Raw genomic sequence first — 140,884 nt, forward strand, 5'->3', positions numbered from 1 at the left:
CTACCCACCCCTATCACTCGTTATGCGATTTTGAGAAATCAATTTAAAAATTTGTTAAAAATGAAAACAATAAAATTACGAGCCCTACCAGATATGAAATTTCACATTTGAACCATTATTGGTCAAATTTTATTTATTTTGCCCGAAAAATAGAGTACATATTTCATTATGTATGCCTGATCGGGATGTGGACATGCGTTGTTAGATGGATGCTTTTATAGAAAACGTATTGAAACGTTTATCGAAAAAAAAGAAGATTGCTTAATATTGAAATGATTTAATAGAATCCAGTAAGGAACATTTTATATACGAGAAGAATATTTAGTACATTTTGAAAAGGAATGGAAGTAGTCCGACTTTCGAGCGCAGTCGATCAAGATGACTCCAATGCATTTCTTATGGTCTGAGCTATACCTATACATGGGATAAGCTGTAGTGCACGGCATAAGATAACCTGTAAATATGAATTATGAAATTAAATTTAAAATATTTATTTAGATTGAAGCGTTTCTCTACACAATTAGACCTTTAACAATACTTACTCTTATAGTCCGCTAATGAAGCTCCCGCCAGGAAACAGAAAACATATAAAAATAAGTATAACATCTTCATTTTAAATATTCTTTCGTAATTGAGTTAGAAACTTCCACTAAAGTGATCGGACTAAACGTCTTCTTTTTATAGAACTCGTCAAGTCGATTCCTTATAAAAAAGTTTATCATGATCTAGTCAAACGGTTCTGGGTTATACCCAATGTAATGCATAATGTGTACATTAAAACTTTTTTCAGGAAATAAATAAGGAATAAACTGGTAAGAATGGATTATACACGACTGTATTATTCGTGTCGAGGACATGCGTTGTTAGATTAATGCTTTTATAGAAAACTTTTTATAGACAAAAACAGGATCGCCTCATATTGCAATTATTTAATAGAAACCAAACCAGAAAACATTTTATTTAACAATATTTAGTACATATGAAAAGAAAATATAGAATTATGTATCGAATTGTGACTTCTTTGACAGTCCTCAAGAGTATCGAAGAAGTCCGACTTTCGACTGCAGTCGATCCAGGCGACTCCAATGCAATTCTTATGCTCTGAGCTATACATATACTTGGTACGAAATGAAGAGCACGGCTTAAGATAATCTGTAAAAATGAATTATACAAATAAATTAAAGTTTTCTTTGTAGATTTAAAACTTGAAGCCTATCAAAACACCAACTATTTGTTAAAACATGGCGTAGATTATTAGACCTTTTACAATTACTCACTCTTAAAGTCCGCTAATGCAGCTCCCAACAGAAAGCAGAGAACTGCAAAAAAATATAAAAATTTCATTTTAGTTATTCTTTGCTAAGTGAGTTAGAAGCTTCGACTGAAGTGATCGGAAAAAACTGTGTGCTTTTATAGAAACAAGCAGGATCGCTTATCAACTCGATTGCTAATAATAAATTTTCTTATAATCTAATCAAACGATTCTGGGTTAAACCCAATGTTATTCATATGCATATTTTAAGACGATTTTCTGAAATATAATGCAATTTTCCTGATAATTTTATAATAATAATAAAGAGCGTGGTGATAATGATGATTCTATGAAAAAGAAAAAAACAAGATATTAATAAGGAATTCTTATAAACTGGTAACAATGGATTATCTTAATAAACATATTCCAAAGTACATACATATGTATGTTTATGTGTTTAATTAAAATGTATATGTCTATGCCCTTTTTAGCTCTAAGTTTTTACTAATTGTAAGCCTAAGATAAATAAATAATTAAATAAATAAATATTGCATTTCATTAACTTATCGATAAGGAGAGTAGATTTGACAACTAGACTTTCAAAAGGTAGATTAAGCCAATTTAAAGACCAATGTTATCCCCTTCCACAAAAAACAAACTAAAATCATTTATTTTATAATACCTCTTGTCATTTATTTCTTCTTTCTTGTTTTCTTATGCATTCTTTTGTGTTCCTTCGTCCATATTATGTATTTATAATATTTTTAGTTGTTCATCTTCCTGTTTAATGTTGAATCTTAACTTGGTTTTAATTATATTATTTATGTATACCATTTACTTATAATTTCCAGTTTGTAATTAGAATAATGAGCAAGTTTATATTAATTTATAATTAATTTATGTAAGTATGCCGTTTACTTTCCTCGTTTTTCCCTTAACAGTTAGGCTTTTCGCAAATGTGTTCTTTTTCTTTTACTTTGACTAATGTTTAATAGTTTTTATTTCTTTTAAACTAATATGCGAAATTCTTTGTAGACTTTCCATACAAAATAACATAAGTTTTGTCTATAGGTGTGTGTCGTTGGTGAGCGTGTTTTTAGTGTGTGTTTGTTATGTTTTTTGTTTCATAAAACTAAATACATTTTTTCCTTTATCCAAATTTTGAAGCATTTTTGAACAATTTCAATATTTATTTTAAGCCGTTTCGCGGGTCTGTGGAATATACAGAATGTATATGACTTACATGAGTGTACGTATTTATATGTATTCCATACTGTTTTGGTTTTGCATTAAACATTTATATTTTCAAATCTCATAATGACAAATTTAATGAAACAACAATTTCTCTCACAATTTAAAAGTTCCTTTTTCTTGATTTTAGTATTATTATTTAAATGTGTTTGACAGCAATAACAGAATTTATTTAAGTTGATTATTTCTTGATAGAGTGACATCAGTCCAAAAAAACGTTTTAGTCAGTAACTATGTTTTTTTTTCATTAATTTTACTTTTCAGTTGTCTTCTGTTTTGTTTATTCGGTCTCAATAAAAATACTGAATGTGGCAATTAAAAAATAAGAAAACTAATCAAAACAAAGAGCTGCAAATCATAAAATATTCATTTTAGGGACTTCTTCAATTCTCTGTATAAATATGAAAAGTTTTTCAAGGGATCGTTTTGTTATATGTTTTATATACGTTTTTTTTTTTGTTTTTGGTTTCGGATGGCTTTATATAAATGTTCCATATAGAAAGATGCTTGTATATAGGGTTTATAGAGAGCAAAAGTGTGTTCGTATGTTAATTATAGTTCATTTTGTTTTCATTTTTTGTTTTTGTGGTTTTGTTTTAGCAAAAAGCACGATTTCCAAAAAGCAAAAATCGCATTGTCAAAAATTTGATTTAATTCGTAAGTTAATAATGGTAGATTTAATTGTTTTCCATTTTGTTTTTCATTCCATTAAGACCAATAAACATTACATTCGTTTTTATGTTTTTCTTTTCAATATATTCATATGCCTTTAGAAAATTATGGACTACACATACAAACATTCGATTTCATTATAAAAATAAACAAACATAGAAAATCTTGCAGAACAATTTTATATATTATTACATACCTCAGTAAAGTTTTATTTTCGTTTTGTTTTTCTTGTTTTTTTTTTTTTTTTTTTTTTTGTATTTTGATATGGAATTGTTTGTTTGTCAAAAAGTTGAATACATAAATATGTTTATTATTTTCGAGTTGAAGTATAGTGAATGCGAAGGAATTGAATGCCATTTTACAGTGGATTTGTGGTGAACAGGAGTGTGAGTGAGAATGTAGCCGAAGATGTCGGCAGACTGAGGGATATAGAACGGGGGAAATGTTGGATAGCGATCTTAACTGTACGGTGTGTATATTGTGTTCTGCCTTTCGGTGGCCTACCAGGTATATCCATTGTCGTTACTTACACGCACACATTCCCTCCACCCACGCCGCTTAAAGTCAGTCAAGGTCTCTAGCCATGCACACACACAGTCAAACACCCAATCAGACATGCACATACTCCAGATCAGATAACGCATACGCACTGGTGTCCAGACCAACATCCATCGACATTGTCATGGTTTAACAAACAGCTCTTATGACATACGACTTACAATTGATTACTCGTTTTCGGTTTAAGTTGTGTGTTGAATTAGGTTTATTACATATTTACTATATATATTAAATATTCTGCTAATATTTCATCTAATGCTTGTATGATCCTCCCTTGCATGCTCTTTAACCTTCCGGTGCTGCCCATAGCCCAGCCCTAACTAACTACATTATCTAACCTTCTAATGGGTGTAAGAATGTGTTGTTTTATAATATTATTTTTTTTTTTTTTTTTTTTTTTTTTTGGTTTCCCCTCTCTACTGCCAACTTAGAGCTGAACAGGCGAGGCAGAGTGAAACTTTTGAAATTGTGTATGCTTGAGATTAATGAGTTTTCGAGTTAAATGTTTTAATATATATTTATATATATATTTATATATATACTTATATAATCGTATTCTTTAGTTTAAGTTAGTTAGTAGGTATTGATTTATAAATTGTTTTACTTTGTTTGGATTTCATTTTTCGTTAAGTATTTTTAATGGAAGACATTTTTTATACAAGTTTAAGACACAGAAAATATTCTTTTTTTATATTTTGTATATGTGTGTAAGTGTTTTCTTGTGTTCAGAGTGAGTGAGATTGAGTGTCGGTTTCAATATGTAAGTGTTCCGAGTAATTTGTTTTTAAAATAGTTTCGTTTATTAGTTTAGAAAAGAAATACTTGTTATTTCAGAACTCCAATAGATATGTAAATTTCTATGTAGGCCTAAGAAATTAAAGAAACCCAAACCAGATGCGATATAGTCTAAAAATTAATGAAACGATTACACTAGTTGATCGATTTGGTTTTCACCTTCCGCTTCTTGTTATATGAATGAGGTTTGTATAAAATGTATATAAAATAAATTATTACTTTTTTCCACATTTTCCCTTTATCATTATTTATTTTCTGCAAAACTAATCAAATATTTATTTAATAATTAACTTGTTTTTCCTTTGATTCGTTTCGCTTGCTTCTGTTGAAAATTGGATATCAGCCATATACATATCAGATATGAATTGCCTATATATCTGCCTATTTTCTGTTTTTGCTCATGGTTTTGGTGTGCTTTTGTTGTTTTTACATTGCTGTCGGGTGTTTCAAGTCTTCCATTTGTTCAGTGAATTCGATATTTTTTGGTTGTAAAATATATATATAATACTTGATATTTGTGCGTACGCAGTTGAGTGCAAAAGTAACTCCATTTATTTTTTGTAGTATTTAAGTTGTACGATAGAAAACAGGAAAAAAAACGAATTATTTATCGGTAGGAATTTTGCTCATTTTGAATATTTTCTGATACTATTTACATTATCCGACTGATAACTGTTTTTCTTTTCCATTATTATTACATTTTTGCACTGGTTCTTATATTTGCGTCTATTATTTTTTGTTTTAAGAAGGAAATCAATGAATAAATGGTAAACAAAGCTCGTTCTAGAAAGTATTTATATTCGACTAAACAATTTAATTTCAAACGTTATTCGTATGGCACACATACATTCAGAATTTATGTTTAGCTATTCTTTTTGCCTAATTGTCAATGAAAATTATTTTCTGCAAATTATTGTCTACAAACATAATGATATAAACTCGTTAGTATTATCTGTGTAACGTTGCTCATTCTGCGAATCTTCTAATAATAAATATTTTATTTTTTCCCCTTTACCTCATTTTGTGATAAGAGGCTTACTAACAGTTTCCACTTCGATCTCCAAACCTTAAATCAACAAACTCAAGCTGCCTATTTCTTTCGATTAAAAGAAACTTTAGGGCTCTTCAGGAACCCCATTCGCTTATTGTTTTCAACACAAAAATAGTGCAAACCTAATTTTCAAAACTCATTTAGTGCTCATATCACGCATTGGCCAGCACAAAGGTCACGGTCACCATCAGGAGATGGGCCACAATTACGGATCCAGACATGTGCTGCAGGGTGCTGCCACGTCCACACTGCTGTATCTCGATCTCCTCGGGATGATAGTTGATGCACTTTTTGGGTCTTCGCCGCGACTCCTGCTCCTGCCCTTGGCGTCTTGTACTGCAGGCTCCTGGGAATTCAAAAATTCGATAAAGTTAAGTAAGTTTTCTCTAAGCATATCCGATATACTCACCGATTACGCCTGTCTCCTCCAAGGGTTCGATGTCCAGCTGCTTGGAGCCACACGGACACAGAGTGTCCACAACCAATAAAATCAAATTGCTGTGCGGGATTTTCTGGACGCTGAAAGGACGCTCGCATCCAGATACATGACAGTTTGTTAGTTTACCCTACAAAGGGGAGATAATTTGGGCTTAACTATGACCTGAGTTTCAGTATAAAATGGAGCTAACCTTGAGTGGATTGTTCTGTCCACCCTGATTGAGACGCTCTGGCTGGAGCATGTATAGATCGGTGCGCAAGTCACACCGTCTGGCATTGTGCGGATCCGGTGAAAACCTCGGCCCCACATGGGGCTTATGCTGTCTAGGCGGTGGCGTGGTGTACTCCTTTAGAATATTTTTCTTTAGTTTTCCTTTTATTACATATTTATTTTATTATTATCATCACACTTACCACATCAGCTGTTGTGAAGAACTCATCCATTTCCTGGTCCACTGGCATGTTGTAATCATTTTCGCTTCCAAACTCATATTCATCAGAGTAGTTATTGTCCACAAATACAACATCCTCATTGTCATAGGTATACTCTTCCTGGGGCCACGCCCGCAGCGAAGCAGGCATAAAAGACAACCAAGTGGCACTCAAGGCCAGAAGATGATTAAAGAACCAGGAGCCCAGGCGATTCGGTCTTAAGATGCCACCTGCTGCCGTATAGGGATTATCCGCATCTGAGCAGACACCCTGGTAATCGTTTACCGTTACTCTTTTGTAGATCCTGTCCTGAACCAAGGAGTCCATAATGGTGCCATCGATCTGACCAAAGAACTTTCCTGTGTGCTCCATTTCTTCGGATATGATCACAAATCCGCTGTTGTCCAAAACATAACAGTCCAGATTGTCCGAAGCACAGGTTCTCTTGCATCCAGTCATTCCGGTGCACTGAAAAGATAATACGATTTTTTAATATATTTAAAATAAATGTCTATCAAGGATTTTTGGCATAGTGGAGTAAAAACTTGACAACATTACTGATAGAAGAAAATATAATTATTAAAAGTTTTTAAAAATGAAAGACACTCACTGCTGAGGTGATGTTTATGAAATGTTTTGCCAAGGAATCGTGTTGGAACTGAAGACCCACAACTCCAGCGGGAGCTTTGTGGCCCCGATGCTCTACAAATATGGCATGTGATGCGGTCACCAAAGTGGCATTCGACTTGATGGCATAGCCCGAACCAAAGGGTACACTGTACACAAAACTGTCCGGTTCCACTGAATGCTGATCTATGGCTCGCTTGTACCACGATGTGTCCATGGCTCTGACATTATCCTCGCTGAAGTGCCTATTCCATAAAATTAAAGAAAAAAGTTGAGAATTTCTGGCAAGTCATTAAGTTATTTTCTTACGGTTCTGGGGTATCCTCGGGACGCTTGACATGATCAATCCACCGCAGAAGACCCGATCTTGTAGCCACAAAAGAAGTAGCAACCACAAACTTCTGATAGCCTTGCCTAAGAATAAAATATAAAAGTTTTTTTAAAATTCTGGTATTTGAAAGTTTTTAGTCATTTGGGGCCAGCGTTAGATATTTCTAAGGGATATTCGTTCAAGCCTTTTCCATGTGGCTGGTCCTCTAAAGCGATTGCAATGTTCAATTCTACTCCAACATCAATCAAAATACTCTTCGATTTACCTCTTAAGGATTGCCATCAATGTGGCGATTGGACTATAGAAATTATTCATATAAAATTGGTGCATATCAGTTTAAAATTGCATTTGTTAAAACAAATATTTTTTGAATTATTTGCATAGGGAAAGAATATTTTTGCATTATGGTTATTCAGGTGTAAAAGTGCAGAGTTATAGGCAAAAAGAAAAAAATGTGTTTGCCATCAAAGAAATAGAGTGAGGAAAATATATGCGGAGAGAAAATGGTTTTTGTGCTTTAGTAAAAGTCTTAAATTAAAAAGATCACAACAAGTTCATAATAATTCAAATAAAATATAACTAAAATAAAGTATTTAAAATGAAATACGCCAATTATAATAGATGATAAGGTTTTTTGTATATAGACTATATTATAAAAACTTAAATAAATTGTAAGTATTAAGACTCTATTAATTCTATACAAACTGAAAGCCATAAGAAATAAAAAGTTGTGATATCCAACATTTAATAGTGAATACTTACTGCTTATCCTCCTTGCCGCTGGAAGATCCCGTCGTGTTTCTATCAAGTCCCTCGGTTACCATGGCATCGCGCACCAAGCTCTGGATGAGGGTTCGATCGCAGAAGTAGGGCTCAGCCTTGCGAGATCCCTGAGAGTTTTGATGCTGCGACCCAAAGTGGCTCGATCCGGGCGCATTGCCATTGGAGCCACTGTGCATGTTGTGATGTGGCTGCGGCGACTTGGGTCGAACCTGATTTAATGATAGATTTTGGGTATTATTAGAGTGTCCTGATGAAATACGCCACGGGTGTTGTTAACCCGTTGCCCAAGTCAGATTGCTTACCGACATCCACTTCCAACCGGGGCGCCCAGCGCGAGACAGAAAGTGCAATACCTGCTCCTCTGGCGATCCGAAACTTGGCTCCTGATCGCGCGAGGAGTACTCGCCGGAGCTCTCCCTTTCCTTTTCCAGATCACTGACGCTATTGTACTCGCAGTACACCCAATCGGGATGTACGCGCCAGTTGTCTCCCTTAAAGTATTCGGTAACTGGAAAAATAAAAATGTATTAGATGGAATGAAAAGGTAAAACTCTGAAAATCTCACCATTGTTACGCGAATGACGGATCTCCTGCTGGGAGACAAACTCATGGCTACCGTATTTCTCCGGGAGCACAATAGCCAGCGTGAAAGGTGTATCCTCGATGGGGCCATAGAAATAGCGATGAGTTCTAGTCGAAACCCGCTTTGAGTCATCGTAGTGGTTCATCACGGTGAATTCCGTCTCTCCCTCCTTTGGTTTTATCATATCACCGCGCATCTAATAGAAAGTTACGATAAACATCAGAAACCATTTCAAAAGCTTTTCATAAGACAAACTTAAACTAAACTTCAGACTAACGCTAATATGAAATCTTGAATATAATATAAGTTAATAAAATGAAGGCGGCTTACCTCGTTTAGAAGGTTTTTGTTTATTTCTACAGGTTCGTTATTGTTGCCGAACTCTGTTTCCGGCAGTTCCAACTCCGTGATGTCTACTGAGGCGTATTTGGGCTTCAGCTGGTCGATGTACTGGCTCGCATCACCCAGGGGCCGAAGGTCGGGGTGGTAGAGAACCCGCCCGTTGTTATCCACGATAAACGAATACCCATTCGGTCCTAACTTGTGTTGTGGGATCACCTTGCGGATCTCCTCAATAGGCACATCGGTACCCACTACGCCCAGCAGATTGGCAACGCGCACCGAATGGTTTCGTCTATCGAAGACCGGAGTTGAAACTGTCGTCACCAGGCGTCTCTGATATTCTGAATCGCGTCCAAGTCCTCCAGATTTTCCAGCCACAAACACTGGGCTCCAGTGTACCGGATGGTCCGCCTGGTACATAATCATCGGACGGGCCATTACCAGGGCATAGTCAATCACCTTGCGGCGTGCCTCATCGTAGTCGTTGATCTGGACGAAAAATCCCTTGTTGGAGCAGGCCATGTCATGTAGATTACTTCTGCTGCCAGAATCGCTGCCAATCAGGTAAGTGAAGATCCGAACGGGCATGTGTGGCCAATTGTACTGTTTGATTACATCCTTGTGCGACTCCGAGGTGCTTTCCGTGATTAACATTATGGCCTGGTTGCACTGGCTTCCAGCCCCCGATTGATTATACTAAAATTGGAAAAGGTGATGTATCAACTATCTTGTTACTGTACGGATTTCTTACCTTGTGCAGCAAACTAAAGGCGTACTCCAGGCCAGCCGTAAAGTTAGCCGTATCCTGCAGTTTAATAGCCTTGACCGCAGACTTGATTTCCTGAATGTTGTCGGGAGTGGCTCGAACCATGCGGTCCTTGAAGCACGGCACAGGTGTTTTCACTACCTCCGAAAAGGTTATGAGGTTAACGAAGTCATCTTCACCCAGAGTGTCCAGTATGTTGAAAGCAGTGGCCATGCCCAGGTCGAAGGACTTCTCCGTCATGCTCGATGAGGCATCCAAGAGAATCATCTAATTTAGATAGAGTAAAATCAGTTAATATCACTATACAAATTAAAATAACATATACTTACAATATCCTTGGGCGACGAGGCGGCCTGGACGAACCAATTGTGCGTGCGGAAGTCATGGATAAGTTTGCTGCCCTTGGAGCCCTCTGGGGGCCAGGCAGTGCCTGGGAAGCGACGCAGGAAACCTGTCGAGGAGCCAAAGTATTGCCATGACAATGCCGGATCTTGCTCTAAGTTGTTCTGGAACAACGGATCCAAGTGGCCGCTCCACTGCAGCGCCGACTTCACGTCCGCCTCATCCAAGTCGACGCCGTGCGGCACCAGAATCGAGCTTAGACTGAGATTAACCGGCAGGCGCTCGAAGCGCCGCATGAACCGTATGTCCATGTGGCGGGCTCCGTCCGCTAGCTTGCCATCGGCATTATATTCGTTGATCCGCCGGGCATCGTAGTGCTGTTGTCCTCCCATCGGCGACTCCGCCTGTCCTTGGCCCTCTAGCTCCGACAGGGCTGCTTGCTCAGCGGAGTCCATCAGGCGCTGAAAGAGTTGTTGGTTTCAGTCACTGCCATCAATCTGCTTAAATATTTCTCTAGGGTATGCGGGGTGGCAATGGTTCGAGGAAAAGTTGCGAAAGTTTCAGCGCTTTATGCAATTTATTCTCTTCGCTGCGACTTAAATTGCACAAAGCACTAGAGTTTGCTTTGCTTTTCATTTTTATTTTCTTTTTTGCCTTCTCTTTAGCAAACTTTTAGTTCGACTTGGGTGTATGTATATGGAGTATAATTCAAAGCCCTGAGTTATCGGAGAATATCGCCAGTGCACTGTGCGCAACAAACCGCTTAAAAGTATGCAACCGTTTAAGACAATCTAATCAAATATCGGATTATCTATAATCAAATTATAAAAACACATATAAGCCAATAAACTAAAAAAGTAATTTAAATGATTTTCATCTGTAGATTAAATAAATTTGATTTGATATGTTTTACACCCTTCTAGCTTTCAAATTAGTCTTAATTTTCAACCTATCTGAAATTAAGGCCAAGAGTATGGCCGGTTTTAACAGCTTGCATATTCAATAGCATTCCAGTTTACGACCCAGAGGGAATTCAACAAATCACTGAGTTGCTGCGAAGGATTTCACAAAGTTGGAACACAAATTATCTTCACAAATTTAGCTCGGTGCCCACAGTATGCATTTTCATAAGACGCAAACAAGAACTTTAGCTGCAGCGAAATTAGACCCAGAGGGGGCAGATTCAAGCACCGAAGGAGGACAAACACCTGCAGTTATAGACACTGGGGATGGGCCAAAACCACGCCCACACTCACTAGGGAGAACATAGGATGGAGTTGTATGAAAAGTTGGGGGTTGGGGATGGTGCACCTGAAGATGCTGCAGTGGCTGCCGAGCTAAGCTGCATGTGGGTGCATTGAAATAGTTCAACTACTTTTGTACAATGGGGATGCAGAGCAGGAAAATAGAATAAAAATGCTTAAGCTCGGCGTACTCTGGGGGCATAGAGAACCAGTCCGAGTCTGAAGAAGATTTCAATGTAAATTGGCTGCCTTTGGGCAAACGCTGGTGCCACGGGAATGTGTCAGCGGCTTAGACAAATGGCAGGGGGAGTTTTGGGCAAAGAATGCCAGTTAGAAAGGGTGGGTAAGAAAGTTGTTGCACTGAAAACTTCTTTCCAGGTGAACCTCCTTCACCACCTTCATCCCCCCTTTATCAGACAACTCTCAAAGTTATTTGCACATTTTCCAAGAGCTCGAATTAGTTAAGGAGTCTTAAAGTTTGCCCAAAAAAGGTGTTGAGTAGGAAGCTAGTTAAGGCATTAAATAATAAACACTGCCGAAAGTGAGTCAATAGAATGGAGCACACTGGGGGTAAGTGAGCGTCTGGTAACTACCAAGAAGCGGCAACGAAGTTTCTATCGGATTTCGAGTCTTCAGCTGGCATCAACCGAAACTTGCTTGCCATAGCCTAAGGGCAAGTAAAAGTAGCTGTAGTTGCTCCCAAGGAGTTATTAAATTTGGCCACCTCTGTTAGAGCCTGAAACTGCAGGTACCATTGCGTTTTCTCTGACTATTTAATTGCTTTTTACATTTAATAGGATTATATTTAGTACTTAGATGAACTTAAAGATTAAACCTGCAGTGCATTTACAGATATTGAACTAAACTTTTAGTATTTAACTGCTGCTTAAAATGTTTGTCTTCAAAACGGTTTGAAACGAAATTGTTGCATCACGGATAACAGCCTCGAAGATGTTATCCATCTGAACCCCTAGTTATTTGCAGGGACCAACAATGTCATACCCATGTAAATAATTGCCAACATGCGTAGTCGCTTTGTCTAACACAACTTGGGATGGAACATGGATGGGAAGAGCGACAGACAAAAACATGGCCGTGTATTATGATATATTTGTTGTACATTTTTCCAACAATATTATGCACTTATGGAAAGGTCGTGGCAGCGCGACAGAAAAGAAATGCACATCAAGGGGGCACGAGAAAAAAAGGGAAAATAAGGTGTCTGCAAGGCGAAGAAAAGGGTTGCAAAGATGGATGGATGGGTGTTGGGCGGGTTTTTGGATTGGAGACCCGACCCTGAGCAATGCCCTCTCGTACACAATTCTCAGTTGACACCAGCTGCTGGCTTCCCTGTCGCTCGTCTGTGCAGCTGTCGACATCTTAACATTCAAAAGCCAACAATGACAACGCCAACGATGGCTGGCAATAGGAATGGGAATAGGTATGAGAGTGGGAATCGGTCTGGAACCGGGTCTAGAAGACCGAGACTGAGACTGAGGCAGAGGAGACCTACTGAAATGTCAGTGGTGCAATGTCTGGGCTCTGGCGGAATTAGCAAAATGCAGCTACTTGCACGCAATTTGCTCGAAAGAAGGATAAGAACTCTGGGCGTTGGCTGGAGCAACAGCCTGAAAGTGTGCTGAGCGAAGACGAAAAAAACGAATACGCGTTGACCATTTGCCAAGTGAAAAGCCAGATCCAGCCGAGTGATTTTCCCTGCCCCTCGATTTTCTCTTCTTTTACTGGATAATGCAAGATGTGTGTTTAAGCCACGATTTCTGTACGCCCTCAGACTTTTCTTTTTTCTTCCCCAGCCAACATTCTTTTTCAGCGATTTTTTAAGTCGCTCCAATATATTTGCCATTTGAATGGACGTTGCCAAATGTTGGAGCAATAAGTTCTGCAGCCGAAAAGGAAATTTATATTACGTTTTAATATGAGTTCAGCTAAATATTTGACGAGGTTGGGGGGACGAGTCCTCTTGTATGTAAAGCTCTGATTAGTATGAGTAGCACAGTGGAAAAAATTTTGGACTGACATCAAGTGGCTGTGGCACACCTGTTCAGGTGCCTGTCCTCCTCGAGTCGACTGGGCTCTGCTTTAATCTGTCTGTCCTGGCCAAAACTGTTCGGTATTTTTAGCCACAAAAGTGACGGGCTGACTGAGCTCCGACGACACATTCACACCAACATTTAATGCGGTTTATTTTGGGGATTATAAACGCCTTTTTCCCGTACAAAGTGCAACTCAGCATTGTGGTTTGTTCTTTTCTTGTCGACTGGAACCCATAAGATTTTTGGTAAGATCAAACTGTAAAGCTTTTACTATTTTAGAAAATAAGCAAGCGGTTAGTCATTGCCTTATTTTTCGAGATAAACTGTTAATTTTAAGTGAATTATTATTTAATTCACTGTACTATAATAGTTTATTTCGAGATTAACTCTTTATAAAAGCAAAAGATTTTAGTTCCCCTAATTTCAATGACCTTAAATCTTTAGCAAAAGCAATTATAACAAAGAGTTAAGTGTCAACAAAATTTTTGTCATGGCAGTCTGAAGCTTCCTTTCTCCCTCGTATTTCTTAGTGGAAGGCAAATGCTTTTAGTGTGAAAACATTTTCTGCCGCGTTGCTGCATGTTTCTATTTAAAACACTCGAACAGCTTTCCAATGTACTCAATACCCACACACACACACTTGCCTTCCATCAAGCCATCGATCTCTCTCGCTCTGGCAGCGACTGCCCTCTCGTTCGCACAATGTCAACGTCAAAGTGCAAGTGGCATTATGGCAAAGAAGTCAACAGTGCACAGGATATGGGAGTGGGTGGTGTGGCCAAAAGCAAAACGAGTCAAGCAGAGACACTATACCAAGCAGTGATGCCAACTATTATTTAAAAAGAAATAGAAAGATTTTGTAAAAAAAATTTAGCTTTTTCTCGATTAACTTTTTAGTTTAACAATATATAATTACTTATTACCTTTTATAATCATATTTATAATATTTATTTACCTAAATTATATAAATCATCACTCTGGAAAAAAGAATAAGCTGCCATCTCTAGTTGGAAATGAATAGCGGCGAGTGCAGAGGGTGTGGCACTGCCTTTTCCCGCCATTAAATGCAATTTTAAAGTCAATTTCAGCTTGCAAAACGAATGCAAATAAATGCTGTCAGTAACAGGACACGATTAGTGCAAGAGCCCAGGGCGGTCCTTAAAGGTTTCAGTTGGCAGTGGTAGTGGCAGTGGCAACAGCTCAGTTAAAACGGCATTGACAGGCGTTGATAGAAATCGAATTAGCAACGGCTATTGCCACACGTTGTTACGCTTTCACCGCTGGGACTGTTTGCAAATTATTACGCATACGCCTCCGAACAAACTGGAAAATGAGATGCGTGCACGCATGTGTGCGTACGAGTATTTGCGGCATCTGCAGTTGCCTTTATGTTTACAGGCAATTAGCATTTTAATGCCGCACCAAACAAAGGCCAACTGCAGGTGCCCAACCGAGTGATGCGATGCGATGCGATGCAATGCGATGGTAGGCCAATGGAGGCAGAGAGGGAAAGAAAGAGAGTGCACATATAGGGTTGGGGATGATGTCGATGGCGCTTGATGTTGAGGTGAAAGGACTGGGCCAGCAGGTGCTCGTCTGGTCGCGCTCGAGTTGCTTTTCATTATTTTTCATGTTCGACATGAACACAAATTGTCGACGACAGACTAAGGGGCCAGCGGGAAACCAAATATTTAAGCGGCCAGTTTGCATTCTCCGACCACATTTAGCTATATAGATTCCAAATTCTAGGATTATACTTCAGTAAAATATGCCTGATAGGTCATTAAGAAATTATAATAAATAAAATATAATATTAATATTAATAAGTTTTAATAATTACTTTGGTCCCAAGCAAGATTTCTTCATAACTTTTACTTAAGTATATAATAAGAATTCTCGTAGATTAAAATACCAAACGCAATCATCGTACGATAATCAGTAAATACGTTCTAAACTGTCAATCTGAATTTTTTTCTATTCCAACATGTGCGGGTTATTAAAATCACGTATACGCAATATTGTTTATAAAATGCCCGAGTGCGTTGACCACTCCACCAGCACTATTAGTTGTTTATCAACAAATATATACACAAATTAAAATTAATATCGCGCTGTCCCTCTTTAAGTGAATTTTATTCAGCAGTCTTCGGTATATTTTGCATTTCCTTTAAAAAGTATATTAATGACTGAAACTATCTTCATGTCCATGTTCTAGATAAACTTAATGTTAATCACGGCCATTGTCTGGTTGCTATTGCCGGCGGACAACTGAGGTTCCATCCCTGAGGTTCCATCTTACGACAACAGTCAGGCAGATAATTAGCACCACTAAGAAGAAAGTCGGCGATTTTATTTTCTATTTTGAATTTCTCTTTAAAAGCAGCACTTAAACAATTTTTACTTAGCTCATCTATCTTTCTCTTTCATTAAAAATGAACAAAATTGTTGCAGAGCTGAATCAAATATACTCTTCCAGGTCGTTTACATATTAAATTTTTACAGTCAATTAAAAGACTTAATAATTATTTATTTGAAATCCCTATGCCGGTGGATAGCTCCTAGATAGACTTTTTTAAAACACAAACCAAATTCCGGGAAATTTGTATAATATTATATGTTTGTCATCTACATCGCATGTTTCCGTCCGTAAGAAATAATTTCCAAGAAATAATAAAAAAAGATGTATGAGTAAACATAAATAAAGCATTCACTCGGCAAGAGTGCCGGGGCGAGAGTATGATGTATCAAACCGATTAGAGGATTCAGAGAGAGCGGGGAATATTCGTCCGAAATTGTATGTATATTTTATAATCTAATAAATGTGAGAGCAAAGAATTCAATACCCAGCTCGTTGGGGCTGTATACGATGGATCTTTCAGTTACTTCCGTGACGCCGATCAGAATGGTTCATCTGCGCGGAAAACTTTTAATCTTGTGTCTCATCCTGGCCACTTGCCTTTCGCAAGGCCAGGCACACTATTGGTTTCAGAACCAGCCTCAGGTTCAGCAGCAGGCTCAAAATCAAAACTTAAAATACAGTATATACCAGTACGACAATGGCCTACAGTCTTGCGGAGGATTGAAAGATTATGTGTGCGTTCCAAAACGTCAGTGCCGTACTCAAATGACTTTTCGAGATATGATAGGAGGCAACATGGGGTGTTATACCACGTCGACTTGCTGCCATAAAAGCAAAATTGTAAGTTTTAATTGGCAAAGGGGTTAACATGAGATCGGGATGGTAACTAACCCTTCTCCCTTTCAAATTTATTACCATTCATTAGACTTCAGTATTATTAACGCGACTCTATTTATTAATACTTAAAAATTTTTTTATTTTCTATTTCAGTTGACCGACACAATCGATGTCATTCCACTGAGGGCCAACAACGATTGCGGAGTTGTGAATTTTGGATCAGGCAGGGGAGGAATCAGCAACCTAGAAGATATGGCCCAGGAGTCTGAAATTACATGGATGGTGGCCTTATTAAAAGCCTCATCCAGTGAATACGTGGCAGGTGGCTCCCTGATCTCTTCCCATATCGTTATCACATCACAAAAAAACATAGAAAGCATGATGGCCTCCGACATTGTTGTTAGGGCTGGCGAGTGGGACTTCAAAACCACGACTGAGCAGTTCCCTCACGTAGACATTAATGTCTTGGAGATCAAGCGTCATCCTGGCTTTAATTATCAGACCAAGGGCAACAATGTGGCCCTTCTTTTCCTCGAAAAATCGTTTAAGAAAGCCCCTCACATCAATCCCATTTGCCTGCCAAGGGCTCCTAAAACATTTGATCTTAACAAGTGCATCTTCACTGGATGGGGTAAAAAATCCTTTGAAGATACAACCTACATGAACGTTATGAAGAAGATCTCTATGCCGGTAGTCAAGAGGGGTACATGCCAACAAATACTTCGCCAATTTGAGCCCGATTTTGTCCTCGACAATAGCTTGATGTGCGCAGGCGGAGAATCGGAAAAGGACTCCTGCACTGGCGACGGTGGCTCTCCACTGGCCTGTCCATTGAAAGAAAATCCCCAGCGGTATGAACTGGCGGGTATTGTCAACTTCGGGGCAGATTGCGGAATGGAAGGCATCCCAGGCGTATACACAAATGTGGCCAACATTATCGACTGGATTCGTCAGGAAACGGATAATGTTCCAGAGCCTCCTGAAGAAATCTATGCACCAACCTTTTCACCTATCCAGTTCATCATCCCGGACGCCGATAAAAACTCTCGATCAGAAATACCCAATAGCAACGAAAATATTGGAACTCTGTATGGTCGAGCTGAAAATAACTGGAACGGTGTGGAAAAACCCAAAACAGCTGATGACAACACCTATGATATGACCCGCTTTTTTAGTTCTACAATGGATTACAAATTCGTTTAAGGAAACTATATAATAAACGGATAGCCGACTTTTAACGCAAAATGTTATCCTTTTCATTGTTAAGTAAAAACAAATAAAAAACAGAAAGAATTCAAAAGATATATACATGGAAAGTTGTCATTATGTGTCAATGCTTATAAGACAAAATGTTTTAAATGAGAACATTTTTTAAGAAGCTACCAAGAGATTACTGCGTCTCAGGTATCTGCCAGTCTGACAATTCTTGAAATCTCGTATACGCAATATTGTTCATACAATGTCCGAGTTTGGTGACAACACCACCAGCATTAGCAGCATTGAAATTAGAATGAGCTCTGGTTATTTTAGAAGATTTTATTTACAATTTTTTGAAGTTTTTTTTTTGTATTGCACTTAATTTATACATTCTATGTAAGTTGGCATTTAATGATTTTATCCATGTTGTTGATGTTGCCTATTGACACAGTTAAGATGGTTCTGAATGTTATTTATGTCGATCACCAGGTTGCCATTGCTAGAGTAAAAGCCGCCACTGCAACCCTGAGGTGCCGCAATGCAACAACCGACGATAAGGCAACTAATAAGCAGCAGTACGACAAAAGTCTGTGATTCCATTTTTAAATGAACTGTTCGTTGCAATCAGCGGAGAGATACTGCCGGACCAGGTCACCTGTGTAACCGTATTATATGGGAGAATAATCTAAATGGGAGATTCCCAGATTCAAATGCAATCAGTTACCAATTATCGCAGTGCTCTTTAAGCTCAAAACTCGTTGCTTACTCGAGGAATTTCCAATAAAAATTGTTTATCTCATAACTTTCATTCATTTAAGCTACAGGCATTGATAATATGCCAAAGTAAAGTTCCCTCCCAGTAACGCCTCTGGTTAACTGAGCTTGTCAGTTAGCTTTTAGCCGAGTGCGCCAATAAACCGGTATCAATAATCTGGCGCATTTACTCTGGGTATTGCCCTTGTGCTGTTAATTGAGATTATATTTTCACATCTCTTCTGAAGCATAGCTACATACTTAGAAAACGGCATTGGACTGCACCTTAGGGAAAATGTTGATTATATAGGTGAAAATTATAAGATACCGAGAATTTTTTTTACAAAATTTAACTATTTTCTTAGTTGGTGTTTAATAATTTGTTCCCTCAACAGTTTATGATCAGTTGTTTTCAATTATCGAAATCCACTTAGCATCATTAACCCATTGTGACCCGTGGAAAATGACCTGTACAGTGGGAGGACTTCATTGATACGCAGTACACAGTGGAGAGCTACAAAAGGAGACAGACCGCACGGACGGAAGAAAGGGAGTTTTCTCGACGGAGGGGGGCTTGGCTAGCAGTTCTTCCATTTCCAAAGAGCAAAGCTTCGGTCCCGTGACATCGCACTGGGCACGCACACGCAGCAGCTGCGGGCGCCATCAAAAACTTGTGCTTGTGGCGGGACGCACTTTAATTTCAATTTGGCGCCAGTCTCCTCACCACCGAAGCCCCTTCAGATCCAACAGCAGCACCACCGCAATCAGACAGGCCCCACGGCAATTTATTGTTTTCCACTTTACGCCAGTAAACCTCCCAACCTCACCCCTGGAGACGGTTCTCGTGTCCGCGTATTATTGTTTTGTTGTGTTTTTTAGTGCCGTCCTCAAATTTGAGAGTTCGCCCGCCTTTTCCGCTTCTCCCTTGAGCTTTGAGAGATTGAGCCACTTGTCAATTGTAGGCATATCCGAAGAAAAGAGAGTTTGGGTATAGTACAGTTGGAAAAAGAAAGTGCGAAACGAGATTTAGCACTGACAACATGGCGTATGATTTCTTTATATACGAACTAAGTTTAATTTTTAAGGAACAGCAAGGTACCCAAAAATCTGTTTGTTTTTGTATATTTCCAATTAAGAAACTTTCAGTATTTATAAATACCCATTGCATTTGGGTAAGTGTAAAAACGGCCAGAGTGGATTGAGGTTCATAAGAGATATTCACTTACCATGACAGCATTCCGCTTGAAATCCATGAAGTTCTTCACCTCGGCGGCCAATTCACGCAGCAGGATAATGCCATCCTTGCGCTTCACTTCGATGTCGTTGTCCTTGAAGCGCTGGAAATGGAAAACCAAAATCATAAGATACACATTTCTCAGTACATTCCACTGTCATAAACTATAAAAGTGATGGGCAAAGCGGTTCGCGAATACAAAAAAGGGTTAAAGGGCTATAAAACTTTTGCGCTTTCTTATTGTCCAACATAAAACGGTGATGTACTTCTGAAATGGCTGTCGTCCTGGAATTGCCCAAGTGGGAGGAGTTTCTATGGCTTCAGGCAACTCTTAAATTGATTTTAATGTATCTTATTAATTAAATTGGATTTTCATTGGCTAAACGAGAGGTTTCCATGCCATTTTCTTGAAAACTTTTAACCAATGTTAATGCCTCTGGCCAAGAAATTAAATAAAATAAGCCCTTTCATGCTTACCACAGACATTTAATCCGTTTTAATCAACAATAAAAATGTAATATTAAATACAATCACCAGATCCGTTAGGTTTTATGTTATTTATTATTCGGATAGAAATTAGTTTTAAGATGACGTTAGATGTAAAAAGCTAGGCTTTAAGAATGCCTTCTCCTTAGCGATAAACAAGACTAATTAAATTTCACATTCCATTGCACTTATCCCCAGAGGAAGACAAACTCACACACCCTTTGAAATGAAACTTCCGCTAACTGTAGTGAGGCACGCACACATTCTAGTTTCAGATTTAAGCAGAAATACGCATTTAGTGGACAAGTTAATGGCCCCAGCGTTTTGCCCTGATTTTCACCATCAACACACACGCACACAAAGATGACCTTTGCCATCATAATGATTTTTCTATTGAACGTGTTGTCATCTGTTTTAATGGAAAATTCTGATGAGTTTTCTTCTCTGAGTCTGTTTTTTTTACCCTGATGAATTCCCATAATAATAATCGAAAGAGTAGCAGGCGGACGGAAAAGAAATGGGTTCCGCAGCCAAATGCATTTTATGACTTTTTCATGCATTTAAGTGGCACAAATTAGCAATTTAGAAATGGAGTTATATGGACGGGGCGTGGCTCACGCCCATTTCAAATTGTCACTTTTCAAACAAACTGTCAGTTAAATTATATTTTCGCTGCAACGTAGGGAGAACGAGAAAGAGAAGGTCTTGTGTGCGTGTGTGTGTGTGTGTCTCTGTACATGTCTCAAGCGAATTAATTAGAAAAGTTTTCTTAACTGATTCAGTGCCAGCAGCAGCAGTCGAGAAACTGCTTGGGCGTAGAATAATATGCTTAGCGGTGAATACATTTACTAGGACCCAAATGGTACTCTTTATATATAAACCATAAAAACAATGATAAAATAATAAATATAAAAATGAAAAAGTGAAATCGTAATAAACAAGAAATTTAAACCACCAATAGAAATATAAATTAAAATAATTTATGAATGTAAAACTAAATAACTTAAGGTACAACTCTAAATTTTAATAACAATATTTCGAATAGTCAAAGTATAATAATTATCATTTTTAATATTTGTTTTCTGTGTGTATTTGTGAACGAAAAGACATACCCACACACTCACGAACTGCAAATATTTGTAGCCTTAGCCAAAATCCAACCATGTCCTGTTTGTGAGCTTGTGTGTGACCACAGAACTAAAACTGCAGAGGGAAGGCTCTTTGAGGCATTCATTAGTTGGCTAAAGAAAATGTCACCCACACAAGTTGGCGAAAAAAGAAAGTATCACTAGAACATGGAGAATTTCCCCGCTCTTTGTTTTACTTTCAATGCCACTGAGCATTATAAATACTATAAGAAGATTGTCTACAAAATATCTCCTGCTCTTGACTCCCTTGCCACTAGAAGGTTTATGTATTTATGGTTTATAATGTATCACTAGCAAATAAAAAAAAAATTACATATTCTTTTAGTTTTTAGTAGTATTTAATTTGAATTTAATGATTTTAAAATTTGTCTTTAAAGAAATTCAAGGCATTAAGTTTACATCGCTCTCTCAGATTTCTAAATTTAGCCAATTTCGACCACTTTCTTGCCAAACAAGTAATCGGCCCTTCAAAGTTTTCCCCCTAAAAATGATTTATAGCAGTTGGAAAACCATTAGCAAACTATTGCCAAATCAAAAGCAATGGTTAAAAAAGGAGTAGACCAAAGGAATTGGGTGGGGTATAGGAAATGCATTGGAAATTAAAAGAATGTCAAGCAAGAAGCCGCAGCTTAACAAAAAGAATCAATGAAGGAAAAAAATTCTATTTTCTATATGTACTTATATCTGCGGGGGCTGGTGCAAGATATTAGCCAGGGCTGCAGGGGCCACGCCCACAAAAACCTCACCCAACTTTCATGCGATGGCAACATTTTATAAAGCAATTTCCACGCGAACAACATCGAAATGCAATGCACGCCTGAAGGACGCACGCGTGTATGTAAAAGTGTGTGTGTGTGTGTGTGAGTGTCCTGCCGCGGTGAGTAGGAGTTTAAAGGGGGGTAGTAGTGCAAAAAACTATATACAATATGTATACAATATGGGTAGCACTCGAAGAGCGAGTACAGCAGCAACAGCAGCCATAGAAACTTTTTCATTTTGCGGTTGACTCCGGCATTTGAAAATGTTGCGCAAGGAGGAGCCCTCCGGCGGACCTCTACCGCCTGCACCACCAACCCGTCCCCATCAACCATTTCACCATTCCACCACTCAACCACTCCACCGCCCACCTACCAACGGACGGGTGCGTATGCAGCTGGTGCAGAACTTTAACTAGAGCAAGGACATCCAAAGGGGGGGAGCTGCGAATAAGAAGCATTCCTGAGCTTTGGCTTCTGCTCCTGTTGAATTCCAGCTCAAGTTAAGCAGCTTACGCATGCAGCAGCAGATGCAGCAGAAACGGCTACCTGAACCTACACTCTAACAGAATACAAATGCAAATTTACAAATTCTCGATGCACTGTAAACTAACATAATGATTTCGTATGTTTTTTCTTTTTTTTCGCCATTTATATTGTTGAAAAGTGTGTGGTTTCTTACTGGCAAGAAGTCATCCAAAAATGATAATGTCGTGGAATGTGATTAAAATGCTATTAAAATGCTATCACATTCCATCTAAAAACAATTTTTAGACTTTTAAACTTCCTGCCAGTTTGGGTTTTTTCCCAAGATTATTTTTTAATTATAACAATTAAATGTGTTGTTCTATACATTTTTATATTGATGCTAATATGTATAAGATGATTCAGAGTATTGAATACATTTCTGTTTTTTATGACGACTTCCTATCTACAATATATTTAGGCCAAGGTCTTAAGTTCAAATAAGTTGATAAGCTGATTGGGATATTTCCACTTGTCAGCTCATACAATATTTTAAGTTAACTTTTCTTGCAGTGCACTTGTAGTGCTGGGCATATTGACTTTCTTCCTGCCTTCCTCCTGTCTAAGTTATAGTTCGCTCAAGTACCACGGCGGGCTCCGAAACCGGAGTAACTCTTTGGCATTTTGTGGCTAGGTCTGGAAATGTGCTAATTAGATTTTAATGAAGATGTCGCTGTCACCCTTCTACTCCACTAACCTCAGACCCTCAATCCACCAGCGAGTCTTGGGCCCCATTCCTTCGGAAAAGCGAGCAACAATGTCTCGCATCAACGCGCATGTTTCCTTGTTCACTGAAGCAGAGATTTTCTTGCTAATTTCTTAGCACAGAATTTTTTATTTTCCCCACAGGTTTTTTGTAATATTAAATCTTGTAGTTTCTGCTTTCTCTGATAGTTTGTTGATCTTCTTTCTCTTTATGGATAATCTCAATTATTATTTTCACAAAAGCTGCATTTAATTAGCATGCTTTTCTTGTTTTTAATGGCTACGTAAAAGTTCGTCCGTTATAATTGCTATATGAAAAGCTTTTCCCGACGAGTGAAAAAATTGCTAAAATGTGGCAAAACTTTGAATTTCAAATTTTTTAAAAATTAACACATTTACAGAAAAAACTTAGAAAAAAAATAAAACAACATATATATGAAACGAGGAAGGGTACTTGCCTACCACCATTTAATTATTCTGTACTTAATTAAGGAAATAATCTTCTGGGAGCTGAGTCATCCTACCTGGCATTTGCTGCATCCATTTAATGGACATACCCCCCGAGGATTTGATGAAATTAAATATTTAATTTGCTTTATACTTTCATTAAGGACCAGTTTCTGAGAAGTCTACGCCCCACTTAACATTTGTTTGCCGGCAGCTGTATGTCATGCTCGCATTTTCGCCACCAAACGACAACGACAGACTTAAATATTTGCATAGACAAGTCCTAGCTATACACCTACATATATACGTATAAATACTATATAGTACATATATATATTATATGCCTGGAGAGGATCAAGGACTGTGTGGGTCTGTGGCCCGAATGCATTTTGGACCGCACAAAAGCCAGTGGAAAGTAGCCCCATGAAGGAGTAGAGCTGCCCCCCATGCCATTTCAGCCAATCCCCGCCCCCTCAAGTGCGTCGCCGAGTCGTCGCCTTGATTTACGATTAGTCTCTTTGCAGTCCGCAACACTGTTCGCCACACACTTAGTTAGCCAAACACACAAAACCAACTCGATCCCTCTAGCCCACTCCCTCGTACTTTAGCCACAAGGCCCTTAACAAGGCCTTTGTATTTGTCACTAAAACCCGGCAAATGGAGCACAATCGGCGCGTGGGAGTTGCACGATGATGTGTAGCTGGTAACGGCGTACTGGGCAACCACTTTCCCAAACAAATGACCAGCAATCTGCATTTTGTGGAGGCAGCTCCTGCATATCCAAAATTATAATTGCTTAGACAGTGAAGACAATGCAGTTGAAATCATTACAAAATTATGAAAATTTTGGTTTCTTTTTCTTTGTTTTTCTTAAAAATATTAAAAGAAATATATGAAGACATTTTAATATAATATTATTTTAATATTTATGATGGAACAAACTGATCACTTTAAATTAAATTTCCTTTTAAAACGTAAGAAACTTTAAATATTAAGTACTTTTCCTATGAACATGAACTCCACTTGCAGATGGTTTACTTTTACCTTCAATAAGCAAAGAAAAGAATGCCAAGTAGAACTGCAGAATAAGCTGGCAACGGCAGAAAACAACAATAATTTGCATGCCACTTAGAGTGGGAGGAAGTCGACTAGAAAAATAAAATAGAGGCGGAGAAAATGGAAAAATTGTGAGGGAAAGCGAATGCTGGACGCTAAAGAAAAACGACAGCACGCGCCAGTTTTGTTTTCATATATATTTTTTTGCTGTTAAAAAGTTTGTATTACGTGCAAAATGAGAGCACGGTTAAATTTATTTGCCTGCAAAGCGAGAAGAGAGCCAGAAGGCAATTTTCACTTGAGTTTGACCCATATTTCACTGCAAGTTAGAGCCCAGATGTTAGACAATGATCAGCAGCACCACCGTTAGCTGCACATCATCATTTAAAATAATGGCAGCACATACGCCCTAGCTCAAGAACTCTAGTCATTTTGTCCCTTGGTATTGCCATCTTGTCGATAAAGCCCTTTCTTCACTGTCACGTCGCATAGAGTGTTGACACCATTTGACTGTATTTAAAGTACATAATGCTATTGTCAAATATATTTGTCTTTTCGGTTGAGATTGGATTGGGTCGCGTAAAATAATATTTAGACAAATGCAACTAGTTTGTATTTTCTTCTAGGTTCATATTTACAAAAGAAGTGATAAGGAATTTAATCAGAAGCCCAAGCGACAGCATCTGAATTTAAGTACATATATATAAATATAGCATGGGGAAAGAGATAAGGCTGACTCTGAGTTCATTCCATGAGTCACCGATCTTGAGGCGCCTGGTAATCAAAAAATCTTTTTGAACTTTCACCATTTTATTATTCAACAAGATGACAAAGACTGTACTAAAAGTGTATTGCATTAATTTTATATTTTAAAAGAGGGTATTTAATCTTCGATTTATCTGTATCTGTATGCTAAACATATTTCATGGCTTAGGTAGATACTTTTTTAGCTAGTCAGCGCTAAACGCTTTCCAGCCAGAAGCGTATGGAAAATAAAATAAATGAATATGCGCCACGCACAGGCATTCCGCATACACACAGACACTCGCACCCGAGTCCTTTTTCTTCCCTCCCTCTCTCTATCTCTCTCTACTTGCTTTCTCTGTTCTTCATTCGTGGCAGCCATTTTGTCTTCGGGCTGTTGTTGTCCTTGGTGTTCCTGTTGTCCTGCGACGCCTTTGGCATAACTGAACGTGTGCGCTGCATTTGTTTTACTTTTTATTATCCTTATTTAAAATACCAAATGGAAAAAACATCTACCCAAAATAGCAAAACAAAACAAGAAACAGCAGCAACGGCAAAACAAGGGGACAAGAAATGTGAGGGAGAAGAAGATGGGGGCTGGCCACACCCACCACATTGTCCGCTTTACTTTTTAATTTTCGTTTTTACCCCTTTTATTACATTTTAAAACTTTTTTTAAGGACAACGGGAGCAACAAAAATATGTGTCAGCAATATTACAAGAAAATGATGATGAAAGCAGTTTGTACTTAACTTTAAAAAGTATTTACTATCAGAATATGTTGTTATTTTTTAAGATTAGCTTTCAAGAAAAATTACAACAGTTTCCCTTTTCGTTGAAAATATTTCCAAGGCTTCAACTGCTATAAAGTGACTGTAAATGCTTACGCACGTATAAAATATATATATATATTTATATATTATGTGTTTATATATATATATAAACACATATATATATATTCTTATGTATTCCCAAACACCTTATCTCAATACAATGCGTATTAAGTATTATGTGTTTATATAAATTCCTTATCAGTAACCACCGCTTTCTTTCATTCTAAGCTCAGTTGTAACTTGTCGTTAATACAAGTCGTTAAAAGTCGGGCTGTTCGAGTACATTTCTCTGTTTTTAATTTATATATTCTATATATTATTTATTTACAAGCTAATTAATAGTTAGCTTACATTTTGAATTTGTGAAGAAAATCTTTTACATTTAATACTCGGATACGAAAAATGTTTCACACTTGGATTCTATTACTGGTGACTATTATATATGTCGTCGCTGAAAATGTTCAAAACATTCCCGATAGTGAAGATGTAAGTAAATGAATCTTTTACAAAATAAAGAATATGTTTTTTTACTACATTTAAATTTAATTTTAAATGACTGCAAAATCACAAGCATATCAGTAAAATGATTAAAATTCATCTTTTTTTCCTCTGCAATCTACATCTGTTATACATAGGAACTGGATGCTCTAGATGAACAGCCGAAATGCGGTCAGGGTAGTCCAATACCTCTGAAATTAGACTTGAATATTACTGCTGATCAAGCTAGACCTGCCGAATATCCCTGGACCATAGCCATTATCCATAATGATAGCTTTATTGGTGGTGGCTCTCTAATTGCTCCAGATGTGGTTCTCACATCAGCCCATCGGATATATGATAAGAATCCAGAAGATATTATTGTCAGCGCCGGCGAGTGGCAATATGGAAAGGCCTTAGACAAATATCCATTCGAGGAGGCATCCGTATCGAAAATGGTGGTTCATGAGTCATTTAACTATAAGAATGGAACCAACAACTTGGCGCTCCTCTTCCTAGATAGTCAATATCAACTAACATACCGGATTAATACCATCTGCTTGCCCATCAAGAAAAGATCCCTCAACAACACTCGGTGTATAGTTGCTGGCTGGGGTAAAAATAGATTCAGAGATAAACATTTCGTAAATGTTTTAAAGAAAATAGAACTTCCGATTGTACCGAGGGATACGTGCCAGGATCAGCTGAGAGAAACCAAGTTCGGCAAAAACTATACACTGCCTGCTGGCCTAATCTGTGCCGGTGGCGAGGAAGGCATTGATGCCTGCACTGGCGATGGCGGGGGAGCACTCTTTTGCCCAATGACCGAGGATCCCAAACAATTCGAACAAATTGGCATTGTCAACTGGGGCTTGGGTTGTAAGAAAAAAAACATTCCCGGCACATATACAGATGTTTTTGAGTTTAAGCCATGGATCGACAAGCAGATTGGAAGTAATTTCTTTTTACCACAAAAATCTTAATAAAACATCTCCACAGTTTTTCTTGTTTTAAATTGTTTATTGATAATAATATTTGTTTGGACTTGTTATCAGCATAAACCGAAAATTTTTTAGAACTTTTCAGCTATCTCACTTAATAAATGCCACTGCAAGCTCTCTTTTCTGTGGCTTGTCTATAATTTTAAAATACACACACAATTTATTGGTCAAGACATTTAAGTTTGATATCGAAGCGATAGGCGTTAAAAAGGGCGGCACTCACATAACCACTAACAACACACAAACAAAAAACAAGCCAATGTAGGGACAGATCAACTTTCACACGCACAAAATGGTATGCTATAATGTTTATAAGGCACATACATGGACACATATACACACCCAGCGACAAGGCACAGGCCATTTCCGCCAAACACACAACGCGGTGAATACTTGATATTTAATTCAATCTGGGCGTAGGTTTTCATTTTTTGCCTTTGTAAGCGACGTGCGCTTTAAATTAACACAAACAAACGTTGTCAGCGACAGGACCATATACCCACACTCACGCACCCACGAACAGGACAACAACAATGACACCCACACACGCACACACATTCATACTAGTATATACAGCAAAGCAACAGCAACAAGGCACTTGACAATTACAGACTCAATGACAGTCACAGCCAGCAAATTTATTTGCATTTTAGCTGCCTTTCTGGCTCCGAATCCTGTCGCTTCCTCCACAGCTCTCTTTTCTCGCATGTTCCCCCTGCCACACCAGGATCCTTGTCCTTCGCTCTCTCCTCTTCCCCCTCCCAGTTTCTCTGTATAATATGCCTGATATTTATACCCTTATTTAAGGTTGTCGTGCTTTCAACAGGATCATTCCATTCTTTTTGAAAACTATAAATATAAATACTTTCCACTGAATAAAGCCAATAGAACTGTTGATGTTTGTTTTAATAATAAATTATTTGTTTAATCATTTTAATAACTGTTCGAGTAATATTACAAATTTTTTATATTTTCAATCATTGATCATAATACAAATTGTAATTTAATAAATAAATCTTTATTTTTCATTTGAAATGTAGCCATTTCAAGGTGCAGTGCATTTAAAGAACCTCTCTTTTCTGCTTGTAATTCCGCATAATCGTAATTCCCTCGCACATAATCACGACGTAAACAGTCGGCCAATAAAAGCAACCCACTAACTCATGCACGTCTGATTAAACGCGAAAATACGCGACTGACTGAAGGGCCAAAAGCTGGCGAAAACCTACTCGTGGCCGCCTTAGAAGCCACCATCTTTCACCGCAGGCCACGCAGTCAACCAAATCCAAACACAGTCATGCTTATTAACATAGATAGCAGCCAGGCACATACTTATATCAGCCCGCTTAACCCACGGTTTCACCCCCCCAATTAGCCTTATTTGTGTTTAAATTGCATTAGGGCCAACAACAAATAAACAACAAGACAATGGAGGAACCAAATAAGTACGTCGAAGAAAAACACGAAAAATTGACGCATTTGCTAGTTAAGCTTCCACTAAGCCGAGCCATTCAAAGCTTTTATCGATATATACTTTCTTATCGATAAGTTCAACTAAGTGGCCAAAGAGCTTAAGTGTATTTGTTTCGACTAAAACCCAGCCAGACCAGACAATCGTTGCCATTAACCATTGCGATTGGCGGTACCCACATGTCAGGCTTATCAGATACATATGTCTATATTATCACATCCAGCGAATAGCGTATTTATTGTTAGTCTAGCCATATTGCCTACGTAATTACTTACACTTTTGATCTCGTTCATTTTGGTGAATTGACGTCCAAATTCCCACAAGTCAACGCCGAACTTCAAGGCCCAATTGCGAACCCTGAAATAAGTAGAAAAATAATATGGGTCATTTTTCGTAGGATATATAAAAAGTGTACACACACTTTTAATTTTCAATTCTTATTTATGTGGAATTAAACTTCCATATTTAAACTACCAATTTGATTTTTAAGCTTAGTACTTTAAGCTTAAAGTAAGGTCTTTATTTCTTTGCGCCTTCAATATTTATAATTATTGCTTGCTCTTAAGTCATTAAATATTTTTTAAGCCATTAGCCAGACACTTCTGCTACTCAGCGACACGTGGCTGATTAAAAATCAATTAAAATCGATTTAAAATTGCTCATAAATTATTTCCATCTCATTACGTACATATATGCATACAAATCTCTCATTAAGCAATAAATTGCTGAGTGGCAAAAACAAATAACCAATATTCTCATTAAAGAAAATGTTCTTTGTACAAATATTTCTGCAATATTTGCTAATACGTTTTCAATGAAACCAAAAAGAAAAAGGTAAATCAACTATTTTGCAGAGCCCGGCAAAAGTCCAACTCACTTGAGAAACACCCAAGACAGCGGCAAAACTCATTACAGAAGACCAACGGAAAGGAAGTGGAGAAGTCTCAAGGGTCGAGGGATAACAACAGGACCAACAGCCAACTATTGTGAAAACATTTGCCAAACATTTATAATCTAAACGCGAAAGTCAAAAGCAAAACAAAAGCAGTCCAACGAGTGCTCATAAAACAAGTCCCAGGGAAGGGGCAATGTGACTGGAGCAACAGCAAATTGAAAATAAAACAGGAGGACCAAAAGTCTGAGCGTTGATACAAGAAGAAAGAAGAACGAGTAGAAACAAAATGAAATATTAAAAAAAGTACGACCAAAAAAAAAAACACAAAGTCAAGTTGAGCCAGAGTAAAGACCTTGCAGAATAATGCCCCCAAAAATATTTGCACAATTTTATGGCATTATCTGCAATATCAATATACGGTGGCAAAAGGGAGGTAAAGCCAAGGAAACTCGAACGGCAGCAACGTTGCGTTTACGCAATGTTGATTATGTTGAGCCGGCGGCGAGCCACCATAACGGGCCAAAAGAGGACGAGTACGTAGCTCTCTTTCTCTCCACCATCTAGATACAAAATAAGCGCATGTTTATATGCTATATGGCCAACAAGGATGGTGGAAAGTTTTGGGCGGTGGGAAAAGGACAACAGATTGCGATGGGAAGGAAGTGCAACTGCAGTCAAGCGGCTACAGACAAAGTTTTATGGCTCGAGCGATGCCAAAAAATGAATTTAAATTATATGAAAATTGTATTATAAACGGAAACTCCCGAGGAGGCAGAAACCAGCAGCACTTCCCGCATCTTCGTGGCCCGCAGCAATGAAAGCGTAAACAATGAAGCAGAAATAAAGTGGCCAACAAAGTGATTGAAATTGGATAATGCTGATGATGGCTGGCAGGAACAAAGGGCTGGCGAAATGTGGACGATGGTGGGTCAAGTGATGATAATTAAACGGGCAGCACGTATTATAAGGGTGTTATTTGTTTTTTTTGTGGCATTGGGTTAACTGATACGTTAAGCTTAATCCAATCAAAATCATCGATTTGATCATCAATAAATATTATTGAAGATAATGTTGAGAAATACATTTTTCTTACTACAAAATAATATATAACCAGGACTTGAAACATATCCACCTACTTTCATAACTTTTACTAAACTTTAGTATGCCACATACCAAGTTCTTTATTCTTGAAATGCGTTTCAGGACATTCTCTATGAAATTTATCATCAGGTATGTGCAACGAAATTTCGGTTTAAAACATAGAAGCCCAGTACAACATTCTCTTTCAGTTTTGGTGCTATTAAAAACTATGTTGGAAATGCCACTCAGTTCGGGTGCAAAATGCATACACATATTATAGAGAGCAGAGGAACAATGCATTTACACACACACACATCCAAGGAAACAAGAACAACATTGAAAATCGGGACCAAAGCAGCCAACAGCAATGAAAGGCCATCAACGTCATCTTCTTGGCCCGAAGTAGAAGAGATTTTTTCACCGATTCGTTGGACTCTTCCTGCTGCCTGTGGTGGCCAGTAAAATAAAAAGTCACATTTTGTTTTACACAGAGAATCTTTGTTCTATTTTGTTGTCATTTTTTTCGTTTTTGCTACTTTGCCAGAAACTTGACAATGGCTAAAACTTTGTATGTCCCTGTAGTCAGGTGTATTCGTAGTGACTTTCTATTCTGTCTCAGCTTTTTGAGCACGAACCAACCACGTAAGTCATGCTCAAGTACCACATATGTACACCTAAAGCCATCGAACCAGTTTCGTTCCATTGCATTTTTACACTGTTTACCTCCTCGGTCGTATCACGTTTGTCTTTGCAGTTTTTCACTTTTCTCGGGCGGCAGGTTTATGTCGAGGCAGGTGGAAATAGGCTGTTGGTCATGGCAGTAGTACTAGTACTTCCATAGAGTAGGTCAATGGGTTTTTGCCATTTTGCATCATTGAAATTGAAATGAGTCCTCTTCTGGCGCTGCCAACAGACTTGAATGCGCAATCACAAGAGCGCACTTCAATGCGCACTCGACGTGTGCAGGGCTATTAAGATTTTCGAGCAAATACCAATACCAGTGAAATTATATTTCAATCTTGTAATACTATCTATCTTTAAAATGAAAGTTCAAGAACAGGTGGATGTGGAGATAGGCAAAGACAAAAAATTATTTGAATTTTTAAAACCAATATAAAATCGAAAAACCGGAAATCAATTGTGGATCTTAATCTCAGCTTATAACATGTCTCTCAATCCAACTTTAGCTAATTAATTTGTTCTGTTCCACGCTAGTTCAAAATCCACTTAGATAAAATAAAAGAATTACGCCTGGCGGTAGGTGGAAAATAAAAACCAAAATAATGCGCCAGACGTGGCACTGATGTCGCTTCTGTTTGTGTCTCTTCAACTTCTGCTTAATGCACTTTCACTGTCATTTGTCATAAGTAGTTAGAGCTCTGCCTTGCTCCGCTGTTGTTGATTTTGCTTTATTTATTCACTTAAGCTGCCCCGACGGTAATTAGATCTGCCACACCCGAGCGAAAAACAGCACATTGTTTCGAATGCAAAATTGTTTTAAGCAGCAAATGTGCCAGTTGCAGATTTCACAAAAAAGAACACAAAATAAAAAGAGGGAGGAAGCTAGCAGTTAATACCCCAGAATAAAAAAAACTACTAGCGGAAAATATAAAAAAGATTCATTCATGATTAGAGTTAAAATATCCCTTTAAACTTAAAAGTCTTAAACTAACCAAGTTTTAAATTGTCAAAAACTTGAGTAAAAATTACTGAAATTAAAAATAGAAACTTGCACAAGGACTTTCTTTTCCTTAGTTCGATTAATTTCCAGGCGAGTTGGTGAGACCCAGAATCGATCGCTCATCGGCAGGCCGTGCCAGAAAAGGAATCATGTAACAATCCTGTTGACACAGCCTGTCCCCTTTTCCTCCATTTAAAGTTTCTGGCCAAGGCACGTGACCCATAAGACGCTGTCAATGCAACTGCCTTTGAACGAAGGGAGGATGGAAGATGAGAATGCTTAAGCAAACGAGGCATGCATTAAAATGGCTATGGCGATGGCGATGGCGATGGCTACAACTGCAACTGAAAATGAGGCAAATGAATGGGTGGCACAAGAGGCAATGGAAGAGCGGACGGCCTAAGGAAAAACCCGTTGAATCCTTGAAGGCCAGGCCAAAGGAAAAGCGGTCTAGGCAAGGGGAAAACAACGCTTTCGACTTCGCCCACAATGTAGTAAGGGATTTGGGTCAAAGCAAAAGCAATGGGTCCGACTCTTTAGTATCGCACGGGACCATTGCCACCAACAGGGCCAGAATCCAGAAACAGGACCAACTTCATCATCGTCATCATCGTGAGGCCATGCCAAAACATAATCGTCAAAGCTGGACCCTCAAGGCAGCAACTCGCCCAGTCTGCTTGTTTTTGCTGCCTGCCAGCAAAAGTTGAAATAAATTTAATTGAATTTCTGCAGTGACATAAAGCAAATGGCAACATGGACACTAGAGAAGCGAAGAGCCGAGGCGACTCAAGTCGAGCTGAGTTGAGTCGAAAGAAATCCGGCCAACAGCGAAAGCAAAAGTTTGTTTTTCAAATTAATGAAATTTATTTTACGCATGTGCCACAACATGTCAGCAGTCGAAGAAGGACAAGAAAAGACGAGAAGCCAGCGAGTTGGGTTATGAGAATGGGATAATTCATGGCAAATGACCTTTATAATAGAGTTTAGAATAAATTTTAGAAAATAGTCTGCTATTAAATCCATTTAAAGTAAATCTAGACACATATTAAGTGTCTGTGTCCAGAATAAAACAAAAAGGATACGTTTATTAGAAGTGTCTCCCGTTAGATGACCTTTAAGGACAAAACTTGTATTTCAATACTAAGCTCAGCATGGACATACAAACAGAAAGGAAGAAACGCTTCAACAAATAACTAATTGAATTTCAACATAAAAACCACATGCCAAAACTAATTTCAATAAATAAAAGTGACATTAGATACAAAAACAGGACCCACAAAAAAAATCACTTAGTGTGTCTGTTCCGGTTTCTGGTCTTTCCCAACCCACTGAAATTCCCATCAGCCGCCAGTTGTCCTTGCCTGCAAATGGCAGTTGGTTTTTGGGTTAATTAGCCAAGTGAACGTTGCGGTTACGTGTGTTGCCTTTCTCTGCACCACCGAACCAGCCAACCACCCACCCACCATTCACCGTGTGAAGCTAATTGCAAAATCCTATTATATATCCATTAGATACGCACACACCGTACCGTCAGGCACAAAAGTATCGCGTCACCACATCTGAAAGTCAGACCCTCCTAACTAATAGAATTCGAATTCCCACATCTAAGCATACATATATAAAATTCATAAACATCTTGGCTTATACTTAATGGGAAAGGACTTCTTTCGTTGATGGCATTTTGTCACTCATTATTTTTCATTTATGAACATTTTTAATGAAACTGCCTATGAAACTAGCCCTTCAATATGGTATTGTGTACGAAAACGATAACTATAACTATAAAAATCAAGCAAGAGGGAGTGAGCTGATTTTATTCCAATCCTGTGTGTGGTAAACAAAGTAATAATCATAAATAAATCGGTCTATAAAGGCATACGAATGGCAAAAGTTTCACACAAGAGATTTTGGTATACATAAAATCCTGATGATGCATGAACACATTTGTATATCAAATAATTACAAAACTAAAACTTTATGGGACATTTGGCAAGGATACTTTAAACATAAACATAATGTATTTATATAAGTTATTAAACAAATACTTTTAAAATATTTATTTTTGTAAATTTATTGACTTGTTTAAACTCAGACTAATATTTATAATCATCTCGCTTTTCAAGTCAACACCCTTTTCATCTTAATTATTTAGCGGAAAACTAAACACCAACGAATTTCGGCCAGCTAAAAGTAAAAACAAATTAAATTTGCATATATGTTTTAGCAGTTTGTTTGTTAAATTGTTGACGAGAAATCGTGGTAAATTATATATATGTATATATGTTGATAAAACAATGAGCAGAGGATAACGCTGTTGAAACGCTTCGGGCAGAATAAACAAATTTACAATTAATTTCCTGTCCGAGGAAATTGGCAAAATATTTGGCAAATGCATAATTGAAACTGTTGGTTTTGTTGGCAGTCGGATGTCATCCAACAGCAGGATGATGATGAATAAAACTTACTCGTTGTGCGGTATATCCTCGTCCTGATCGGCGAATGCAACAAATATGTGCATTTTGAATATTAGCACGCCCAGCACAATGGCCACAAAGCAGCTCCAATGTTTGCTCTCCATTTTTGCTTGTTTTGCTGTCCGTGTGCGTATTTATGTGGATCAATTTGTTTTTGGATAGTTCACGATTAAATCCCTTGTTTGCGGCTTGCCCCACCAGTATCGATTGCTTTTCAATTTTCGAAATGTGTAATTTTTTTTATTGTTCCTGTGCTCGGATAAACACCACAGAACAGTTCACAAATTAAATAGAATTTCTATTTTAATTGATCTATTTTTCACCTTTTACACTTTACGAATAATGTTCTTTGCAGCATCAGAAGCGTTTTTTTATTTATGTTTTTATTTTAAATATTATTGCATTACTAAAGATTGCAATGCACTTTTTTATCAACTTTAACTTCCGAATTTGTTCGTTTTCATATACTTGATATGAAAGCCTCGAAGCCGGACACTTTTTGTTGCCAAAAGTCTTTATTGCTTTTACTGTTTATGTTCAACATTGTTGCAAAGCTATTTGGCCGGTTTTTATTTTTTGGTAACCAATTTTAATTGAGCTTGTAGTTTGATATGTGGCTTGGTCAAATGTGCCTTAAAACTGAAATGAAAATAAGAATTTATATTGAAATATTAATAGGTTTAATAATAAATTCTTGCTTAGTTAACTTTAACTTTATTTCGTTTCAAAATATTTTTATATAGTAAATCCTGAACAATAAATAGACCAAAAAGGGATCCTTACCAGGAGAATCGAAATTGTTTCGAATTTATGTTGCTTTTGACCATGATTATGTATTTAAATATTTTTTTACGAAAACTTATTTAAAGTATGCCAAAATTTGGTCTGCGGCCCTGCAATATTTATTTTCGTATATCAGGCAAAGAGAATTGGTTTACGAATAGTTTTCTTTTGGTTCACAAACAGACCAGAAATATTTCTGCAATATATGTTTTTACGATTTTGATTGTGGATTGGTGGGGAAGGGAGGGCTAACGGGCTGGGGCTGATTCCCTGGCTTCATTTGGATTTGACCTAGAAATGCGTTACCACCCACCGCCCAACACGCATACTGATGCAGAAGCATAACTCACTCACTCACACATACAGACAGGAGCAACTTCGGGATGTTTTCGAGCTCGAACTCGAACTCGAATCTGGCGTACATGCGCAGTGTGGGAAGGCGGCTTCACTTATTCACCCGTACTTGGGTATTCGCCAGAGAATCGTCCCTTTTTGTATGGGCATGCCACCCCCCAAAAGAAGGCGCACATTGCCATACATCCTGCTGAGCGAATGCTTGTGTGCGTCCCCAAGGATATCGCGTAATAATTTTCATTAAACACGCTGCAAGCCTTTGCCTGGTCTTCTGGCCAACAACATACAACCATACATCCGTAAGAAGAAAAGAAAGACAATTTATTGCGGCCAATACGCACTTACATATATGTTTGTCCATATATACATAGGCCCCACCTCCTCCGCACATCTAAATATATGTGTGTATATAACCGGATTTCGCACGCTTTTCTGATTCCCTCCCCCGTTTCCTCATCTGCCACAACATCAAAAAGTTTGACAGAAGTGGAGCGCCATCCACGCTGGGGATGCGACTTCGAACCGGTACCACATGTAGAACCAGCAAAAAGTCAACGACTCTGCTGCAAGCCCTGAAAAGCGGGCAACTTTAACCATAAACTAGCCAATGCCTCATATGCCACATAACTATTTTTATCTATACTGTAAAGAATAAGAATTTTTGTATTTTTGATATTATATAAGGATAATTATTATATAAAATATACTATTATAATATTTTGGATTTTGTACTTCAATTGATGTAGAATTATTATGGTTATTCTGATTTCAGCTAACTATATTTCTAGATAGTTAAGATTTCCATGTTTCTTTTAAGTACTAGCTACTCCTAACTAAGTTCAATTCAAGAACCGATTTACTAAAATCAAAAATACTATTATATACCCTGCATCCAAACTGAAAGTCTCGTTTACGATTACGCCATGAAAATAGCCTTTTCCAAAAGAGGTCGAGGGTGGGGCAAAAAAAAATGAAACAAAGTAATAGTGATAATAAAAATAAAATCATGTGCAACATGGCGTATACGCAACGTTAGCTGGCATCAGGCAACGTCAAGCGGACGAACCCATTGTTGGAAAGTGAAAGTTTATAGTTGGCGCACGTTCATAAAGTTTTGCGTGTTATACAAAAGATTTATTATATCGCATATATCGCTAGCTCCTGCCATTCTTTTTTCCATTTCCCCATCCTGGCCATTCGTCCTTTCCATCCCGATTTCAACCAACACACCAACACCCCTCCATTTTGCCTTTCTGTTTTGTTTGCCTTTGCCGTTTTTATGTTTGGCCTGACTTTTTGGTTTTGTTTGGCCCACAGCAGCGGCAGCTTAAAAGCAATATGGCCTTGGGAGTTTTCGTAATGGAATTAATGTGCCTGTGAAAATTTCAATAGGCGACGTACAAAACTTTTTTACAACCAAAGTCGGATATGTCTCTGCGTCTGGCAATAGAAAATGTTGATAAGTTATAAATCTGTTAGCTCTTAAGCAGCCCACATGACATATTTATTGTTATATGTTGAAAGACCCTTCTGGATTTTAGTTGTTCATGAGTTTTGATTATAATGTGATCATTAATGTGAGCTTTTGCCAACTCATAATAAATTTGTCTGAAGAAATTTGACATCATTTATACGTAAAGTTTGTTAATAGACCGATGGAAAATTTTAAGAAATATCTATAAGGCTATGTATTCATTGGAAGTTGGCCATGAAAGTTAAGAACTAATAACTAAACCTTTGATTTCTTAATATTTAATACTAAAATACTGCATCTGAACCTTAATCTTATGGAACTACCAGAAGTCTGGCTTTTACACTCAGATAACTTAAGTTAATGTTATTTACTTGACGCAAAACATTTCTTTTACCAATCCAACCCTCTGTAATATAAGCATTCAAAGTTATGAATCATAATGGAAATTTTATCCTATCGATTTTCTTTGATAGAATGGGATGTTACGTTCAAATTAAATACCAAGTTTTTTTATCAGACTCCGAACAAACAAAAACCGAATAATATCCTATATATAGCCCATCACAAACGCACCCGGACATCGATTTATGTACAGTCTATATATTTATGTGGGTAAACAGCTTACAAAGCTGCAGCGGCAGGACTCTTGGGAGGATTTGGGGGGCCTGGGATTTGGGAGTTTGGAAGGCCAGCCAGAGGTTACGGGGTATTGGTCAAGCCTTGAGATTTTACGCAGCTGCGTAAGCTGCGTGGCTATAGTACACGATAAGCCGTTATTATGTGCCATTTGGCCATGCAAGTGTGAGTGTTGGTGTCGGTGTGTTTTTGGGGGAGCGTGCGTAGTAGTAAATAGTAAAACAGCGTAGCATACTTCTTTGGGCGCGCAAAACGCAAGGACCTAACAAACACGCACACGTACACACACACAGAATGCAACACACCTATATGCATACAGACACGTTTATGTTCGATTTTTGATTTATGCTCTTATCAATTGAAACTTTTACCAATTTGTGGGAATTTTGGTTATTTTCGACCACGCTTTCGATAGATATTTAGCTTTTTGTTTTGCCCATTTTATTGTGCAATCAAGGGGGAGACTCTCGACAAGGATTCCTGCTCTCTCTCTCTCTCCCCTCTCTTTCTCTTTCTCACATTCTTTTTCGTCCTTTCTCTCACTTACTTGATGCTCCGGTGCGCGCCAAATTCGCAATTTCGAATTTCGAAGTCGAGAATGCGAAAGACTTGACCAAAAACAAAGTGGCCAAGTGGCTGAGTGGTTCAGTGGTTAAGTGAGTGGGTGGTGCAGCGAGGCGGAGATATGCCGACACTTTTTACTACGCGACTTTCGAACTGGAGAAAGCAAAGGAAAGCGACGGTACGCGAAAACGAGAAGCGCCAAAGGAGAGACGAGAGATTTATTTGGCTGCGCGGCTTCGTCTCTTCGGCTTTTTGGCGCTCACAATTATTGCACCACCACCACTACTACTACAGGCACACGCACACGTACCGACATTATACATATACACAGATATCTGTATTGGATTTTTTTCCAAAGTTTGGATTTTGAAGATATCCTGCGGGGTATACAAAGATTTTCGAACTATAGCACTCAACTTCTTTGACAGCCAAAAACACTTTAAGCTTTTTCGTGTAACAATTAATATTGCACTTCAAGTTGATATTTATTTTTTTTTTTTTTGTCGGTGTTGCGAATTGCATTGGGCAGAAATGAATTTTTGTTTGGACGCGGTTTCTTTTCGGAACGCATCCACACTCGCCAGATTCTCGCCACTAACTGAGCGTGCTCTTTGGGGCATGTAAGCTAGCTCTTGGGGCACGATTCCTCGCCATTCAATTCGAAAAAGTCTCCTCTCAACAGCAATTTTGGACAAGACCGTTGGGGTTGCTTTATTCTGGAGCTGCCAGATGACCCGATGGCCACTGTAAACCTCTCCCTCTATGCTAGCATTACAGAATGTTAACAGTTTACAGAGCTATCGATAAGGGTTAAAGAGCAACCAGTTATTTTTGGGCGGCATAATTTGAAATGTATCTAAAATTCGTTATATTTTTGTCATATTTCCTCTTTTTGATTTTACTTTTTCTCAGCTATAATAAAGATTAGTTTTATATAGATATTTAGAAGATAATATTTTCTCCTTTTATAACTGCCATATTTATAACTTTCGTAAAGTCAACCAAGAAATATCCATGCGCCCATAAGAAATACCACATTTGAATTTCAGTTTTATTTACAAAAAATATATTTATTTACTCATTCAATTCAACTTGATTTGTATAGTTTATGATTTTGCGTTTGTTTATTTATTAACATCAAATCATGAACATAAGCGTAGTAGTGAAATTATTTAAAATCAAATTCATATTTTTAAAATGATTATTGCTTTTAAAAACTACAAATAAAACATAAATAGATAAGATTTTTTTGTGTGCTTTTCCTTTAGTTGTTGTTTTTTGTTTGTTTTTCTGTTTTCATTCCAGCCTTAATCGTATGAACACTTACATGTTATTTATGCCTAAACTAACGATTAATAATATTTTTCTAATTTGCGTTCGTGCCTTTTGAATGTACATCAAATTGTTGTAAGCCATATATAGAATTGTACACTTATATAATAATATATTATATGCGTTTCAGTTATGGTTAATTCTTGTTTTTGTGCGTTTTGTTTTTTTTTTGTGTGTGTGTGTTTTGCTCTATGTACAGGATTTATTTGCTTAGCAAATTATGGCAAATTAGTCTAAATTAAAAAAAATTGTACAATGACGTAAATATTCATAAATGTTAATCTGTTCTGAGCGTTCAATTCATGTTTATATAACTCTTATATTCTTCAATTGCCATTTTCTTTGTCACTCCATGTCAGCTTATGGACTTGTCTTGTGTTTGTTGATTAATTTGTTAGTAGGATTAATTGTCGTATGAAATGCAGCGTTTAGCATTAGTAGGTTTAGTTTAGATTCCCTCGACTTATAGGCTAATTTTAGTTGATTAGTCAAGTACTCTGCTCTGGGCTGCTGCTGAGCCCTCTCCTTTATCGTCAATTTTAGTTTGTTAGTGATTGCTCTCGGTGATTGATATTAAATGACTGACTGACGACAACTGACTGGTTGACAGCTGGACACATTGTTTGATTGCGAACACAGTTTTTAGTTTTTTCATTTTTGAGACGTGCTGTAAAGTTTGTGCCCGTAGCAAAGCACTTTAAGTTCGATTTTTGTTATGCTCCTTTTCAGCAGGTATTGGTCTAATGGTTAATGGTTAATTCAGTTTCAGTTTTGCCTTGTCTGCTATACTCTAGTTGTGTGTGTATATATAATAGGTTTGTGTGCTTTATAGATAGTGTACATTTAAAATTATATTTCTGATTTTCTATAAATACACAAAATTAAACATTAAACTGAGCGAGGAAAATGAATATATAAGTCGCGTGTTGAGAAACAAAAGCGCGTGGAAACTTTCAAATTAAATTATGTTTTTAGCATAGGAATTAGGCATCTAATAACTTTTCACTTAACAAAAATAATTTAAATATTAGAAACACTTAAACGTAGAGACTGTTTGGGCGGGTATGGTGATTGTGAGAGAATGATGACCAAGAGCAGGGAGGACAATTTCTCAGCGATTGTTCCTGCTGCTACAGCTGGTCGCAGGATTGCTGCTACTGATGCTGTTGTTGCTAGTAGTGGTGCAACAGTTGGATGTGGAGGAGATGCCACTTCTGACCGTCGTCTCATCGCCCTCATCGCCCAGATACTCGTCCGGCTTGTGACTAGAGGCAGGAGGCGTCAGCAGACTTTCGGGAGCGCGCAGCGCGGTGGCCGGAGATGCCTGAATTCTAGCTCGCATCGCATGCGCCGCATCCTGAGCCATCAGAACTTCGTCCTGAAAGAATACAAGTTTCAATTAGTAACCGACTTCTTACGATCTCCATCGAATATCATTATCCACTTTTAACTGCAGTTATATAAGTTTATATATAACTTTCAAGATACTTACATACATATCCATGGTGGTAGTGTGCGTTTGGATGATGTGTGAGTCGTCGGTGACAATATTGGGACAGATGTGGCCCAGGCCGAATTTGTTGCTGACCTGCTCGTTCTGCTCGTTCAGCTGCAGGTAGGCTGCCTTCTGGGAGATCACCCGGAAGAAGGGCTCCATCCAGCGGGCACAGGGCTGAATGACCTGCCAATCCAGACCAGAGCAACGCAAAGCCGCCTCACTAATTAAGGAAAATATTCACAGTTATATAAAAATTTCATATAGAATGAATCTTTAAACTAACTCACCGAGTATAGGTATGACTGATGGCGGCCGCTGCCAGTACCGAATAGGAGTAGTTGGCCATGCCCACATCCAAGGTGCATAGATCTAGCAGCTGAGATGTCTGGACAAACTCGAAGCCAGAGAACTGCGGGTAGATGAAGGCATCGTCCGCCTCCATCGACTTTTGCTTGCCAATCTGAGAGAATGAAGCCGGAGTACGATTATTCACATTCAGCTGCATATAGACGCCCAGCCAGCCGGTAATAGTAATTGGACTGATGTCCCAGTCAAGCGCCTGCAGCAGAATCTTCTCGTGGTTGAGGATGTCCCGCTCTGTGCAGGCACCATCCGTCACATAGGCGAACTCCCCGATCTTTGGCGGATAGATCTCCTCCACCTTGGCGGCCACAAACAAACAGGTGATGCCGATCAGCTGCAAATGGGTCTTTTGGACCTTGTGCGCCACATGTAAATAACGATCCAAATAGTCGACAGCCAAGTAAAAGGTCTCCCGATGCAGTTTGTACACCTCGCAGACTTCGATCAACCAGTCCAAGAGGATGGCGCGCATGCGTGGCTGCAAACCGGGATGTTGCTCCAGCATAGAGATGCTTCGCAGGCGCGAGTCCTGCTCATCCCGATGGCACATCAGGCGCCAAACATCTCCGGCATTGGCCCAGGCCAGAGCAGGAAGTGGACACTGGCGTAGGCCGTTCTCCACAGCCGGAGACATGCAGCTAAAGGCTGCCACATCATCCAGGATCTTGGTTGGTGCAGGCATATGGATCATCAAGTCACTGACCGGAGGCTGATTCTGCTTCTGGTGCTGTTGTAGACCGGGGGTACGCTCTCCATTCTCTGCCTGCTGCTGGCTGCAGCCCGAGGAGGCTGGCGAAATGGTGGACGAGTAGATCTCCTCATCATCTTCCTCCTCATCGATATCATCCTCCTCATCTTCGTCATACGAGTAATCCTCGCAGCTGTCATCCAAAAGATCACCATCCTCCGCCTTTTGCGTAACCACTGTAGGGTTCACCTCCTCCTGCACTCCGTAGCGCACCACCACAGGCGCCTGTTTGGCTCCGCGATCCGGACTCGGCGGACTGTCCGGGCTGTCCGGCAGCGGACTGTGTGGCGCCTCCGGCAGCTCCTCGGCTGGTGAGCTGCGTATGCTAAGTAGCTCCTGTGTGCTCTGTCCATCGGCCGAGACAACGGGCGAGGTGTACACCGAGGATGCCACCGACGATATGTTGCTCTGATCGCTGCCATACAAAGCGGGCAGTCGCTGCTGGCGCTTGGCGGATGGGAGCTCAAAACCGAGTTCGGGGTCCTAAAATAGAAACAAAACATTAATAATTGTATCAAAACAAATCAAGAAGAAAATATACAAAAGTAAAGCAATTAAAATGTAAATAATTCTCATATTTTTAAGATATTTCTTATAATTAAATATGAAAAGAGCAAAATATAACCAAACAATCGTTACCATTTCAATAAATTTGCGCTTCTGTTCCAACTTCATAATAACATGAACAGAATGGAAAGGATACTCAAGTGAATGACTGGATCACACGGGTGGCGGTGTTAGAAACGTGCTCCGAATATAATTAGCCAAAAAGGATCAGAAAAATTTATGTGGGCACGCCTGTCAAAATTCGTAATCCTTGATAGATAGACCGTTGCTGGACCGAATGCACCCGCACAAAATGAGAGCCAGGAGATCAGACAAAAGATCAAGGACTTGGTGTTCGCATGAAGATAATACAATAGCACTTTAGTTCGGTATTCTCGTGGGAACTGGTTTCGTTTTACTTTTTATCTTTCTTCGATTTTTTGGTTTTTGGTATTTGATCAATATAACAAAATTGTTATTGCACTTTTTTCTTTGATGTTGTTTCAAATTTTAGTAGCAGTCTCTTTGGATATAATTTGTTTCTTTGGTATGATTAAATAATTGTGCAAACAGAGATTTTTGGTTATAACATTTAAAACATTTTTGGCTTCGCTTTTTTTGGTATATTGTAGTTGTTGGTGGGTGATCTTGGCAAATCCGGTTCTTAAATTAGTTCTTTGCACTCGTAGTCTGTCGATTATAAATATTTTGTTCAGTCTTAAAACTTTGCTACTTGGCAACGAAAAATGTAGATTTCAGTTTGGGTTTCAATGTCTTTCAGCTGTATAGGTATTTAATTTTATATTTTGTTTTTGGTTTGTTCACTCCGCTCTTGGCTTAATTGAGTACCAATCGCGTTGACGTGCGCTGTGCAACTGAGCTCAACGTTCTTCGTTCCAGATCGCCGATCCCCGAACCCCGAGATCCCCGATCGTCGTCCTTATCCTGCTCAACGAATGCAACGGTCTCAAAAATAGGGGTTGCTTTACTACTTCTACTACTACGATTGCAGCGACAGCGGTAAAAACAGGATCGCTAACCCATTTGCCATCTCTTTCTCTCGGGGGTAGTTCCCGAAGATATCCGTATTCCTTGAGAAGGAGACCCCGACGACGTTGTTGTTTTTGCAATGCATTTTTCGCCTCTGGGTGTTTATCAGCCCAACAACAAATCCCCCTGATCCTTTTTACAATTATTTTTGTCAACATTTCTGTGCGTCCCCAGGTAGACAGACGCAAGACGTTTTCGGAAAATCACTACCTACACATAACTCACAGTACATAATAATAGTACATAGGAGAGTATATAAATTACTTTTTGCTAGAGTATTATAGCTTTTGGCTCGAGCTGCATGCAGACTGCATTAAAAAATCTCCTGCATCTTGGAAGCAACTCTAATAAATTATCTTTTGGCATGGATCAGAGGACTGGGAAGGGGGGCGGTGCTGCAGCCAAATGTAGAGCGAGCCTAATGGAAACCTCAGACCAGAGAACGACTCATAAGATTACAGCACGAAAATGACAAAAAAAAATAAAATGTGGAATGGAAACGAAAATCGAAAACAATTGAGATGCTTGACCATTGTTCTCGCAGACAGATGATGGAAAACAGAAGCCAAGATCAGAAAGTCCATAAAGTAAAAAATTGTGCACAATATGGAACACAGATGTCACGCTTGGATTGTTAAAGTACAGGGAAAGATTAAGATTTAGAAAGCATTTCTTTCAAATAACCATTGGATAAGCTTTAACAATCCGTTTAAGATAAAAAAAACTTTCTTATAGGAAAGCCAAGGGATTTAATAGAATTGTTTTAAAATTGTTTCTTAAATAAATAAAGAAAATAATAAAGAAAGTAGTTTACAATATTTATGGGTTGATTTTTAAAATAGAGATTCCTTAAAAATCCACCCGGAAAATATTAAATCTAATCATTTTTCCCGTACACAAACTTTGGGGTCAAATAATCTGATCCACCATTAAATGAATATAAGATTTCAAATTAAGATATATTCTTACATAAAGAATAAAAATCGAAACAATTTCGCGAAATGTTTTAATGATTATCTTATTTTTACTATTGCAATTGATATTTTTATTGATCAATAAAAACTGCAGACCATTTAAAATTGTGATATTCATCAAATATCGGATGTATTTCGTCAACTTTCTTAACAGTCAATCTCACAAATCGTAAAAGCTTAACGATATCAACCAACCCCCTCTGCTCATTAAAGATTTTCACATAATTTCTTGCGTAAAAATGAGGGAAAAAACGTTGCAATATTTATGTGACATTTTTAATTGTCTGAGTAGGTTTGCCTTTCCGACAAACATACAGATAATAAGAACTCCCCTCCTGGGGTCGGGGGTAAATTTAAGACAGGAAGGTCCAAGACGCATGACAAATTTAATTTCTTATTCTTCTGGCCAACAGAACTGCAACAACCCTCCGGTTGAAGATGTGATGTAGGTAACCGGCAATGGCAATCGTCGAATGAAAATGGACATGGATATGGACACATGTCAAGGCATCCAGATGCAATGTAATTAAAATCAAAGCGTGCAATGGCCTAAGAAGCCAGGTCCACGCACACAATGGGCATTCCTCTAGCCTTATTACTTCACTTTTCTTTTTGGTGCGTGGACATTGCATCTGCCGTTTTGGACTTGGTCAAGCGTTAAGGAATCACAAAGATTATGCACAAAATTTTCCCAGTTTACTTTATGACATGATGGATTCCTCCTTCCAAAATGAAAGATCGGCCTAGTGAGTGTGAGAAATTAGTGAACTGTAAAGTGGGCTGAAATCTGGACCAAATAAACGTATGAAGAACGAGAGGGTTGCATCCTAAGTTTAACAAGGGTTAAACTGGGTTGTTGCCCTTAAGCCGCCGCCTCAAGGATTTAGTCTTAAGTCCAAGGAGGCAGCTGCTGCTGCATCTCGAAAATCTTGACGATCTGCTCCTTCAAAAGCAGCCCACGAGGCACCCAAAACATCTCTTGAAATCTCACTGGGAGGGAGACCATGGGTCGCCGCCAGGGACAGATGATGCAATTCCTCATCAAGTTATGGGTACATACAAAGCAGTCAAGAAGCGTTTCGATTGTTATGCGACAACCTCTGCTGCGTCGTCAACCTCAATGTATATCCTGGTGCCCCATTGTGTCTGCCTCTCACTCTCTCTCCTTGGCTACTCTTGGCCTACCCTACAAAGTCCTGCGCTTATGTGTCGTAATCTTTCGACGGCCGTCTGGTGAAAACCGAAACACCTTTAGTTTTCAGACCTTGGCGTGGGTCCAGGTGTAACTTTTTCACCGCTGTTCCCGTGTAATACGCTGCATTGTTGTTTCATTTTATTTTTCTTTTCTTTCATTTTTTTTTTCATTTCATTTCTCCCCCAAGTCTTTGGATAACATTTAATTTTTTTTCTTATGGCCCGAAGTAATTGTTAAAATTTTTTCAAGCAATTTTGATTATGGTTTCCTAGAAGTTTAAAATCTAACGGGGAATACTTTTATAAGGAACAAATGAAGTACAGAAAAAGCTGACAAATTACAATTTGCCTAATAATCGTTCAAAATTAAGTCAAGTCCTATCCACTTTTGGGACATCAGGACTGCTCTTCTTTTAATAAATGACATGCAAACAACATGCCAGAGGACAAATCCCAGAAGGACCTTAACAAACACTCATATTTCCAAGCAACTTAGCTGACCCCTGGTCAGCCGAGAGAAGGGTTAATCCAGCACAACACTTTCGCGGTGACTTGGCGGGATTTATCATCAGGGAAATATACATTTTGGATTGGCCAAGAAGAGGGTCAGGGTATGTAATTAATCATGCAATTGGTTAGATCCATGACAAAATGAATTAAAGCATAACCCATTGGTGAAACGGGAGGAGGGTAAGTGGACAAAGGACAAACCGCGAATGAATTTTGAATGCTAAAAACTAAATGATAGATGATAGAGGGGAAGATCGCTTTTCTTCGAGATATGTCGACTTCTTCTTGATAGATGGAGTTCTTGAAATTAGTTTTAAGAGCCAGCTTTTTAAATAACTAATTATTTATTAGTATCCTTAATTATCTACTATTTAAAACTCTAAACTCTAGAAAAATTGTATTTTTCTATTATTTTTCGGGGTTATTATATAATAATGCATTAAAATGTTTAACTACTGAAGAACGTGTTCCTTATCAGATGCATTTTAAGTGTCATTAATCTATAAACAGATCACAGCCCAAGCTTCCCTAACAATCGAGCCTTCATCCGCATCTGTTTACCTCCAGCTAAATAAAATCCTCTTTAAAATTAAGAAACTTTGAATTACAAAGCAGGCTATCCAGCATGCTGATCCCAGAACGGGATGCATTCTGGGAAACTGAAACTTGAATTCAGTTTCCCACAATGTCCCGAATCTGACTTGACAGAAATCAAGACCCGCACTTGATTGCAACGAAAAAAGAAACCCGGGCGAAAGCAAACCCAACTCCCCTTTCCGGACAAAAGAAAACAAAGAAGTTTCCCAAAAAAAAACAAGGAACTTTCAGTGATTTCATGCCTGCCATGTAAAAAATAAGAAAAAAGGGTTTACATTACACTGACAAATTGGTAAAATAATACCATAATTTTGATCCTTGTGCCAGCAGCAAAACAAATATTGTATAATATTTCAAGACCGCATTCCGGAGCAAGAGCGCGTTGTGCGTGTCCTGAAAACAGATGACACACAAGCGCTGCAAGGAGCTGAATGATTTGCATAAAAGTTTAACGGAAATCTAATGAGCAGACGTTGCAGGATCGAGGAACGCATTTGCATAAGGATAACATGTCTCGAAACGGGGTAGCAAAATGCAACCCAGTTGGAAAGAATTTTTTTGTTTAATAGTTTTTAGGATCTTCAACAGAAGCAAATGTCCTCTCGATGAATATTTAATTAGGGAAGTAAAGAAAAAGGAAAAACTCGGCCCAGTGATCCTTGAAAAGGATAAGGCGTTGTCGCTCAACCCCTCCGTGTTCGTTTCTTATGTGTTTGCGGTTTTAGCTCTGTCCCATTCCGGTAGTCGCTTCGATCCCTTACCCATCCCGATCGCAATCCAAAAGATACCGTCTTGATCTAGTTCCTGCCTCAAGCTAACCTATAACTATCGCAATTTCAAATTCTTCCAACGGCCTTAACGGACATTTGCCGCCTTGACTTTGGAAAACCCACCCCTGGCGAGAAGTCCAAACTTGGGCTAAAGGTGTGCGCGCATGCGCAACGACGCCTTCTGTCCTTGGTCTCCGACTCCTTTGTCCTGCCGTGCATATGCTCAAACTTCTGCCAAGACCCCTTCGGAATTCCCTTACCCAACAACGTTCGCCTGAAGAGGGGGCCAGACATTACTTTGCCAACCATTTTTTTCGTACGAGAATGACATTTGTTTGTCAGGGAAGTAAAAGCAGAAACGTTGCAAAAAATAAAAAACAACACACCAAGGCCCCTGGAACATTTTTGGAGGTAGACATTTTAGATACCCTTGGAGAAATATACATAGAAATGATTTTTTTTTCTTTAATTTAATTGAACTAACTTAATTCATTTGAAGAGGATAAGTATGGGGTTTCCTATATTCTTTAAATAATTTCGATATCCTTACGATATTTCCAATGGATCTTAAACTAAGATACCATATCATAGGGTACCAAACTAACAAACAAGAAAACAATTTCTGCAAGTTCATTGCACGTATAGGAGAATATTCTCTCCCCTCAATATTTTCATATATCACTGGAAAAAAATCCTTTGCACCAACACAGCTGCCCTTCGCCAAGACCCGCCAGAAGTAGAAGAAGCCATTGTTCTTCGCTTTGATTGCAGCTACTTGAGAGAAGATCTGACTTCAAGGCTTCTAAGGATCCTGCTAAACGAGCCCTTTCAGTAAGTAGCGTTTATTTTTGGGCTCATCTTTGCATTGTGCCAGAGCAGAAGTGCCAAGTAGCTGTCTACGTGCCCAACGGCTTATTTGGCTAGAGCTCAACCAGCAAAAGATCAAATGAAGATCGGCAACCAAGCGACTGGAAGCCACGAAAGGGCTGCCCATTCAAATGAAAGTACAAACAAAAGATCGTTTGCCAAACATACGAAAAAGAGATGTTTGAAGATCAGTGATCAATGAAAACATTTCAGTGATCTTTTGTAAAATATGTGGATATAAAAATACTTTTATTAACAAATTGATCGACAATCAAGAAACAGCTGCCCAAAGATCAGTATTATTCATAGTTAATCATGCTGGAATAAATCAGTTAAAATATAATTAATAATTTCTAAGAATTCAAAAACTCTCTAAGTAATAGTAGTAGTTGATAATATTTAGCTAAATATGTGAGCTTTTATAAAAAAAAAAAACTATCATGGAATTTTAATCGATTCCAATTTGAGAAAATTTTGATTATAAAAATTCCTAAGCATTTATATTTCAATCAAGAAAATAGAGGACAGAAAACAGCCAGAGATTATAAGAGGTCAGAATATATGAACATTAAATCAATTTTAAATTCCAAATTAGAATGCATAAGCAAAAAAAAAAAAAAAAGCTTGATCATCGTTTTCCAAGATCGTTTGGGTCATCGGAACGCTCTTCCTCGCTATCGCTCTTGACGTTTCCTTGATAAGATTGCAAAAATCAACGAGGTCATTTGGCCCGATAATGCAACTTCATTCATAAAACTTATTTACCATGTCTGGCCTTATGTTTAAAGTACGATTTGCATTGGATTACTCACCTTAGAATCATCGTTTGAATCGCTACTTAAACGCCGTTTACGTTTATTGCCATTTGAAGTTGTGGCTGGTGCTGTGGATGTTGCAAGGTTCTGGTTATCACAAGAGCACATTTCTGATATTTTGGAGGCTGCTGAGGTTCCCGGTAGATCGTCTTTGCTTTGAGTCGCTGAGGCAGATGACGATGATGGGATTGGGTTTGGGCTAATGCTGCTGCTTCTATTACTTCTGCTGCTGACGACGACGACAATGCTGCTGCTGGTGCTGGCTTCTCCGTTGCCGGGGGCGGTTGTGACTATGCTGCCATTTGGCTCAGTGCTGCTGGTAGAACAAACACTGCAAAAGAAAGTGTATGAAGTTAGCAGTGGTACAAACATGATTCATAAATAATATAATTTTAACATTATAAAAAATGGAAAATATTTTTGACAACCTATCAAAATATAATATATAAAATTAGGCAATGGAACGTTTCGAAGAACAAATTTTAAACAGAAAACCACTCATTTATTTTTACGAACTCAAACCACTGTGAGATCAGTTATTCCGAATTTCTCCTTTTTTGCGAAATAGAGAAATTCAATATGCCACGGAGGCAAGCAGCAAATCACATAGGGGCGTTCTAAAATAGATACAAACGAAACGAACATAAATTCATTGAATTTTGACACGGCATTCGAATCGCGATACAAGACCGGAGATTAAGGCGCCCAACGGATACATTAATATTTAACATCCGGGAAATTGAAATCGAGATGACTGATCGAGGGAAATGGAAATGGGATCGGTTGTGAGGGCTCGGGAAAAGCCTTTCCTCCTTGAGATTGAGCAATTTTGGCAAATTTGCATGGACATTAGCATAATGCAAGAGGCTGGCGCAAACGTTAAGAATGGAATTTCCCCTTCTTGAGAGGACGGGCAGATGTTATATCCCTTTGCCACAAATCTCAAGTGTTGCAAGGCAAACGCAACTGCACTTTAAGCAATTCGATGCGCGAATTTTTGCAATTTGAGCAAGGAGCAAAAGGATAAAAAACAAGACGAAATCTAACCCTTGGGACCGAAAACCTTTCTTGAGGATATTGTGAATAGGGTTAAAAAAAAAGGGCTGCTGCACATAAATTCAAATGCTTTAGCCATTTCTTTCTCTTGGTCAGAGGTCCGGGGATTGCAGCCTCCTGTTTTGATCCTAGCCCTGCACTATCGATCGGGTTTAATGGTTTAATGAACAAGAAAAAGTAATCACGTAGTAAATTACGAGGAAATGAAATCGCTTAAAAATGAGTTATGGCGAGAAAGGGCTAATGGAGCGTACGTGCATGCGGCCTTCAAGTTTTTCCCGCTTTCTTTCTTTCTTTTCTTTGTGTTCAGGGTTCCGGGGTCAGGGGTTACCGCTCATCTCCGCGGCTTAAGGTTCAAACTGAAATTTGTCATTTCGAGGTGAAAGTTTCCTTTCCTTTTGCGGCAAGAAGCCAGATACCTTGTTTCGGTTTAGTTTTTCCCCCTTCTGCCTGTAGGTAGCAAATGGATTGGGTGACTATCTTGTAGATGATATAAAGAAATTCAACGAAGCAATTCCTGGAATCTGGTCCAGTGCATAATAAGGGGACTATCGAAGGATCGATCTTTCTCACATGATAAATTATAAGAAACAGAGAGGCTGGGATTAGGAATATGTTATTTATTGCTTTACTTTGTATCTTAAGGAACAGTTATGTTTGGGAATTCATGTAACTTTACTGGTAATCTATTGGTAAATCATGCTCTTAACTCTAAAGGATAACCTTTAAATGTAGGATTATAGAAAAAGAATACTTAAAAGCGTTTTACTTTCATATTTGATAATTGAAAAGAAGGTTCAAAAGTCATTAGATGATTTTTAAATCTTCCTCGTATTTACAATGCATGCCCTCAAAAGTATGCAATACTCCTTGTTTAATCTTAAATTAAACTTCCGTCACATTTTTGACAAATTCCGTTATAGATGGCAGCAAAATAGTTTCGCAACACATACCAATAATTATGTCGCACACATGCTGACCACGAAATATGTCCATAAAATGGACTATCACTTAAGTGATCGCTGTGATCAGTGGGTCGAAAGAGGAGGGAGTGGGCGATGATGATGTTGAATGCCAAAAGGGGACGCAACTGACAAAACCAAATGACTAGGCAATTATGCAATTATGGTCATGCGCAGGGGCACCCACAAGCAAAAATATATAGTGCAGGGTGAAAGAACATATTAAACTCAATTAATTTTTAGCCAGGACATGACTGAAGGACATGTGTTTGTGATGTGACAGCATTATCAACACAGCCGAACAAACCCCCTATGGTCAACCCTCTGACATAACCAAACTGACCTGAACTGTCCCACAACTAAACACTTTTCTAATGACATTTTCGCGCGCAATTATATACTAATCACACGCAGGACCTAGACAGAGAGTCCTGTAAAGGTATGTAAAGAGTGTTGAGGAATGCGGCACTTGGTTATCAACGCAGTTTGGACTTTAACACCTACAAGCCATCTGTTTTTTTGGAAATCGACAGTGAAAATGCATTTTAGATTATCGCACTTGAGTCAAAATGTTGAAACGGCTGCAGAAGGAACAGTAGGATCCGATCACGAGTGGTTATAGCTCCTGCGGGTCTTACTTTCCCGGGGAGTATTCGGGCATAACCAGTTGGGCTCTGTCACTTTATAATTACGAAATAGCTATTAGATAAACATCACTTTTGGTTAAAAGAATTAAAGGGAGACGCGCTACCAGGATAGTTAGTGGTAAAAAGGAAGTCGATCGAATGTCGCCACAGGAAGTCCCCGAACGTTAGAAACAAATGGTATTATATGCAGTTGGGGAGTCGCCTTTTGGCTTTCATGTGGGGTGCTAATTAGTTTGGTCAGGGCTGCAGAGGAAATGGAAGTCACGAAAAGTGTTTGATGGGAATAGGAAATGTCTAAGATCATAAATGAAGCCAAGGAAAACATGCAGGCTATGATAGAGACTTCAAGAACTTATATTTTAACCAAGAAATAAAATCCTAAACCATTTCAAGTTATTTTTAGTCATATAAGAAAAACTTTATTTATTCAAATAGTTTTACAAGATATTTTAAAATAGTATTTTAAAGAAGTAATAGGTAATTAGAAAGAAGAAAGTAATAGTAATAGTAATAGTAATATAAATATACGAATATAAAAAACTTACCTCTTGGCATTTAAACCCATAATTGTACGGCCTTGAGAAGCCGTTGAGGTTCTGTAATCCTGAATCTTGTACAACGTCTGCTCTTCAAAAGCAGGAATTGTTTGAATAATTTAAATAATTTAAAAGGAACTGTAAGTAAAATAAACAAAATATAAAATAAGTTTAAAAAACCATAAATGCATTTATATTAACAATTAAATAAGAAACGAATTCCAACATTCAAAGACTAAGAGTCCATGTGTTTTTAAGTTTTTACGACTTGACGAAACCTATCAACGCCATTATCTGTAGATCCTTGTGGAACAAAAAACAACATATGATCCTTGAGCAGAACTCAAACACAGCATGTGGTCGTGGAGTTTCCTCGTTTGAAAAACCCCAAACAAATTTGTTTACGTGAGTTTTTCTCGAAAAACAATATTAAATACACCAACTTTTTGCTTTTAGCAAAACGACTGTAAACATATTTCTTTGGGTGCAAAGTGTGTCTAAGATATTCAAATTACAGAAAGATGGGTAGGAGTTTTCCATTTTGGGTCAGTTGGGTCATCCTAACAGGTAGTCACGAGATGGTCAGTTTTTTATCATAATAGAATTTCCACGAGTCTCGATTGATGCCTTCTGCAAGAGGTTCAGCTTCAGCTGCTTCCCCTTGAATTTCCTGTACACTTAAAAATTTCTTTGTTTTTTAATAGTTTAAAATTTCATTTAAATATGGATGGTAATCCAGTGATGTTTTCTTGTCACACCAATAAAATATATATTTAATTTTCAAAGAAATCAATGAACATATTTATGCAACCCATTTTTATTATGATTGTTAAATGAAATATTTCGAGTGTATCGAAGTCAGGTGCGTCGCACTCGGCGCATGCGCAACATTCACATTTTCTAGTGGTTTACAACGCTTAATTATATCGAGAAGTCGAGTCCTTGTCTCCCCGATGCACCTGTTGTGGCTAGGAGTTGATCGCTGCTGGCCTTCTGTTAGAATTGTAGGATGATTTTGATGCAGGACAGGTGAGTAGAGTGGAGAAGGGGAGCGGCAGCTGTTGAAGGTCCTACCCCAACCAAAAGGATTCTGGCAATGTCTCTGCTGCTGTTGCTGCTGCTTTTGTAACTTCAATTGACTTCCCCCTCGCTAATTGTATCCTGTCGCGTTTCCTTATTCCATTTCCCTTCTTCCTTTTCTCCTCCCTTCCTTTAATTTTTCCTTTATCCGTGTGACATATGGGCCTGGCGTTATATTTGCCACGATTTATGGACCTCCCTTAGCCTGCCATTCAGTTCGACACCTTTTTCCTACCCCATATGCGAATGCTTTTTAGTCAACGACTTTCTTTCATTCTTTCCCTTACTTTCTTATTCTTATGCAACGGATTGTCTATTTTCCTCACTTTTTTGCCTCTCTTTTCGTTTGCGTTTTCCGGCCTTTTCTCATGCACAATATTTTGCTTTTTCAACCATCATTTTCAAACTAATTGCGGATATGCCTTCTAATTAATTGGGGTTCTTCTTCACTTTTTCTCCGAAGTCTTTTTAAAACATTCTTGCTTTCTGAGATCGGGTTTCAACCCTCTGAGTATTCTATTTCCAACAGAGAAGTTTGGCTACAAAAAAAATTCACATAACTATGTATCTCTAAGTAAAATATGTATCTTTAGTATACTTGTATAATTACAATACCTAAAAGATAAAGTCTAAAAACTAATATCGTAGTTACATTTCTGACAGAACAAAAAATATCTTCTTCATGAGATTAAAGATCGATTTCTAATCTCAAGGATCTGTCTTGTTTTTTTAATGGTCGGACTAAAGTAATCTTTTTTAGACCGATAATTAAAACAAATATCCTAAAATTAATATTCCTAGATGGGATTACATGTGTATTTATAAAACCCCAAACTGATGACAGGGGATTCTAGCAAACAAATGACTGTATTATCGCTAACCAGATTTCCCTTGTCCAAATACTAGAGACTACCATTGATAGATGCATAACTAATGGCAAGGACTGCCCACATGCAGGATGCATTTCCTCTAATGAAGATTAAGCGAAGAAGGCTGCGAGTTCGGGAGAAATCCGCGGCGACAGGTATACAAATATGAATAATGCCGCGGATCGGAGCGGATAAACACAGGGGTTTCCTTGTCTTTCTAGAGCCTAATTAAAGCCGATGCCTGAGTGAATCTGTTTACCTGGACGGGGTCCTCCAAGGTCATTTAACTGGAAAAAATAGAGTCGACCGTATTTTCGGCAAATCTTAAGGGGCTCCTCATCTCGAAATATTTGCTTTGTGCTGAAGATTTCCCACAAGGAAATGGAACCAAGTCTCTAGATATAATATGTAATGCAACTTGCGGCAATGCAAAGAAGAATGCGCAAAATGCGCAAAGGAGAGCGAAAAAATAAACATATACATAAATATGTATGTATATCACTGAGAGTATAACATATAGAGTAGAGGGAAAACAGGTCTCGAGTTATCCGGGGGCCTCTGGAGAGACGGCGTCTTCAACTGTCTGGGCCTGCAATTTTTGTGCGTCCTTTTTCGGGCTGCATTTTGGGCTCTGCACATGCGACGAGATACATTCCAAAGATACTCGAGATAAATGCACATGCATCTGGGTATCTTTTGGGTTGTCAATGCCAATGCCGGTCTCCTTCTTTTCTCTTTGTTGTTGTTATGGTTTGGCCACAACTCTTGCAATTAGTTGGAACTCTGAAGGGACCAAAGATTGCAAGGGTTGGGCAAAAACTACAGATATCGTTTTTCGACTATACCAAAAATGGAAAGACTACATTTCTACTCGAGTTAATTATAGTTAAAGTTATATGCTTTATATACAAATTTTAAGCTATTAAGGCAAATTAAATCAACGATATATAAATTTAGGAAAACTATTTTTTTTACCTGATCAATGTTAAGTAAGAAAAAGCTGTAAACAAAATACCTAAACCAAATGTATTTATTTAAAAAGAAACATTGCTGAATCTTGGAAATTCTGATCTTAACTAACGCAAGAAAGGCCCTACCGGATATACCCAATACCACATAAGTACAGGGTACTAAAACGAAAACAGGAAAGCCGATCCTCAACGAGGTCTCCTCTCCTGCGTGCATCAGTGTCCGTGTGTCCGTATGTGAGTATCTGTGTTTTTCTTCTTTTTTTTTTTTGTATCTGAAGAGCGCCGCCTGGGCAAAACGGCGTGTGAAAGTAAAGCCAGGCAAGCCGAGCCGAAGGAGAACAAATCAAAGTTCTTGAATGGAGCGACGGCGGCGATGGCGGCAGCGTTCCAGTTCCAGGAATCGACGGCCTTGAAGTAGCCGTTAGGACAACGAGATGCGCTCAATTGACTATTTAGTTTATATTTAGCAGCGTCTGAAAGGATGCTGGCCACAGCCAGTTCAAGTGGCCTACGTCCTGTCCTGCCGCCTTTCCCCCAACTCTCCTGCTGGACTATCCTTTGTTTGTCTGGGAATAACTGGAAACTGTTTATCATTGTTGTTTCTGCCCTTCATATGGCTTCTCCTCCTTACCCCTTACCCCATTATACCTTATTCCTCAGTCCGATTCCAAATCGAATTCCTCTGCTGAAGCGACAAAAATGTATAGACAATAAAAGAGAATCCCGCACATTTATTTAAGCAGTTTGTATTCACAACTCATCTTTGGATAGCTCGTAATATTTGTAAAACATTCCGCACTTGTAATTGAGAAATATTATTTGTATTTTACCAGGAATTCGGGTTAATATCGGCAGGTGATATGTGTGATTCTTATATATGATGAGAAAATATTACAAATGGGTTTAGGGCTCTCTCATCTTTGATCCTTTGATGACCTGCCGCGAATGTGGGAAAACCACTTGGTCGGAACAAGAATAAAAAGGTGATGACTGGGATTTGAATAAATGATTTAAGGAGTATTTAGGTGAGTCAAACAAAAAACATTGACCTTGTCCTAATAGAATAAAATTAATAAAAAAAAAAATGATACTCTATGCTCATTATCCTAAAATCTAAAAAACTCACTAAAAGAACCACAATTAAGAATGTTATTTCGGATCGATCATGACATAATCCAAAAATTTCAGTATACAAAAAGCCACCCCATCAACAATCCACAAACCAGCCCCCGCGCACGCCCCGCCACGCCCACTCAACAAGTTTAACGGCGCGAAAAGCAAAGAGGCAAAACAGCTCGCAAAAAAGAATGCAAAAAATAAAGAAGAAAGTCAAAATTGCGAAAAGACACAACAACAATAACAACCAAATAAATTGTAGCAGGTAAATGGAAACAAAAGACAAGATCAACTAAGAGAAGAGAACGAAGATGAGGTGGAAGGTGACGAGGGAGGAGAAGCAATAGCAAAGCACAGAGAAATATCAATGAACTCCATTCTCCGGTACGCGTAGATCGACTTAAGAGGCTATCTCGCTCCCTCGTCGATTAATGCTACGTACATAGAGTTCCTACACCGGAAAAAAGACAAGGTCTAAACTAGTTTCGAAATTTCAATGCGCAAAAGACATGTTCAATAAATGAAGATATAAGTGAACTCATCACCTAGTTTAACATTAGTTACATAAGTATATGTAAAACTGATAAGAATGAATTACATTTCTTGCTGTGTAACCAACCCATTTGAAACTTAAATCTACATCATTTTTTTCTGTGTACCAAGATTTTTGCGCCACTTTTGACATAATTCATTATTTTTTCTACTCTTTTTCCCCATTTTGCTTTGCCTGCTGCTTCGTGTTCGTCAAGTTTTCAAAAGGTTCGAAGTTTTGCGTTGAACTTTTCCCGCCGTCGCTGCCTCTGCCTCGGCCACAGTCGGCGCCACTGTCGACGTCGGCAGAGCAGTACTAAAAGTTTTTGTTTGCTGTTGCTGTAGAACAGGGGAAAAATAACTTGACTCGTTGTTCTGATTGGAATAAAACGGAAGAGAGAGAGAAAGAGAGCTCCCCATCTCTCTTAGGGAGCGCATTTCTTCACCATATGTGTGTCTGTGAATTTGTGAGTGTGTGTGTCATTGGAGGAAGCGTATAAAAATGAAATGAGCATGGGGAAAAGAATGGAGAAACACAAAGTGGCGCGAATTAGGCGTTTGGGCTGGCGCAGTTTTGTTTTACCGCCCAAAATCTATGCGAATGGCGGGAAAAGTGCAATTCGAGCGGGAGAAAGATTAGAAAGTTGGCCCAAACAGCTCGGCCATAGAATAAGCTGCACTTCAAAGCTTCCCAATCAGAAAAAACCTTGACAGTTCACTGGACTGCTTCGACCATATAAGAAACTATGTGCATTCTTATAGGACATGTCAAGCTTCTACTTGCTAGGAATTTATCTTGGGATACTTAAGGTATTCTCGTAGGATATTTTTCCCTTTTGGATATTAAGATATTTGTATGGAATATTTTTTTACACTTTCGAGATTCTTACTGGGACCTATTGGTACTTGATAAGCAGTACCCCGCCCCATTTGCCAATCAGAAACCAACGGTTAAATCCTACAGCGTGTCAATTTTCTTATAAGAGGACGTTGTATTTGTAGCAAAAAATGCAAAGACACGACGGCAAACGCTGCGTTCTCTCCCACTCTCTCCTTCGCTATCCCACACACACTTGTCACACCACACACGCGTCATATTTTTTCACTTGTATTTTTTCCCGTTTATCCAATCGAACCATTGTGCAATTGGTTTTACCTTCTAATAAGTAGGAAAATGCCTGTTTTTCCCGAATATTTTCACTTGTTTTTCGAAGGAATTTAACAACGATACTTTCGAGAGTTTTTCGTCGTCGTCGTCATCGTCACACGCCGGCCACGAAAAAACTTCACGAGCAGCGGAGCGGCGGCAGCAGAGTGATCGCTTTGGAACCGAAAAAAAATTGGTGGAACTGGGCACCGAAAGCAGCGACGTTGACAGCGACGTCGACTGCGACGAGTGTGCAAGAGGAACGCGCCAAAACAAGCTGATCCGAAGCGCCAAAAAATGCAACAAACACAAGGGGCAACTTTGTTGTATCTAAAATGTGAAACAGAGACGGGGACAGCGTCTCCCGCGCAAAGAATAGGGCATGTTGGAGCGAGACAGGGCGATGAAGCCGCTGGTGGCAGGCTTCGCATTTTATTGAATGGAGTCTGCAATTGGAGTCCCGACAGGCTAGTCAGACTCCAATTGGGATTCAACGGTCAGACAGCTGGGTGGTCGAATAACAGCTGATAAGGATGCCAGAAGGGCGGATATAGTATATTATATCTGGTGTTTTGAAACCAATTTTATCTTAAATTATAAAGTTAAAATTTGTTTTTAAGACCTTAAAAGATATTAATTAAAAGTTGGAAGAAAAATAAAATTTTATAAATATTTTAAACTCCATTTAAGCACACCATAGAACCAATATAAAAGTACAAGAAATTTTTGCCATTAACCAATATTATTTTACTTCTCAAAAACACTATTTAAGTTCCCGAAATTTTTAAAATTTAAGACGTTTTAACAGATTTTAATAAATTGCAAGACAAAACATCTCACAGCAGTTCCTGGCCGCAAGCAGGTGGCAACGCTGCCCTGGAACCAAACAAACCGCTGCTACTTTGTTGTTGTCATCGATTACCATTTGAGCATTTTTGGCCCCAAGTTCAACAGCCTATATAACGAGTAACCTAAAAGAAAGCCCCTTCATATTTATAACCAACGGAAAGCCTAAAACCCAAGGAATCTGATTTTGCAATAAAACTGAAAATTGCGATTGATTTGGTGAAAATATAATCGATTGAAGTTGGCAATTTCCCGCGCGCGGGAACCCGACGTCGCCGCGCGCTGCTGACAGCGATGACAGCTGCGCGCGAAAAGAGAGGGTAAAGAAAGAGAGAGAAGGTGCAAAGAAGAGAGCTAAAAACGTCGACGTCGCTGCTCACGTTTTTTTTTTCAATAGTAGAATGTGGAAATAAGGTCTTAGCGAGATCGTTTGAAACGATGGGTTCACGAACTTTTGGGCCATGCACCTGCTTCAAAGTTAGTTGGCCAAATAGCCAAGATCACTCACCTGCTGCTGGGCAGGATTTAGCTGAATTCTCGCGGGGATTGGACACCGAAAAACACACGAGGACTGGAATTATGATGAAAAAATTGCACACACCGCCGCACAGTCACACACACTCTCAAGCGCACACCAGCCAGCAAGACAGTTTCACCTTCCCGTTTCTTATTCCTTATTTTGTACAATTTTAGTCACCTTTTCACGTTTTTTTCTTTGGGAATTTTCACGGCCAGCTTAACCCCAAGTCAAGGCCAAGTCAAAACGATTTCAAGTTAGGAGCAAGCACACTTTTTTGGCCTTTTCAACGACTCGAAAATAACACAATTATCGGTTCGGCACGACACTGCGTCGAGATCGAAATCGAGAGAGCAGAAAGATCGGCGTCGAAGGCAAGAGCGAACAGCCACAACACTAATACAATAATCATCTGGCCACACGGCGCAAAGAGAGTATCTATTCGGTTGGTGGCGTTGCCACAGCGACTGATCTCGGGATTTTTTGTTGTGCGGTCAATTTGAATCTGATGTTATGCATCGCGGCGGACGAATAAGTTTTAAACTGATTATGTTTTTAAAATTTTTCTGCTCCAACTTTTTTGTGTTTCACATCATAAAATTTTACAAAGAATATGACTTTTAAAGTATTCACATCTGAAAAACCTACTTTCTCACCAACATTAATCGAAATCTCTTACATCGCGCTCTAGTTTTGAATTAAATTTGAATTTTTGTTTTATTTTAAAAGGTTTTTGCAATTCTTGGCTTGCAAAATATACCACTATTGAGTGTTACTTAAAACTTATAGATGAATTCCCTTTATAATCATTAAATTTGAATCTTTAAATTTTTTAGGCGCGCACTTTAAACTAAAAATATATTATGCCAATTGTTAAAAGTGTTTATAATCATTAAATTTATTTATCCTTTGCACTAATTAATTTAAGCATTTGCGATGCGATTTAAAAAAAAAATGAATTCCAAATAAAGAAAACGTGTTAATGAGGCATCGGATATTTTAATATATCGATTTCGCGCTCTTTTTTGAATATTGTAATTTTTTAAAAGTGGTTAAGCTAAAATTGTTTTAAAACTATGGCTACAAATATAGCGTAATAATAAAAGGATCACTAATAAGTTTTATAAAATCAATTTAAAAAAATTTAATAAACATATTCGATTAGGACTTTCATCTGCACATATTTGCACTTTAATTTTACAAATTTTGGGCGCGCACTTTGAATGATCGATTTTTAGTTAATATTTTATTAGACATCGAATTTTCTACCTCTTACACTTTTTTTTCACAAGATAGCTTCTGATAATTTGAGTTAAAATTATAAATTTAATAGTTCACGCATGTGATTAAATTTAAAGGTATTAGCTTTAAGGCTTTGCTTTTTACCTGTTTTGTCGGATATTTACTTAGATTTTTGACTTATTTTTAACGAGCTTATAATTGTTATAATTTTTCACTTCTACATAAATATCAATTAGATTAGATTTTTAACACACTTATCATTATGAAATTTTTCTTTATATTTTTATATTAAATTATTTCATCAAATTTATTATTTAAAATCAATTTAATTTTTCACAAAATAAATATGTTGTTTTAAAAACCTTTTTTTAAACCACTTTTTAACTTTTTTTTAAAATCCTTAAATTTATATATCTGTCCATTTCTTTAAATGCCAATTGCCACACCTTGTTAGAAAATCTCATTTTCTTGGAGGTTCAGGCGCAACCTGGTTTCTCCGCCAAGTCGAAAATGCAAATAAAAGAAAGTGGCCGATAATGAACAATTTCAGCTAATTGAGAGCAATGACAAACTGCTTAAGCAGCTTTTTGGCCAAGTTAAAGCCAACAAAAAAAGAATATCCGCCAAGCACAGCAGAAAAACGTCTTCTTCAGCAGTGAAGCAATGGCAAAACCACAATCCACTCTCAATCTCGATCTCTGTGTTTTCGTTTCCATATTTATTGCGATTTTTGTTTTGATAATATTAATTTACGTTTCAAACTTAAGAAAAATCACTAAGCGAGCTCGAAGATGATCATCAGCTTATAAAGGCGACTCCTTGAATCCGCGGGCAGCGTAATCGGATGGCGCAGAGCGATCTGAGACCTTGGGATAGCCCTCGTCTCCGGGTACGCAAGCCTTGCGGGAGTGGATGACACGCCAGCCACCTTTTCGGGTCCAGTCCTTGAATGAAAAAAAGGGTTATTTAATAGTTAAAAGAGTTTGGCTTAAATTTATATTATGGATGATAGAAGAATATCATATCAAAACCAAAACTGTCAATAGGTACTATAAGTAGTAATTGTAATGAGATGTCTGAGGAATGAGCTGAAATAACTGCGACCTAATTTTAATTTTTTATAATTAATTAAAGTTTAAGTAAGAAAAATGATTGTTCTTTAGTTTTAAAGATTTGCTAAACTTTATATATCAATTATCAGCATTTTAACTAACACACAAACCACATAATAATCTTTGTTATTGTCTTAACCACTGAGTAGAATTAATTTCAGGGTAAATGGTGAATCAAATAATCTTTTAATAACATTAACCAGTTTGTTTGATTCAGTACTTACATTCTGGTTGTACTTGAAGTAGTAGGCGCCGGCGTAGATTCCGGTAAGGGCGAGGAGTGCCTTACCGGTCCAGTAGCGCACGGTGAATGCCCGCTGGAAGCCCTAAAAGCCAAGAAGATGTTATTTCCTCTGGTCAAAAAGTGCCCAAAGATATGATTACATAATCCATGTTTTTAACTCACCAGGACGGGTTCCAAGACGTTGCAGACCTTGTCTAGTGGGGCGCGATAGAACCGCTTGATGGGATTGTTGAGTTCGAGTTCCAGAGCCGGCACCTTTCGGGGTCCATGGTGCAGCTCCTGGTCCTTCAACCATTGTTTGCGCCAGGCGCGCTCATCGGGCGACATGCCGATCAAGCGTTCCCGCTCCCGCACCATGCGACCCGCAATGGTCATCGGCTTTACGCCGCCCGTATCTGAGGCACCACCAGCAACCATTTTTCACCGATCTTTCCTGCAACTCGCGATATAGGCGTCGAAAAACGCCAACAATTGTATAATTTAATGGAAATGGAGGCACTAAAACAGCTGTGCGCGCCAGTGTGACCCTACTGTAAAATATACTAGATTCTGGATAGCTTTTGAACCGGAACCAAGAAAACATTTTTGGTATTTTCTAGCTTAAAAGCTAAAATATCTTAAACAATAAAATTCTAACCTATTTTTTTTTATTTATATTTATAAATATTTCATATATATAGCTTAGTTTATAAATATTGTTATCAGTTTATAAGAATTTCTTATCAAAATCTCAGTCTTCAATTTTCTTAGATATGTCATTAAGATCATCGGATTTCCATGTTATTTTTAAAAATTATCAGGGTAATTTTATTATATTCCTGAAAATCAGTTTTAAAATATATTAATATATTATGTATTTTATCGTTTGACTAGATTATGAGATATTATTTGGAATCGAGTTGATAAGCGATCACGTTTGATTCTATAAAAAGCTATCATCTTCTTCGATCACTTCAGTTGAAGTTTCTAACTCAATTACCTAAAGAATAATTAAAATGAAATTTTTATATTTGTTCACAGTTTTCTGCTTCCTGTTGGGACCTGCCTTAGCGAACCATGAGGGTAAGTATTGTTAAATCTCTAATATTCTACGCAATGTTTTAAAAATGTTGAAATAGCTTCGTGTTTTACAGCGAAATACAAATTTTAAATTTGTTTGTATAATTAATTTTTACAGATTATCTTAGACCGTGCACTGCACATTTTCCCAGGTATAGGTATAGCCCAGAGCATAAGCGATGTATTGCAATCTCCTTGATTGACTGCGCTCGAAAGTCGGACTTCTTCAATTCACGGGAGGACTGTGAAAGTAGTCACTCTCCACTAAATAATTCTTAGTTTTCTTTCAATATGAACAAATTTTTTAGTAAAATGTTCGTTACTGGTTTCTATTAAATCATTTCAATATTAAGCGATCTTTTATTATTCTATGAAAAGTTGTCATCTTTCATTTAACAACGCATATGTCCACGACACAAATAATAAACATTTTTGTATATTCGGTCTTGCTCTGCTTCCTGCTAGAAGCTATTTTATTCAAATGAATTTTCTTTTAATAAAATATTTTTTTAAATTTTTTAATTGGATTTTAACGGGTTCAAACTGAGATTTTTTAAATTTTAGCTTTAATACTATACTTTTAAATAGCTAGATATTGCACAAAAATAGATAAATTGTCTGCACTGAAAAAATTCACATGTTTTGCGGCGTGTGTTGCGTTGAAATATTTAAAGAGGAAAATAGGCAATAAACGCGAATTCAGGCATGGATATTGACGAATTGTTTGACTGCTTCGATGAAGTGCCGGCACAGGTGCCTCCGCCGGCGATTAACCAGGAGGAGAAACCGTCAGGAAGCGGCAACGCTAAGAAGGGAAGCAAACGGAATGCTCAAGACAAAAATTCAACGAAATCCTCGAAAGAAGGTTTGAACGAAGAAGATAATCTAGAGGAGCCTACCAAACGTCTGAAGCAAGAGGAGACAGAGTCTTTGGCTGATGAGGATGATGCTGATGAGGAACAAACACGTACTCTAGATTTGGATGATTCCGCTGCCTTGGAGGCTCTGCGCACGAGGATTGTGACCCATCTATTGGAAGCGCCCAAATCGTGCACTCACGAGGTGGCCGCTCATCCCGACCAGGAATATATACCCCTCAAACCGTTTAGCGGGGTACCGGCTAAAGAATATCCTTTTGTGCTCGATCCCTTCCAGCGACAAGCGATCTTGTGTATCGACAACAGCCAGAGCGTCCTGGTCTCGGCCCACACATCAGCTGGAAAGACTGTGGTTGCGGAGTACGCCATCGCCAAGTCGTTAGCCGCCAAACAGCGGGTCATATACACTACACCAATCAAGGCGCTCTCCAACCAGAAGTTCCGCGAGTTTACCGACGAGTTCCATGACGTGGGTCTGGTCACTGGAGACGTGACCATTAACCCCTCTGCCTCCTGTTTGATTATGACAACCGAAATTCTGCGGAACATGCTGTATCGCGGTAGCGAAATAATGCGCGAGGTGGGCTGGGTGGTCTTCGACGAGATTCACTATATGCGCGACAAGGAGCGCGGCGTCGTCTGGGAGGAGACGCTCATCCTGCTTCCGGACAACGTACGCTATGTGTTTCTATCGGCCACTATTCCCAATGCGCGACAGTTCGCCGAGTGGGTCTGCCACCTTCACAAACAGCCGTGTCACGTGGTATACACCGACTATCGTCCCACTCCCCTGCAGCACTACATCTTCCCGGCTGGAGGCGATGGAATCCATCTCATTGTAGACGAGAAGGGGCAGTTCAAGGAGGAGAACTTCACTACAGCAATGGCAGTGCTGGCTAATGCGGGTAAGTCAAGAAAAATCAATTAAATCTCATCCTTGTCCTAATATCCATGTTTTTAAGGTGAGGCTGGCAAAGGAGATCAGAAAGGACGCAATGGTGGCATTAAGGGCACCAATGCCGGACAAACGAATATCTTTAAAATCGTAAAGATGATCATGGAGCGCAACTTTGCACCAGTCATTATATTCTCGTTCAGCAAAAAAGACTGCGAAGTCTACGCCATGCAGATGGCCAAGTTGGACTTTAATACTCCAGATGAGAAGAAGCTGGTGGACGAGGTTTTCAACAATGCCATGGAAGTGCTTTCGGAGGAGGATCGTCGCCTTCCCCAGGTTGAGAACGTATTGCCGTTGTTACGCCGCGGCATTGGCATCCATCACGGTGGTCTGCTGCCCATCCTCAAGGAGACCATAGAAATCCTGTTTGGCGAGGGTCTAATCAAGGCCTTGTTTGCCACAGAAACTTTTGCCATGGGCCTCAACATGCCGGCCAGGACGGTATTGTTTACAGCTCCACGAAAGTTCGACGGCAAGGACTTCCGCTGGATTAGCTCCGGCGAGTACATCCAGATGGCGGGTCGTGCCGGTCGTCGAGGATTGGATGACAAGGGTATTGTGATCCTGATGATCGACGAAAAAGTTTCGCCGGCCGTAGGTCGAGACATTGTGCAGGGCAAGGCGGATCCCATCAATTCAGCATTCCATCTTACATACAACATGGTGCTGAATCTGCTGCGCGTGGAGGAGATCAATCCGGAGTACATGCTAGAGCGCAGTTTCTATCAGTTCCAAAACCAAGCAGCCCTTCCAGGCCTACATGACCAAGTGGAACAGAAGACCTTAGAGCTCAACAAGCTTAGCATTAAGGACGAGCACAATATAGCATCCTATCACCACATCCGGTCTCAGTTGGATAATCATGGCAAGCAGTTCCGCCAGTGGATAACAAAGCCGCAATATCTTTTGCCGTTCCTGCAGCCTGGCAGATTGGTCAAGGTTTCCGCGGGCACACAGGAGTACGACTGGGGAATTGTCCTGAACTTTAAGAAGCAGGACCAAAGCCGCAAGAATCCATTGAAGACTGAGCCCAGCGTTACCATTGATGTGCTGCTGCACGTTAGCGAAGCGGCTGCCAAGTCTGGAGACACAGAGCCATGCCAGCCAAATGAGCGCGGATGCATGGAGGTGGTTCCGGTTGCGCATACGCTCATTACCCAGATCAGCTCAATTCGGGTTTACTTCCCCAGCGATTTACGCAGTGCGGACAATCGGCGGGCCGTGCTGAAGACCATTCAGGAGGCCAAGAAACGATTCCCTCTGGGGCCACCGGTCCTCAATCCCATTGATGATATGAACATAAAGGAGCGAGAATTCCGCGACATTGTCGATACGATAGCGCAATTTGAGACGCGGCTGGAGGAACATCCTCTGCACAAGTCCCCGGAGCTGGAGCGCATTCACCGGCGCTATCAGGACAAAGTCAAGTTGCAGACGGAACTCCAAGAACTAAAGGCGGAGCTCAAGGCCGCCCGGAGTCTTCTACAAATGGACGAGTTGAAGCATCGCAAGCGTGTACTTCGTCGGATGGGTTATTGCAAGCCGGGCGACGTTATTGAGTTTAAGGGTCGCGTGGCTTGTGAACTGAGCTCAGCGGATGAACTTTTGATGACCGAGATGATCTTCAATGGAGTGTTCAATGAGCTTACCGCGCCGCAAGCTGTGTCTTTGCTGTCCTGCTTTGTGTGCGACGAGAAGTCTAGCGAGTCACCAAAAAGTGCCTCGGAGCTATCGGGACCTTTGCGATCCATGCAAGATCTTGCGCGGCGCATCGCTAAGGTGTCGACAGAATGTAAACTAGATTTAGACGCAGATACGTATGTTGATAAATTTAAGCCCTTTCTCATGGACGTGGTGCTGGCCTGGTGTAAGGGTTCTAGTTTCCTCTCCGTTTGCAAGATGACCGACATTTTCGAGGGCTCCATTATTCGGTGCATGCGCCGCCTTGAGGAGCTGCTCCGTCAAATGTGCCAGGCCTCGAAAACCATTGGCAACACGGATCTGGAAAACAAGTTCTCCGAAGGCATTAGACTGCTCAAGCGCGACATTGTCTTTGCTGCCTCGCTGTATCTGTAAGATTTTAGGAAACCTATTCTAAGCTCCTTTAAAATTCTTTTTCCTTTTATTATTTTAGAAGTAATATTGAATTCCATAATGAAATGGATGAAATTTCTTAATCATTTGAAACTGAGAACTAATCTTAAATTAAGACAATGCAAGTTTCTTTTGTAGATTTTTTATGTTTATACAATAAATGAGACCTTGGGTAACCAACACTTCCTTTACATTTACATTTACTTATTATGAAGATTTGTTTTCTTTAACTTTCTATTAAAAATCAAAAAGCACAAAACATTGATTACATTAATAACTTTTTATTTGGGGACAAATACATTAAGATTAAACATTTAAACATTAAATATAAAAGTGTTAATACATTATGTTTTCAAAAGCATGTAACAAATGAAGATATATACAAGAAATAAATGTACACGATACTGATGAAAACATAAAATTATTGGACGGTTCACACTGATTTTTTATGGTCATTTTTTGCTTATATGCGACACATAAAACATATAAAAATACATAACTAGAAGTACATCTATTCATATGAAAGGCACACTTAGTTGGTACATGGATAAGGCACCGTTCGTTAAGAACTAGTAATGGATCCATCAAAGACAATTACAATAAATGAAGGCACTGCAGGTATTGCTCTTGATGATGTATGGGAGTGGGTAAAACTAATGGTCTTATGATTAAGGACGTGACAGTTAGTTATTAATTCAATATTTCGAATTATTTAGTTTTTTACTTTGATTTATTAAAATTAAATCTGTATATAGATTTACCATTTGTTTTTTGTTCTAACTTGATATTTAAACATTCAAAAACTAAATACAAGGGATACAATACAAGCTTATTTGAACATCTCTTGTCCATTTGCATATATACTATTATGTAATTTCTATCTATCTAATCTCTTTAAAGTGACAAATTTAAATATATTTTAAATATTTCTACTTCATTATATTTTTATATGTACACTTAGAGGCCGGTTATAAGGCTGGAATGTGATTGATATGGATTTGTATTCGTTGGGTTATCAAACTTACGAACAAATATTCTTAAAATAACATTAAGAATATAGGTTTGTATAGACTACAACTCAAAACTGAGATCTCAAAGATCTGTTCAAGAACGTATTATAAATACAAGAACTAAAATTACATTATTTTACGAAAATAACTAGCTTAAAGTAATTGAAATCCCAGGTAAACCTGTAAGATAATTGAAAAGGTTAACTTAATTATAAAAATAAAAACCAACACCTACCTGTTCCTTTCCTTCTGGGATCTTTAACGGGCTCTGTAATTGGACGATTCGGCTGACTCCCTAAGCGCATCCCGCGCTTAGAGAGCGGTTACTTAGACGGATGTTTGTGGCACTCCCTCTACCAGTTGGGTTCGTCTGGGCTGAGCTGCTGGCTGAGAACTTAATGTGGCCGTTGTCGTGTGGGTGGTACTGCGGGCGGTGGGCACCGGAGTGGTGCTCCGACTGCTGCCCGAGACACTGGCTGCAGCGGTTGGAACTCTTTTAGCCGGCTCTGCCTGTAACTGTGTCACCGGCGTGCTGGACAATGGCTGCAGAAGACGCTTCTCCTCGACGGGAGCCGCCACCTTTGCCGTTGATCCATTCGTTTGGGAACGTGGTGTGACTGCCCGCTCATTAGGCTTTACCAAATGACCATTGGTCTCCTTCAGAGAGATCCCAGATTTCAGGGAAGCCTGGCTACTGGATTTCTGGGTCATGGCCAGTGAACTTGGTGAACGCAAGGAAGTTGTGTCCGTGTGCGCTTTGCTAGCCAGCGTTTTAGAGGAGGGCGAGTCTCGGTATTCATAGATGTTATCCCTGGATCGAAGCGCATGGTGGTTTGTCACCATATGGGCATTGTCCACTCCCCGAGTATCTGGTTCAGGTTCCAAACCCTCACCATTGATAAAGACATCTTCGTCATAGAAGCGATCCGATTGTCTTTGGATTTAGGAAAAGGTTAGATAGATTATAGATCAATACTAAAGCCATTCCAGTCTCACCGCTTGGCATTGCGCCACATGATGCAACAAATGACCACCAAAACTATGAGGAAGAAACAGGTAACCGACATGCTCCAGAAGGCGATCTGAAGTGGTTCCTTGGGCTCCCACCAGTACTCTGTGGTTGGTGGATATGTCGGCACCAGTACACCTATCACAGTGGGCAGGTACTGTGTCCAGAAGGCACACTCAGTCTGCCGATAGTTAAGCAGGATGGAGGAGTTGTACGTGGTGTTGATGTTCAGGTAACGGATCTCCCCCTGATAAGCCCGTTGGAAGTGCATGCCCAGCACCTGTTGGGGCGTCGGATTGCTGGAATATAAATATACATAAGAGATCTAGTTTTATGGTAATAATGATTATAGTAGTGACTCACCCATATCTGGCAAAGTTCGTGTAGGTCTGCATGAAGAAGTGGCTCATGTTGCGATCGTTGTCCGTCCACATGTTACGCTGCAAGTGGTCCTTCTTGGGGAAGAACTCTGTGTCGAGGAAGGGAGCTCCTGTGAGGAAGTATCTTTCGGTGTCGTGTGGATACTTTCGCCACTGAGGCAGATTAAGTGCCTCCACGGTTGTGTTCAGGACATACATGTAAACTGGAACCTTCTGCTCGAGCATCAGCTTGACCATCTGGTCTACCGGTGCCCGGTAATACAAATCACTTAGCATATTGATGTACTGATCCCGGATTATCGTATTGTTGTTGGGATCCGGCCAGAATGTGTACATGTACTTGATGGCTTCATAAACTCCGTTAGGATTCAGGGTGTAATTATACCGGAAGACGTGCTCACGTATCTTCTGGTCAAAGAAGCGTCCATCCAGCTCATAATAAGGACTTAGGGATTCGTTTTGGGCCACGATGAAAGCAGCTTCCTGTGTCGTTACTCCAGTCATATACTGGATATTTCGATTGAACTTTCCGGCGCGAATCAGGGTCTCCGGCGTTTGGGTGAGGAAGCGCCAATCTTTTTCCCGCCATCCTTCGTACCAATCATCGCCGGGCAGCGTGAAATTGTGGTCCAGAACCGGACCCCAGGGGAAGCTGCCAACCTGGGGGGCGAATTCAGCGTTTCCCAGCTCATAGAAACTACGTCCAGTCCTCAAGCAATTGACCAGTTTCCACGAGGACTCTAGAGAGCAGCCCAAAAGCTGTCCCAGAACACGACTGGTGTTTTGCGCCCTGTATTTGTCCTGGATCAAAGCCCAATCTGCTAGAGCTGATCCCGACTGGGCGATCACCCTTCTCACAATGTTCCTTGTCTGTGGTGCCACCATCAGGAGACCGGCTGAGGCCCCACCTGCTCCAGGACCAAAGAGAGTTATGGAGTCTCGATCTCCATTGAAGAATTCGATGTTGTCATGTACCCAACGCAAAGCCATAGCCTGATCCAAAATGCCGTAGTTTCCGGGTGAGTTCTCATCACCCGTGGAAAGGAATCCCAGGGCACCCAGGCGATAATTCAGAGTCACCACCACCACATCGTAAAATGAGGCCATAACATGGCCCTGGAACAAGTTGGAGGCTCCCCGGATGAACTCTCCCCCATGGATGTACACCATCACTGGATATTTCTGTGCCACGCCAGCTCCAGTCTTGAAAGTGAGAAAAAAGCATAGAGAATTTATTATTAGCGGATCTTTAATAAACGAGTTGATCTGATCAAAGACTTACCCTCGGTGAATATACATTCAAGTAGAGACAATCCTCGTCCATGTCCGTGACTCCCTTGGTGGCACCTGTATAACGGACAGGTTGAGGACACGCAGGCCCAAAGTCGACGGCCTGTAGCAACTGCCATCCTCGATGTATGCGTGGCGGCTTGAATCGACCCTCAAAGGTGGGTGGCAGGGCATAGGGAATTCCGAGGAAGACCGAACACTCGCCCATTACACGATCCACGGTTGAATGGAAGGGACGATAGAAAGATTTGGGATCGGGATTGTCGTACATGTACACCTTAAAGCCCTGCACCTGGCCATAGTTGGTGGTCACAAAAACATCCCGTTCCAGGGTCAACGAATCCCGACGCTGCTTGCCCTGTAAATCCTCTCGCCAGCCGGCCAAAACTCCCGGAAACTGGGTCCGCGCATTCGGGTCGTTCTGCGATTGGAGTAAAAGAAATTGAGACCATCATTAGCCCCATTTCTCATGGATGAACAAATAGAGACTCTGTGATCCGATCAGTGACTGGGCGACATGTGTAATTGATTAAGTCGCCTTTTGGCTTCACCCGGTGGCATGAAAACTTAATTAAGATTATTACTTTGATATTGGAACGATCTTATGATCGGACGAACTCCCTCTCTCAATGACTTGGCATTGTTCATTTATGGACCATAATCGGTTCGGTTCTTTCGTATAGGGGTCAGTTTTTTGTGTCACAGAATTTAATTGATTAAGCGCGAGTTGAGATACCGTAAAAAAAGTTCCATTGAGAATTTGTTATCCAATTATTGTTAATACTTATTCTAAAAATATTGCGTTGGGGGTAAATATCGTTTCAGTATATAAACGCAATAAAATTCTGATTCCTATTACTATTTTAGTAATAACTAATCATTTATTATTATCATTTACTTACCGGATCGAAACGGAAACGGTCCTCGTTTGGCATTCCCTGGGGATATTGTCCCGGCGGGTTTCTACCTGGATAGTTGGCTCCGAAACCATTTGGCTGATAATGACCATATCGACGATCGTTGAACGTGTAAGTTCTGTAAATAGATAACTATTAGTGCAAAAATTGATAAGTCGAACTCAAATTATGACTCACCTGTAATCTGGATCACCGGGATTTGGCCAATGATAGTCAACTCCTGGGCGTGAGTAAAATCTGGGATCCCTTGTCTGGGCCTCGATTTGTGCAAAACAGACTACCAGGAAAAAGGCTAAGAGCCATTTTAATTTATCACGATATTTTAATTTGTGCATCATAGTGATCTAGAAAAAAATTAAATTACTTTGGGTTACAAAATAATAACTTCAAAGAAAGTGTTAATATTTATTTTAGAGCTTCAGAGCTCTGAAATAAACCCATTAATTTAAAAATATCATAAAATGTTTCAGATTACTTTTATGATCGGCCTCTGAAAACAAACGCTCAATTCCATAAAAGTATAAACAAACAGAATAAAAACAAATCTTAGCTTGGAGTTCGAGTAAGAGTGACCAAACTGGTTTTCCATTACGTTGTTGGCTCAATTTTCTTGGCACTTGGGTATTAGAAGAGGCCGAGAGACCGACAAACCCGTTTGAGTGCTGACTCGAAAAAATGCGCTAAAAATAAGTTACAGCATGAAGTGCGACTTCAAAGTGGAGTCGAATGGAGAGACCCCTTACACTGACTATTACGTGCTTCGTCTGGGTGCTTGGAACGGCGTCAATGGGTTAATTGCACAGATAATGGAGAAAGGTCATCGCTTTAAATTGGTTTAAGTTGGGAAATGGTGTGTGGCAGAGTAAATTGTTTAAGAAATTGTTAGCCGATTGATTTTATTATGTAATGGATTGTATAAGTTTGTTTGACTTTATGTAAACATTGGCTTAGTGAGAAGCCAATATTTATTAAGACCATACCTTTCAGAATTCTTCATAGACACAAAGGGAACTATTTAGCAATTAAAATCTTATTGAAAAAAGTCGATAAGAAATAACGGAATAATTCACTTAATAATATTTTTGTGGCAGGTATTTCCGGTCAATTCATCCCCTTGTACGTGTGAAAATGCAACAAAATAAACAAAATGAGAGAAAGACACCTGGCTACGCCAAAAGCGGTTCAATTTGAATTTCGCTCTTGGCATTTGATTGGCAAATCGATGCAACATAAATGTCGTTACCCTGGTTGCATTATGTACCCAGGTGTACAGCATGGGTTAAAAAGATAGTAATAATCTTCTCCATTTTGACAATTTTAGAGTAAATAAAAAAGTAAGTGATATACAAGATTAAACGATTTACTAAAGTCAAAATTGTATTTGTTCTTCTATTAAGTGTATATATTAAATATAATATAATATATATATATTAAAAAGTATATATGCCCAAGATCAAGGCCTGGATGGTGCTATTTTACTGACTGGGGGTGCATTGAATGTGGCACAAGGACTCACACAGATACGGGTGCATTAACCTGCTTGTGAAGGCCTCAAGTTACCCGGCTATTCGATGGCTCAACCCTTCGAAGGGTTTCTATTAAAATTACGGAAGTGCAAACGCCTGCACAAAAAATACAAAAAAAGAGCTATATTTTGTTAACAAAATTCATATGGGAGTTTTCATATCGAATTTCATGTCGAAATTTTGTTAGCATTTGTTATTGTTGTCAGCGGATGAATCATTTGTAGAAGTTTTGCTTTTTTCGCAATCACCAAAGCAAACAATAAAATAAACGCAACGATAACGCTGAAAGTGAAGCGCAGGTGCGCCTGTGTGAGTGCCTATCTTTGTAGCTGACAGTGTGTCTATGTGTGTGTTGGCCCACTACACAGGTGTTGTTGTTGTGCACAGGAAAAAATTAAATATATTTTTATGTTTTTTCCAAAAAACTTTTTTTAAATATTTTTAAAACTTGAAATTGAATGTTTTTTTCGGATCTTAAAAGTTTTAAATTTGTATATCAGTTATTATATAACTCACTATGTTATTCATATTAATTACAAATATTTATAAGAATTGCACTTCTTTATCTTTTAACCTTTCTTTGAGCAACAATTGTTTATGTTGTTTGCGTTGTTTTGTGCCTTGGAAAACAGCTTTTCAGTAGGTTTTAACCATTTCACTACTATTTCTTTCAGTGCAGCTTAATCTCACTGTTTTTACAGTTATGCTCCAATTGATGACGCTGCCGTGGCAACTTGTTGCGGCTTCTATCCGTCATTTCACTATCTAATCGCGATTTTCCTACCATTACCATTCGCATTTTCGTTTCAATGTTTTTTTTCTTTTCTTACTCACAATAACTTTCTTGGCCAACGCCCCGAAAAAGGTAAGTTAAAAAAAAAATGAAAAACCATTCAGCACTAACCAAATCCAAAACCGACTGGAAACGAGAAAAAACGTAACGCAGCTGAAATGACCGTTTTCGAGTCACAGACTCAGGTAAACCAGGTAAGCGTCGTAATGACGTCTCACGCACACCAAAGAACGAAACTCAGTTAACACTCACACTCAGGTGCGCCGGCTGTTGTTACCAACGATTCACACACACACACTGGTACACAGATACACCTGGCCGTACCGATTCGTTTCGATGTATTGGGCGCGCGCAACTTTGAACGCTCCTGCGTTGCTCACTCTCACCTGTGCGCAACAAACGCAACCACAACCGATGCTTTCGAGCGTTGCCGATGAACTGACTACGGACCAAACCCGAATCGAAAGAGAGTACCATGGGCTCTCAGTCTTGAGTCAGCTAAGCAGGAGCGGAACGTGACTTGGCGTGGGTGCTGGAGGAACAGGGCCGAAGCCGAAGAACAGATCGACCGGCGCTCTCTAAGAGGGGCTTTTAAAATAATAACAAAATTGTGGAAAACCACCATTAGATTGGTTATTCTGTTAAAATTGCGTTAGTTATATGTTAAAAAGGTTTTAATGTTATTGGATAATAACTTATATAGCGTATATGGTTCCTATTGGATTTTTCTTTTTTAACTTCATTGATAAATTTTTTTTAATACATATCAGGGCCTTAAAAACAGTATTTATTTAACATTAACTACAAATAATTTTAAAAATATTAAAAAAAACTAAATTTTAAGCATTTTCGATTATTACCATTTTTTTCAAAGTCAATTTAAAAGTCGAGTTATAAATTGCAATAGAAAATTCTACAAAATTATTTAAAACCAAAACAGAAATATAGTAGATTTAAAAATGTTATAAATTAGGATACGTTTTATCACGTTTCATTATCATAAACAAAAATCATTTGAAATTAAAATTGTTTATGGTCTAAGTTGTAAGAAATTACTTCATAAGTCTGAACAAATTGAAGTTTCTTAATTTGAAAAGAACCGTTTTGAATTTCGACATCCGTTGTGGATAACGTTGTAATGAGTTGTCTTTGCATGACAAAACGGAAAACGATTTTGCATAATTTCTAATTAAATTCTATTATATAGGACGCAGGCCAGACGATGGATGGATGGGTTGTGATTCACGCTTTGAGCTCCACAGCGCGAAACCAATTGGCGATCGGTTCACATTTTGACCCCGGCTTATTGAGCGGGTTGTTGGGCGTAGCTGCTAATTTTAATTATAGCCCAACCGAGCGGCACAGCTTCCGATGTCAAAGATGCGGGAAGCAATTAAAGCACTTGAACATGGACACGCTTTGTTTACAAAGTTGACCCTTTCTTTATTAATGAAGTGCTTAAGTCAATTAGGCTGAAGGAAAACTGCAGTTAAGCTACTTAGGAGCCAAATAAACAGTAAGCTAGTTACGGTAAAATGTGTACGTTCGGAAATGAAATATGTTCATAGGAGTTAAGGGGATTTCCCCAACCAAAAAATTTAAACTGAAAAAAAAAACAAAACTTAAACATTTTAAGCATATATAATTATGGGATATTTATGAGGTATATCTATAAGATGTAGTCTTACGTATAGTTAAAGTTATTTAGCTTAAAAAATGTTGGCATAATAAATACAATTTGGAGAATTTATATGTAGTTTCTACAAAAATGTATTTTCTAATTGATTTTTATTCATGGTATACTTAAAAATGGTATATTCCATTACTGTGGTTTATTTTGGTGACTCATCTACGGCCACACTATTTTCCGGCTGTTTTCAAGTGAGAAAAAAACCGGACAAATCACAATTTCTGGCTGCTTTAAGAGCTGATTGTACCTAAGGATCCCAATTGCAACAGCCGAACAGATCCGCAGGAGAGCCATGGAGCCGCCAGCGCCGGGCGGAATAGCATCCGCCGGCCCGACGCACAAGTTCCATCCGTGCGATGAGGCGGTAATAGCCACCAACGACGATGCTAGCGATTGCAAGAGATGTGCGGTGCGTTTGGGATACTGGAAGGATGACTACATCGGCTATTTTGTACGCAACCAGGAGCGGAAGGCGCCGGAGATCAATCGCGGCTACTTTGCCCGGGTCAAGGGCGTGGAGATGTGCGTCGAGAAGTTTCTGAAGGTCAGTACATCTGCGGTGGCTCCCAACTGTCTGGCACGTGCCAAGGTCATCCTGTTGCATTTCTGCAGCAAGGCCACGCTCGTTATGACCGCCATGCGCATGTCCTGGCTAAGCTGACCTTGCCCTAACCGTTTCCCACCCATCTCCCACACAGAAAACCTCGGGCAACTGCCAGATCATCAATTTAGGCTGCGGCTTCGACACACTCTACTTCCGTCTAAGGGACACCGCCCACCAAGTGAAGAACTTCATCGAGCTCGACTTTCCCACAGTAACCGCCCGCAAGTGCTATACAATTAAGCGGAACAAGGCCCTGCTAGCCAGAATTCATGACGAGGATGGAGAGGTGCGGCTGAGCCCCACAGATCTCCATGGGCCCAGCTATCACCTGATGGGTGTCGACCTTCGAAACCTAGACGAGGTGGACAACAAGCTGCAGCAGGCTGAAGTCGATTACTCCCTGCCCACCATATTCCTCGCTGAGTGCGTTCTCGTCTACATCGAGGCACAGAACTGTCAGAATCTGCTTAAGTGGATCGCGCAAAAGTTCCAGGCCGCTGTATTTGTCAACTACGAACAGGTACGGTGATGAATGATCAATGTTTAAAATTTTAGATATAAAATCGCTATATTTTCAGGTGAACATGAACGACCGCTTCGGAGAGGTGATGCTTAACAACCTCCGTGGTCGCGGCTGCAGCTTGGCTGGTGTCGAGTCCTGCCTATCGTTGGAGACGCAGCGGAACCGCTTTCAGGAAACCGGCTGGACTGGCGCTCGGGCATGGGATATGGTGCAGGTGTACGAGAGCATCTCGGCAGCAGAACGGCAGCGTATCGAGCGATTAGAGATGCTGGACGAGGGCGAACTTTTACTGCAGTTGTTCCAGCATTACTGCCTTGTGGTGGCCTGGCTGGGCGTGGCCTTTCAGGACATAGATATCACGTGCGTGCCAGTGTAAACATTCGTGCCTAACTGACAGCAGCCTCACAATATTCCTTGTTTATTAACAAATCACTATTTTCCTTACTTTATCATATAGAGTCGAGGAGTTGATGTCCTCCCTTAACATTGACTAGAAGCGAAACAGGAGGAATGTTCAAAGGCGCACGTACATACTTGGATGCACTATTTATTGACTCATCGCTCTGCTCGGAAGGCCATGCCAAAAGTTTTTGCTTCTCAACGTGTTAAACTAAACAAAAAATAATTATACAAAAACCATCGAAATCAAAACGTATTTAGATATTTAATCCACACTCACAAATTACTTAATTTGTACATTTTTAGTTGTTCCTTAAGCAAAGAGTTTACTCTTGTTTATTTTATAATTTTATCACTTAATTTTTTTTTTTAATTGCTCACTAATTTTGCACCACATTGTGGCGCAGACTATTAATATATTCATTCCCCATTTCTAGTGTGCGTTGAAATTGTAAATGTATTTTGAAATTAATTAAACCAAACTTAATTGGAAAACAAAATGAAATGAATTTTATTTCGGTTAAAAGGCCAATCCTTTACGATGATTGAGAAAAAAGATTTCTTAAATTTCAATTTATTTTACATGTAACGATGAGAAAAAAACTTAAAATGGAAGTGTACATCAACTGAACTTTCATGCTCTATGTTTCCTTCCTGGATTTCGCCATTTCCCGGGTGCTGAAAGGAAAAATAGTAAGTTAAAGGGATAAATAACTAACTTAACTTTATATGGCTAAGAAGGTCCTTATGCTTACATGGCTCGAAGTTCCTCCAATGTGGGAACTGCCACACGTGAAGATTCGCTTTCATCCTCATTGGCCGCCTCCTCCGGATGCTTCTTCCATTTGTGCGATCGGCAATTGGTGTTACTGGCAAATGCCTTTCCACAGTATTTGCATACATAGGGTCTAAGACCTGTGTGCCCAAGGAGGTGGATCTTCAGGGCCGTAGAGTTCTTGCATCCATTGCCGCAAATCTCGCACTTGAAGCGTCGCTCCTCGGTGTGAACATACTTATGCTTGTTGAGAATTGCACGTGTCTGAAGCATCTTTCCGCATATGTTACATTTAAACTTGGGGTCTCCATGCGTCTGGCTGTGCACCTGGAGAATATGAGCATTTTACATTATTCAGTAACTGTTTATACTCTTATCCTACCCTAAGTCTGGCCTTGTTTTTGAAAGCCGCATTGCACACGGGACATACACAGGGTTTCTCATCCGTGTGAACTAGCTTGTGCTCAACCAGCGATGTGAAGGTCTTTAAGCCTTTCCCACAGCTGTCACAGACGAATTTCTTGGGGCCACCGTGCATGTCGTGCCTGTGTCGGCGCAGAGCCATGAAGGACATAAAGGACTCATTGCAGGCCTTGCACGAAAAATCGGCAATGGAAGAGCTCTGGGAGCCATCTTGAGGCGACAAACTGTACTTCGATGTCTTGTCCTGTGGTTTAACTTTATCAATGCTATTCGCTTTGCGGGTACTTAGATTCTTGCTATCGTCCAGACGCGGTTGTTTGTTGCCTGATCCTTTGGGTCTTCCTCGTTTTCTTTTCTCTGGTTGTATAGATGTGGTCTTATCCTCTGTCAAAACTAATTCGTCATCGTGCAAACCATATTCCTCCAACTCATAGTCGGATGCCCTACGTTTTTTTGCCGTTCGACTGTGTGTGGATTGGATATTAGTTGATGGCGCACTGGATTGATCCGACAGGTATTCTTCTTCAAGTTGCCTTTTAGATTTTGTGGAATTGTTTTGCATGGGAACGCTATTCGTCTGGGCATCCGGTGACAGTAATGTGGAATGGTCGGATATCTCTAACTCCTCCAAGGAATACTTGTCCTCCTGATCATCAATTTCCAGGAACTCCAGCTCCTGTTTACACGTCGGCGGGAGTCCGTAATCTTGCCGCAGTTCGTCCAAGTCCTGGCTGTCTAGCGGTTCCGAATGTCGAAGTAACTCGAAAATACCCTGGACCTTTTCTACGCTCTCAGAAAAGGTGAGTAGCTGACCAATCACAGAAAAACACTCTTCGCACAACATGCTGCTTAGCTCAGGTTCCTCGAGGATTATCTGCGGTTATAGGGATAGTGAGACATATTAATTTTACATATTTGGATGACAGGAAATAGTATTACTTACCTTCACATTGAAGCATTTGTTAATGATCCTCACCAGACTTTCGTCCCGCTGGCGAACTTTGTAAACAACATCATCGCGAGCGCACAGGCGGCACCAATAAAGCCAATCGCTTGTAGGTACGCCCATGGTTAATCCTCAATACAAACCAGGACAGCTTGGTACAGTAAGCTCATAAAATTAATTTAAAATATTCTCTACGAACGCTGTCTACAATCAGCTGCTAGATAAGTGTGACCAGATAGTAAAGTGGTTGAAATTACCCAAACAAACGTGAGCAAGAGAGCCGCGCAAAATTTTATAAGCATACTTTTCTGTTTTCCGGAAATCTAATTGAAATTGCCACATTATAACAATTTTATTTCCACTGAAAAGGATAACAAATTTTCTTAAATTAAATCACCAAGTCTTCATCATCGATGGACTCGTTTTCCTGCCAGGTCTCGATGGCATAGTACGCTTTTAGGGCTAATTCGTCATCAAGCGTGAGTTCGTCCTCCACTAAAGGCCCCAATTGTTTGTCCACCATGACATCCTGCCAAAAACCGCGGAGGTTTTTGGCTACTGCGATCTTTCTCAGCTCCTTAGCAAACTTCTCGTATTCCTGAACGGTATCAAATTCCATGCAGCTCTCTCGGTACAGGGTGATGATCTCGCCCAACTGTTCAATGTTAAGTTTTTTGCGATCAAGCAGAGTAATGATGACCACGCGGGTGTCGGCTGCCAGAGCCTGATAGCGGGCCTCCCGCTTAGAGGCATTCGTATTGGAGCTTACACTTTCTAGGATGCGAGTAAAATCTGCGGACGGATTGGATAAGCCTACGCCGTCCGATGGTATCGGGATTTCCTTCTCTGGCTGCTTCTCTTGCTTGACGGGAATACTATTCTCCGCTTCCTCCTTGGCCTGTTGTTTCTCCTGCCAGGCGCGATCATAGCGCAGTGGGAAGAGCTTCTTTACATTGGCCGCCGCTTTCTTGGACTTTTCCTCTAGCGGCTCTGGTACTCGCCAGAAAACATCCGAGAAGTTCTTGTCCTTTAGTACTATATTATCCTTGTCCTTGTTCTGAATAACTTTTCGCTCTAGGACGTCCATTACATTTTGCTCAAAGATGCTGGGCAACGCGTCGAAGGGCAGGAGATCGTTTTGGGCCCATGGACGTGGCTGCTGTGTGTCTTTCAAGGAGCATTCTAGATCAGTACTATCGATAAGTTGGTCAATGGCCTCCAGCTGGTCCTCGCTGCACTCTGTCTTGGTGGTTCGCAAAGCGGGAAAATCCCAGAAATGATGCTGAGCGGTATATGACACCTCCAACATATAAAGAGAAGCCGGATGGGTATCGTCTGCTAGACGGGGCAGAAGTACTACTATTTGGGGTCTATTAAACTTCAAGCTGAATATCTTCCAGCAAAGGATGGCTCGATCTGAGGAAATAAGGGCACGCACCAGAGCGTCTAATTTGACGGCGGCGGATTTGTTACCCTTTTGGTGAACTAAAAGGTACAAGGAATCGCCACAAAAGTATTCATCGGGCACTGCATTTTTCTTGATGAACCCATAGAAATGCAAGCCATGTGGATGCGGTTCCTTGGGCTGTATCAGGACGTCGTCATAGGGTACCGGAGTCCCACCGAGCATGTAACCGGATACCAGATCCTCCGGGAGAGGAGTTATCTCGGTGCCCTTAATAAAGTGCCGAGTCTCCCGTGCCACAGTCTCATCCTTTTCTGCCCATACCTTTGTCAGTTTTACGGGCGTTTGGTTCTTCATGGCGATCATGCCCTGCAGACTAATGCTGATATGGCTGCCGATTCGCAGCTTGGCGTTCCACACCCAGGGTCGTCGGTTGGTTACCTTAAAAACGGTGAGCAGTGCCTCTTTGAAGCTGCACAATGTGGCATTGCAGAGGGGTACGAGGCTGAGAACGCGCTTCTGGTTCTCTAGCTCTTCGGAGCCACATTTTCGCGAGAAGTTAAAGATAGCCTGTGGCTGATCAGTCTCGACATTGTCTTTGTATGCTATATTTGTCGTGCTGTAGGTTAAGAATAATATTAATAATATAAGAAATGTAGATAATTGGACTGCTTACCCCACAATCAAATCAATTTTCTCATCGAGCATTCTATCAGTGATTTGTTTGAATCGTTGGTAGTCCTGCGGGAAGTCATTGAAATCGAAGAGCAACAGAATCCTTCGCCGAGCGGGCTTAAAACTGCAAAACACAATTAAAGAAATCGAGTGGTTTAATGGAAAACGAACACCTACATGAGTCCGGTTTCCTGGAGATCTAATGCCGCCTGAAGACCATCTAACCATTGTCCTTCTTCGCAGGCAGTTTTATTTACAAAATCAAAGAATTCCAACAAGAGCTGCCAACTGCAAAGTCTGGGATCTCCGAATTGGACTACATTTGGGTGGTTTTCATCCTCTTCTTCTTCAGAACCGGTGTCGCATCCCACGAGGACGAAGGATACGTAGTCTTTTTTATCGCACACAATCTGTGGGTTATTAAATTAGCACATTTCTTTGCATTCTAAAGGTGATGACCAACCTTATCCTTAAGAATCTCCGCCACACATTTTGCGGCTTTCAGTTTGACTTCTTCAGCGGCACACGTTCGCACGTCCAGAACTATTACAAGGCATTCCTGAGAAGCAAACTAAATAGTTAAGTTTTTTTTTTTTGACCTTTTAATGGTTAACCAACCTTATTAGAAGCCATTATACACGTTTCTTAATAAAATATTCGCAATTTTTTAAATTACGAGCCTGCGTAGAAATTTCACAATAGTATGACCTTTTCACCGATAACATAAAAATCTAACAAATATTTTACATGTAAGGAAATAAATGACATTTTACTAATATTTAATTGCAATAAATAAAACCTTTTTTGGGCTTTAAAACAAACGCTATATTTTTGTTGCTGGTATACATTTAACATTTAAATAGTTATAGTTTGGTAATATTATTTTCTTACCCAGAATGCCTTTCAAAAGCTAATTGATGCAAAACTAAATCGCGCGGGATACAAATTGTTAGCAGTAGCTAGTTAAGTCGCTTATCGATAGTTTGAAAACCGCGTTGCCAACCACATCATTTCTAAGCGTTATTTTCAAAAACATTTTAAAGTTTGGTATAAAATTAAGTAATATATTTAGTTGATGTGCAAAATCCTGATTAAATAGTCAACAAAATATGTTCTTATATTTCACTATAGCTTCCCATAAGTCTGCAGCTTTTGCAGGTACTCTGCGTTTTGACTTAAATGATTGAAAATCAAATTCGTGTCCAGAACATTTGTGGCAGGACCTCCATATTCCGCCGGCAAACTTTCATAGCCAACCATTTCACGCAGTTTACTCAATTGGCGTCCATCGTGAGTGAAGATCTTCAAAGAAAATCTATTAATATTTATCAATTCAAATTCATTCAATGAAAAGTTCGTACCCTTTCCTTAAATTCCTTGTTCATGAAGGGCATAAAAAGCGTGGAGGTCACGTGCATCAGGAATCCTCGCTGGATAATGTGGACAATTCGCTGGCTAAAGGGCAGGACTCCGTTTTTCTCGTTTACCACCTTCATAAAAGCTGGCGAAAACTGTCGCAAAAAATTCCTCGTTGTTCTGAGAAAAACATAAATAAAAACTTTAAAAAACTTGAAAATATATTAATATCATCCTAAAAATTAATATTTATGTTTTTAGTTTAGGAAGGAACTAAATCTTTGGACTTCTCTAAGTTTTCTTAATATTATTTGACCCACCCTTGGAGATCGCAGATGACCGTGATGCCGTTTTCCTGGACTCGGGGCAAAAGTAAAAGGGACTCAAAGATCAAATCGTCCATCTCGACGAGACTCTGCAGATAGTCAGGATAGGTCTGGAACCCATCCACCGTCTTAAAGATGACCAGAACCCGTCCATTGCGATCCACCTGGGGCATTACATAGCGACAGTGGGTGCCATAAAACAGCTGACGGTAGTGCTCGATGGGATGGCGGGCCACCCAGGTGGGATGACGCCTCTTGAAGTCATAGTAGGCATGGATGGCCTGGTAGGCCTTGATTGTATCCCAACGTGTGTAATGCAGGAACTTGGTCAGCAGGGTGTCCTCTGTGCCAACTCTTAGATCCTCGCACTCTAAAAGTGTTTATTTTTTATGTTTTTTAAAGTTATTTTCTCACTTATTAATGCAGCTTTTTTGCTTACTTTCCACCAGTTGCCTGAGTTGCTTGATTTTGAAGATCTGCTCCGCCGTGTGATCGACTCGGGCGGTGAGGAACAGCATTTTAGGCTATAAATTTTGAACAAAAAGTCCAAAGGTATGTGATTTTAATTTTTGTACCACTAGGCTTTTCAGATGTTTCACTATTTTCACAATTAATCCGCTGACGATCCGCACTCGCAACGCAAACAACGCTCACTGACTAAAATATTCGTAAATTTTGATTTGACATAAATGGTTTATTTGTTTTATAACCAGCGCGTGTTCAAATTTTTAATGGTCTTCAATATGCTTTGAGATATATACCTAATTTTTCAACTTGAACTTGGTTTGGTGGCTATATTTGTTTAGAAATGCCATTTAAATTATTGTTCTTAGATTAAGCTACCCAAACGCGAAAAATTTAAAGCTTGTAATCATTAAAACTTTAAAATTATTTGATATATTAACTTAGTTACGTTAGAAAGAACTTTATTTTGATTTAAATTTAAACCATTTATTAGTAAAACTATAAAAATTTCTGAAAGAAACCCCACTAGTTATGGACAAGCCAAGAGCACTTCACCCCATGACCTCTAATATTGCTTAAGCCTCGTCTTCAGCGGAGTCATCAAGTTGACCTAACCACGTATTTTAGCCACAATTCATTTAAGCCGAAAGACGGCAAAAAAGTGCTGAAAAAAAGACGTCAAGTAAAGGAAAAGCAGGAAAGTAAGAAAAGTAGTCAACAAAACGCGAAAGGAAACTATAAGTACGATAATTGAAGAAAATGTCACAGCTACACACGATGCTACGTGACTTAATAATGCCCCTTGTCTGTTCATAATAACGGTCACAACGTGTTGCAGCATTTATATATATAGATATATATCCCATACTCTACCCATATCTAACACTTTAGTTTCTTATTTCTCTTCTTTTTCGAATTCGATTTCATTAAGGTCTATTGATCGAATGGAAAAAGTTCACCAGTTAGGAAAAATTAAATATGGTTTTTTAATTAGTTAAGTGTGGGCTCAGTCAGAGAGAGATGGGTATATGCCCATCAGAGACCGATTCCAAAACTGCTTTGAGTCGTGACTTTTTTAGAAATGTTGAAATTAACATTGCACTACGAACATCAAAACGATGATAATGGATTTGTTTTGTTATGGTGATGGCAATGTAACTGCTTAAGTTTTTTTATATATATATTTAAAATATTTTGAAGTAAATATATATAGATATTATTTAGTTTATATTAATGTTATTAATTATTAACTTCTCATTTTGTTTGCTAATTAATTCAAAAGCTCAAGTACCCCAAATGTCAGAGTTTAAAAATGTAGTTTTTGCACCTAATTATGAGTATCAAATGAGTTTAAAATCAATTTGGGTTTCGACAATTCATAACATTTCGGTTGAGTGAAATGCAATTTGCATTCATTTTAATAATTTAACAACAGCCCCCCTAAATAACCACCAAAATTAGTTTCTCTTTTGATTTTAAGCATTTGATGTAATTCAAATTAGTTCTTTTGCAAACGTTTCGGCAGTGACTTTTTGTTTTAATCCAAAATCTATAAATAATGAATTTAATTTGAATGCTAAATAATAAACATTTGGGTTTTGTGGTTTGTTTTTGGCCAGTGAGTAGCGATTGTTTGCACGCTGATTAAATTGCGGTCACCTGGATTGCTGGCCTTATGATGGTAATCAAGTTACACTTACTAAACTCACTCCCTAAATAGCAAATTGGTTTATTAGGAAAACCGGTTGGACTTTCAAAATATATGACAAAAAAGGGGGAACTTTAAAGCATTGATTCAGTTAAGGGCTACTTAAAAAAATTCAATAGGAAACCTATATCTATATTCTTCAAAAACATCAAAATTGCCAGCACCAAAACACATTGACTCCAGCTCCTCTTCTTTCTGGTGACCCCAAAAAGCAAATAATCCACCCACTCTAGGACATGTTGACCGTTCCGAGACAAAAAACTCCTAGAAAACCGAACAAATTACAAGTGTTGTAAAGTGTCATTTTTCAAGAGGACGAGCGGGCAATGTAGAAATAATCATAATGGCCAAGCGCATATTTGTGGGGAAATCTTGCGTGGCAATGTTGTAGAAACAATAGCAGAGAGCTCAGTCACTCTCACACACACAAAAAACAAGCTGCAAAAAGGAAAACAAGAAAAATGTGAGGAAATTTCGCTGGCACAAGAAAGGGCCGAGAAAAAAAACTAAACCAAATTCCAATTTGTCAGGAATTTGTTCAATTTTAGTTTTGCGGTGGCCAGGGACCGAATGAGCAGTCCCCGGAAGTCCATCCACCCCTCTTGCGTCGTCGACCATCTGCATGCCCCACACGTGCCGCCATGCAAAACCCATAAGCATAACGGGACACTCAACACCCACCACCCATTGGCCATTAAAGAGCTGCCACGACAAATCGCACACATTTAACACGCACACTCTGAACTGAGGGGGGCTTTGAGGGGCCAAAGAGACCCCTGTGGGTGAAAAAACTGCATACTTAACAGGCCCACAAAAAACCAGCAGGGGAAACAGCTGCTAGCAATGGCTCAAACAACGTCGCCAACTGGCCAACAGGAAAGGACAATCGCTAGAGATGGTTGCTAGTGCTAAACAGGGGGCTGAATTAAATGTTTAAAAGGAATTTAATCTATGACCCTTCAAGCCATCCAGTTATCCATCATAAAATTTATTAATCCACCTTTTAATTTAATCAAAATCAAGCTTTTTGCCAAAAATGAATAGTGTATAAACGATAATACTCAGTAGTAACTCACGATCTCATCTCTAACTAAATCCAACCATAACTTTTCTTTGGCTTGCTGCCTCCCCTAATGACATTTGTATGCCGCTGCAGACATGTGCAACTGTTGGAACCCAAAAATACATAGCTTTTGGAAAACTTAGCCAAAGACTCCTTTTTCGCTTTTCCCCAAAAACTGCAGCTTGCCAAATTTGACGAAGAAATGAGCAAAGTTTGAGCTTTCGCCTCGGTAAACCACTAAACCTGGTGTTATTTTCTCGTTTCCATTTTAATTTCTTTTATTGGCAATAAGCTCTGTCCACTGGCGATAAGCAGGGAAAATGATTGTTCCAATTTATGCTAAGTGCCGGTCGACGACGATGCCCAATGGCGATATTTTTATTGCCTTAGTGTAGGCAGCGATTTACCTCTCACGACGGTTGATAAATATTTGCTATAAAAACAAAAAAATTAAAAAAGAAAAAATTCAGAAAAATGCAAAACCACTCAATGGTTGTTGTTTCTTCTCCTTTTTTTTGGAGGGGAAGGGAAACGAAACAGAAAAGGAGATTTTTGTTATTCTCCCCCAGGCAACATCACATTCCCAAACACCCGACACCGATTTCCCCTATGGATTTGTGGCTGTGGGGCTTACGAAATCTGCCGGAGCTGGCGCTTCGAGAGTTTTAATTGAATTTTGAGTGGTGTATTTAGGGATTTGTTATTTATAATAGAAAGAGCACACAGCCGGCAGCTCTAAGGAAAATGGCATTGCCAAGGTCCGATAAAGTGTGTGCAGCGAAATGAAAATTTTGCCAGGCATTTCCACTGTATTATCTTTACACGGCTAAATTTATATAAAAATCGATTACAATTCGTGCTTTTCTTTACATTTTTTTATCTTTGTAATATTAATGTATTTAAAGCTTAAAATGTTTATTATTATAAATCTTTTAAAAGCTTTAAATTGTTAAGTTATAACCGGGTCATTCCATTTCAATGGGGGAAAAACGGGTAATCTTTCACTCGCCGAAAACAAATGGTTGAGTATTATTGTTTGGTTCTCAACGCAAATTGTGTTATAAAAAGCAATTTGTTAGCGCCATAAAAACTTGACCCCTTCATCCGTTTTTCCAATTCTCTTCGCTTTTTTTTTTATAACAGTCGATGAGCAATTTGAAGACCAATATGTGAAGCGAGTATTGGCACCCCAATCATCGGGAATCAAACTGGCCAACTGGTTGCCCCTTGCCAATATATATACGATACTGTATCCCAGTTTCTCAATGGAATTTACAGCAGCTATTTATTTTTGGCCAACATTTGCGGCACATGTCGCATGCGGAGTGGATATGGCTTTGTTTTCCTTTTACGAGTGCGAGTGCATTTGTTGTTCATTTCATTTAAATTACCCTGTGGCTGACCTCCTTGTCACAACATGTCGGTGGCATCATATTGGTACTGTTTTGTGTAACCCGCAATCCTCAATCCAATGCTCATTGAGGGGTTTTACCTCTTTTTTCCACGTTTTCCGACTTTTTTATATGTATTTGTGTTGTATGGGGGTTATTGTGGTTTTTTAATCAAGTTGTAGGTGAACAAATTTTGGCTAACCGATTGTTTTTGGAGGACCGTTTCATTCATTGTTCCATTTCGAAAGCCAATAAAATGTGGAATAAACTAAAAAGAATTCATTTAGAATGAAAATCTAGCAAGAGACATTCACTATATGGAGTCTAAAACCATTTACAATTTATATATCTTTTGATAGCTTTGCAAGGATTTGAATTAAAAAAGCAAACATGGAAAAAATATAGGATTGTGCCAATTTCAAGGGTCATTGTTAATTTGTAAGCCGCTTAAATAATTATGAATACAATTTATTTCCAGTTGTTTATCAACTTACTTGCCAACCGTTTGTCAATGAAAGATCCATATTATATATACGACTTAGCATACATACGGCACTTAAAAATTATGACATATTCTTTGGCGCAACACACTCAACTGTGTGGAAAAGCATAAGCATAATACATTTTACGACTGCGTTATATGTCTGCCAAAGTATGTAAAATTATTATTTGTCTGACTGTCTCTGGGTGTGTTTGCATACTTTGTACTTATTTCTGGCTGTCGGCGAGGGAAAACATATATATGATAAAAAAGAAAAAGATGTACGAGGTTTTATTATATTTAAATTACACAAAGCATTAAATATAATTCACTCACTACGCTCCATTTACTAAGGCTATATGAAAGGCACACACGAAGGCATTACTGTCTGCGCACATAAGTATGCAACAACAAAATGCCGCTGAAAATCGCTGTAATACTTTTTCATCAATTATATGATGCGCAAAAATATATATGCTGAGATTTACAATATCAAACATGGCTATCACACACACACACATACACAATCTAGAGCTTTGGCAGAACACACACATAAAAATACAGATATATGCCGACATGCTCTAGATGGCAAACGCGTCATACTTTACTACTTACTAAATCCATTACAAAGTATTTACGTAGAAAATTGCTTTATATCTCTGCATATCTCTCAGTCGACGTCATCGTCGTTGTTATATCCTTGCGATTGTGTCAGTCTGAGAGAGTGTGTGTGTGAATATGGAAGCTCTGACAGGACGAAAAAAAAAAAAGAAATTTAAGTACGTGGGAATAATAGTAGAGGGAAAAATCTTTTTAGTGGCGTCGTACTCCCTGGGTAAATTCCGCCAAGGAACTCCTAAGGTAGTCGACATTTCCACTCCGCAGCTCAAATCCTCCCCCTTCCACATTTTGGAGGCAAAAAGGCTGTGTGCAGCAATTTATGTGATTTTTTCCTAAATGTCAGTGGCAAATAAGAAAATATTAAAATAGATTTGTGCACTCTAAACGCAAAGACAATGGCTTGTCGTTTGCACTGAAAAATCAAGTTATGAAGAGCTATTAAAAAGGTGTTTTGATGTGATATAAAAATAGGAAATTATAAAATTTTTTGACCAAAAATGAATTCTTTTTTGAAAACTTTATAATTTATTGATTCATCTTATCTGTGATTTCAAATTGGTCTTATTTTTTTCTTATTTTATTTTCTTTTAGTCTTTTTAGTCTTTCTGATGATTTCCATTGCCAAGATGTTGACGGTAAATCACATCCAGCTTTCCTCTATCTCAGCCAGTATGCAGTCATAAAAAAATGAAGGAAAAAGTATGCCAAAAGCCAAAGTAGTAGGATGCTCTGGATGTGGAATGTGGAATGTTGACGTAAGTGTGTGTAATTCATAGCGGATTTGCTTGCGGAGGGGAGAGGGGAATTATTCATGCGCACTTGATTGTGCACACAACAATGGAGCTGATCGTAATCAGTGTCTCGTCATCATCATCATAAACTGCTCCACCAACGGTCAAGATATATTTCCCTTGGCACTGCGGTAATCATGTGATAGATATCCTTAAGCAAGTCAAATGGTCTGAAACCTTCAGACTATTTGTTATATAAAACTGTATTCTTGTAAAGTTCTTTCTTTAAAAAGATACTCTAGGCCCTAATCTCACATAAACAACAATGAAAATAAGTAAAACGAAAATACATATAACAAATAAATTTGTCGTGCAGCGGTGCAAAAAGGCAAAAGCTGCCTTGAATTGCACTACGAATCACTCTAGCGTGCTATCAATTACTGTGGCAAGTGTTGCACGTGCCACCGACACCGATCCGGTTGGTAGTCCTTCCGAACATGGCTTACACCTCTTTCTCCTGGCACCTTGTTGGTTCCTTGGTTCTACCATCCAGCTAGGACAGCTTGCTCATCTCATTGTGTTTCTTGGCATTTGCTGGCTGGCTTTCTATTCCAATTTTTCCCTTTTTTAGTACCCCGCATTAGTGGATTAAGGGGGTATGTTGTATTTTGTCCAAAAGTTTCTAAGGGTAAAATAAACATTTAATTTCTTTACAATATTTATCAAAATTGGGAAGCTAACATATACCATTTCTGTCATAAAGGTTCAATATTATGCTGGAAAATCTTAATGCTGAGCGAAGAGCAAAGAAATTTACTTAAATTGCTGAGTACCTCATCGTCGAGTGGCAGAAATACTATTTTCTTTTGGTTTCCTTTTCTAATTTCTTGTCGCACTTTGGTCGTTGTCTTGGCTGCTCCAGTCCGGCGTTCTGTAAGTGGCATGAACATCGCTGCATTTTCTTGACAATTTCTCAGCTTTTTTCTGCTGATGTTCCCTGCTTTTTGAGTGCTTTCAATTGTTGCACAATTTTTTAATTTGCTGCGTGGCCAAAGAAATGAAAGAGTTGCCATCGCACAGAGAATTTTAATCTAAAGTGGGTGGCCACACCAAGCTGTTCATGCTATTGTACAAATTTTTTCCAACCCATATTGTTTATAATAAATAACGATTGTGTAAGCTTACTCCTTTGCCGTTCCTAAGCCAATTAAATCAACATTTGGTTACAAAATCCCGGATATTTCGTCTTTCATATATGCATTAAATTAACCACAAATGAGCACACAATTTTCACATATTTAGCCCGCACTCGAATGCCAAAACAACGTCATAATAACTCAGTTGGCCACAAAACAAAACAAACTTCATGTGTCGTTCGTGTGTGCATATTTCTGCATTCGAATTGTTAGCCTCTTGAGTAAATTGCAATTTAATTTTATGCAATTTGCCGAAAGGCTTAATGCCTAAATTGTATCGAAGGATAATGTCCGTAGGTCTACTAATAAGCCTAATTCCAAATTCTGCTGATATAATTCGAAATATGCCAAACATCAAAGGCAGTTTGTCAATGCAATGCAACAATCTTTAAATACCCTTAAGGTTTGTTTAATATGGCTTAAAGAACTTTGTTTGTTTTAGGTTTAATTGTCTTTTCTAAAAGCTTAAAAAGTTATAACAAGAATATGAATTTAAATTTAAATACTTTTGAAAAGCAAACCACTTCCCTTAATTGACATACCCATTCTCAGTACTCACCTTTCTTATTAAATACCAAAATGTAATAAGCATTAAATTTCGTTGCAACCTGCAGTTGCAAGTAGAATATACGAAAGATGACATCCAGTTGCAATTACAATGTAATTACAAGCAACAGACGGAGAACGTTTTAAATTTTGTATGTCTGCTGCTGAATGTCCTAAAAGGATTAGGGAGCCATGGAGGATGTGTTCCATTTAAGCAGCAGCTTATGCCATAAACATGGGATATGAGATGACTCTCAATGTCTGCCATAAAATGACGCTTAAAGTGTGGCACGTAATTGCTACTAACCCTTGTCTTTCTGCTTCTCTAATTGCCACAAGTGCTCGTCTGTTGTATGATTTTAATTAGAATTAGTGTACTAAGCCGGTATTTTTGATTCTTTAAGCGCACTTAACACTCAGTAAGTGCTCGGTAAATACAAACTAGACCGGATCCATAGTCGACGCAGATATCCGGAGATGTTTGGCAATCAGAGCTTGGTAGTTGCTGTAAATTAATTTCCTGGTTAGCTAATGCAGCAATTGCAGTTTCCAGTCTCAATTATCGCAAGCTTGCTGGAATACATAAATTTCGTATTGCACACCGGCCAGAATCCAGAAATTGATGATTAATTTTGTGTGGTGTGCAGTTCAATATTAGTCGGAGTCCGAGGAGCACTAGTCTACAAGGGATGCTGTTGCATAAGCTAATATATTTATACACCAAACCCCGTGCTATTGGAAATAATTGGAACTTACTATTGTATGTATCTTTTTGTTAAAGTTAGCTGAAATAAATGCCTAAAAGTATGCTAAAATATATTGCAAGCGATGCATCGGAGACGTCGCAATGGGTTCATTGCAAAAGAAGACTGCAGGTCAAAATTTATATTGCACTTTGAACGTTAAGCAGATTTAAGTACCAGCTTACATCCGGTTTAATTTTCCAAAGTCTCGACAAGACTCTCATCCTCTTGTACCAATTGATAAAAACATGGCTCACAGAACGCCCAGATCATTAAAAAACAGAATGTGTGACATTTTGTCAGGCATAATAATAAAATTACAATTGCAGCCCGTTGGCGGCGGCAAACAATCCGGCGGGGAGAAAATGTGCCAAATCAGCGCAAAAAACTGTGGGGCGTCTCTTAAGGAAATGTCAAATCAAATTTATTGACTTTCATTGTTCGTCGGAATGGAGGCAGTGACTCCTGCTCCTGGTGGAAGCCCTGGGCTCATTGAAATGTGAAAAGCCAATGACAGGGGACGAAGGGCTAACAATGTGCACCTTTTTTTCTCTTCTTCTGTCGCTGAATCCTGTTTGGATTCTACTTGTGGCACTTGTCGATTTGTCCTGCACATTCCCCATTCCAAATCCGTGTTTGTGCGCGATTAAAGCGCCGCTTAGCACGTTTGAATGCCTTCCATCCGACTTTACCTCCGCCATTTCGGATTCTCTGAGACAATCAGCGGAGCTTTCTTCTCAGTCCCCCTGCAGTATTACGATTTTTACACTGAACAAGAAAGAATTAAAAATAATTAATAATTCATTCATATATTATACTGAATTCGGTCTTGAATTACAATTTGGTAAATATTTAAAAACCTCAAAAATATTGCATTATTATTTGAATTTCGATTGCCATTTTTTCTCTCAGTATATTCCCTCTTGATTTCCAACAACTTTGCACAATGCCTGCAGGCAAGCTATAAAAATCATATGCTTCCGTTCATTGCAAGGGGTTGGCTTTAGTTTTTATGCTGCTTCGTCTATAGCTGACTTTCTTTGTGCCCAGCTAAGTTTGACAATTATTTGCATTGTTCAGTGAAGTCGTTTGTTCAACATGCACATGAATCGGTAACTACAACATAAGTGAGTCCCTGGTTATAGTTCACAATCGGACAAGTTGGGTTTGTTAGGCAGAACGACTCTATTGTGCACTGTCCATTGAATCTGTCGGATGGCAGTATATAGAGCCAATCCGGCGATGTATAAAAAGTGGACAAGAGATAAATTCGAGAAAGGGATGTTTTGCCTGGCTGTTTTGTATCATTAGTAGGTCAATGATGCGGGTTTAGGAGTAGAGTATATTTTTGGGATAGTTTCGAATGCAACTTGTAAAGGCTTAACACTTTAAAACCCACTTTTAAATAAAGATTTAGGCCACCAAAAAAATAAATTCCAAGCCCAATTTAATTTTACATTTCTTCCAGTTTTCAACGCAACAGTTCTCGCATTATTCAAGAAATTCACTTTATAAACTCGCCTGCTCTTTGGATTCTGCAACCAATTTTCTTCACACGAATATGCAAAATAAATGTTCTACGCTTGACCCGAAAGCCTGTTGCCTTTGTCATTTGAAATTCCGGCCAGGATGAGAGCGGCCTGTTGCCAGAAAAAAAAAGAAACCACTTCTTTTAGATAGAATTTTTTTCCAGCCCAGCCTTTTTAAATGGCTCTTTCCGGTTCCGGTTGCGTTACGTTTGACTTGCCTGCACGTAAATTTCGTGGCATTTTGTGCAAGAGTTGTTCGGCTGTTCTTCTCCTCGCTAACTTCACTCATGTCGGCGGTAAATTTTAGTACAATGCATATATAATCTTTTTCACTTATCTTTGCATAGTTTCCTTTCGCTGTAGCCCAAAAACTTTTTACGGTCTGAGGTTAAAAGTAGCGTCATACATTTCCCACGCCCACCAAGCAACCAAACTCCCGAAGCTCGAGATTCGCGGCGCGTTGAGAGCTATGTAATGAATGAAAAGTTGGCAGGGAGTTGCAAAAGGTTGTGGCAAAAAGGTGCACAGGCATCGCAATTTTTGCTGAATGGCTTGGTTTAGTTTTTCGTACTTGTCGACAATCTTGTGACAGATTTATGGGTTAATTATTGTGAATAGTGCAGGTGGAATCGGATGTGAAATAGAAGCATGGCTAAAATCTCATTCGTTTGATTAGGCACATGAATAGCACTGAGAAACTTGTTAGCCAGATATAGAACAAATTTTTCGGTTGTTATAACAAATTTTGTAATAAAAAATGTTCAGAAACTTTATATTATTTTAAGGTAAGATATCACTAATCAATGAAACTATCTTTAAGTGCACGTTGCTTACTATTTTCTCAGATAATTATTTTATATTGAAAATGGACAAGGAACACTCATCGAAAATTTCTTTACATACTAAAGTGACTGCCGTTCCTTCTAACGGTGATCATAACGGCTATGATCTATATATGGCTATTTGGGAACTGAGTGTTAGTATGGGTAACTTCGACCACGATGCGGAAAAATCTGTGAAATTCCTAACCGAAAACAATACATCTGAGGAAAATCCATTCGAGTTGGTTTTGCTTAACGGTTTCCGGATGCGATTCGAACAACTGCAGAATGGTACGGATCCTGAGGAGCACACTCTTCACGAGACTCGGGGAGATCTTTTTATGCGTCTCTACAAGGAGCTGGTGGAAGTAGAAACGGATGAGAAAAGGAGATACGAGTTTCTTTATCTTTGCTTTGAACTCTTCGATTCCGTCTATCCAAAACTTAAGGGGCGTAGGAACTCGTTTACCCATCGAGTGGAACTCATAGATCGGATGCATCTTCAGGTTAAAAATATATTGCATCGCCTTAATGGGTCTCCAGATGTCCACGAAAGTTCTTCAGAAGTTCTTCCCTCATAAGTATTTATTTGGAATCTAAAAAGGCAAGTTGTCAGGACTTAAGTGAGGAAATCATATATCCTGTGAATGAAATCGCATCTGAGGAAAGCCTGAGCGGAGAAAGTTCCTTAGACTCCCTTACTACGGTTTATTTTAAATTGAAAGAGCCCAGTCAATACTCAATTAAAAACATTCCTATTGATAAATGTTTAAGTAAGGAAAATCATTTACCAGCAAACGAAATTTTATCTAAAGAAAATATAAGTACAAAATTGGAATCGAGCAGTGTGCATATTGATACATTGCAAATTGAAGATTACAAATTTATTATGGTTTGTTCAGCTATGACTATTTGTCGTTCAAAAGGTATCAGAATTGAGAAAGAACTCTCTGTGAGTACTAGTCAAGAAGAAAGTTTGGAAACTTCTAATAACTGTCAGGAAAAAGGCATAATCTTCAAAATAGTTCCTAAAATCGAAACACTAAGTCCTTCTAAGAAACATTTTCTTGAAACCCGTATTCCAGTTCGAAATGTTTCCTCTACTAATTGTAATTCTATAAAAGTTTCAAGTAAAGATCAAGGAAAGGCCTCGAATGACGTGATAAATGATAAATCTGGAGTTGAATCTATAGATGATAAAATTAATGTTTCTAAGAAAACTCGTCCATGACTTAGATACTGTACCAAGTAGAGATAGGTATTTTAGCGAAAGACCTAAACGTTGAGGAACCTTCCTTTATGTTTTTCAAGCATCAACAGCGAAATCCGAAAAACATTCTCCTTTTAACTTAAAAAAGATGATTTATTTATTTGATGACTTTCAGAATAAACTAAATACTGTAACTGAAGTAACAGAAAAAAACGATTCCCAAGTTTTGATATCAACCAAAACATCTACTGAAGATACTACTATTTCAGATGAAAAATGGATCTTTTCGGAAAGTGATTTAGAAACAGAGGAAGAAAATCAAACTATAAGCACCATTAATTCACAAAGAAAATTGTCCGTAGAAAAAATATTTAAGGATAAAACGAAAATCAGTGTAAAAAATTCAAAATTTACTGATGAGCTTCGTCGTTTAATATCACCCAGTAAAGTGTTTTTAAAAAATTCGGGCTTAAAATTAAGTCCAGAAAAATTGAATGGAACTATTTGTACGCAAGATGATCAGAAAAGCCTTTCCCCAGTTTTAAGAACGACAAAGAAGTTGGATGGATCCCCACCATTGTGTTTAGATAAAAACCATTCCACTGAAAAAAGCATTGATAAGAAGGAAAACTGTAAAGATTTGGATAAGGTGGGTTCCCCAAAACCAGTTAAAAGCTACAATGAACACCAGGAAGACTTTATGCCATCTTCAGGAAAGCTAACCATTGCACTATCTCTGGAAGATGATTTGATCGATGATTTGAACTTTAAGTTAAAACCATATAAATCAAAAGATTCGTTCGCTAAGAAGTTGGATAAGTCCTTGCCGGTATATTCAGAAAATTTGATTAACGTAGATGACATAAAATCAGTTAATAGTAATGACTATAAAGAGTTAAAAACGGCTTTAGAAGTGTCAACTATTAAGGATGATTGCTTGGTAAAAGATGATCTGAGCTATAAGTCAACTTCAGATAAATCAAAAGAACTTTACGCTGAACAGGATGATCAACAAATGCTTTCACCTATATTAGATCGAATTTCACAAACATTTAGTGATGTTAAGCTTAATGTCTTAAAAGAAACCGAAAAGTCTTTGTCAGTTATTTCAGGAATCAGTTTTAGTATGGAAAGAAATCTTAAGAAGGATGGTAATTTAAATGCTGTTGAAGATGAACCGGTGAATATAAATTTACCTTCGCCTAATTTAAGCTTATATAAATCTGATGAATGTAACTTGGTCAATGATAATTTAGTCCCTGATAAACTTGAGCAAAATCAGGAAATGATTTCACCCATATTGAGTCAAATTACACAAACTAGTAGTTATGTAAAACTACATGTATTAAAGGAGGTGGATAAGTTTGTGTCTGCGTTTTCAGGAAGAATAAACCTTATTGACAAATCTACTAATAAAGACACAAGCCATGAGGAAGAAGATTCTCTCACAGAGGAGGACTTAGTATCGTCATGTTACTTAGGAACTAGCATATCTAATCTAGAATGCTCTAGTCTGAGTTGTATGCTAGCACCCCCTCTTAATGAAAATGTTGACGAACAAGACAATCAGGAAAGGATATCACCAATATTAACTCAAATTTCAAAAACGGTTAATGACATTAAGTTCAATATTTTAAGGGAAGTGGATAAGTCCCTATCGGAATTGACTTTAAAAAGTGCTTCTGATATTTTACTAAGGAAACGATCTGAGTCAAAAACTTTAAGGAGCTCTTTAACTGACAGTAATGGAACCTTTGAAATATCTGAGCTCAACTTAAGTAACGATACGGATACATTTGGGTCCCAATCGAGCATGCGAAGTGAAACTTCTTTAACTTTACCACTAGCTGAGGAAAGTGATGGCATCCCTAATTTATGCAAGCAATGTGACATTAAAGTAAAATACTCACAGAAGGTAAATGAATATTTATCTGAAGGCTTGACTATAAGAAGGATAAAGTGCAGAGATCATCCCCAATGGGAGCATCAGCGTCACATTATAGCAGCTCCTCGTGTTATTATTAAAACATTCAAATCGAATGCGGCATACAAATGGTTTCCTAATGATCCCAATGCTCCCGATTTCTATGAACAGTTGGATCAATTTTTTGAGGTCATAGGCCAAAGGGGAAGTTGCGCAGACTTCAATATATCCTCGATTCAGTTACGATTAAGCAAGATTCTGATACGCATTAAGACGGACGCCACCGAGCATATAAGTTTCCCTGAATGGGTAGCTATAGTGGGTACATGTAAGTTCCAGCACTTGCTCACTGCGCAGGAGAACCGCGCATATGAGTCGTTGCGTTGGATATTGAGGGATAAGGGTGATCAGGATCTATCTCCAGAGTCTCGATTCACTGATGCCCTCCACGGGATAATGGGATACGGGTCGCCACACTTAAAGATGTCATCCTTGACTGGCCGGCTTCATTTACGTTCACCTCAGCATCAGGATAGCATTAGTGATTCTTATTTGCTGCTGACCCTCGGCCACTTGGGATACATCTATCGAGAGCTGAGGAGATATCTGACAATTATTGAACAAAAGGGAGAAACTGGTGCTGCTCTTAAAAAGTGCTTGCAAAAGTACCTCCTGAATTTTCATCAGTTCTATAACATTCAGAAAAGGAATCCTAGTAGTCTCCTTTGTTTGTACCGAAAAACTCGTAGCTTTCTGATGCAATATCAGTGGCTTTTGGGTGTGCTTAAAAGAATGCAAAATGAAAAATCAATTTTGATTTCACTTTATGAAGAATTAGGCCAAAGATTTGGATCTCAAAGGTACTTATTGCTAAAGTGGTTAAGAGTGGTAAGCCAACCATTCCAAATTAGACTCGTTCACTGGCTATCTAGCGGTCAATTAACTTCTTTTAATTTTGATGAGTTTTTCATTAAAAAGAGTGAAAACTTAAGCATGGAAGACTTTTGGCAGAGGCGTTATCAATTTATAGAGATTTTCTCTAGGCTATTCCATCCTCAGCTTGGTAAATCTGTAATTAATGTGGGCAAGACTTTGGTTTACTCACGGAAGTACTTGGGCATCAATGTGGGGACTTGTCTGAATAGCAAACAACTTCGAAACGTATTGCAAAATAAATTTGATCAGTTATTTCGATATGGCGATAAGGAACCACTCTATGAACTGGTTCACGATCTGCATTTCCAAGTATCTGCCGAGGTCTTGATCCACCTTCGAAAGATTAAAGCCAATCCGGAGTATCTCTTTTCTCAGCTTCACAAGTACATATTCCTTGCGGATATAAGCTTTGTCAGAGAGTGTATCGCAATATTTGGCCACCTTTTTGGACAGTCAAAAAGCTCTTTTAATACTCAAGCTTTCAATGAATTGAAAGATAGAATGTTAAGCAAATTCATTCCAGAGCTATATATTGATAAAGGTAACAGCGAAGGTACCGAATGCTGGTCAGTTCTTGTCTTCCGCTGGAGGTTTCCGAGTGAATGGATTGCTCTTCTCGGCACTGATGCCATTCTATATGAAGCCACCTCTATGGCTTTATGGAGATTCCATTATGTCAACTATATCTGTGAAAAGATCTTTCAAAAGCAGACAACATTCCGTAATCGTGCCGACTTCAAGTATTTCAAAGATCTCCTTAAAACCGACAATAGTTTTGCAAATCTGATTAAAATTTGTCTCAACTTTATACAAATTTTAAAGGAATATTTACAAAACGAGTTACTAGAATCTGAATTAGTAAGACTTTTGTTAGCCTGCAATGAGGCTAATACTCTGGACGATATATTGACAGCGAATAGAATATATCTGAGGGCCATTAAGCTGGGGACTCTGCAAACAAGAAGTCTTCGGAAATGCAATCATTATCTTCAACGACTTTATAATTTTATACTAAAGCTCGATGGCAAGCAGGAAGAATTCTTGAAAATATCTAATGAGACCATGGATTATATTATTAATGATCGGATGAATAAAGCCCACGCTTTGCATTCTAGTTACTACAGGGATCAAAAGCTGCATTTTTGTCGGACTTGTCAAAATTACTCGGATGTCATCGATGATCTAAAGAAGCAATTTAATTCCGCAATGATAAGCTTTTTGTTTAGTCTCCATTTAGCAGATGAAGATTCATTGAGGTTGCTTGCTTTAAAGTTGGATCCCGAGGGCTATTATGGAAGAAAGGAAAGAAAACTAAATCTTGTTCAAGCTTTTGAGTTCAGAAGGAAGGCTAAATGGTACAAAGCGGTTAAGAATATGTAACATTCCTTATATTTATAAATAATATAATCATAATTTTTGTATTTTATACTTAACTTAACTCCTCGCTCAAGTTATAATTTATCTAGCAAAAAGAATGGGAGATAAACCTCTTTTTTGGCGCTTTGTCTATACATAAATTGGATTTTAATTGAAAATTAAGAATCGACTTAGCAATGTTTGCATTGTGCAGCAACTGGAGAAGCCTTTTGTTATGCAAATGTTCTTTATATTGTGGTCCCGTGTGAATAGGGACAGAATGGAGGAGGAACAAGCCAAACGACTGTGGGTTCGTTTAACTTAAAGAAAATAATGGAAAATTTACTTTTTGGCTTAGGTTTATAGCTGTGGCCAAATGGAAAATCCGACACGAGCGAGTTGGGAATTTGGCTTCATCTGAATTGTAATTGCTCGGCGAAAATTAAATCAAGTTTGGGTCCTCACTTTTCATATTTTTATTAACAAGTTATGCCAACACTTTTCTAACAGCACTCATCTGCATAACTTAATTTTCCGAGAATCCGCATGGAAATATCTGAGCGCCCGAATCTCTGCCAAAGAAATGAACAATGGCGAAAGGATGGCCCAGTCTTGAGCTCTTTTGTTATCTGACAAACACAGCTGGCAGTCATCTCAGCCAGTCAGCCAGTCCTCCACATATCAGCAACTGAGCTGAATGAATTATAAAGCACAGCCGCCTTCAAAAAAAAAAAAACGTAAAAGAAAAAATGTCAAGAAGATAATTGAGCCCAGGCAGAAGGCATTTAATAAACTTGATTGGTAAGACCGGAAGGAGTGGCACTCCGGGGAAGGTTGACAAGGTCCTGACATGAGTTCGCTTTGAGAAAAAGTTAAGTTAACTGGGTGACTTGCTCGACTGTTGATTAGGGAAATTAATTTCATAGGAAATTGCCTGCCTCCGATGCGTTTTTGTTGATAAACGAGCCATTTATTATGTGTGTTGATGTGTGGGCTGCTTTTTTTCCATTTTTATAAACGAAAAACAATCACCTTTTCATTTGGGTACTGGTTTTACTCATAATGATGTGTGGTTATAATTAAAGACAGTAAATTTCTGATGTACTTATCAAATACCCATTGGACCACCTTTTTCACTTTATTAATTGATGAAAAACCAATATCATCAACGATTTTATCTTTTGGCCCATCCCTGTAAGTCTGTGTGCCACGTCAAATTAAACTATAAAATTTATTATTATGCCTGTTGACATACTTGAACTGTGCTAGGCAATAAATTCCATTACAAAGTTGCCATTTTGGCTCACAACGTCTCCTTCCAACGGCACCCCAGTCAATGTTATTGACAATTTGTTGTCAGTTTTTCTCGCCCAAACACAGAGCAATTTATGTGGCCCGAGACCCGGCTTTATGAAATACTTCTCATTACAGAAGGGAGAGAGGGTGGAAATGGTCAGGAGCCGATGGCTGGAACATATTCGAACTATTTTCATTTCAATTGCAAACGGTTTGGCGCAGAGAAATCAATTGAATTGCCATTTCACATATGAAATGGTCATTTGTCAATGGACAACAATTGGAGGGCGTGGTCGCAGCTGGTTTGGATGGTGGATACTGGATGCGGTCAGTCAAAATGGCCGCATAAATATGTCCTTCTCGTCCTGTGTGTGAACGATCTTCTGGCATTCTCCCCTTCATTCCCCATTTCGATGGCTAAATTGTTGGTCGTTATTAAATTTCCGCTGCGTTGAGTTCTCATTTCCGTTTCAATGGCCAATGCAGCTGACCGTCGTTGAATGCTCAACGGATGTTGGCCTGGTCCATAGATATAGATATATATACTATATATACCCATATTCGCATACGTGCGTTATATAAATATTTTCAGTTCTAGATGGATAAACAAAGGGGTGAAAAAGGCTTTTCAGCGAATGTGTGTAATATTCGATTATTGTTTTTATTATAATTTTTAAGAGCCTGCAGAACAGCAATCCCCATTTATCCAGTATTTGTGGCGATCAAAAATTGATTCTACAATTGAAATGCCTGTTAGTATATGTACATTGTACATGTGTATGCGGCTTTTTAGCCAAATTGAAACTAATTGAAATATGTGGATTGCAGAAAACAGCGAGTAGTGGAGAGTGGGCGAAACTTTTGCCATAAATTTCAATAAAACGGCATTTTTGGTATTTTCCTTTATTCCAGTTGTAGTTCTCCTTTATAGATGTGTGTGTTTGTGTGTGTGTTTTACGTTTTATTGGCATTACGTATACGCCGTGACCCATTTATTGTTTCGTCAGCATAACTTTACATTATGTTTTCCCTATGACTTCTTTGGTTTTTTCCAGAAATTATTTACTATTTGAGTAACTTTCTTATAGTTTTTGTGTAGAACTTTTGTAAGCTTCTTATTATCGAATAAACCATGACTTTTTTCACTAATTTGACCGCTTAATTAGATGGAAAATTTCTTAAAAGTTATGTTGCCCTAACAGACCATTAAATATTATGGGTTTTAATGAAAATATAATGCAATGCCCATCAAAGGGGCTCCCTTCTCGCTCCTTCCCAAGGGCCTCCTTTTATTGTTGCCTTCTCTTTGTGGCTGCTGTGTCTTGGCCAAAAAAAGAAATAAATAACAAAATTATTCAAAATTATGGGCCAGCTTCCTGACCTCCCCTCTTTTCGCCTTAACCCTTGTATGGGTGAATGTCTTATTCCTCGCCCTAACACTTTCTTATATACCCAAGTTTTTATTACAAAGTAAAAATATAAGAAAATGCATTAGAAGAGGCGCTAAGTAAATATTAAAATTTCTGTGCCCTGTGCGAGTTGAAAGAGCCAGTTTGGGCGGTTTTATTATTAAATTATTATTATTTTCGCCGACTAAACAAAGCCAGTTAATGGCTTCAGCTGCCGGACAATGGTTGTTTATTTATGCCCTGCGCTAATGGACAGCGCGAAATCGCTGAAAGAGTTTGCTTCGGTGGATATTATTTATTATCGCCGCCACCGCTGCGAACAATAGATGTAATATTTATTCATTTATGTATTGATTTATGGCTGGGCATTTAAATCAAAATCAAGGCAAGACTGCTGAACATTTTATCAATTTGATAAGCCTATTTATTATGATGTTTTCACTTTTCACCGCTGGAGTGGCCTCTCCTCCGCTTTGAAGAAATTTATGCCTTTACTGACCACAAAAGATTCATCTTCATTTCATCTGTCCAACTACTGCCCCAACTACAACGTTCACCCATTCTCCAGTTATCCTCCCAAGGCCCAACCACCCATGCTTGATTAGTTGATGACACTTTGTGCAAAAGACTGAACTCTGCAAATGCCATGTATATATGGTTACATACACTTGCATTATATTTTAACCTTTTTCTGTTTTTTAATATTAAAAAAAATATTATAAGGGTAAGAAAGTTCAGTTAAGCGCTTGAAATTAACATGTAATGCGATGAGCATTTATATTACCTTTTACTAATACTTATTAGAAAATATTATTTTTGGCTGGATTATTTCTCCGTGCATGTGTATACACATGCCTAGCTTCCCTATACACAACTTGCCCCAGGCGATATGTCTCGCTCTGCGGTGCTTGTGGCTAATTTGATAAATATGCACGCGTTTATTCAAATCAATCAGAGTCAGACGCCGACGGGAGATGGTGGTGGGTGGAATGTCTTCGAAAGGAGAGGACAAGTCATTGGCATCGTCTTCAGTCGACTTGCCACCGCTTCTGATTATCTCCACTCCTCCATTCAGTGTGCATCTTGTGGCATATAAATTTCAGCTGTTTTCCTCGGAGCACACATCTGCACATACTCGTACATATGTATATTCATCCGCACACACACAAGCTTCTCTCCTTGGAGATTTCATTAATGTGCGGTTAACTATAATGAGCCTGGCATATAGAAGCACACCACGGGGTTTTCTGGTTAAGTTGGGCTAACTGAAATCTTTTACGGTATCAGTAGGTTCTTAAATGGGCCAATTTATTGTGCCGGAAATTCAAATTATCTCAGCTACATTAGTCCAATTGACCCTACTAATCTTGGTAAGCTTTATTGTATGTTTTCTATAGAGGTAAAAGCATATATTTTGAAAAGCATTGATGAACTATTGGGTCTTGTACTATTAATCACTCGTCTGTTCAAATTTTTACATTAAATAGATGAACAAAAACTTATAGTACTCAACCAAGTTAGGAAAGTTCTTTGAGCCACATTCCAAACTTATTTTCCATCTATCATGAAAACAGTGCTCGCAACTAACCACAAACCAGTGTCCCCCTTTGTAATACCTTTGGTAAATTAACTGCCCCACATTTGCAACTTCATTTGAAGGGGTTGTCCGCCTTGGCCCACATGTGGCACATATGTTGGGAAAAATTTGTGCGGTGTGACCGCAATAAATCACAATTGAAAATGGCGAAAATAAGTTCACTCTTAAATCACTTTGGTCCATGGATGGCATGTTTGTGGAGGGTTTTGCTTACGCACATTTGCCTAATGAGTTTAGAAATCTTGAGGGCCCATATAATATATATATAGGATGTTATAAACTATGCAAAAGATTCCCCAGCTTACAGTGTTTACCTTCAACGGGGCGGACAATCAGCATAAACTCCGAACGCAATCAAAATGTTGAAATAAACTTAACAAATCCCACGTAAACTTTGTTGTTGTTCTTTTTCCGCTGCACATTTGCTTCCACCTGTCAGCGGGTAAAATTCGTTCTCTATGTTTAGTTCGCCCAACGGTTGACTTCGTTTTCAACCTCCACGAATTTCTTCGTTGCACACTCTGCGTATACGTAATAAATTTCAAAATTGCCAGAGGAAAACTGTCCGCAAAAGTGTAATTGTAATGTTTGCTCTCACACTCGCCGCCTTTATCTTAGACCGTGTGCAAGGGGTTTTAGTTGGAAAATCTTGTATTTGCAAAGCGCTTGGAAATGTGAGCGAGGACAGCTCCTTAATCTATGCTACACATTTTTTGTCACCAAAAGGAGTGTGTGCGTAGTTATACGTACACGAAATTGCCAGCTTTACTTTCAAAAGGGTGCCAAGTGTTGACTCGAGGGTGCATTGATAGGAAGGTTGTTTCAAGGTGTTTACATTGGTATTGAGTCCACTTTTTCATGAAAAATCATGAAACGATTTCTCAAGCGGTTGCATTTGGCCAACCTTTTACAAGTTCCCGTCGACTGTCCAATAAATGTCAGGCATACATTTTGATATCCAGTTTCAACTTGCTTTAATCACGCACTCGACGACATTCCCGACACTTGTCTTGAAGGGAATTCATTAAAAAAAATGTCTTTGATAAAAGGACTAAAATGTCGTTTCTTTGCGTTTCATTAAACGATTGGAAAAAGTTTCAGTTGAATTTGACATGAGAAAATGTCAAATTACATTACGTTAATTTGGATTCCATTTCAAGGCGCACATTTCATTTCTTGAGATGCCAGCAGTTTTGCTTAGCTGTTTTTTTTAAGTAACAATAGAGTAGTAGGAAATTTGAATTTAATTAAAGTAAATACAGTTTTAAAAAGTCAATAGAGATCCCTAATAAAAATCCGATTCGAAATCGGTTTTAGTGAAAAATTGTTTATTTGCACCCGTACCAATATTTCTTATTGCTCGTTGTTCGTGCAATTTATTTCCATTTTTAATTTCCTGACGTTTGGGAGTTTATCAAATTTTATTAGCTTACTATTTTATTGGATTTCATGGCTTGGTGGCGCCGGGGACCGGTTCAATATTGACAGAGCTTGTTTGGCCGACTTTTATGTATGGCAATCATACAGAATTCAAATATCCAATCGCTTTTATTGGACCTGGCCCCCAACATCATGACCTTTAGTCTGACAGAGTTCCGTTTTCACAATTTAAACTAGTAGAGCTACATAAAATAGCATGGAATACATGGGCCGATCAAATAACCTTTGAGTTGAGATGCTGCTAGCTACGTTGCCTGACTAATTTTCGCTAATGCAAAGAAGAAGCGCAGGCAGCTGAATGAAAATGGGATAGGGGGTGGCATAAAAAAACTAATAAAATTTACGTTTATCCCTGAAAAGGCACTCGAAAATGCGCGCCTAATGCGCCCCTTTTGGATGACGATGATGCTGATGGCCATGGTGATGATGATGATGATGATGAAGCGCAAGGCAGCTGAGCTTGGGGACCTTAATATAGACAAGCACAAGACATGCCCCAAAAGACGAGACCTTCGCGTCGGCCCCACCCATCCATCCCAATCCCAGCTAAAGTGCCATCGAATTTCAATTCAATTTGCGAGGCAAGGCATTCGCTAAGGGTGCGAAAAAATTTCTATAGCATATTTTTGCGCGCCGCGTTTGACTTGAGTTGAATGGGTAGGTCGTTGGGGGCACGGGAAGGAAGATGCCGTTGGTGTGAAACCCTGAGCATGGGGGCGTGGTCCAGTGTATGAGTAATATTTGCGCAAAGGGTTACCAAGAATCGCTGATATTGATAGTCGCGAGCGGAAGAATAAGTAAGTCCGCTTTTGAAGGATTTAGGGTTTCGCCCTCAGAATTCCTCGCCTTTTCGCCTGTTTTCTCTTTATTATATCACGTTCTCAACATAAATGCGTTAAGTGGGGACTTGGACTAACGGTTGGGGGGTGCTTCAAGGCGTATTTGAAAAGCGCTTAAATTCAGTTGAGCGTTCTTTCTTATTTATTTATTTTCTCTTAAAAAAAGAAAAATAAAAGAAGTCCTAAGAATATGGGGTACATCCTCTCAAATGTGATAGGCGTGTGTGAGCTCTTCTCCTTTTTTTTCGGCTTAAAGCCATATGAGCCCATCGGGCTTTCAATCGTGTTACTCTGGCGTAATTCTGATGACACTTGGGCCCGGTTTTTAGGGTGTCGTGTGCTCATATTGACAGGGCTTATCCTTTAGTTTATATTATTAGCTTCGAAAGTGTCACCATAATTGAATGGATTTTTCGTGAATTTGATTCAATGGAAAGGTTAGTTTAGTTACATACAGATAAAAAGTTATAGGACCGACATAAAAATATTTATGTTAAAAATGGTTAGCATATTAATTTCTTAAAGTTCTTATGGTCCCTTATATCTGAAATTACGCTGTAGACCAACAGTTTTTCACCTGCAATTTTGTTGAATCGCCTTTGGCGCTACCTATCCACCTCCCATACTTTTCATATCGCCAGCTGTTCCAGATTTATATGAAAAACTTGCGAGAAACCCGAACATCGTACTTTCCAATTTGGCTGGCGATTTTTTCCGTTTAGTTGTGAGCGAAATGTGTGTTTTAGTGGCTTGGCATTAGCATGTTGGTTATACATAAAGCTGGGCATCTGGCCCAAGGACTCCCCCTTACTTTACCCTCTTACCCAAAAACTTTTCCTAGAGGCATTGTAAAAACGTTTGCATTGCATTGCGTCGCACTGAGTAAGAATAGAAAAAACAAACAAAAAAATGGTGAAATTGGTATGTTTTCGACTTTTGGCGTTAGAATTGAATTTATGGTCGCCAAATATGTGGTTTTATTTTTTTCTGGCTACACCTTTCACGGATTTTCTCTCTTTTCATACAACTAGGAGACATATGGTTTGGAAATTTCTTTTGGCCCCTCTTTAAGATTGGTTATATCTGGTAAATTTAGATAGATTTATTTGTTGTTTGTTACTGCCAATATATTTGAAGGACACACAAGAGCCAGTTTGTCATTTTTGGCCATTTCTTTGTCATCGGAAACAGTTGTGAAGCTCGTCAATAAAATTTAGCCGTTACACGTGGTCGAATTTAACGCCAGACTGTCAATGCGGCGGCCTGAAGTGTCCAAACAATAGAAATTCGGAGAACTTGAACCTTTTGAAATGAAATACAAAGGCGGGGATTCAGTATTATTTATAGTCTTGCTTTGTTTGTGATGATTTCAAGTTATCAGTTCCACTGGCGAATCCATTGAAATTGGATTCTATTTATAAACATCGTGATTTATGGTCAGGAAGATCGAAATATTATTTGTGAAAAGATTTTGCGTCTGTAATTGATTTTATTTTGAATAATTAGATATAAAATTAAAACAAAAAAACCCTTTAAGTAACATAAAATAGTTAGTTAATAATATTAAATTCCCAAACTGTCATTTACCTTTATCTATTAGCAAAGTCAATTTCAATGATTAGCGAATTCAGTTATTCAGCTGGTTATCTTGTCGAAGTTTGTGCAATAAAACCAACTTCTTTATGGGGAGTGAAGAGCACTTTGCCTTTGGAGTAATATCGCTACCATTATCGTCTCATTTTTCTTAGTTTTCCAACATTTTTCCGGGGCAAAACTGTTGTTGGGTAAGAAGGAAGAACTCTTTTCGCGCTTCGCCACTTCGACATTAGTTTCGCTTAGTGAGCAAAACTTGACCACATCGAACTGCAGGGCGTGTAGGAAAAACAAAAACCACTCGGCAAACTCAAGTTTATTGCCTTGTCCTCAGTCTTCGTCCTTCCTTTGCTAGGGTGAAAAAAGTAACTTTTCTACACACGACTTTGCTGGACACTTTTTTCCCGTATATATGGTTTTTATATATATATATATTTATATAAATATATAAATATATAATATTGAAAAGTTTTTATATTTGTCCAACTTATGTTGGATACAATTTAAAAGAATAAAGTTTAGTTTTAGTTTGGAAATTTGTCCTAATGCTTGACATGATGGTAAAGAATGGTTTCGAATTTGATTCGATTTGGATGGCTTAATATGTTTAAAAAGTATTTTTTAATAACTTAAATGTAATATATAAATTTAAACGTAAGGTAAAACTCTTTAACTTGCTTTAATTGAGCAATATAAATTATGTTAAATTTTTTGTAATTCCTCCACATTTCCCACGCATTTCTTTTTACAGTTTCGCGTGCCATAATAACAACATTAAATTTTTTAATGCAACACGGCGAGGGAAAAAAAGGGTAACCCAACCTGGTAAGCATTATGGCCAAAGCCCTGCCACCCTTACTCGACCTAAAGCACTTTTTGCATAAAATTCATATTAGGCACAAGGCCGGCGAAAGGAGATATGAAATAAGTACAAAAAATGAACACCAACGAAATTTCATTCAAAAATATAATGAAAAGGAATTATTTATATGACTCGCAGAGTTGAAGAGAAGGGTTCCGGTGAAATGCAAGATTATGTTGGGCAGCTCAGCTAAAAATACACAAAAAATGTAAAATTTTAAATTTGATAAAGATATGGCTTAAGCTAAGCCTTGGTTTTAATTTAAAATCGTAATTACAGTATAAGTCTTCTTTTTTTGGCTTAAAATTTCAAATGGGATTCCGAAACATTTAGTCTGGCTGAGGAACAATATCAGTTTGACTTTCCTTTTCCACGCACTAATTGCTAAATATTTTTCATTAAAAATGAAATGCAATTCGACTAAAAAAGTCTCAAGTGCCCCAGAAAATAAAAACAGAGAAAAAAACATTGAAAATTAATTAATGCCAATTTGTAAAAGCACTGAAATCGAAAACTTTTCTGTTCGTCCCAGCACTTTCATTACTTCGATGGCTTCAAACAAAAATGACCCAAAAAGTGAAAGAAAAAATTCTTTTCAACAAAAATTGTTCCTAAAGTTTTTAATAGAAATTACCATTTTGGTCGCTTGGCCGTTAGGTCAAGTGTCAATAATTGGAGACCGAAGGACCCGCTCCGCGAATCGCGATCCAAGGAAAAGCCGATTTCCAAAAAACCCCAACCCCGTCATCCAATTCATTTTCTCGCACTACGTAAGTCGCCACTCTTGATTTCAATAAATTCCCGTAATTAGCGCCAGGCGTTCATTTCTCATTTGGGACAAAACATTTTTTGCTCTTCAGTCGGTTCTGCTGTCAAAATATGCAAATTGAATTTGCTTCTCACAAAAATTCACTCAAGTGGAAGGTTTGTTGGCAAAATAAAAGGAGTTGTCCAGGTAGGTCTACCTTTATAGCGAGTCTCGTGTTAAATTAACGCCAAATTTGAAGGACCTTTTTTTTGGTATAACAAGGAGTGAGAATCTGGGATCTTTCTGAAGCTATTAGAATTGTATTTAATTAATGTCCTAAAGGTAATTTAAAACAAAAAGTTTCTAAAACTTGTTTAAAATAGCTTGTAGTTTATTTTCTTATAATCCTCATTGATCAATTCTTCTGCTCCAGAAAACCTGACCTCTTGAAATATTGCTGTATGATTAAATGCTCTGTCTCTTAATGTGAACTACAAAGCCAAAGGACATTTATTACAACAGCTCCACGTTGTCTTGGTCATTCTTTTTATTTGGGTTGATACACCACATTCAAGGCACAAGGAATACAAATCATAGTAACATCATGACTTAAGTAAACTACAAAGAGGAAATTACAATAAAAAGAATGGAAAATGCAAAACCGATGTCAACTACCGTCAACCTACTATATACAAACTATTCCTCTAAGATCCGTTCTAACCCAAAGCCCTTTCGGTATATCGAGTCGTAGGGAGTACTGGGTAAAATTCCTAAGCAAAAGACAAAGAGAAAGACATGAAAGGGAAAATTATGCCTTTGGCAGTTTTAAAAACATTTTGCTGGCGATTTCTTTTAGCTGTGTTTGTTGTCTTGTTGCCGTTGTATCCTTTTATCGTTGCTATTACTCGCATATTTGTTATAGAATGAATGTTTTCGCCTTCCGTCCCTCTGCGAAACAATGCCCTTGTTTGTTTTCCATTTGAAGGCGACCCCGACCCGTACCCATCCCATCTTGTTATGCATATGATCTGCATATGTAGCTATTTCTCACAGTGTATTTATCTGAGTAAGTGTGTGTTTGTTTGTGTGTGTGCGAGAGTGCGCGAGAGGCGGAAATGTACTGAAATGAGAAATTTCCGTTTCTGGTTCCGACGTCGGAAGTAAAACAAACGCCGATAAAACAGGCCCACGACCCGAGCTCCACTGAAATGGGGGAAAATACTCGCAAAAGGAAGACGACTGAAAGGTATAAATGATTGCCACTGATAATACGAGCATGCGAAATATTGAAACCAGTTGCATACTTTTCGGCGTGCGGCTGAGAATTTATGAACCATTTTCGCCGCGCCGGTCGGCGGGCATAAATCGAGTAGAGAGTGAGAGACAGCGGGTCCTCCCTACCACTGGGCCTCCAAATGCGTTTTGGGCACTCACTAATGGCACATAAATAACAACTACTAACTAAAAAGTGACAAAGCGAACCAGTATTAGGTATCCTCTGTCTTCGCAATGCATTTTGTGTATTATTTTGTATAATTTTCTGGAATTTGTCTGGTTCTTACAGAGGTTTTTGGGGAATACTTTCGATTACCAAAAGAACACAAATTAATATATTAATATAGCCTTAAAAGATTCCTATTTCTTTGCTTTCATTATATATTCTTTTGAGAATCACAAATTTTTTACAAAATATTTGTGTCGGATTTATTTCTAAATCTTATTAGGGTATTCCACAGTTCCATATAGTTTCTTTCATCTGTAGGTTTTATGTTTGTTGTTTAGTTCGGTTTTCTCTTTGCTGGCACCGCTTACTACGCACATTAAAATTATGTTCAGAGTAATGTAGTCGGCACCTAGTGCCACCCACTCACCCACACCATCACACCCGGATTCCCGTTGAGCATAAAGAACATAAATAAAGGAGAAAGGCAACGCGTTCCAAATGGTCGACAGGATTGTGCTGCTGTTCTCGTGGACAGTGGACATTGGCAATTACCGTTGCCGCAGTTGTCAGAGTCTCGCTTTTCCTGTTTCTCCTGCTTACCGCCCCCAAAGGACACCACCTACCGGGATACCACCCCCTTTCATAATTCGCCTTGGCCGGGGGTCCTGTTTCGTAATCACCCACCAACTGCCTCAGTGAGCCACCACCTCCTGTTTGAGGATTATTTGTGGCGGTTTTGGGCCTGCCTTTGGAATGCCATGCCACATCGCGTATACGCAGCGTGTGACAATGCTGAAATACAATAACTGCGAATTTGATTGCCCCTGCTAATGTGTGCCAGCAATAAACAATCAATTTGTTGGAGAGCCGGCTGGATTGCTGCATTTGGTTTATGATAATTAAATACTAAACATAATGCTACGTGGCTCATAATTTATGTGTTTTCCTACGCCGTGTCAATTAGTTCAATAAAATATGAATTATGAATTGTTTCGGGGCAAGACTAAGATATTACCATATTATTAGAATGAAAAAATACTATTCTCAATTCATTCTGGGCAAGCTTTTACAACTTAACACCCAATTCTAACCAGAAAGCAACCTACAAAGTGAGAAACATTCATCTGCATTATTTTTCCGGTATATATGCCTACTCGCCCTCTGGTGACAAATAACACTAAATTAAAATTTTATTAGGGTCTTTATTGTGCGTCACCAAAGAAGCACAAAAAACGCAAAAGGGAGAGCCAGTGGGGAAAAAGCTGGGAATATGTTTTAAATGTTTCGCAAAAAACGAAATATTTTGTTGTCTGCTGTCTGTGTTTGCCTTTTGGGGCCAACAAACAAATGGCAAAAACAAAGACCAAAAAAACAGCGAGGGGGCAAACAGAAAGAAAGCGAGAATTCCCCAAATTGATTAAAACTTCATAAATTTACATTTTTATCGCTGAGGCAAACAAATGGCAAAGGAAAAAAACACAAACACACAAGAAAAATGGAACTGAGTTCTGAAAATTCAACCCCAAACACAGGAAACAGAGAAACCAATTCAACACGTAAGAAAACAAAAGGTAAAACACACCGTTACCAACATGAATATTTACACATGCTTTGGCATTGCAGCATTCTTCACACGCCAGGTAAAATCGAAAAAAATGTTCGTCACCAGTTTGGGTCTCTAAGCTGATTTGAATCCAAAAGCCAATGAATACGGGTATGGAACAAAAAAGAGTCTTCTGGGAACGAAGGGATATGGAGGTGAAGGTTTTTGGGGGTTGGTCGGCTCCCAAATGAGAAATAAAAGTAAATTCACATCATCACAAAATATTATTAAGCAATCAGCCTCTGTTTTTGGTCTCTGCAACCCCGTTGTTGGGTCTGTAAAAAGCTGGCTTTTCAGAGGGGGTTTTGTTTACCTGGCCCCTTACAAGCCGCTGATTAAGCGAAAGTGATTGAGTGCCACCAGAAAGGGGAATTAATGCTGTACTGGGATTTTTAATTTATGCAAACAATTAAAATATGCCAAGATGTAAATTAAATTTTGATTGTTGTTACATTTTAGCATTAAAAAGTTTGTAAAAATATTTTTTAATTTAGAAACTAGGACCAAACGTTAATGGAAATGCATTTTATAAAATTTTTACAATGAAAGGCTGCGGGGTCGCAAAAGGTGCAAAATGAAGAGCTGACTTTTTAGGTGCGCTTAATGAAATTAAAAGTCAAAGTCATTAAAAGCCAAGTTGGCTTTCTAACTAAGTTGACGGGTCCGAAACTCTAAAAAGCTTTCTCAACTTCCGCTTTAATTAAAGAGTCCGCCCAAACAAAAGGCTTAAAATATAGTTTTAAGCTTATTAAGTTTGTCTGCGATTAGTAAATTTAAGGCAGGTACTGATGGGGTTGATAAGTTGTTGGTCTTTGGGATGGCGGAGGTGGTAGTGGTGAAGCAGAGTCAACAACAATTATCGCCATTCTGTGAAATGCATTTCAAGGAGCACCATACACATGCTCATGCTTTTACACACACACACACACACACAAACGAAACACACCAACGCACATTACAAAACATGATGGCAGCAATTACTGTTATTTGGAAAAGTGCCCAAAAAGACATGGTTTGAATAGCTTAGTCACATTTTTGATGCTCTATGATAACTCAGTTTGGTCTTATAAATATGTGAAAAGATGTAACAATGCTGTTCATTTGGATCAAAATTCATAATAATGTCAAAAGATAGTGTAAAACTTGCTGCAAGTTATATAGTTTACATACCTAACAAACTCTTTTCATGAGCATTTTTTTCTTAATCATAACTTTTTCTATTGCTTTGCTCAATTCTGTTTTTCCATAATTTAAGAAAGTGTAACCTCTGGAAAAGGAAAAGGCCCCCAAAAGAAATGCAAACAGAATTCTCGTAGAGGAAAAGTTTTCAATGGATAACGAGACACTGCACAGTATCGCGTAGTGAGTACTAACGCCCCTTAACTACGTAGATTTCGGGTCGGGGGCAGCAGAACAAATATGCAGCCGATGCCCCGTACCCTCTCAAAACAATACCAATGCGCAATGACCCAAAACTAAACACCGAAGACACTCAGAAAAAAAGTGCAACGAAAAAAAATACCCAGTGAGCGGACGTTGAAAAAACATTACGGCCGTGCTATTCAGTTTTGTTTTTATGGTTGTAGAGGGGTCAGTAGGGGAAAAAAAGAGGGCGGGAATAGAGCCATATGACGACGTTCATGGCGACCGCTTTGCTGTTGTTTTTGTTGTTTCTTGCACGCGGAAATGTGTCTATCAAGTCGGTTCTGAAGTTTCAAAACTCTTTTTCAGACATTTTAAAAAATATTACATATCCCTGACAGATATTACGTGTTTTAATTTTTCATATTCATTTCTAATATAACTTCTAAGACAATTTTTAAAAATATTGATAAAAATTTTATAATTTTGAAATGGATTGTGTAAGTTGGAACTGCCTAGGCTGTTTTTGCGAGCATTCCTGTGTCTGTGCTGGCATAATCAACAATATTTTGAGTGCTTTTTGTGTGAAGTTTTGTGATTTTTTTCGGCTGTTTGCTTTTTGTTTCGCGATTCGTTTTTAGCAGTTTGCCAGCCGCTGCTGATGACGATGTTTTTGTTTCTTTTTCAGTTGCTGCCGACGAAGAGGGTAACTTTTTGGGCATTGTCTGATGACTGTCAGCTTACTGACGTGTTTTTTGTGCAACTTTTATTTTCAATGAGTTCAGATCGTGTTTCGTTACTTTTTAAGTACCTGGCGAACGACCTGTGAAATGGAATGTGTAGTGTGGCGTAAGTGGAATTCTGTGTTTTTACTCAGTACATCATTACTCATGGATAGAATCAGATCAAATATCCAGACTTGGTATAAATATTTTCAAATAATAACCGTATATTAAACAATTACTTCGGTCATGTATTTGACTTTAACTAATTCCTTCAAACAAACCATTTAGCTCCTGCATTTCTTAGTGGGTTCTCGACCAACTGCCGTGGAAAAAGTTCTGGCCATAGTTTTTCATGCTGGTTCGTGTTATCTTGTTAAAGCAAAACTTTAACTTTGCCAACTTGTCTTTACGTTCTCACAGATACTTAATTCTTTATCTGCGTATGGGTATGGGTGAGGGTGTGCAGCGGGTGCAGCAACAAATGGCCAGGACTTGGACTTTGGGCTTAGGTCCCTTGTCTGGCACATATCAAATGCAACATTTGCGCACCAATAGCCTGGCAGCTCCTAAGGACGGTTAGAAAAACAACATAAATTTCCACTTAAGTAAGTGTTTAAAAGAAAGATGCAGCCGAGCGAAGACAGCACCAGACCTCTGATAAACGATGTCTGAGGAAATAAAAATAAACGGGTAGAGCCCAGCAATGAGGTCCTCCATTGTCCAGCTTCTGAAAAGCATCAGGCTTTTGCTGAAAGGCTTCTACTTTTTCTAAGATCAATATATTAGAATTATATATTTGTGAAACCCATCGTTGAATTATATAGAAAAATAAAACGCTTTTATTATTAAAGTATATTGCGGTTTACTCTTAAAATTAAATCAATGGGAAATCATTAGGTTTATATTTTTAATGCTATTTTCGAAATGAAAAATGTACTTTCTAGAGTATTATTATTCACTCTAACTAAAGAAATATATTTCGCTATTCTCCTTTCCTAACGATCTTTGGCTAACCAACCATCTCGGCGCCACCCTTCCTTATTCCTCGGTGGAAATATGCAAAAGTGCCAAGACGCTCAGTTTTGAAAGTTTGACGCCACTTACAGGGTTCTGGGGTCTGGTCAGAAATTTGACTTTGCGCTGCAGTTGAAGTTTTGGTTGATGGCTGAACTTCTGCGCTTAGCTGGAAAAACAAATAAAGTATGACGGACTCCCGCAGTGGGATCGGGATTTTATCCTGCTCCTGTTCCGTAATGAGAACGATCCAATCGGGAACTCAGGCGGCACAGGTAGGGAGTTCTAACTGACCGTCGAAGTAACGACATGGACAAATCCGCAAGTAATCCAATGCGAACAGTTCGAACATTTGGCTAAAACGATAAGCTAGGAAGGGAGGGAGAGTAAGAAAAGAAAGGGCCAAGAAGGGAGGCCCGCAGGCTATCCAAAATACCAGAAAAATGTTTTCCACCTCAGACTCAGCAAACGGATGGGAGAAGTGAAAAATCAAATGAAAAACTTTCTTGCAGTCAGGTGAAATGGCAGAGCTGCTGCTGCTGCATTTGAACTTTTAGCCTTTTGGTTGTGCGAGTCGGTTGAGTTTTCTGCTGAAATGGCGGAAAACCCCAAGCTGAAGAAAGAGAAAAAAGTAGAGGAGAAAAAAAAATGTGGTAGAAGCCAAAAAAGACGAACGAACATTCCTTAGAGTTGAGTTTTGGGTATGGGTTCCCCATCTTTACCATTCCGGCTGCCGTAAAGCATCGTTCCCCGAAAATTCCTTGGCGTATTCTCCGGTTGGGGCTTCTTCGACTTGGGAGATTGGAAAGTTGTGGCGTGCAAACACATGCGTTAAATGGGCGGCCATTTTGAAGGGGGTGTTGTGGAGGCTGGGCAACAGTAGATGTTCCCCTGTGTTTGAGGGTGTGTAGTTGTGTGTGTACTTCCGTTGCAGCAGGCTAAACTTCCGGAGAGATTTCACAAGCAGCCCAAACAAAATGAATGTGCGAGCATTTACCTGCGAGGCTGCCGAGTCTTCAAGCCATTAAAATGCTTTTAATCAAATTAGTGCAAATATTAGCGTGTACGGTATAGAGTTACAGCTCAGACCTTCTATAACTGCATGCCGACGTTGAAATCAGTTGGAATTTTTCAAAGAACATCGAGATTTGCTCTGGTGATTGAGAAAAGAGTAATTCAACCAGTCGCACTCTGACTCAGAGTAAAAAATAAATACCTCTGTAGGATTTACCCTATGATAGCCACTTCTCATTAGCCCTTTTAATCATCATCCTTTTAGAGTTCTTTTCAATATCCTTAGTATTCTTTCAAGGCTGCCAATGGTATTGAAAGTGTTAACTGGAAAAGTGTAATTCATTGGGCTCAATTAGCAAACAAATCTGTAATGAAAATCTGAAAAACAATCCCTATAATCAAATCTTTACACTTTTTTTGTTAGAGATAAAAGAACTTAGCCTACCCTTAGTATTGGTTTGCATTTTATGTAAACACAAGATGAAGTTTGTCAAAGTTTTTAGTTCTTATTTTATTAAATATTATTTTATTCGACTCTTTTAAAAGTTGAATGAATTACAGCCAAATTACCACCATTCTTTTCTTAACATTAAGCGTGGAATAACATTTCCCATAAATTCCCTTCCTTGGGACCAATACCCAATATTGTGGGATATTTCCTGTTCGACTTCGAAATAACCCTAAAAGCTTTGAGAACTCAGAGTCGGTTCAGGAGTGCTTCTCTCTCTCCCTCTCTCTCTCTCTTTTGCTCTCTTGGTTATGCTCTCATTGACGAAACACTCTTTGCTCTTAGCCGCACTTTTCCCACTGACCTACAACGGCTGTTCTGGTAACAGTCCATGCCCAAAGTGCAAAACACGATTCTCGATTCCCAATTCCCGATTCCAAGTCGCGTCTGGATTCGAGTCGAGTTACATACTTCAGCAAATGTTGTGATAGGTTGCGGGCTGCTTTTGTGCTCTGAACACGCAGGAGCACTTTGGGCCAAGTAGTACGAATACGGCCAAGTGGGTCGCCTCACAGTCTGTCTGCCCAAACTCGATAAAATATCAGACTTTTATGATATTTTTTCTAAATGTTCATTTGAGTTTTATAATTTAAACTTTAATTGGCTCTAAAATTCTTAACATTTAGAGAGAGATAACAGAATAAAAATGATATCAGCTTAATTTGTCATATTTTTCTTTAAACCAAAGTATTTACTTTTTATATAATATAAAACCCATTAGATATACACTTTCATAATTTATCCCTTATACAATAGGGATATCTGATAGATGAGTATATGAATATTTAAGCCCCTTGTCGCATCAAGTTTTAGTCAACGCGTAATAACTTATGTCCCAAAACCCGCATGAAAATAAAATAATTCAAGAGACTAGGGAAAAAGTGAAAAGTTCATTAAACACTCGCAAAATCACACTTATGGCCCATTAGAGCACTAAATAAGCGAAAAATGGTTTGAAAAAGCTGAAAAGCGTTAGGCGACAGCAGGGGGACAGTGGGTGTGACCACCCCGAGACCCATAGACCGATACTCGGACCCGCAATACCAAGCCCAATCCCAAATCCCGATCCCAGGGCGACCAGACTAGACCCGAACTTTGAACCCAACAAATAACCCGCGGCGCGGCAACTCTGGCAGATGGAAATGAGGCAAACGATGGAGAGTGTATGGGTTTAATGCCAAGTCTGACAAACTAACTCGGCTACTTTAACCCCTGCTGACCAATAAAGCCGCTTGTGTGATGTACGGCAACAATGAAAAAGTTTAGCCAGCAACACATGTTCAAACCGAAACAGGGAAACACCAAATCCAGTAGCCGGGGTAGAAGCTGAAATAAAATTAAGCACATTAAAAAATGCTTCACAAATTTACAAATCTCTGGTAGAGATAAAAACGGTCGATTAAGGTGGAAGGGAACGGATGAAAAACGGAGTATATAGACCAGAAAAAAAGGTCAGCTGTGACGGGATGTTTTGTGAAAAATGGGGCGTTGTAAAATACCATTTTCCCAACCTTCCATTTCCCAATGCACATATCAGATTAGACTCCCACTCTAACCTCCAGTTAAATCTGCGCTGTTACGATCTCATTACTCTCAAACTTTAGTTTCATTTCTCGACATACTGCTAATAGTTTTGGCCTCAACAACCGAGGCCTTACCACACAAGCATCACACTCGTTTTTCCATACGATTATGTATGTCGGGATATGTATATACAAACAACTTAATTAAGGACTTCATTAACTCTTGCCCTTGTTCGGTCAGTTTCAGATGTGCCTTAATTAGAAGAGATATTAAAGTTTTAAATAGTAATTCAAGAATAGTTTGGAAGCAATGGTAAATCCTTTTGGCTCTTTACATATAGTACTGAACTACTAAATGACTTATTACCTAAGGGTGATAATTAAATTAACTGAATTCTAATGAAGTTTTCACCTATCTACCCTTGAACAATTTATAAATCAAAAATTTTCTAGTTAAAATTTAAAGATAAAATGTCAAACAACGATATACAATACCCTGCAAAGGGAAACCCAAACCGCCAATCATTCAACAACCCAGCAGAAATAAAATTATTTCCTTGGCACCGGAAAAACTCGCGGGAAATCGTATTGCCTACCCACATCAACCGGGGAGTCCTTCAATTCCCCAACTTCCCTCCTTGAGCACACAAATTATGCGTAATAATTTTATTTGCATGTTTTATTTAATTTTTCATGCCACTCTGATTACGAAATTGAATTGGCAGCTTAGTTTTATGCGCGCAGAGCTACTTGGGGGCGAGGAAAGATTTCTATGGCCAGGTGGTAGACTCTCACCTACCGAGCTTACTTTCTGTTGTCATACAATTAGCAAGGTCGGATGGATATAGCCTCCCAACTCCAGCCAAAATCCAGCAACTTTCTAATGATGTTCGTCCGAAATTTCACTCTGGTCTCATCTTCAGTTTCATTTGCTTTGACGTCGACATCGTTTCATTTTACTGATTTTCTTTGTTGCTGTTGCTACTGCTGTTGCTGTAGCTTTCCCTGCTACTGATTTTCTTGTTTTTTTGCCTTTCTTCAGTCACCCGAAATTTCATGCTGAATCATTACCAAGGAGAAATTTGTGGGCCAAGAAGGAGCTGGCGTCCTCCTGGCTGGCAACTTAAATGCGCTTAAAATTAAATCTGATTTCATGAATATTGATTGATTGCTTTTACCTTGAATGAAAATCCGCTTCCGTGCTACTTTTTCTTCGTGCTGTTTTCCTTTTTTTTGCGTCCTCTTACCTGGCCGCACATCCTGTTTCCCGGTCTTCTATCTTACCATTGTTTGGTCTGAGTTTCCCACACCCACTTTTTATTCCTTTTTTTTTGGTAAGTTAAATTAATGAGCTTGCGAAGCTGCCTTGCCGCGCCTCTTTTCGTCTCCTTTTTTTCGCCTGGCATTATGTAAAATAATTTGACCAAAAATAAGTTGATTTAATTGAGTGTAAGGCTGACTTGTATATAAAACGGTAATGGAAAATTTTTTAGATCAACATAAGATTAAGAACTATCTATAGAGTTTAAAGAAAAGCATTTAAACTAATGTTTGTCCTTACCGGAAGATGTATTCGAGTTACAGGCTATTGGAAGGCAGAAACTTAATTTAAATAGGATTTAGGAAACGGTTTTAACAGCTTGAAACTCAGAAATCGATTACAATATTTTAATTAAGGTAAGCAAATGCATTTAGTTAAAGGCTTTCCGGAGATTTCCTCCCTCTGTGGGTCCGGTGATTTTCCCAATCAGCCGCAGACAGTCGAAGAAATTGATGGTGAAAAACTTGTAACCAAAATACGGAGAAAACAAAACAACAAGGGAAACGAATTTCCTGTGGAAAAACAATAATAAAAACAAAGGAAGGACGAACCACAAACAGACAGAGAAACACATGCAAACAAGCTTAGAATGAGAAAGAGAAAGTCTGAGAAGAAGAAATGACAAATTCTCGTTGAAGGGAAACAGCTGGAAAACGCACTCGGAAGGTCTTTTTATTTTCTTTCCCCCGTATTTTTCTTTTTTTTTGCCCTTTTATATTAAAATTTGATTTCTTTTGGTTCCAGCAGCTGGCAAGGGATGGAGTAAAAAATATTTTAGTTGTCTGTGGAAATCAAATTTTCTTCTTTTTTTTTTACAGATTTTTGTCCTTTATTTTTTGTTATGCCCCGATTTTCTTTTCGGTTGTCCTTGCGGCGACTCGGTGACTGTGTTTGTTGCTGTCAGATTCAGTTCCGCTTCTGGGGGATGCCAACTTTTGACTTCCTGTCAATGGTGACAGCTGCAGCGGTCTAGCTTTCCCTACTCTTCGTCACTCCCTTAGTTCCTCCGAGTTTTCTAGACCTTCCACTTTCACCAATCGAGTTAAGAACTTTGACGGATATTTGGTAGCCAAGCCAAACTTAATGATATATTATATTATTATTTATTTTTTGTAATCTATACTTAAAAAAAAAAGAGATCATTGTGTAAAGTGTTTTTATTAATAATATTCTACAGTTAAAGTTGGATGATTATGATTATGGTTATGTTGATGTTTCGTACTTTGCGTATTGGTCGTAGTGGGGTTTCCTGTAAGAGTTTTTCCCGCAATATTGTGAGTATGAGCATGATTATGAAATAATGTAGTTTTTCCAGAGTTATTATGATTTTGTGATAACGTTTTTCCATCTGAACTATTGGGAGTCTGATTGTTAGTACTAGGGGTAAAGTTCGGAGTCTGACCAATTGTTGTATGAGTTTTACCAACTGTGTTATTCAACGTCGGACTATTTGTTGTAGATGTTTTTCCAACAGAATTTTTGGGGGGTTCAATGAGACGTTTTCCAAAAATTATCTGCACACATAAAGAATGGGATTATTGTGTCATATAATATTAATATAATACACTTTATACTTACCTTATTGACATCACAGCAAGTCTCGAACGAAAAGCACTGATTATTATAGTAGGCAGCTATTGTTGTGCTGCGACTATCGGTGCAAAATTGCGAAGGTACACAGGCATATGCTTTGTTTATTCCACAATATCCTCCAGCGTTGACGATGCCAAAGAGAACGCAGCTCACCAGAAGAAGAAAAAATTCCCAGTGCAGTGACATGGTGTACTGCGAACTCACAACTGAGATTTATGAGGAGTCAAATAGCGCCTTTATACCGTTCAAAGCGTTATCACTTCTCAGTAGGGTGTTATCGGTATTCCAGCACGCAGAGCTGGAATTTCAACACTTATTTACACATATTTATTCCTAATCATAAGTCACAATCATTTGCTTGACCCCAGAAAATATAGCTACTTTTTTTTAAATGATTTTATTAAAAGATAATATTAATTATTTTTAATAGAGTGAAATCTTAAATCGATTTCTTTACTACATAACATACAAACGTAGTTCAAAAATATTACAGATCTTAAAAAATAAAAGCAAAATGTAACACTATGAAAATAAGTAAAATTCAAGTTTTTAAGAAGAATATATATATTATCTCTTTTTCTAACTAAGGTAATATGGACCTAAAAAGAGAAGGGCATACACACTTTATTCTGCGTTTTTGCGACCTACAAAACCAGCTTTCTAAGGAACCTTCGTTAACCCAGATTGTACGGCAGCAGCTTTTCCACGGAGAGTGCATTGAAAGCGAGAGTTTGAAGTGTGGGTTAGTTAGAGATGGAATGGGATCAGCCTGAATGGAAAGCCAAGGAAAGAGCAACGCACACTGGCCACAAAAGTGCAGCATACTCTGGCGGTGCACTTGACTGAAGGGAAAATACGTTTTGCATTGTTAGAAAGCAACAAGAAATGCGGCAAGGGCGATTTCAACATGGAATCGGAGCGATATTTGGCCAATATCCAGGGACTTAAAGACGGATACATTTTAAAAAAGACCACAGAATATGAAATATTTTATATAAGAAACTACCATATAGATATATATATTTAAAACGCAGCAAAAGTAAGTATTTAAAAGGGCATTGTTTATGTAAGCACTCTCACAATTTGTTTTCAAATTTTTTTCAGATTTTTTCCTATCTTTTTTTATGCTGGGAAAAATACAATTTCCGTGTAAGTTGAAAAACAAACAAGAGTCTCTCGTCTGCCAATTTTTAACGTTCTGCCAGACTTAACCCAAAAAAGAGAGTCTCACTGTCTTTCTCGTCCTTTCTCGATGAAGCAAAAGTAAATTTCCACTTGCAGTCAATAATCAACTAAGCATAAAATAGTATTTGAACTATTGATGCAGCAAAAATGTGCTGCTTCCCTTCCTCGATGTCGGTGCAGAAATATTGGGAAACAAAATGGGAATCCGCTTTAACTTGAGCATGAACTCTGCCAAAGTCGGGGAATCAAAAACTTTGTATTTTATTTTATGTGCGTTTGGCTTTGGCCATACGAGTATGTACATACAGCCGGTAATACGTATATATTTGAAATTCTGCACATGCTCGCACTCAATTGAAGTTAAATTATTTTCCGGGCAAATTTCTATTTGTTACGCACAGGTCTAGGTAAAAATAATCGGACAAGCTGAAGGCAAAAATATTCTGGGTTTAAAAAAGTGGTAAGTGGACGGTATAGGTGTGGGCAAGGGAAACCGTTGACCTGTAGGCCAAAGATTTCTAGCTAATTTGCGGCAATAACATCAAAGCTGCTTTTAGGCCTTTTCAGTTACCCTTTTTTTCATCCCTTACCCAATTGGCCTTGTAGGCCTTTTTTGCTGGGCTGTATGGACATTGAGTTAAGGGTGTGGTGGGCACATCCGTTGGTTAAATGTAGCGTTAAACATTTTTTAGGCCACTCGAGACGAGACGGCTTTAAAGTAGCTTAATTTGAAGGCGTTTAGTCGAAAACTAATTTTCGTAGATCTATTTATTTATTATTTTTATGAACTTAAAAACTCCTAATACTATGATTATAGCTAAGAAAATGTTTACACATAATTAACTAAATGTATTTTAAGACATGTTCAAAAGGCATTCGCTTACATACTGAAAGGATGGAAGGATGTTTCAACTAGACGACACCCACGCTCCTTTCAGTATTTCTTATTTTTTAGGCTTTTACCAGCATGTCGTCTGTAAAGTTAGAACCTTGATTTATTCACATCAGATTGTTTTCAACTTTAATTTCTTGTTTATAACTTTTTGAACATTTTTTGGGCTGTCCCTATTAACATATAAAAAATCATATCGAATTTTTGAAGGTTGTTAGTTTAATGTAAGAGAATAATTTGTTCTTAAAACTTAAATAACATTTTCACTGCCATTAAAAATATATAAAAAATATTTCGTAAAATGATAATTAGTATTAAAATATATGTAATAAAGTGTATTAGTCGTTCTACCTCGATTTATATTTATTTTTACACATTCTAATATATCCAGCATATGCTCTTCTTGGGCTTCTTTCTTTTTGTACCTATTTCTACTTCAGCATAGACAAGACTTTTTCGCTGAGTTTGGTAAACATGCCAAAACATTTTGACAGTCTGGCATCGAATTGCTCATTAAGTGAATGAAATATACATAGACAGACGGAAAACAAAATAAGCTGGAAAAAAAGCAGAGGATCAAATGCGGGCAAACAGCATACAGAATTGCGCAACGAAACAAAATCCAAAATGCAATGAAATGTAATGGAAATGCAATAAAAGCAGGGAAAACTATTTGCGATATCCATGGACCCTCTAAATATCTACATCTGTACATCGTATATAAAAAGTTGTATAAATCCATGGCTCTGTTCTATCGAACTCTGTGTGATAATTCATTAGCGGGTTCAACGGTCCGTAAAATTGAATTATGCTTTTGTTGACGATTTCATTTCGTTTTAGCCATTTCACAATTTTCATTTACCGATTCACATTTCGTAGCCCAGCGAAAAGTTGCGTGTAATTAGAAACTCGCTTTCATGGTGTCGAGTTTACAAAAATATTTCCTTTACCTATCAGTAATTTATCTCTGTAGTTAACCCAAATTATAAATTTAATCTGCCTACATTTAGCTTGGTATTGATATGACAAAATGATTTTTCATTCAATTTATTCTTTATATCCCCCAATACATCAATAACCAATTTTATTGTATCGAATGGTTAAACAGCTAAGACTCTTAAGTCTATAAATCTAACTAAGCACATTACTTACCAATTACCAGTTAGCCGCTGACCAACAAATAACAGCGAAGACAGTACTTATAACAACCAAGGCTAATGACACCCCAGAGAGAGACAGAGTTAGAAATGCGATACTTCTGGTCAGGTAAGCTTAATACTCCATAGTTGTGTCCATGAAAACATTTTCGTTTACCTCTCTGGCGATAGCAACAGGAAGCCAAATGGCGGAGCCTCAAGTCCGCCAAAGGAGCGGGCTGGTCTCGATTCAATTGGGTTCCGGTCAGAGGCAGATACAGATACAGTTGCGAATGCAGGGCCAAAGCTAAAGCCAGATCCAGGGCAAAACTCGTTTGCAGCCGTAGCGATTTAGGGGATTTTCACGTTAAGCGTTGGCTGTCAGCGATTGGCAAGCGGCTTACAGGTGGTCCACCTCGTCCCCTTGGTTGGTTTCTGTTCTTGTCTTTTCTGTTCTGTTCTGGACCTGGTTACCAGATCTCGGCCTGGTTTATGGGCTTAGGCAGGAAATGACCGTAACCAAATGAAAGCTGGACCTGAAATGGAATATCAGGGCGATTGATATACATATTTTAGACGGTTATTTTGGATTAATAAAAGGCTAAGTCTTATGTCCTTAAAATTAAAGCAGTTTTGCTATTTTTGAACTTACAGAAAGTACATATTATTCTGAGTACATTAAAAACACCCCCCTAAGTAATAATTTAGGATGGTATAACTTATAACAATCTCCTATATTGAGGCCCCAAAAAATCAACTAAAAATAGCTTAAAGGGCTTATCGAAACAAACTCACCTCCGCTTCGGTTTCTTCGGAATATTGAATACAGCCGCCTCGAGGGTGCAAAATGTCAATCAATTCTGTCGTTAAAAATGAACAGCCCGGAATGGGAGAAAAATGATATACAATCTATTATATACTGCGTGGAAGAGAAGAACAAAATGCCAACTGACCTTCAGTCAAAAGTTAACCCTTTCGCAAATTTGCATATAAAGAGGGAGCCTGGGAATGGGACTGGGCTGTTAAAAGACGCTTTATGTTGTCAAGAAAATGTGGAGAAGGAGGATACTTTATCCCGATTGTCATCTGTGGTGGCCATTGACTCGGGTGAGGTGGATGTTGGCATATGGGGACTACACACATTTATCAAGCATTATCTACTTTCACCCGTCTCCATTTTTATTTTCTTTATTTATATTTATTTTTTCTTTTGCGGCTGCCGAAGAGATAACAGCTGCACTCAATTTGCATAACACACGCTTTGGCTGGAAAAAGTGTGAAAGCGAAAATGTTCAAATTTATACACTCGAATGTGCGATGAATTCTCCACATTGGATACACAAAGCAATATAAATTATGAAACTTTTTTTTCTTTCTTTTTTTTTTTTTTTGAAAATCAGTTTGTAAAGTTGTCACAGGTTATCTGTGAATCGGATATTTATTCTTTGTCAAAGTCTGCCGTTGTCAACATATTGAAATATTGAAACAGAATGGAACGTGATGAAGGTGATTTATATGAAGTTTGTTGAATTGTCGTCCTTTGGGTTAGTTGAAAAGTTGTTGATGGAAAATTAATAATATTAGGTTTTTATTTTCGTGTGCTGACTTTGGATTGAGTTGTATATACTCGTAAGTTATATATTAATATATTCATATGATTTGGTGAATATATTAACCAATACGAATTAGCAATAAAATCTTTTATAAAAAACATTAAAAAACTATCCTTAAGGCTAAATAAATAATATTATAAGTTTTTTCTTCATTGATTTTATGATATTCTGTCCAACGTCCCCATACCATCAAAGTTTAACTGTATCTTACACCAGTTTTATCGGTTTCGGTGAGAGATTCTTGTGGACAAGAAAGTTTCGCATTTTCCGAATCGAAAGATTCCCCTCGTACTTTTTTCCTTTCCTCCCACGCTCCAGTTTGTTGTGGACTTATATACCACGAATTTGTTGCGGCTACAAATTACAAATTGATTATACGTTCAACAAATGTGTTAATGTGGCATTGTTGGCAAACTTTTCTGGCTGTGCAGGTGAAGGACCTGGCGGGGTGAAGGATAGAACTCTCCACTGACCACAATATATTACAACAAAACTGGAAAACTGGCACACAGACACACATAAACACTCACACACATACACACCAGAGAGTGATATGTCTGCAGGAGGGAAAAGTTTTTTTTCGAGTTTTGCCAGTTGCAAGTTTTTCAAAACACTGGAAACTCAAATACATGGTTGCAGAACAGAACAGCGAACACATAGATAACTCGCTGACAAGCGCCAAACTTTTTCTCGACTCCCACAATTTATTATAACCGAAGTCGAAGGTCAAAGTTGTTAAAATTTAAGTTGCCTTTTCAGATTTGTTGATGGCCCGTGCTCACGGAAAAAGTATAAATATATATAGCTGATTATATTTGCAAAATGTATACGTTTTGTATTTATAAATATTAAATGCGTTCTGGTTTGATTGCCCTTTGACTGATATAATGAATAATTCGGTCAGTGGTGAGCGTCAGCGAATATGAAATACTGTATTTTGTTAAAATCCTTTTTTTTCATATTTAGTGGAAAGTTTGTGCAGAGACTAAATCATATTTGAATTATTATTTTTGGAATAAATATATTAAATCCTTAGTTCGATTGTCATTATGAAGTTTCAGTAGTTATTTAAAGCCACCTATCTCTATGAACTCCCTTCCTTTGCATTTAGCTTTGTCCAACCACAAAATGCAACCGCAAGAACAACAAGGACCAGCACTCGATGTTAAAGTAAGCTAAGCCAACTAAATCATGGCAACACCTCATTGAGCTTTAACCACCATGACCTCGCCCTGGGCAATGTAGCACGAACCATTAACGCACCGCATTTGGTTGTGGTGTTGTTGGAGCCCGAGGAGGTGTCGGTGAAGGTGGTGTGGAAGCCACTTAAAAATTTAATATGTAACGGGCCGATTGCTTTGGCATTAAACAGATGAGGACATGGGGACAGGATCTGCAAATAAGCTTTGCTCACACAAGAAATAAAAAACCCTAACGAGCATACAAAGCATAAACACGAGAGCCCAGCCAAAAAGTTGTAGCCAAATAAAGGAAGAACGCTCTTGTTGAATCTCCCGAACAGCAGATACCTCTTAAAAACTTGATATCATTATTAAATAAATTTATAAGTAAGTTTTTTCTATTGTTAAAATTTAATCACTTCAAAATGAAATATTTATTTAAATAACAATAAATTGTGATTTTTCGATATTTTTCCCCATTAAATAAGGTAAGAATATACCTTAGTACCAAAATATTACCCTGTCTATATAAGAGGAGAGTAAGAAAGAGCACACAAAGCATTTGGCTTGCAGTTTACTTGACTTGAGCAAGTCAAGTTGATGGCGACACTGCGTCCCTGCTACAGGAATTTATTTCGCCTTACTTATTTTCAAACCAAAAATGCAGACGCCAAAAGTCCTCGGCTGTCTGCGTTCGCGTCCCTCCGCCCAGCTCTATGATGGATGCTTGACATTTTGGATTTTGTCAGTGTCTTCGGCATCAGCTTCAAAATTGTTACCGAACGAGGACGACGACAAATAAGCCAGGCAACATTTTAACAAATTAGTTTTCCCAGATAAGCCGAAAACTGCCGAGGCAAAAGTTCCTAGCAGTCCAAATTGATCTGCAGCTTTTAAGAACATTTTTCCGATTGCTAAAAACGGTATACTCGTGCATAAACGCTTTTGACTTAAAGCTGTTAGTTTTATAAATAATGACAGCAAATATTTCTTTGCGGCCTTGTTTTTTGTTTTGTATTTTGTGGAATACATGTCGCCAAAAATTATATCATTGCTACGCCATCGATTTTAGGTTTATTTGCAGGCTAGAAACGGATTTAAAATAGTTAAATTTGCCAAAATGCTATTTTCTCTGCTATATTTAGATTTCGTTTAGAAATAGAAAAGTAGAACTAAAATTCCATACAGATTAAAATATCGTATGCTCTTATCTTTTAAAAAAGCCAAGCCTTATAACCATACAATTATAGGGATTATTTATTAAGACATTTTCTAGAAAACAGAATATATTTTTTTGGTTTTTTCAATTGTATTGGAATACAGTCTTTGCAAGGCCAAACAGTGTATTCATAAAATTATTTTTTTAACACATCAATAGCACTGAGTTAGTTAATAATAACTTGAAAATAAAATTATTTCTTTAGATATGTTAATATTTTTCAACTTACAGATAAATTTCTTAAATTTATTTAAACCGACGGGTCAAGAAAAGCTCAAGTCCACATTTTTTTGTAAATGTTTTCCATCTCTTTTTTACTTCGCTTTTCACAAGGAAGAGGACGAAGAGAAAAAATGACACTCAACTTTGCCATGTGAAGCAAATAAATCATCGTAAGTTTTCCGCCGGTGTAAAGGGCATCGTACCCCTCTCTCCACGTTCCTGCTCTCAAGTTAATTCAATTTAAAGAAAAAGAAAAAAACTTTATCGTGCAGCTTCTTTTTCCTTTTGTAGCATTTTTTTATACTTTTTTTTACTGTGAAGGTTTCGCTTTGTCGCTTCATTTTGCGCAAAGTTTGCAGTTCCACAAAAGTTGACACGTCATCAACACAAAGAAGTTGTTGTCCCACCCAGAGTCTCCGCCCCTATTCTTCAAGAAGCATTTTCTCGCAAAAGCCACCCATTGAAAAAGAAGCGCATAAAACGGCCAGTCATATGATGAGTAATATGAATGACTTTATGGTTCAAATAAAAGCACCTGTAATACTTCATAGTGGAGGGTATTATCTACATTTTTATAAAATCAAAACTAAAAAGAAAGCTCAAAGAAAAGATACCTTTAGCATTTAAACAATAAGACTTTCGTTAGAACAATATAATAAAATATTTGTTCTTTTTAATGTCACGACATTTTCTTGTACAAAAAGTTTTTTGCATGAATGGTATTAAAAATATTCAAATATTCTAAGAATTATTACGTCGAATAACAAGAGGGTTCTCACTTTCTAAACTTTGCTGCTCAATCGTCGTAAACTATACAACCCACTAAAATTATCTCAAATACTATATACCCTATTACTCTAGAAATACCTAATATAAAAACGACAATGTACAAGGACAAAATGCTGTTGGTTAAACTTGAGCTTGAAATTTGTGCTACGTCTTTATGGTTTTGCTTCCCCCAAAATGCTGTGAAGTACTATTATAAATCCACAATCCGACAATTTGCTGTGGCTCTGTGAAGCTTTTTGTTTTGATTTGCTTGGCATGCATGCCGCCCAACATCCCGCACCTCACTCTTGATTGATGCGAAAGTTATATGAAAAGTTTTGATTTGTTTTAGTAAATTTATTTCACAATGGAAATTCCTTCCTGCCTCGGCTCCACTCTATCTCTCTGACCGAGAAGCCGGAAAACGAACTCTTCAAATTAACTGAAAGTCGAAGCCAGTTGTCGATTTTTATATTTGTGTCAATATATATCTTGTTCGCACAGTTTTCATTTTACAGTTTATTGTTTAGGGTTTTCTATTGTGTGTGTGTGTGTGTGAGTGAGTATGTTTCTTTTCCCCCTATTTGTTAAACCAAATGCGTTTAAATCTTTTCTATTTAGCCCGTTCCACTCCTGGATTTCCTGTTTCTATCTCCTTCAGTTTCACTCACAAGTTTTCTGTTATAAACTTGAGTTATAATTGAAAATATGGCTGTGAGTGCCTGGGATTTTCTCCGATTTCCCACTCCTACTCGGTCACGTCTTCATACCTCAGTTTTGTTGATTTTACTGTGGGGTTCTGGCTCACTTGAGGAGCAGCTGTGCTTTGGTTTTAATTAAATTTTCCTGTCCACAAAAGTTTAAATAGGTAACATGTTGAGAAATGAGTGTGTAAACAGAAATCATTTGTTTACGTAAAAGTTGCTCGAGCACCATAACGGAGAACAATAGGAAATAGAAAGTATAGATTTGGCCATCGGTACAGGACGTAATAACCACAAGGATCTGACTTATGCTAAATACGGTGGGAAGTAAATTAATCGTTTGGACAGCCAAGAAAGTTATATAAGTTTACTATATATTTTGCTTCAAACTTCTTTGAATACTCAAGAACAAAAACATAAGCTTTGTAAGTTGGCATGATGATTAATATAGCGCACTATTTAGCCTTCATGGAAAAAATCGATATGCCACCAAAGCGCAGTAAATTTATATAAATACACAAATGAATATATATGTGACTGCGACATTTCACGTTACATAATTAGTTATTAATTAATAACACGCATTAGAATTAATTAAGTCTTGGCTTGGAGTGAGGAAACCTAAAACATTTATTATTCTTGATGCATAATGGAAAAATCAAAGCTTATTATGTATATGTACATAAATAAATCATTTCTTAAATCTGCCTGGCCTCGAATAGTAAAAGTATAGTAATTATTTACGAGTATAAGAAAATTTGATTATTACAGTAAGAAATTAAATTTTACAGCCACCGACTTAAATTAAAAAAATGACTTCAACTTTTAAACGAAAATTCATTTCTCATAAAATAGCAAATAATGCCCCTTTCAGAACTATTTTCTGAGTCAAAGCATCTTGCTTGGCTGAAGTGAAATTTATTTCAAATATTCGATTCAACGTAATTAACATTGATTGAAATTTCAATTTAGCAATCGGAATTGAACACATAAAGACCCTGCTTTGTCGTTCGCCTTCCAAACCATTTAATTAAAAATAAAACATTTTTGAAAGCATTTTTAGGCCAGAGCTTCCGCCGCTCTGGGTATGCCTCTCTGACCAGGCAAATATCGTTTTAATAAAACTGCAGCCAGATAAACTTGCAACAAAGAAATCTTCCTCAAACTGGGAAAGTAACTAAAAACCCAGCCAAAAACTAAACTAAATGCAGACATAAATATTTTATGCTTAAAGCAAGAAACTTTTGCAATTTGACTGCTGCTGCTCTAGCAACTGCTGCTGCTGCTGCTGCTGCTGATGTTGCCCCTGCTGTTGTTGGAGTTGCAGTTGCCAAAAACCCCGAAATACAACCGGGCAAACAATGTGGCAACCGGCTTAGCTGTTTTGGCCCTTTTCTCCATCATTCCCTCTCTTCACCCTGCACCGTCTTTTTTCTGCTTCTCGGGATTGGGTAAAATCTAAACATAAGTTAGCATTTAAGTTGGCGCAGGGCGCAAAAGCATAAAACACGCACAGTTACACACATGCAGGGGAACCGCAGATACACTGGGAAAAATAGTTACGATTGTATTTAATAAACAGAAATAAATATTAATAAAACCTTGATTTAGGAAAAGCTTAATCGAGGTATCAGAGATGAGAATCTACTTAAAAATACTAAAATTTGTGCATATTTACATATTTTTTTTTCCTTATTTCTTATTTTCTAAACACTTTATTTTCTCTGTGATTTGAAGCAACCGATAGCAGTCAGAGAGCTCCCTTGAAAATCTGGGTATTCCCGAACCTTAGCCTGAAGCCCGGATCTGAAGTTGTTGGCTGTGGTACTCACATACAACAGGTACACACAAAACAATTCCGCATCGGACAAGTCAATTAAAACTTACCCTCTTGTCTGTGGCAAGGGCTTTCCTCAGTTGAAAATACCATATTAGCTGAACGAATGTTGAAAGCTAATTGAAATGGTGTAGTGAAGATTAAACAGAGTCTAGATTATTTATAGTAACTAACTTATCATCATTAAAAAAGAAAAAATTATAATGGCCTGAGAACTCTTTGTCACTCTCACAGTGCGTGACATTCCAAGAACCGATAGAAAAAGCTTTTCTCTTTTAAAGGGATGGCAATTATTTTCAAATCACAACAGAGTCAGATAAAGAAACCTTAATGATATAGATATTAAACTTTAGAAGTAAGCTACTTAACTCAGTTTGATTCCAGTTTCTTAACAATCTATCGAGAAAACAAAAGAAATGGAAAGGGGAGGAAAATCAAAAGGCAGAGAGAAAAGCCATTTCATTGACCCAAGAACGACGTGGCTCTGAATAATTTACAGCCAGCCAACTAATTAAAATTGCATGAACACGTCTCGAATGAAATTCAATGAAAACATTTGATTTCGTTGTTGTGGTAAGTTCACTTTGGTCTAAGAGTTTTTGTCACTGTCCGGAGACCTTCCAATTGGGTAAATATTAGTTTTATTTATATTCGCCGATTGTTTAATTTAGTTTAAATTAAAGACAACACAGCTATCCTAACAACCACGGGTTATAAATACCAATGTCACACGGGCAATTTAACATTTTCATATTCTAGATCTCAGCACTTTCCTACTCAACAATATCTTAGCTGATAGCTATCCGATGCCCCAGAGGTGAGCCCGCATTTAAGCCACCTGTCCACAGACAGCTACCCAATCAATTTCAATGCCCGCAATTTGTCCAGCATTGTCATAAATGGCACTAATGCCCCAGCCCTAGGCTCTCTTAGAGATTGCCCCAGCCCACGACCACCTGTCAATTATTTTAACAAGACGAAACGCATCAATGGACTGTGTTCCATGTGGTGTCCAACGGATTGGCCGATTTATCCATACACAAAGCATCACCCTACATATGAATATATGTTTAATGTGAATACATATACTGATGTATGGGACGCACATACATTCATCTGGCCAAAAAAAAGACATCAGCCAGTAAAGAAACTGGAATCAGGAGGGCTGGCCAAATCCCCTTTGCGTTGAAATGGCTTAATGTCACTTTGTTTCATGTGGTCTTGTCACGTCTTCTCTTTTTTTAGATACAAATCTTGTCGGGTATATTGGGATGGAAATAAGGTTTCGTGATATTAAGTTTAAAACTTAATTTTTGTTATAACATTTATTATATAAAAAAAAGGATATCTATGACAGGGGTGAATTTAATACTTCCATTCGGAATTTGTTTTCGTCAAAAATACTTTACATAGGAACATCTTGGTAATTTGTCATTATTTTGAGTAATTTATTAGCATAATTTATATATTTGTTTCTGATACTCAGTTTTGGTTTGGATGCTAAGGCTCTTGCACATTGGTCAGAATTTTCATTTTCTTATATTAATTACATAAAAGCATTAAAGAGTTAACCTTGTTTGTTTATTTAACCAGTGAAATATAATTTTTAGATTTGTAATAATTGAATTCGAACTAACTCTTTATATTTAATTTATTCATTTATTCTGTGATTATAATAAGATATCAGACTCCAAAAGCCAGAAAGTGAACTATAATTTAAGCGAAAAATATGACCATTCCACCCAATGTCCTTTGTTCGACTGGCCCTGCACACGATATCCATCAGTCAAATGTATATCGATTTCCCTCGGCCCTTGTGTCTCGCTGCGCAGAGTCCTGCGTCCTGCTGGCATTAGTTTTTGCCAATCAACACGCCCCAAATAGCTTGTCAATTATTTGCCAATTTCGAATCCCGAAACCGGGTGACAATGGGATTTGCTCCGTTTCATTTAATATTTCTGATGCCAGCAGACAGAGCTGGGATCTTGGTTGGTGGACAGAAGGCTGTTGGCAGCCAGCGGGTAGGGGAGTTGGCTCACAGCTGTTATAAATAAAGATTTTCGACGGCCATTTAATTCATTCAAAATAGTCGTTTCCGTGAGCTTTTGGCCCCCGGCATTGTCGGCCCATTTCAATTAAATTGCCAAACTTATTTATATTTCGTTGCCCGATGTAATCGTCGTCATGGGGATCACCATCAACCGCCTATCGATGGCAGCAGTAGGCCGGGTGTCATGCAAATTGAAAATTAGCTGTACTAAGCCTTTGACGCCCCCTCGTTCACCCTCCACTCTGTGAGGACTCAGTGCCAGGACTAATTGCCATGTCTCCCCCCTCTATTCCATCCACTGCCCGCTTCGGTTGGCTGGCAAAAAGGATTGACATTTGTGTGTTTTGTTTACAATTTTTTGTTTGGCGGCAGGAAAGACTACTCGGTCGACAGTTGATTTATTGAGTTGTTTAGGTTGTCCGGCATTGTTCGATGTTTATGGGAAACGGAGAGTGCTGTCATCAGTTGAATGGTCTAGTTTGAATATTAGTAATAGCTACTAATAGCTGTTCGTTTAAGCAAATCAATGAAGAAACCTTTTGCTTTAAAAATAATTTTAAAAATAGTTCTTTAAATGAAGGCATTGTATAGATTTTTCTCGCAGTCCACTAAATACCATCTCGATTTTCCAGCTCACTTTTCACAACCTAAGTACTCTAGGAATACGTTTTAAATATTTGCCCAACTAAGTCCTTTGCTCAACAAATCACAACACCTTGGACTCGAAATCGAGTCGGGTAAACAATGGAAAAGCCAAACTGACCGCAAACCAAGCTACTTTCTTTTTTCTCCTCGTCGCCCCCTTTCAACAATGAAGTAATTGAAAAAATAACTCCGACCATTCCGACGTTCTGGCGTTAAAAAATATATGCCATAGCCTCCACATAAATTACAGATGTGCCTGCGAAATGCGAAAGGACAGGCGAAAAAGGACTTGGGCAGTAGAAGGATCAGGAGCAGTAGCTGGAGCTGGAATAGCAGCAACAACTGGATGTCGGTTGCTCGTTGGTCACTTTGGCTCGTTGAGAAATTGACATTTAAACATGAGACTCCAGCAAAAGTCGATGCAATGACAATGGCTAGGGCACTTTTGGGAATGTCCTGGCCTGTTGTCCTGGCAATCCCTGCCCCGGCTGCAATCTCAGCACAGCCAGCATTGCTGGGCAAACTTTATGTGCGTTCTACTGAAAAAGAAATTGAAAATATATATCCCGATGTTCGACTGGTTCCCATATGACTGTCTATCCAACTGTCCAACTGTAGCCTCCCCCTTTTTCGCCCCATTCTTTGTGCACTTATCGATTGCTCATACGCGGGCAGCAAAAGTGTTTGAAAAGAAAACTTGAATCCAATATCAACCAAAAAAAAAAAAATAAAGCCAAAAATCACACATTTTTTAAGAAAGCTGCTTGGGATTGAGGGGAGGAACCCATTAACACTAATCGCTTCCCCACAGACACATAAACAATTTATCTGACACACTCGCACACACACACACACACACACATATGTTCCGAGTCCTTTTCTGCAAGTTTGCCGCAAGATCGAAGCCAGACTTTGTGATTTTTTTTCTTCTGTGGGATATTTTGCTTACGCTGCCGGAAATTTATCACGTTAACCTTTGGGAAATGCTTATATAATTTATCTTCAAGAGAGTAAATTCTCCCGCAGAAAATGGAGGCAGTGGAAAAACGCTATCCACAGCATCCAAAACAGCATTGCCGAGGCGAAAAGGGAGCGCGACTGGAAAAGTTTTCCAACTGTGGCTGCTTTTCTCACAAATATACTCGGGGGGGTCTAGGTCCACAGGTCGCTATGTGTGTGAGTTACGAAGGTAAAAAATTGCCAAGAGTTTGAAAACAAGGCAGCGGGCTAACCTTTTCCACTCAGACCCATTTTTCGCACTCCCCGAACATTGAGTGGGTAAAAAATTAGGTTAATTTTAGGTGTGCTATGGATTGATGGGTCTCCATCCAAAAGTACTTGGCAAATAATTGATAAACATTGGACGTGAACCAGGAAAGGTCGAGTTGGTACATTTTAGGTCAGAGTTAAAAGCATTGATTTAAAATATATATTTCCCATGGGTTTTAAGTTTTAAATTAAAACAAAATTAGATCGCAACCAATATTAATTTTTTAAATGAAATGAAATCATTTGAAAATTCTAGCAATATTAAATGATTATGAGCGTTAATGTTTTTCTTTGGCCCTTTTCTTGACTCTGTAGGGGAGCTCATTTAGTATTCTTTCATTGCAAACTTGTGCGCTTCAGTAGTGCGATTTTTTTTTTGCTAACATTTCTTCATTGCTCACCACATTGTCGTCGCTTCATTAAGAAAGTTTTTCTTTACAGTTTTCCTAACATAAATGCTGAAAACTTAATTTCTTCTAAGTGAACTTGTTAAGTTTTACTCGCCATTTCCCCCTATTTCTCTCACCATAGCCCCTTAGTTTCTCGGCACATTTTTTTGTTACTAACTTTGAGGGTATTCTATGAAGGGTTGTGGATAGTTGGTTCTGTTGTTTTGTGGGCAACTTTTAGGTTTTGCTTCGCCTGTGGCTGTCGCTGACACTTGGCTGCCCGCATCTATTTTTTTTCTGTTCCGCGTCCAACTTTAAGCGCATTAAAACGGTAACTCTTTGGAGGTTATTGGCGATGTTCGCCGGGAAAAAGAAATCTTAAATGTTTAATTTTAAGAATTATATAAATTTAATTTCTAATGTAATAATTGGTAATTTCTCAGCTTGAATGCTTTCATTGATGTGCCAGTAATCAAACTATTTGTTTCCTTTCGCAAGTCAACACTAAACAAATGTGTTTCCCAAAGTGCCATAATTAAGTGGTTAAACATGACTGAAGTCTATCGAAACACTTTTGCTGACTTTAACGCCAGACATTGAAAAGTGCATCAAATTTCAATTAAATCAGACACACATCAGCACTTCATAAACATGAATTGAGTTTGGGGCTATGGTCGAAAAGGCCCAAACCCGATCCGACCAGACTGCCAAGGAGACTGTGCGAATGGAGCCAGGTTAGCAGGCGATGCACATTCAGTCAAGTTAAATGAACCGCATCTATTGACTATCTCCCTTCCTTTCCCGGCTGCATACCACTCTTCCTCTCTGGCTCGTTGTCGCACAGTGTCTAAAAATTTTACAAATTTTGATGAATTTGCAATAGAAAAAACTATCATTTCAGTTTTATAAATAACCTTTCTTTCAGATCTTGTGTGATATACATTTAAATAATTATAACTTATTGCTTTATCTCGTTCTAACAATATTTCTAGGTTAAGCTTAAAAAATAATGAATCTATTAAAAAGCTGCAAATGATTTATAATCTCAGCTAATAAACACAAACATTTAATACAATTTTTATGATTTAATGTTTCATTAATTATGGAATTATGGAATTTTTTTGTTTTCATATATTTTACTATTTTTTAATGATATTTTTCCACTGTGATTGTGCCCAATGCCTAGAATCAAACGACGGTGATGGCAAATTTTGCTTTTGAAGGCAACATAAATTTTTCAAACGATTGACTCAGCAAAATGACCATGAATGTGTGACATCAGCAGCGGCTTGGGTCGGGGCAGCCCCATTTCACCCTCCCCACCGTCAGTTCCTCCCACCTTTGTCGTCATTATCGTCCTGCGACAGGACAAACAGACAGAGACAGTCTGAGGGAGCGAGGGCATCCTGTTCTACGGGAGCCGGCAAATATCCAGATGTAAACACGTGCATTGCCAGCTTCCGTTATCAGTCAGCTTGTTTGCCAGACAGCCGGGCCATTTCCATCGGACACGCCCACCTGGCCAACCAAGCCCACCTGGCCAAAATACCTCCCACCTCATAGTATTTCCCATTCGTCTATATTTGTCTGCTTATTGACGCTTTGAAGTCCGTTGAAGTCGTACAATTTTCTCGCTCCTAACTGAGTAGCTGTCTTGACTCTTCTGTTTGCTCGTGTGTTGAAAATTAACTTTGAAAGATTTCCGCTGGCATCAAATTGCTTGACATCGCATTTACGGTTCAATGGCTTTAATTTTCACCTTCTATTAAGCGAGAATCAGGATATGTTAAATGCTGTGTGGATTTGATATACAGTACGTATGATTGATTTAATATGACAGCCATGTCGAAAGCGGCACCAATAAATCTATTCAAAAACAACGAAGACTGAAAATGCATTTAAATATATAAATTTTATTAAATATATGTTGAAATCAAACAATAAAATTGTATTTTAGGTTTTATTGTATTATATTGCAAGTAATTTATTATTTATTTATGACCATTAAAAGCATTTGATATATAATTACAATCACACCTTTACAGAATTTTAAAATGTTTAAAACATGACAACCTTCAGCCAGGGCTTAGAATTTAAAATGGCTTTGAGTTACCGCAGGGTTTGCCTCGTGGCATCAAAGTTGTGGTAACTAATAAAACGTGCGGTAAATATTTATGAATTTTTATTTTACGACACCTCAGAAGCATACCAGCTGCAACAATACACTGACCTGTGAAAACAGAAAGCACAAGAACAAACGTCAACCGAAGCTGGCCAACTGGGGAGCTCTATATAATTTAAACTAAGGAAGACAGACAAAAAATTAGCATAAACCGTGAAATGTTGTCTGGCAAAAGAGGAGAACTAAACAAAAAGAAAATCACGTTTTGTAATTACACAAAAGAGAATACACAGACAGGAAACGAACGATTCCATCCTTGAGAAGCTTGTGGCCTTTTCCCCATGAAAAACAAGCGACCAACGGCCCTTGTTTAT

General features: G+C 38.5%; 14 protein-coding genes and 1 long non-coding RNA gene across 23 annotated transcripts; 5 read left to right on the plus strand and 10 right to left on the minus strand.

The window, feature by feature from the left end:
- Positions 1–914: 914 nt before the first annotated feature.
- LOC108105169 lies at positions 915–1,368 on the minus strand. Its single transcript, XR_001772349.1, has 2 exons — positions 1,278–1,368; positions 915–1,152 (listed from the first exon to the last, which is right to left on the minus strand). It is a non-coding gene; the product is annotated as an uncharacterized LOC108105169 (long non-coding RNA).
- Positions 1,369–1,919: 551 nt separating this feature from the next.
- On the minus strand, positions 1,920–40,247 carry LOC108105165 (voltage-dependent calcium channel subunit alpha-2/delta-3). Of its 2 annotated transcripts, XM_017211604.2 has the most exons (17): positions 39,474–40,247; positions 35,671–36,318; positions 29,825–29,906; positions 19,894–20,004; positions 10,211–10,684; positions 9,867–10,148; positions 9,104–9,811; positions 8,756–8,969; positions 8,493–8,698; positions 8,170–8,399; positions 7,673–7,705; positions 7,386–7,490; positions 7,060–7,321; positions 6,432–6,917; positions 6,209–6,364; positions 5,989–6,145; positions 1,920–5,925 (listed from the first exon to the last, which is right to left on the minus strand). In XM_017211604.2, the coding sequence occupies exons 2-17, from the start codon at positions 35,781–35,783 to the stop codon at positions 5,732–5,734; spliced, it is 3,813 nt and encodes a 1,270-aa protein (XP_017067093.1). In that variant the 5' UTR covers positions 35,784–36,318; positions 39,474–40,247; the 3' UTR covers positions 1,920–5,731. The 2 variants fall into 2 exon arrangements, with proteins under 2 accessions (XP_017067093.1, XP_017067094.1); XM_017211605.2 differs by lacking the exon at positions 7,673–7,705 and having other exon boundaries at positions 39,474–40,246.
- On the plus strand, positions 16,397–18,021 carry LOC108105166 (phenoloxidase-activating factor 2-like). The gene is made up of 2 exons (XM_017211606.2): positions 16,397–16,720; positions 16,871–18,021. The coding sequence occupies exons 1-2, from the start codon at positions 16,424–16,426 to the stop codon at positions 17,918–17,920; spliced, it is 1,347 nt and encodes a 448-aa protein (XP_017067095.1). The 5' UTR covers positions 16,397–16,423; the 3' UTR covers positions 17,921–18,021.
- On the minus strand, positions 18,239–18,559 carry LOC108105168. The gene has a single exon (XM_017211608.2). The coding sequence runs from the start codon at positions 18,512–18,514 to the stop codon at positions 18,332–18,334; it is 183 nt and encodes a 60-aa protein (XP_017067097.1). The 5' UTR covers positions 18,515–18,559; the 3' UTR covers positions 18,239–18,331.
- LOC108105167 (phenoloxidase-activating factor 2) lies at positions 26,830–28,078 on the plus strand. The gene is made up of 2 exons (XM_017211607.2): positions 26,830–27,086; positions 27,236–28,078. The coding sequence occupies exons 1-2, from the start codon at positions 27,003–27,005 to the stop codon at positions 28,058–28,060; spliced, it is 909 nt and encodes a 302-aa protein (XP_017067096.2). The 5' UTR covers positions 26,830–27,002; the 3' UTR covers positions 28,061–28,078.
- A 286-nt stretch (positions 40,248–40,533) lies between the features above and the next one.
- Positions 40,534–61,401, minus strand: LOC108105174 (G1/S-specific cyclin-E). Of its 4 annotated transcripts, none has more exons than XM_017211624.2 (6): positions 61,213–61,401; positions 53,965–54,093; positions 50,752–51,085; positions 42,608–43,914; positions 42,315–42,540; positions 40,534–42,200 (listed from the first exon to the last, which is right to left on the minus strand). In XM_017211624.2, exons 2-6 carry the CDS (start codon positions 53,982–53,984, stop codon positions 41,934–41,936), a joined length of 2,154 nt encoding a protein of 717 aa, XP_017067113.2. In that variant the 5' UTR covers positions 53,985–54,093; positions 61,213–61,401; the 3' UTR covers positions 40,534–41,933. The 4 variants fall into 4 exon arrangements, with proteins under 4 accessions (XP_017067113.2, XP_017067111.2, XP_017067112.2 ...); XM_017211622.2 differs by having other exon boundaries at positions 61,024–61,401; XM_017211623.2 differs by lacking the exon at positions 61,213–61,401 and adding an exon at positions 59,679–59,842.
- A 1,572-nt stretch (positions 61,402–62,973) lies between these two features.
- Positions 62,974–64,157, minus strand: LOC108105163. Its single transcript, XM_017211603.2, has 3 exons — positions 63,793–64,157; positions 63,611–63,712; positions 62,974–63,218 (listed from the first exon to the last, which is right to left on the minus strand). The coding sequence occupies exons 1-3, from the start codon at positions 64,045–64,047 to the stop codon at positions 63,078–63,080; spliced, it is 498 nt and encodes a 165-aa protein (XP_017067092.1). The 5' UTR covers positions 64,048–64,157; the 3' UTR covers positions 62,974–63,077.
- A 1,163-nt stretch (positions 64,158–65,320) lies between these two features.
- Positions 65,321–68,801, plus strand: LOC108105158 (exosome RNA helicase MTR4). Its single transcript, XM_017211593.2, has 2 exons — positions 65,321–66,472; positions 66,530–68,801. The coding sequence occupies exons 1-2, from the start codon at positions 65,395–65,397 to the stop codon at positions 68,599–68,601; spliced, it is 3,150 nt and encodes a 1,049-aa protein (XP_017067082.1). The 5' UTR covers positions 65,321–65,394; the 3' UTR covers positions 68,602–68,801.
- An 83-nt stretch (positions 68,802–68,884) lies between these two features.
- Positions 68,885–76,000, minus strand: LOC108105159 (neuroligin-like protein glit-1). 4 transcript variants are annotated; one of them, XM_017211597.2, is made up of 8 exons: positions 75,931–76,000; positions 73,403–73,569; positions 73,211–73,343; positions 72,301–72,729; positions 71,002–72,221; positions 70,626–70,937; positions 69,865–70,563; positions 68,885–69,809 (listed from the first exon to the last, which is right to left on the minus strand). In XM_017211597.2, the coding sequence occupies exons 2-7, from the start codon at positions 73,561–73,563 to the stop codon at positions 69,957–69,959; spliced, it is 2,862 nt and encodes a 953-aa protein (XP_017067086.2). In that variant the 5' UTR covers positions 73,564–73,569; positions 75,931–76,000; the 3' UTR covers positions 68,885–69,809; positions 69,865–69,956. The 4 variants fall into 4 exon arrangements, with proteins under 4 accessions (XP_017067086.2, XP_017067085.2, XP_017067083.2 ...); XM_017211596.2 differs by having other exon boundaries at positions 75,869–75,991; XM_017211594.2 differs by having other exon boundaries at positions 75,797–75,961.
- A 1,396-nt stretch (positions 76,001–77,396) lies between these two features.
- On the plus strand, positions 77,397–79,260 carry LOC108105162 (leucine carboxyl methyltransferase 1). 2 transcript variants are annotated; one of them, XM_017211601.2, is made up of 4 exons: positions 77,397–77,778; positions 77,933–78,358; positions 78,417–78,733; positions 78,819–79,260. In XM_017211601.2, exons 1-4 carry the CDS (start codon positions 77,527–77,529, stop codon positions 78,853–78,855), a joined length of 1,032 nt encoding a protein of 343 aa, XP_017067090.1. In that variant the 5' UTR covers positions 77,397–77,526; the 3' UTR covers positions 78,856–79,260. The 2 variants fall into 2 exon arrangements, with proteins under 2 accessions (XP_017067090.1, XP_017067091.1); XM_017211602.2 differs by having other exon boundaries at positions 77,398–77,778; positions 78,417–78,721.
- Positions 79,248–81,149, minus strand: LOC108105161 (zinc finger protein weckle). The gene is made up of 4 exons (XM_017211600.2): positions 80,902–81,149; positions 79,918–80,832; positions 79,516–79,862; positions 79,248–79,438 (listed from the first exon to the last, which is right to left on the minus strand). The coding sequence occupies exons 1-4, from the start codon at positions 81,025–81,027 to the stop codon at positions 79,402–79,404; spliced, it is 1,425 nt and encodes a 474-aa protein (XP_017067089.1). The 5' UTR covers positions 81,028–81,149; the 3' UTR covers positions 79,248–79,401.
- Positions 81,150–81,237: 88 nt separating this feature from the next.
- On the minus strand, positions 81,238–83,692 carry LOC108105160. The gene is made up of 5 exons (XM_017211599.2): positions 83,603–83,692; positions 83,448–83,543; positions 83,162–83,394; positions 82,986–83,108; positions 81,238–82,928 (listed from the first exon to the last, which is right to left on the minus strand). Exons 1-5 carry the CDS (start codon positions 83,615–83,617, stop codon positions 81,293–81,295), a joined length of 2,103 nt encoding a protein of 700 aa, XP_017067088.2. The 5' UTR covers positions 83,618–83,692; the 3' UTR covers positions 81,238–81,292.
- Positions 83,693–84,027: 335 nt separating this feature from the next.
- On the minus strand, positions 84,028–85,291 carry LOC108105144. Its single transcript, XM_017211578.2, has 4 exons — positions 85,106–85,291; positions 84,661–85,036; positions 84,346–84,520; positions 84,028–84,286 (listed from the first exon to the last, which is right to left on the minus strand). The coding sequence occupies exons 1-4, from the start codon at positions 85,182–85,184 to the stop codon at positions 84,110–84,112; spliced, it is 807 nt and encodes a 268-aa protein (XP_017067067.1). The 5' UTR covers positions 85,185–85,291; the 3' UTR covers positions 84,028–84,109.
- Positions 85,292–98,627: 13,336 nt separating this feature from the next.
- LOC108105198 (gamma-tubulin complex component 3) lies at positions 98,628–102,056 on the plus strand. The gene is made up of 2 exons (XM_017211651.2): positions 98,628–101,693; positions 101,746–102,056. The coding sequence occupies exon 1, from the start codon at positions 98,694–98,696 to the stop codon at positions 101,409–101,411; it is 2,718 nt and encodes a 905-aa protein (XP_017067140.2). The 5' UTR covers positions 98,628–98,693; the 3' UTR covers positions 101,412–101,693; positions 101,746–102,056.
- Positions 102,057–122,827: 20,771 nt separating this feature from the next.
- Positions 122,828–123,470, minus strand: LOC108105131 (probable serine/threonine-protein kinase fhkB). Its single transcript, XM_017211564.2, has 2 exons — positions 123,264–123,470; positions 122,828–123,199 (listed from the first exon to the last, which is right to left on the minus strand). The coding sequence occupies exons 1-2, from the start codon at positions 123,462–123,464 to the stop codon at positions 122,846–122,848; spliced, it is 555 nt and encodes a 184-aa protein (XP_017067053.2). The 5' UTR covers positions 123,465–123,470; the 3' UTR covers positions 122,828–122,845.
- Positions 123,471–140,884: the final 17,414 nt, after the last annotated feature.

The sequence above is a fragment of the Drosophila eugracilis genome, unplaced genomic scaffold (genome assembly GCF_018153835.1).
Source record: "Drosophila eugracilis isolate 14026-0451.02 unplaced genomic scaffold, ASM1815383v1 contig_423, whole genome shotgun sequence".
Classification (NCBI taxonomy): Eukaryota; Metazoa; Arthropoda; class Insecta; order Diptera; family Drosophilidae; genus Drosophila; species Drosophila eugracilis.

Excerpts from the sequence above, each read along its gene's own strand:
- LOC108105166 (XM_017211606.2), top strand. The coding sequence starts at position 16,424 with ATGGTTCATCTGCGCGGAAAACTTTTAATCTTGTGTCTCATCCTGGCC. Across the intron at positions 16,721-16,870 it reads GCTGCCATAAAAGCAAAATT|TTGACCGACACAATCGATGT; the intron begins GTAAGTTTTAAT and ends TTTCTATTTCAG.
- LOC108105168 (XM_017211608.2), bottom strand. The coding sequence starts at position 18,514 with ATGGAATCACAGACTTTTGTCGTACTGCTGCTTATTAGTTGCCTTATC.
- LOC108105167 (XM_017211607.2), top strand. The coding sequence starts at position 27,003 with ATGTTTCACACTTGGATTCTATTACTGGTGACTATTATATATGTCGTC. Across the intron at positions 27,087-27,235 it reads ACATTCCCGATAGTGAAGAT|GAACTGGATGCTCTAGATGA; the intron begins GTAAGTAAATGA and ends TGTTATACATAG.
- LOC108105165 (XM_017211604.2), bottom strand. The coding sequence starts at position 35,783 with ATGGAGAGCAAACATTGGAGCTGCTTTGTGGCCATTGTGCTGGGCGTG. Across the intron at positions 9,812-9,866 it reads CCTTTAGTTTGCTGCACAAG|TATAATCAATCGGGGGCTGG; the intron begins GTAAGAAATCCG and ends TTCCAATTTTAG. Across the intron at positions 8,970-9,103 it reads ACAAAAACCTTCTAAACGAG|ATGCGCGGTGATATGATAAA; the intron begins GTAAGCCGCCTT and ends ACTTTCTATTAG.
- LOC108105174 (XM_017211624.2), bottom strand. The coding sequence starts at position 53,984 with ATGGGTTTAAATGCCAAGAG. Across the intron at positions 42,541-42,607 it reads ATCAGTCATACCTATACTCG|TGAGGCGGCTTTGCGTTGCT; the intron begins GTGAGTTAGTTT and ends TTCCTTAATTAG. Across the intron at positions 42,201-42,314 it reads CTACCACCATGGATATGTAT|GACGAAGTTCTGATGGCTCA; the intron begins GTAAGTATCTTG and ends GTATTCTTTCAG.
- LOC108105163 (XM_017211603.2), bottom strand. The coding sequence starts at position 64,047 with ATGGTTGCTGGTGGTGCCTCAGATACGGGCGGCGTAAAGCCGATGACC. Across the intron at positions 63,713-63,792 it reads ACGTCTTGGAACCCGTCCTG|GGCTTCCAGCGGGCATTCAC; the intron begins GTGAGTTAAAAA and ends CTTGGCTTTTAG. Across the intron at positions 63,219-63,610 it reads ACTTCAAGTACAACCAGAAT|GACTGGACCCGAAAAGGTGG; the intron begins GTAAGTACTGAA and ends TTTTCATTCAAG.
- LOC108105158 (XM_017211593.2), top strand. The coding sequence starts at position 65,395 with ATGGATATTGACGAATTGTTTGACTGCTTCGATGAAGTGCCGGCACAG. Across the intron at positions 66,473-66,529 it reads GGCAGTGCTGGCTAATGCGG|GTGAGGCTGGCAAAGGAGAT; the intron begins GTAAGTCAAGAA and ends CATGTTTTTAAG.
- LOC108105159 (XM_017211597.2), bottom strand. The coding sequence starts at position 73,563 with ATGATGCACAAATTAAAATATCGTGATAAATTAAAATGGCTCTTAGCC. Across the intron at positions 72,730-73,210 it reads ACCGTTTCCGTTTCGATCCG|AACGACCCGAATGCGCGGAC; the intron begins GTAAGTAAATGA and ends CTCCAATCGCAG. Across the intron at positions 70,938-71,001 it reads ACGAACTTTGCCAGATATGG|CAATCCGACGCCCCAACAGG; the intron begins GTGAGTCACTAC and ends TTTATATTCCAG.
- LOC108105162 (XM_017211601.2), top strand. The coding sequence starts at position 77,527 with ATGGAGCCGCCAGCGCCGGGCGGAATAGCATCCGCCGGCCCGACGCAC. Across the intron at positions 78,359-78,416 it reads TATTTGTCAACTACGAACAG|GTGAACATGAACGACCGCTT; the intron begins GTACGGTGATGA and ends CTATATTTTCAG. Across the intron at positions 78,734-78,818 it reads GATATCACGTGCGTGCCAGT|AGTCGAGGAGTTGATGTCCT; the intron begins GTAAACATTCGT and ends TTTATCATATAG.
- LOC108105161 (XM_017211600.2), bottom strand. The coding sequence starts at position 81,027 with ATGGGCGTACCTACAAGCGATTGGCTTTATTGGTGCCGCCTGTGCGCT. Across the intron at positions 80,833-80,901 it reads ACAAATGCTTCAATGTGAAG|ATAATCCTCGAGGAACCTGA; the intron begins GTAAGTAATACT and ends CTATAACCGCAG. Across the intron at positions 79,863-79,917 it reads AAAACAAGGCCAGACTTAGG|GTGCACAGCCAGACGCATGG; the intron begins GTAGGATAAGAG and ends CATATTCTCCAG.
- LOC108105160 (XM_017211599.2), bottom strand. Across the intron at positions 83,395-83,447 it reads CGGAGATTCTTAAGGATAAG|ATTGTGTGCGATAAAAAAGA; the intron begins GTTGGTCATCAC and ends AATAACCCACAG. Across the intron at positions 82,929-82,985 it reads AAAATTGATTTGATTGTGGG|CACGACAAATATAGCATACA; the intron begins GTAAGCAGTCCA and ends CTTAACCTACAG.
- LOC108105144 (XM_017211578.2), bottom strand. The coding sequence starts at position 85,184 with ATGCTGTTCCTCACCGCCCGAGTCGATCACACGGCGGAGCAGATCTTC. Across the intron at positions 85,037-85,105 it reads ACTCAGGCAACTGGTGGAAA|AGTGCGAGGATCTAAGAGTT; the intron begins GTAAGCAAAAAA and ends AAACACTTTTAG. Across the intron at positions 84,521-84,660 it reads GTCATCTGCGATCTCCAAGG|AACAACGAGGAATTTTTTGC; the intron begins GTGGGTCAAATA and ends TGTTTTTCTCAG.
- LOC108105198 (XM_017211651.2), top strand. The coding sequence starts at position 98,694 with ATGCTAGCACCCCCTCTTAATGAAAATGTTGACGAACAAGACAATCAG.
- LOC108105131 (XM_017211564.2), bottom strand. The coding sequence starts at position 123,464 with ATGTCACTGCACTGGGAATTTTTTCTTCTTCTGGTGAGCTGCGTTCTC. Across the intron at positions 123,200-123,263 it reads CTTGCTGTGATGTCAATAAG|ATAATTTTTGGAAAACGTCT; the intron begins GTAAGTATAAAG and ends TTATGTGTGCAG.